The 126,786-nt window shown below is 30.6% G+C and overlaps 1 protein-coding gene across 8 annotated transcripts; it reads left to right on the forward strand.

The window, feature by feature from the left end:
• The first annotated feature begins 52,342 nt into the window (after positions 1–52,342).
• Positions 52,343–109,467, forward strand: LOC142324052 (BRCA1-associated protein). 8 transcript variants are annotated; one of them, XM_075364654.1, is made up of 5 exons: positions 59,345–59,478; positions 62,384–62,466; positions 72,399–72,480; positions 84,485–84,672; positions 107,711–109,467. In XM_075364654.1, exons 4-5 carry the CDS (start codon positions 84,668–84,670, stop codon positions 109,149–109,151), a joined length of 1,446 nt encoding a protein of 481 aa, XP_075220769.1. In that variant the 5' UTR covers positions 59,345–59,478; positions 62,384–62,466; positions 72,399–72,480; positions 84,485–84,667; the 3' UTR covers positions 109,152–109,467. The 8 variants fall into 8 exon arrangements, with proteins under 8 accessions (XP_075220770.1, XP_075220775.1, XP_075220769.1 ...); XM_075364655.1 differs by lacking the exons at positions 59,345–59,478; positions 72,399–72,480 and adding an exon at positions 52,343–52,433; XM_075364653.1 differs by lacking the exon at positions 72,399–72,480.
• The last annotated feature ends 17,319 nt before the right edge of the window (positions 109,468–126,786 follow it).

The raw sequence follows: 126,786 nt of genomic DNA on the forward strand, positions 1-126,786 counted from the left end.
TCTAATATTACACAAACTAGCAATGTGGGAAATTTTGTCTTGGCTGCCTTCACAAATAAATCATTATGCAATTTTACGGGTGGTAGTTGAAACTTCAACTGGTCTTCCAGAGTGTTGGAGATCAATCACACTTATTCTGCCTGAATTAAACTGTTCTACCTGTTGCGACATAGCTCCTGACAATTCACTCAGCTCCATACAATTCACACAGCTCTTGGTGGTTCACTCGGCTCCTTCTACAATATATAAGCCGGCTCCACACTAGAATCGGGCAGTCTCAGTACATCGCTTGAAGATTCACATTGTCTTGTTATAACTCATCATTCATTGATATATTTGTGAATTACATAAACAAAAAATATAATAAATAATTTCTATTCATAATTAATTTAAGGCTTTTTATTTAAATAATTAAACCAGCATATAATCAACTACATGAATAATTCAACCTAACTGAGATACTTCACAGAGGCAGCAGTTATTCAACACCACCCACTTATACATGTTATTACAGTTTAAAAACTTTTCAACATTCTTGAGTAAATTTCCGCTGGTTTCACACCTGATAGCAAAGATCTTATCACTGAATGTTACTCTTCCAGCATACACATTTCAAGGCAGCTGGCATTCTGAAATCAACAAAAGAGGTTATGTCTAGATTAATTATGATTAAATGTGTTTCCAAGTTTGCCAACTTAATCCTCAAAAATTCTCATTGTCATTGAATGAACCGTTTTTTCTCTGTCAGTTTGTCTCGTAAATTATTGAACTTCCCTCATACTAGCAAATGATTTGTCTCATGTCTGCCACTTTTTAATTTTGTATTATTGCAGGTGAATATTTCCTACCAACTCTTATAATTTTCATGCAAAACTGTCTTTTTAAATTTCAATTTAAGCTTATCTTTTTTTTTATTAAATGATAAAAAAAGTAATTATTATTATTATGAGCAAATCAAACAAAAATTCTTTACCACTTGATCCACTGTCATTTGAAATTATATATAGAATGATCCACTGTCATTTGAAATTATATATAGAAAACTATTGTTTTCTGAATCAGCTACATGTGATGTGAATTTGTGGTCCTTAAAAACTATAGTAAGTTTCCTTATTTGCCTCATCGTCCCACATTTGTTTTTCTTTTCTACAAACTTGTATAGTACTGAGTAATATAAAGTGAAGGTCATTTTCAAGATTTTCATTCTGCTAATGAAATCATTACCAAATCATTCTTACAGTACAAGGATTTTATGCGAATCAATTTTCTTTTCATTTTTTTATACCAATGAGTAAACCTTTTCTATGTGTAATTACCAATTGTATAATGGAATGGATTCTTAGCTTTAAGAGTTGAATAGTTGGTCTATAATTTGAATAAAATCTCTGTTCAGACATGAAAGCTTCTCCTAGCCGTTGTTTGTGATAGCTGGTTCACTAAGTGGATTACCACCCGAGAACTGAATTGGAATTATGATCCAACCAGCATTCAGTTGTTTGAGTGTCACAAAATGGCTCAAAAGCACCTAAATAGCCAGTGATAGATTCAGCGAAACATAAACCTGAAAGCACCACTTAACAGGCTTCAGCATGTTATATATTTTGGCAACTTTATCATCTTGATACCAACATTATGGTCATGTACACTTACATGTTCACTTGGTGTGTAATAGATTAAAGTTATGTAATGATGAATAAGGTTGACAGGATTTTTTTTTACTTTTTGTCTTAATTTGTGTTAGAAGATAGACATTAAAATTCCAGAATTTCTTTAAAAACTTGCTTTATGCAAAACTTCTTTGAAAAGGAGTTGAATTATCAGCCAGTCCTCAGTAAAATAATCTTGTTTTATAAAGTTCAGTCTATGTTGCTGTATTCATGATTATTCCAGTAAATGCCTTCGATTTTTATTATGTAATAGCATTCCACTTATTTCAAATAAACTTATTTTACAAAGTTGTTTAGTTGTAAACTATGTTCATATTATTAGCTTTTAAGGTAATCTCCTAATATTTTGCCTGTGAAAAAGTTAAAAAACTTTTATTGGTTATTCAATATTAGATTGTTATTCAATATTAGATTGTTATTCAATATTTTTCTGGTTATCAGCATATTTTAGTGATATCATCAGTGTTACAATCAATTACAACAGTTAGATTACAACTTTTAGCCTTACTTCCACGTGAACAAATATCAGAACTGTTACTTCAAAAATAAAATAATACAGATGAAATAATAAAAATAAAGCGAATAAAGTTTCTTTGATTTCATTTCAGAATACTGGTTTTTAAAATCATTTCTCACATAAAAATATGTAAAACAGGATTAATTAACTATACTTTGGCAATAGGTTGAAGCCAAAAATTAAGCTTTGTGTGTTTAGCCAGAGACCATGGACTTAATGAGGAAATGTGGTTTAGAAAATAAGGCAGTAGATTAGCTAGAATCTTTATTGTAATTTGCAATAGAGATAAGTTATACGCATAATATGAGTGGCAGGAGAGATCTAATATATTAGCAAAAAGTTACTTTGTCCTGTGAGCATCATTCAATAATCAAATCCCCAAATGTTAATACTTAATTTATTGCAAGATTTTTTAACTGTAAAAGATGTATGACAAATTAGATCAGAGAAGATTCTATTAAATACAGGAGTGACCTGGATTTATGCAGTAGGCCTTCGTGGACATTATATCTTACTTTTTGTAGAAATGCCCAGATAGAAATAAACAGACCTTGACTGCTTCCACAATTACAGAGGGCCACCACCTTACTGAGCTTCAATGAAATAGCAGCGATCATTCCTGACTACTAGAAAATGAAGTGGTTGGTGACTCAATTCCTATGGCACTCATTCGGGGAAGAAGAAATAAAGAGTAAGGAAAGAATTAAATCACGGAAGGACTGTCTCCTCTGATGGGTTACAACTAATATTAGCCTTAAATTAAAGTGAAGTGTTACTGTAATAAATGTGATTTTTAAATGTGGGTTTCAGTGATTTATTCTCAGATAGTTGTATATTTTTGGCTTTTTTCAATTTCATATTTTTACTTTATTAGACCAGTCATCAATTCTAATTGCCTAGTTTGTCTTCAGTAAAACTAAAACCTCTAACAGTAGTTATTAAATTCAAGTTTAAAAATGTGTGTATTTATTTTGTTTCTGTATATCTAAACTAGGGGTCTTATAATATTATAGGATAACTCTGAGCAGCTGGTGTATAATGATGTAAACCAGTCACCTGACTGAGCAGTTTGTATTATTCACAAAACAAGTTCAAAACAATTAATACAGTGCTTTGAAGAAGAATCCCTCATTAATGTCAATAATGCCATATGAACTTGTGAACCGTTAAAGCCGAGTTAGACATATTTTTCTTTACAGGTTTCAGCCTTTTAAAGTGACTGGTGTGGGTGCTCCATTTAGATCAAATGTAAAAAATAATGTAATAAGTTACAGCTTTCCATTTTATACTGATTATTATGTTTAATAGTGAATGTGTTTTATAAAATAAAATAATTAATAATCATTTGATTTTTCTTTCTTTTTTTTACATATGTAATACAGAAAATTGTTTTAAAACTTTTGTTTTTTGTACAAGGCTGCAAAATTATATCTCATTAATTATTTGATTTTATTGCAGTGTAATAAATCATTTAAATTTAGTTTTAAACTGAATAAGAATTCAGATCTTTTTAAATGATTGTTTTATAGAGAAGCTTCCTGATTTAAAAAAAATTATTGTTAATGATTATTTCATAAATTGGAGTTCATGACTTATGAACACGTCTTACCTTCATTTGTTCCAAAAATTAGTAACAAAATTGACATACTATATTTGCTAATATTGTAGTTTGCGGGTACGTTAATGTATAATGTTTAAAATTACTGTATTTTTATATTGTCATGGTTTGTAGTTTCAGATTTTGTAGACTGCTTTCCATTAACTGGTATTATGCTGTTCTCATATCAGATAATTTGAAAAATGGCTAATGCCTATTATCCTAGTAACATAGATGGAAGCTTTCTTCTGATGATCACTCAGAATTTTACACTAAAATGAAACATAACACCATCTCATTGAATCCTCACATTTAACAGCATTATCAGTTTGTGATTAATTTTTCCCTTGCAATTATCATTGCATGTAATTTTACACTAGACTCAATTTATAACAATTTTTCAACCCTGAGGGTAAAAGTTATTTGTGGTAAAAATAAGCATTTTTATGGCAGTTCACCTCTGTTTTATTACACTATTCTGTAATGTATTGTTTTTTAAATTAGCTTATTTGAGATAGATTAACTTTTTAATTTTTTTTTCTAATTCAATGAACCACAAAAGATTAGCAAAATAGTCAAATTAGCAAATTGCAATAGAGGAAACAATTGATTTAGGATCAGAAAAACTTTTTGTGGTATATAAGCTTAATTTATTCATTTTTATTAGTATATTGTCATTTTGAACTTCTTGTGCCATGTTTATTTTTCCCTAATTGCACAAGTTAGTATTTTTATTTTTTTTAAAAATAAAGGTGTTTATTTCTGTATTTGAATTATTAATTATTTATTATATTATGATCCCATTTCAAAATGAATTATTATTTTGCATTATATAAATAATATATATTTGCCAAATAAAATATATTTTTGATTTAAATTTTACTGTGATTTTTTTATTATATTTTCATTTTTTAAGGAATGTCTGTGATTTAGTTTTTATAAATTATTGATTTATTTGTGAATATATATAATAATTAACAGGACTTTTAATATGTCTTAATTATATAATAATAATGTAGTAAACAAATTCATTTTGTAATTATTTTTATAATTATTAGCAACTATATTTTTTATTTGTTGTCAATGATTGCTAATAAACCTAGATTCTTTGTTATGAACTCAGATGTACAAAGAGTTTTTCATTTTTCTTTATTTTGTTTTTTTTACGATTTAATTTTATTGTTTAATTATTTTGTTTTAAATCTGGTTGTTGCAATTATATTTTAATTTCTACAGCTCCTTACGTGTCTCCCAACCACCCTTTCATTTTTGTAATTAATAATGCATCTTGGCCTGGCAATTCAATATGTAAGAAACTTCAATGTAAAACTCTTGCTTCATAATGAAGCTGCGTTAATTATCTTGGGACATTACAGAATTTCATATGAATCAGTCAGTCAATTATAAAAAAAAACTTAAAGAATAATTAGTCTGTTCTAGCAATAATAAAACAAAATTTACTGTATATTACATGAAATCCTTAATAATGTTATCAGATGTAATTTGTTTCATAAGTTTGCAACTTATTGTTGAAAAAGTTAAATTTTTTGTAAATATATTTTTATTTTCTCTAAAAAATTATTACTCAATAGTAAAATATTTCCTTAAGCACATGTGTTAACTATATGATAAGTAGTGACAACTCAGTTGTGATTTTGTTTAATTAATTCTATAATTTTAGATTTTTTTTATTTTGAGGTTTTGTTTCAAGTATTGAAACAAATTAAATTTACAAAATGAATTTGTTCAAATAAAGTTATCTAGTATCAATTAAAACATTAGTGCTAGTAATTTCTTTCTGTTAGTAGAAATCAAGATTTCTAATTGTTAATTATAATTAGGTGGTTATGGAGTTGTGTGCATATGCATACACGTGTGAGTGTTTTGTGTGATAATTACTGGTTTTTATTGACCATACTGTTTTGATTATTTGGTACTGAGCTTGCGCTAATTACAGTTAATTATTATTATTATTAATTAATACCCGCCTTAAAAATCAGTGTATTATCAATTTTTATTATTGTTATCACTTATAATTAAAAATGTAATATTATAATTAACGAATTACATGTTGGTATTACATATGGCATTTTGTACTTATAAATATTAAGCATTTAAAATCAGTAACTGATATTAAATTATAGTAATTTTATATTTAATTACTTATATAATGTTTCAATCAAAGTTTGTGTATATTTGTAGGTTTTTAATTTGCATTTATATTTTTTATTTTATTTGTATGTTATTTTTTCATTAAAATGTTTTTAATTACTTATTCTGTTTTTTGTTTTTATTTATTTTGCAAGTGGATTGGCCTCCCACTATTCATTATGCTTGTTTTATTTCCAAAGTGATTATTATTGTATTGGTCAAGTTGATGTATTTAAACTGTTTAGTCTTGACTATTATGAATGAGAGTAATTGTTTATTAAGCCTGACAAAGATTTGTATTGATTATGTATTTGACTTTTTTTTATTCTAAAATCAAATTATATTTGACTTTGTTTTATCCTACAGTCAGATTAGACATTGAAATACCTTCCTTTGCTCCTTCTCCAAAAAACCTATGGCCGGCTTACTGCTTATGATTGGATCTTGAAAATGTTTCGCCATAGCTAACCGAGTGCTCAATTTTCTGCAAATTCAACTTGTCCACTTCGTTTTATTTTTCATCAGCACTGAATTATTTCATGCCCTTTTGGCCGACATGTACACTTTCATGCTTTTGAATTATAAGTATAAATATTCCCCAGATAACTAGTTTCTCAACATTTGTTTTAGCTATAGATTTTTTATTCTACCAAATTAGGTTTTATTTCAACAACAGGTCAAGGTTTCATGATCAATTTCAGGAGTTTGTCTTGTTGAAGACCATCAGATCGTGTAAAATCTGCAGCATCAAAATCGTTCTGCAGGAAATTGGCACAGTGTCTTCACAATTGAAGGTGACTTTACATTTGTCATTTAAAACTGTACTGTATATTTATGTTTCTCCTTGATGTTATGTTCTGCAAAAACATACTTTAGTAATGGTACAAAGTTTGATACTTAAAAATTCCTTTCCAAAATTCTCTTGACTGATATATATTTAAAAATATTTTGAATTCATATATTTTTGATTATTTTTCTGTTAGTAGTTTTTAATTATTTTTTAAAGATATTTTTCTGTGTCTCCTAGGACATGCATCTTTTTTAATAAGATATATATAACTGCAACCAATTATAAGTTATTGGTTGCACAAAAAATGCTAGACCTTTTTAATTGAACTGTATTCTCTTTTAATACAGTTTAAATGAGAAAACTAATCTTAAGAAAGTATGATTCTGTGATTATTAAGTTAAAGTTAAACTATTACCAGAAAATATATAAAAGCACTATAACTTTTATGAATAATAGAAAGTATAAAGAGAAATTACATACAGAACATAAGTTCAATTTTTACAGTTGTAAAAATATTTTGTTATAATTATAAGGTGATAATACTGATGCAACAGAGAACATGAAACTCATGACCGACTGATTTTGTAATTGTGTGCTACCATTATGCCAGTGTACATTATTAAATTTATCTCATTTTAAAAAGATGTTTATTGAAAAGTATGAAAGTTACTGCAACTTAAATGTAACATTAACTCCTTTGAATACAGTTGAAATATTTAATGCTTGTTATTTTCATGAACATATTATTTTATATTTTTAGAAATAAATTTTTCAGGTCACATTAAATGAAATAATGGGAAAACATTTTTTTAGAAACAATTCAATTTTTTTTTTTCATATTTCTAAAGCTTTAAAAAAGTTATTATAAAAATAATAATCTCAATGATGAAAATTTGTTGTATGTAGAAAAAACCCACTTCCTTAATATTTTATAAAGTGAAATTTTTTGTAGCTTACCATTCACAAGAAAATTGTAAAAAAATGTTAAGTTATGATTTTTCTTGAACTTATTCAAACTTATTTCTTACTACACCTTGAGTAGCAAGTTAGCTACTTTAGGAATAATACAACCTTTAATATCAGATTACTGACAGTTCTTTGTTCAGAAATTTGTCCTTCACTATTATTCCTAAAAGTAAAGTACAAGCCAATTTTTCTCTAGAGAAAATTTACACTTATAAATTACATGTTTATAATGTAGTTCGCATTACTAATAATATAGTTCGTATTACTAATACAGATAATGAATTATTATTAGCAAGCAATAGATAATATATTAATAAAAATATATGTAAATCACAATTAGAATAATGTAATTACATACAGAACACAATTTTAAAAACAGAAAACTTTAAATAAAACTAATAGCAGAAAATACACAAAAACAGTGCAAACTATTACAAATATTAGCAAATAATCTAGAAAGATTACATATAGAAAATAATTTAAATTTTTATAATTTCCATAATTATTATGTTATTATTTGAAGGTGATCACATTGTTACAGTATAAACAAAACTAAAAAATATTGCTTCCAACCTTTTTAAATAGTGTTCAATTATTCATTCCCTCTCCAGACTCAGCTCTTCTTTTAAAAACAATCATTGTGAAGATCATGAAGTTCATTACTTCAGCTAGGTTGTTCTGGTTATTGCACTCAAACATTTTATGAAATTATTTAATGTGTCAGCAGATGTTACAGTGTTAATTAATTTTCACGTTTTTTGCAACCAGGATTTAACACACTGAACAATAATGTTTTCACTGGTGTGATAGACTCATCTTTATTATCTTCAATCTTATTGATAAATTTATTTTATTTATGGATTGTTTCAAAGATTAATTTTGAGTGTTTAGAGCACTTGTTTATAGGCTCATCTATAATTTTGTCTAATAAAAAGGTCTTCTGTTCTAATATTCAGTCATAATTTTTACCAAAAATTTGAAGGTTTTACTCCTTTTCTTGCTCAGCAAATCTACATTTGCATCTGTATCTTTATGAGGAAAGTGTGCCAGACTTTTATTAAAGTGTATTTGTATTATTGTAGTGTATAAGTGAAAAATAATTTTCAGGCCAGTATACTGAAGAGTTTTTACGATTGTATTTTTTGATAGTTCATTTGTATAAAAAATGGTTGTTATTGTCTATATATATATAATCACTGAGCAATCGAACAGACTAATATATTTTAAAGAAGATCTTGACAGTTTTAAAGAATTTTTAGCTTCATACATATTGTGGGCTTATGAACAGTAATTGAAAATGATGATAATAACGAATGTTTTATTTGAAAGATCTCAGAACATAATTTGCCTCTAAGGGTATTGATCCTCTGCTAACGTTTTTATTACCTGTACTTTTCCAAATGAAAAATTGGAGTATTAATAAATTTATTATTTTTTTAACAGTTTAGTATCAAATTTTTATTGTCAATATCAGACAAACAAAAATCTCCAGGAAAATTTTCACCAAAGATATTTGCTTTCTTTGGTAAATTTGTGATCAGCAGTTCAAATATGAAAGTGTAAAAATTTTCTTCTAGGTCAATTTAAAGATACATTTACCATTAATTCTATTAAATATAAATAATTTACTTTTTTCGTAATAGTGTATAATGATATAAAACTCACTCATTATTAAACATGCAGCTATTTACAGCAGCATATTCTTAAAACTAACAAAATTTGTCAACAAGCTTTGTATCTAAGACAGCTCAATCATACCAAAAGTACAATTATACAAATTCAGTACTGACAATATTTAGTGTACACAAATAAATTTTCTTTGTATTTAGGAGTTTAACGGCTTAAGAACTGTCAAGGTTTTTTTACTGATTTTATTTGCTTGTAAGTATAAATTGACGATACAGTAAAATTTTGGTCATCGGGTGAGTGTTTACATTACATCCTGATTTCTTTAGATAGTAAATAATTTTTGTTATATGGTATTTAAGTACAGACATCCCTTTTTTTATACTGGTATTTTGATTGTCTGCTGTGACATTCTTTAGTAAATACAAATTACATGCCTTGAAATTGCACTCATAAGGTTGTTTAACTTAGGTGACCTACAGAAATAAGTTTATTAAATGTGGCTTCAGCTAAATGCAGTTTTTTGTTTACATTTTTCAATTTTGAGGATGTTATTTCCTGAGACGTTACAGGTGTTTTGGAATTATACTATTTATTGCCTTACCCAGGACCCTTTTTTTCTAATTTAAGAGGCCTTTTTTTATTTTTTAATTAGCTTTTTTTTATATCCAGTATATCAGTGAAGTAATTTACCTTAAAAACTCAATATGTGTATTTTTATCTATGACAATATAGCTATCTATTATATGTGAGTAGCAAATGAGATGATGACAAATGTAAGATATGACATGATGAGATGAAATAAGCTGGCTTCATGGCCAGTTGTGATAGTGATACGATTATCATTATTAAGGATTAAAAAACTTTATTTATTATTTATATTATGAAATATAATAAAAAATGATTGAAACATTATGTGTGTATAAATGTTAATAAAACTATTATATTAAAAAAAAAACAACAACAATAATAATAATAATAATGAAAAACAAAATGTTTTGTCCCTAAAATTATTTGTTAAAAATATTTTTTAAAATCTAATAAATAGATTAATTAAATGTACTTTTAAACAGCAACTTCTTTAAAAACTGTTTTTAAGTGAATTATATATATATATATATATATAAATTGATTAATAAAAAAAATAATGTTCATTTGTGAATGTCCTTAATAAGATATATATTGCAGTTCCTTTTTGCTCATATTAATGCTTCAAGCTGCAAGCCAGCCAAACCATGTACAGCTTGGTATCACATTATTATTATTATTATTATTATTATTATCATTATAGTAATAATAATAGAGATATAAAATTAAATATTATTTTATAACGATTAATTGGGATTTATTGTGATAATTATTAATTAATAAATATTATATTTATTATTACATTAATTTGTATGTCGTGTATAAATATATAAATAAATTGGTCATAATAGTGGTGTATGATTAAAACAATTGGTTGAGAAAAGACAGATATTTTGTATTAGCACTTTTAAGATATATAAAGCACTTTTATATATATATGAGTACATGTGTTTGTTGTTGTTCATTCATTTCTTTACTAGTTCCTTATGATTATTTCTTGTTAATCCTAATTTTTTGTGTAGCACATTTTACATTGTATCTATGTATAATTATATGTATAAAAGTTAGTAATTATATAGGCTTTAATTACATTATGTAACTTGTTAGTGTAATATCTTGTTAGTATTATCTTATTTATGTTAAATTATTATTTTTTAATCTTATGTACTGTGCTATTAAGGCTCTTTTTTAATAATAATTTTTATAAATAAAGTATGTAGCTATAATTCATAATTTTCATAATGAATAATTAATTTATTATTTTTTTGTTATGATTTACTAATAAGAAGCTGTCCTTAAAAGAAAGTCTCTCGATGTAAAAATCCAGACCTTTGGCAGGAATTGAATCTAAACCCTTAGTTTAACAGTTACAGATGATACTATATGAGCCATCAAGGCAATCAGATTATAAATTTTAATTATATTTTCATTTCCCCTACTGGATCTGGTCGATGAACTTTCTAAAAGGATATACCCAAATTTAAAAATGTTACGTTTAAATTATTTTTCACGACATAAGACTTGCATAAAACATTCAGATCACATATACCTTTAATTTTTTAAGAGATGTTTAGAGGTGTATTCCTCTAATCTAGATGCAGAATCTTAACAATTTTGTGATATTTTCTGCCACTTTTCACAAGACAATTGAGAATTTTTTTATGCTTTTAATTATTTAAGAATGATAATGTTAGAATTTTTCTGATATATTGCACTGTTTAAATATCCCCAATGGAGAGCAGATTGTGTTACAAGATCTAGAGATCATAGTGGTAAAATTTTTTTGAGATTGAACTTTGAAAAACATTTCTGGTAACAAGTGTATCATTAAATCCGATATTGTTATAGTTTCCTCTAACAGAACTATAAACTTTTGGTTTAAGTCACAATAAACTTTATGATCTATAGTTTTATCAAGAAATAAACTTTAAAAAAAAATAAATGATAATGATTAATTTTATAAAATATTATACTTTTGGTTTATATTGATTCATTAAAATCTGTTATAGAAACAGTGTATTTTCATTTATACAAAACACTGTGGTAAAACACATTGTTTATATGAAAATAATGAAAGTTTGTGAAAAGCATCATTACCCCATATCCAGCTACTTTTACCATTCACATTGTCACCCATTTATGTTAAACAAACCCTCATCTCTAAAGCAATACAATCTTTCACCTCAGTCACATCTTCATTAACAAAAGAGCAAAACCAATAATTTTATGGCTAAGGTGTTTTGTGGCCTGATTCTTTTAACACAACACTGTTCTGATGCATGCATTTTTATACTTTTGTAGTCGTAGAAGCAATAGTTACTGATACTCCATTCTATGAGGACAATCTTCTTAGAAAATGTTTATTTGTTTTAAACACGTTTCACATCTTCAATGACTTTTATGATTAACAGCAGAGGTTGTCATGGCCCTTTTGAATCTGTATACACCTGATCTTCATAAAATTTATATTTCTAACTTTATATTGTTAATGTAATGGAAATTGTAACTAAAAAAATTATGTTTTGCTTAGGTTAAGAAATTAAAAATAAAGAAAAATTGCTTTACGTATATGTAAATGTCATACTTTTACACAGGGTGCAAGTTTTGATTGATTTAATGAATTCAGTTTTCATAAAATAATTAATTAGATTGCAGTTTATTCATATCATTTAAGCATTTATTGAAGGCAAAACAAAGATTAAAAATTAAGCAGTTAAAAAAGAGCTTTTTAAATGAAAAATAAATCATAACAATTAACTTTATAAAATATTATATTTTTAGTAACAGATATAAATATATTAAAATATTATAGAAGCACTATTTATTTTTTTTATATAAATATATAACAGTTACAAAGATACACTTTTAATATTTGTAGATCACATATCTTAATTAAATACTAATAGTTTGATTATTATAAACTAATGGTTAGATTTTATTATTATTAATTATAAATGTGATGGTTTTTTCTTATTCATACATCATTACATTTTTTTAATAATTTTTAATATTTATATTTTTCTTCACATTTTCTTTATTATTAACAAAAAAAAAAAAAAAATTATAAAATTATTAATTTTCAAGAAAGCAGCTACTATTACAAATGGAATAAAATAAATAATTTATAACAAAAATTTTATATCGAGTGTGAATGTTATTGATTAATCATGTGATAAAATGCAAATATTTGCCTCTATGGTTTGATTACATCGAACATTATGAAATATAGATTTACAGTATTATACTACTAATTATAGATTAAATATGCAATTTTTTTGGTTTTTTATATTTATTGAAGAGCGATTAATGATGCTAAAAAACTTATTACTCTTTATAATCACAAAAATCTTTCTGAGCTTTTGTTATTGTAACAATTAAAATTTGATCATAAACATTGATGTCCTGTTAGTTAGTAAAATTTATATATTCGTATGTATATTAAAACGGATATTTTTCTTAAATAGAGATAAATAAGAAATATTCTCTGACTGACTAACAAGTGTTTAGTTGAGGAAATTATTGTAAATGAACTGATTTCTAGTGAGAGTACATTGTCATTCAAATGGTTATGGGAAATGTCTGTTAATCAGTATGAAAGCCTTATCATTAGATTAGATTTTATGTAGTAAAATATCATGCTTTAGCCAGTAGGTCATCTATCATTAATTTAACTTTTTGTGTAATCACAGAACCAATCCAAAGATTGCACTCTGTTTCTAAAAACAGAGTCTGCCATTTGCTTCTGGTTACGATGGAATCACGGTGGAGCTGCTTGTCCATTCTGTTGGAATTTGTGGTTGTTATTTGACTATAATTTTTAATATGATGCTCTTTGCGGTTATTTTCCTGTTTGTTGGAAAAAAAGTATTCTTAAATTATTGTTTAAAGGTGGTGATAAGTACGCCATTGTGAGCTTCTTCTTAGGCCTTTAACGCTCCTGCCAGTTATTGGAAAGGTTTTTGAGAAGGTTTTATATCTTTGTATTAGTGATAGGTTGACTTCTAGAAAGTTGTTAATGGATGATCAGTATGATTTTCACCCAGGCAGGACCACAAAAGATGCTATTCTTAAGTTATGAGCATTGTTTCTTCTAGCGAGTCTGAGTATGTCTTAGGTATCTTATTGGACATTTCAGGACCTTTTAATAATCTGTGTTAATTCTCTGCCCTGTTTCATCTGCAGAAGCATGATTGATTGTAAGCACAATGAGATGAATGTGTTATAAAGTTTTTCCAGCAATCGAGGCAGCATCTCAGAAGTAGGAAAAACACTAACTAAAGGTTGTCTGCAGGGTAGTGTTTAGGACCCCTGCTCTGGGTTGTTGAATTTTATTTTTTGATGTTGTTGAGGTTACCCAGTGGAAGCTGCATTATCACTTATGTGGATGATGGACTTTTGCTGGTTAAAGAAGATTCGAGTGATGAGATTGAATTCAGGGCTGCCCATGCTTGCAAGATACTTCAGTTGTGGAGTTTGCAACATAAGATGGTATTTAGCCCAGACAAAAACAATGATGATGTTGCTCAAGGGCAGACTAGCTGTTACACGACAACTTTGTGTTTAAATAGCAGGACATTGAATTAGGTATGCCTGCTGCAGAAGTATCTAGATGTTATCCTTGATGAGAATCTTTGATTCAAGGAGCACTTTCAATATGCTGCCAAAAAGCCATGTAATGCTTTCTTAGGTGTTTGGAGAGCAGTTCACTCCAATTGGGGGCTTAATTTCAGAACTGTGCATGTTCTGTACAAGGGTGTAGAATGTGTAAGCTATAATACCATATGCTGCACCTGTCTGGGCTGGAATGAGTTACAAATGTTATAGGAATATTTTGCTGAGAACCCAGCACTTCCTCTTGTTATCTGTGATTGGTGCCTATAGGACTGTATCTTGAGAATTGGTCCTTGTTATTTCTGGTATTAAGCCTATTGATATCCTTGCAACTGAGCGCCAGTTACTTTGTGATGTCAAGAAGGTAGGTCAACTTACTTCTGGGTACATAAAAGAAATAGAAATAGACACCAAAGTTTTCATTTATGACAGGTAAGGTGGACTGAATCGTTTGATGGTCGTTATACGCATGGTATTTTTCCTGATAAGAGAAGTATGCAGGATTTTAGGTGGATTTCTCCCAATCAGCATATTACACAGTTTCTTTGTGGACATGGGCTTTTCGAAATAGGTTCGCAGATTTGGTTTGATTAATTCAAGCTTGTGTTCGAAGTGTGGGCCATTGATGATGTGTGCCATGTCTTATATCTGCCCCAGATGTGAAACTGAGTGTAGCAAAGTAATTAGAGAGCTTGCGAGGATCAATTCTGGTTTTGATCTATAAGTTAATTAGAAACTGAAAGGGCATGGAACCACAGTTGTTGGCTTCCTGAGATTCTTAACCATGCAGAGGATGGCTGAGAAGGTCTGTTGCTGTTATTATGGATGTATAAATAAAATAGTAACCTGGGTGACTAGGGGCCTGCCTGGATACTACTTCGCCAAGGTAGGCATTTTGACATCAAGCCCCGGTTAGCTGAGATATTCACATTAGGATGATATGTATGTGTGGGGAACTCTGTGATGGAGCTGCGGTGGGGGGAGGTGGTAGGCATTAATCTCATTTCTGAAAGCAGACTAGAGTAGAAAGAGAGGTAGAGTATGTTTTCATTAGAGGCTTATTAGATTTATGAATCTGTTTCTTGATTTTTAAGTAAATAAGAGGACTTTGAGTAAATTGAATTGTAGGACAATATTGTCATTGTTGTGATCAACTTGTTTTGTTGGTGTGGGAAGGTAGTATTTTTGGTGTTCAATCAAGTTACTATCTGAGTGCATAATCTAATTGACATTAAATGTAGGAAGAGTTTTTATGTGAAACCTGTGTTAGAAGAAGGTGCGGGAATCATGCTTCCACGAATTGGTTAATTTGATAGTTGAGGGTTATTAGTTATGGTAGGTGGTCATGGTTGTAGGAAGCCATATGAAGACTATTATAATTTGTGTAAATACACTGATGGAAATGTCTGCTGACGCATTTGCATTGGTGGCATCCTGACAGAGACCAAACTGATGACTGTGATGTGTTATCAGTTTTAGAGAGTCTAAAATATGACCTTCGGTAAAGCCCTTAGGGCTAGGAATGGAGGGTGTGATGTTGCAACAGGGATTTTCACAAGGCAGGTGTCTTCCTTTAAGGGGTCAGGATGAAAGGCACAGAAGAGTGTTGCCACTCTACTGACACCCAGTTAGGAAGTAACTGATCTGCTGACTATTAGGTGTTGGCATAATGCCACAGAAGGAACCAGCTGATATAGATAGTTTCTCTGATCAGAGTTTACCTTCTTGTCCAGAGCCAAGCGTTAGCGTATATGTATCTTATACATATAAGATAGTTTCTCTGATCAATGTTACATCTGCGTAACATTGCAGTTCAGCATTTAATTTTCCATTTGGAGAGTTCTGGAGAAACTAGTTGTATCATTGCTTCAAAAATATGTCCCAGTCACATCAAAAAAACATAAAAATGGTTAGAAAAGATAGTTTTGATACAGTTTATTCTGGTTATGTAATCGAATTACTGCTTTATTTTCATTAAGTAAAGTTTAGCACCTGATTACATTTTGTTCAGACTGCAGAATTAAGTTGTTTACAAAACTGGATTTTAATACCCAAATTTTACATATTTTAGTTATTGTGAGTCAATAAACTGTTCAACTGAAGAGCTGGACAAGACCAATCTCAAAAAAATTAATTGAACTTGCAGCAATTAAGAGATAAAATATCAATAATAAATATGTAATATATATATATTAGGGATGCATTAAAAAAAAAAATTGTGTTTGTGTATGCATATATATATAAATATTATTTTACTGAAATTAATCTTTTTAAGATTCATATTATTCCTCTGTATTATATTTAAATTCTATTAAATAAACCACCTAGTATAGAATATAGAGGTAAGACATCTCATACCTTAATTTTTCATGAAAGTACTTTCATAGGATCCTGCATCCTCAGTCATGATTAAATAATTCCTTTATTGCATAATAAAAATATACTAAAATAATGAGAACTGCATTTTAATTTACACGACTGCTGCTATATGTTGAAATTTTTATAAGACCATCTCCCTCAAACATTGTCTGATGTTTATCAAATTGAAATTTGGTTTATATTTATATATCTAAAATTTGATAAAACATCAAAGAGTGTTTGAGAGAGGTGGTCTATAAAAACTACAACAGATAGCAGCACTCATATAAATTAATATGCAATTCTCATTATTTTAGTATTTTTTATTTTTAAATTTTTATTATGCTATAACAGAATTATTTCAATTATGACTGAGCATGCAGAATTCCGCAAAAGTACTTTGAAAAATTAAGGTAACATATGTCTTATCTCTATATTCTATACTAGGTGGTTTGTTTAATAGAATTTAAATATATGTATTATATATATAAATTTAAAATATCACTTGCTCCTTAATTTTTTTAAAATTCTACTACATTAGCACTTTCATGGTGTGCACCACATGATTTTAAAAGCTTATTAAAAAATTTAAAAAAGAAGGATGTTACTCCTTCTTAGGCAGATTGTTAAATTTGAAAGTTTGTTAAATTGATAAATCTAAAAGTTTTTAAACATTTAAAATTAAAATTTTCCATCCTTCTTTTTTAAATTTTTTTAAAAAGTTTTCAATACATCTGCTGAAGCAGTGCACACTATGTGGAAGTGATATTTCTATTTTATTTATTATTGATAATAATCATTAATACTGCTAGGATGCTAAAAACAGCTTGATTAATGTATACACACACACACACACACACACACAAGTAGCATTTTTAAGGAAGGTACATAATCTTTAAAAAAAATCCTTGCTAACACTTTCTTGTATTGTTTTCAAACCATCTACTCTCATTTTCAGACATCTCCAATGTGAGACATTTTTTAAGGTCCATAAAAGCTGCCATCACCTGGTGCAAGGTTGGAATTGTAAGAAGGATGATAAAATCATTTCCTAGTAAAATTGCTAATCAATTCTTAAACAATCACATTTGCTATGTTTGTTAATGCTATCAGTAGGAGTTTGTTGTAGCCGGTAAGTAGGTAGCAGTAATGTCAGCCTTGATGTTCTGTAACAATAAAGTTATTAGTTTCAGAGGTAATACACAGCTCACAGTTCATGTAAATGGACTATATGGCTGCTAGTTTGGTTTATATTCATTTGGTAGATAGACTATCATGGTTCCTCTTGTCAGAATGAGTTTGTTTTATCAGTGTGCTTTCCCTTTTTAAAATCAACACCTAGAATTACACCCTAATGTCAGTACCATTTAAAATATTCCTGTACAGCAACAAACCTGAAATATTGGATTTAAAAAAACAATCTATAGAAAGAATGGCTTTATTGTAGTTAATTGTACAGTAGTATATTTGTGCGTTTTCCATTCACCCCCTTGTTGGTGTCTATTCTTTGTGATTTTCAGTGTCTCTTGATTACAGAAAATATTCCCTTCTGAAGATGAAGTTTTCATAATTGCAGATATTCATACACATGTATCATATTCAATTTATGTATATCTATAAGTTTTTTACTACTTTAAAAAACAAAATTAATTTTCATTTAAAAAAATGAGTTAGACATCTCTTTTTATGATCAGAAATTTACAAAAAGATGGTGTCTATCAATGAATTTATAAATACACCTTTATTTAATTATCTGAAGTGTAAAATTACAATTTTTTGAAAAAATAAAAAACAAAAATTGATTAACAGGACATCATTCTTTTTTAAAAAAATGTGAACAATATTTATTATGTAATTTGTTGTACTTTGATGTTATTAGAAGAGTGTAGTATAGTGATACATTTGATATTATAATAGGCTGCTTCTTTAATAAAATGCTGCTGCTATTATTTTCAAAAATAATTTATTGTTAATATTAATATTGCAATCACTATATTCCATTTAACATTTTTCTTTAAATGTTCATTTGTAAGCATTTTTAAGTGATTCATGTATAAATGCTTATAAATAAAATTCATTACCTCATGAAGAAGTATGAATCTGATATGTCTGAATTATTATTTTTTAAACATATTTCAATTTTATTTTTAATAGATTAATTCTTTCAGTGTTAATTAGCAATAATGTAAGGTAAGGCTTACTATTTATGGAGTTCAGGGGCTCTATTTTACTAAATCATTATTTTTTTTATTATTATTTATACTCGTGAAAAAAAGTATTTTTATATTTAGTTTTCATACATTTATACAAAAGGGGTTTTTTTATGTACTTTTCCTCTTATTATTATTATTATTTTGAAATGTTAGTATAGATGGCATTAAGTAGAAGTTTTAAGTCTTTCATACCCGAAGTTCGTAAAATTAAAGCTGTGATTTCAATTTTTATATTCCTCAAGATTATAATGCTGATCCCACTATGTAGGATGGAAATCCCAAACATTTCCAGATATTTGAAATATTTATTAACTCTTTTGAATCTGAGTATTACTTTCCATGTCAGTCTTGAAAATTTTAGACAAATTTTACTACAATATTAATGAGATACAATTTTTTTTTTAAATTCTGTATAAATAAAGAAATTCAAACAAAAATTTAAGAATAAATCTTAATGTTGTTAACCTCAAACATTACTACAAGCAAATGAATTTATCTCACAATAGGAATATATTTATAAAGAAAAATTGAATATCTGAAAATGAATATATGTTATTCTTTAAATTTAAGAAAAGCTAAGAAAATTAAGAATCTTAAGACACTATGAATATAAATGATTAATTAAAAACAAGTTAATCTAGAAATGTTGAAACAGAATACATATCTGAAAGGTGTTTTATTAGGAGCATCAACTAGCATCGTATAAGATTACACCAATAGGCTCAGAAGTGTTATAATAATGAAAAATAAATATATCTCTTACTCCATTTTAGACATGGTTTTTTTATTGTCAATGACATTGTAAATGGTGCATTATAAAATTTAATATTATCTGTGCCAAACAAGGGAATTATTTTTTTTTTGAAAATTTATTTGAAAGAATATTTTGTATGGATAAAAATTAATGAAATATCTGATGTGCTATTTTTCCAAAGATTATTAATTTGTTTTATACTGAGCCACCTTAAAGGCAACATTGTTGAAGCTTCTCAGTGTTACTTTACAGATACTGAGAAGTTCATGGTCTTTCAAATGAGAGGCTGGTGATCAAATTTAGATAGTTTCTCTTTGTCCAGAATGTAATCTATAAATAAATTATTAATGTTTACTTGCTAAAAATTTTTTAGAAACTCTTACATAGCTGCTTGTCCCTATACCCACTTATTATAGAACTGAATAAAATACATTCATTAGATATTACAGTCTATCTAATGCAAATCAGTTTTTATCTTTGACTTACAATCATTAAGTTTATTTTACTTCACGGTAACCCTAAGAAAAATTTTTTTTAACTAAGACCAGTTTTTAGGATCAAGCTTCAAGGTTTTATCACCTTCTGCTACCCTGGAGTCGAAATTCTGGAATTTTACTATAATTAAATTTTATCCATTTTGAAAACTAAACTGAAGGTTATAAGATTTTGAAAGATAGTGTATAGTGGCCTTTTAACTGCTTCAGTGACATCTAAAATTTGTTTATTTTAACTAATTTTTTTAATTTTTACTATTGCAAAAGTACATATTTTTATGGGCATAAGTAGCTCAGAAAGTCCCATATATTTGAATTTAATCGCTCTAATTTTTGAAATGAAGGTCTAAAACAAGGTTTAATTAATACTGTCAGTAACAGTAAATATATTTTTGCTCAATTTATTAATGACTGAAATAATATTGATTTTTGCAAAATCATCGACTACAGAAAAATGTTCAACTCTTGCCAGTATATATTGTATTAAAAGGAATATGTAAATTCACAATATTATTATTGTGAATTATATTGTTTGCTTGAGTTTTAAGAATTGAAATTATTAAGAACATCATATTACCCAGTAATGAAGTTACATAATAAATTTGACTGTATTTATTTAATTTTTTCTTCTGTTTTCATATCAGTGGTAAGACAATAGTTATCAGACAATAGAAAATAGATTTTTAAACAATTTAAAATGTCTTCCATTTATTGCTGCAAAAAGTATTTTATAAACATTTTTTTAACGAACTCAGTCCAAATTTATAATAAATATATCTCAATCTCAAAGCTAAGGGTTAGGCAAAGTACTGCAAAACTTGATCAAGTGAAACCTGTTATTACTTGTATTGTTATAGTTATGGCAAAATTACTGATTAATACTATTAATGTTTATTTTTTTAAATGAGTTAATCATTTACATTTTTACTAGTTTTTGAGGTGAGTATGATTATGACTCAAGGGGAATTTTTAATTTATTTCAGTCATCAAGATAAATTTAATGTAGTAATGATAAATAAAAGTGTAAATATCTTGAATTATTTCTACCACAATTAAAAATATTGTCAAACTAAACTCATTTGTTTTTGTAATTCTATTGGTGTTTTTTTAATTGTAGAATCTACTTTAAATGATTCCCATTTAATGGTGTTTCACAAAACTAAGATATAAATTCATTTGTTGCGTTAGATTATCTATTTTATTCTTTCTTATGGCTGTAACAATAAAGAACACCTGCAGTACAAGAAGCACCTCCCAGGGTTTTTATCTCGGAGAGTAATAATATTCACTACACAGCCAATTACTGTGATGAACATCATGAAGATGTCACTTGTGAAATTAAATGTCAGATGCTTTCTGCGGCTTTTATATATTGACACATTAACAGTTTAATCAGCCTGGTGAATGAAACAATTTTAAAATAAAATACTTCTCTCTCAATCTACTTAGTAAGCCCAGCACAGACGGTTTGTTCTTTTTTGAGAATGCCTGTACCATTTTCTGGAAATGCTTTAGTCAGGTAGCAACTTAATCAGCACCTAAAATAGTAATATAGCTAGTGTAAAAAAAGTTTACACAAGGATTTTTTATATGAACTTGATCTATGCTGGTTATTTACAATTACAGTATGATGTTTACTGAAAATCTAAATATTCAGTTTATGTACATGTACACGCTACTGTTCAGCAATTCCCAATATGTTTAAACAGATTGGCTGTGGTATTGTTATTAATGCATGTAATTTTTGTGCGTTACAAGTCCCTGTTTAGTATTCACATTTCCACTGTTGGGTTTTAGGACATCTGTATTTTCTAAATTTTCATCTCTGTCAATCACTGATAGAACTGCGTTAATTAGCGATGTTATGTGCTATACCGATGTCTATCTTGTTTATGCTTTGATCAAACCAATCCTATATGTCTGGTATTGCACCTAAGTAACAGTAAATTATACCTTTTTTTACCTACTAAAAAAGGACCTGTACTAAAAAAGGGACCACACAGAAGTGAAATTGAGGGGAAAATAGGACACCTCACCGTAAATGCTTGTACAGGATATACATGACAAGTAGCAGCCAATATGTAACAGACTTTTAATTTTATATTAAACTCCTTCCTTTTTACATCCTGGAATTTTAATGGAATTTGATTTTCTCAGTTTTAATGTGTTAGTTTTACTCTCCTGGAGAATAACAGAATATTAAAATTTATTCATTTTTCAATCTGTAACATGTATTCTAAGCTTGATCTATCTATTCCTGAAATAAAATTAGAAGCTCAGAATAAAAATGAAAACCAAGAATGAGATTAATGAAAATAATAATTTCTAAACTTTATATAGTAGAATATTTATGAAGAGGTTCACTTTTTAATCTACATGCACAATATACATATTTCCTTCAAAATAAAAAAAAGTTACCGTTTCTTTTTCTTGAAAACTAAATTTTTAGATTTACTTATGCCTAAAGGATTTACATGAAATTTATTGATAAATTTTTATTTTATTATAGAAAAAATAAATTAATAAAATTTTAAAAAGTCAATAAATGTTAATTTTTAAACATAACTTCATCTCTGGGTAAAAAATATTAGTAGATTTTCATAGTTTTCTATTTACAAATAAAACGAAAACTGTTACTTGCAGTTCTATTATTTTCAAATGCAGTTTGTTAACACTACATAAACAATTACCTTTTAAAATCAATATTGTTAATGTTTAAAAAAATGTTTCATTGTAAATATAAAACTGCTGAAAATTTTAATGTAAATTTTTTTATTTTTCTTTTAAATCATCCTAATTTTTTTTTAATCTTTCTCACTTTTTTTAAGAACACTTGTTAAACTCAGATTATTACTATTATTTCTTTTTAATTTAATTAAACAAAATACTTTTGTTATAAAAATATATTATTCTGTTTTCTAAATCAATGCAAATTATTGATTAAACAAATTTGTATAATAAAACTTGTGGTTATGTAATAGCTTAAAAAAAAAAAATTATCATTCAGAAGAACAATCTGTGTTGATAACTAACAGGTATTCAATATTGTGGGTTAAAAAAGTGGCAAATATCTTAGTATATTTATGATGGTTCCTATTACAGAAGTTTTTGCCTGGAACTGTTAGGATCTAACAATAATAATAACAGAAGTTAAAATATAAGTAGTAAGACAAATGTAAATTAATTCAAAAAGTAAGATTTTATTTAAAATATCAATTTAGTCAGTATAACTGTTATAAATTATATTTTAATAGATAATCTCAAACACTGCAGTAGAAGGAATTTTTAATACTGATATAGCTGTGCTTCGCTGTAAGTGTACTTTTTTTTTTTAAATATGCTATGATAAAATAATATGGATCTCTTGTTTAACATTACAAAAGAAAGCAAGAAAAAATTTTAATAATGGTAAATTTAATGAACTGGGAGTTGAGAACAGATATCCAACTATAATTTTTTTTTTTTAATTCACCTTTATTATTATTGATCAAATTTCTTTCGTTCAAAATTTTTTTTAATAATTACTTTACTGATTTTATATGTTGAATTTTAATTTTCCTATCATTATTTTATCATCGCAGTTACATTTCAAAATTAGTAACTAAAAATTTTAAATTAGCACTACATTTTTTAAATCATAATATTGTAATTTTTTTCTAAAATCGATGCTTTTAGGAATCATATTCCTCTGCACTATGCAAATTAAATTATTCCGATCAAACAAAGTACAGAATTAATAAAATAGGATGACACCTACCTTATTCCATAATCCAAGCAAGAGCGCTTAAGCAAGTACCTTGCATCATCAGTTGCTCTATTTAATTTTTCAAATCAATAAAGTCAAAATTAAAATTTCGACTTTATATCAAAATTAAAATTGTTATTGATTTTAATTTTGACTTTTAATTTAATTTTATTAATGACTTCATATTTTATATATATGCAATTCTTAATTTTAATTTACAATATAAATTTTTTAATTTAAAAAAAATTTAGTTTTATATCCGTTTTGATTTAATTGAAAAAGATCTTTTAACAATTTTAAATCTCATGTATAGTACAGAGTTTTTAATTTTAACTTTACTGTGTAATTTACAACGAACGATTTGAAAAATTATATAGAGCAACTGATGATGCGGGGTACTCGCGAAAGCGCTCTTTTGGATTATGGAATAAGGTAGGTGTCATAAGATTTTATTTTATTAATTGATCAGACTATTATAATTGTAATTTATATATATTATTTCTATTTACAATTATTATTTTTTTTTATGATTAATTCACACGTAACTGAAATGTTATATTGTATGAAAAATGAGATGCCTTCCAGAATTCAAACCAGGAACCATCTTGATAAAAGGTTGAGTTACCACCACTCTTCCACGGAGGTCGGTAGAATTACTGTTTATTTCCTAAATATTATTTAATACATAAAAAGTAATTACTTTATTTCTTTAATAAAAATATTTAAAAAGAAAAGGTTGATTTCATTTTTACTTTTTGAAAAATGATTCAGTTGAACATTGTGATTAAGATTTCTTATTAGCCCACAATGCTAAATATCATCGCAAAATAATCTAACTGTATTTCCTCTTCGTTCTAAATCATGATAATTTATCTGAAGACAGTCAGCCACAGTCATTGTCCAAACATTCAAATCTTCCTTCAGTCCCAACACATTTAATTCTGTTTATTTGATGAACGTACAATATGTCATTTTCAGGAAAGTTTTTTTTCTATTTATTAATATCAACAGGCTCATGTGGTTCAGTAAACTCTTCATTTTCAACCCCAATTTATTCAGCATACTCAATATTTGATGTCATTTTACCTAAACTCTTTAAATCCAACTCCTTAATCGTTTCTTCTGTCTTAATTCATTTTATCAGGTTTACCTTCTGCTACTTTCGCTGACATCCATAGCTTTATTTTTTAAAAATATTTTCTGTTACTACATTCAAATATTTATTAGCGATCATCTTTATATTTATTTTCTTCTAAGAATGTCTGTTAATATATAATTAGCTAAGTAATACTGTCTACACTATACATAAGGAAATCTAGATGAGAGAGAAGACAAAAATTACAAATAATTTCCATCTGCCCCATTGATGACAACCATTTTGTATTTGAAAAGGAATTGAATGTATTATAGTAACACACTTGTGAGATCGCCTTAACAACTTGCAGCTTACATTTTTACATAACCATTCGGTGGTATAAATTCTGGACTCTGTTAGGTAACAGTCTAATCGATTCGCCATGAAACTTTCATGAATTTAAATGTGTTCAAAATAATTATGTTAATTATTATCTTTCATAGATGGGAAAAAACATTACTACTCTAAACTGTAACTGGTGCTCATAGTTAAACTATTTTCCACATAGTTACAAATGTGAACTTTGAACCTAACATAGTAATCCAATAGACTTCTTCAATACTGTACCCCAAGTCTTGAACGATAGCTCAACTAATTCTCAAATTATGTTTTATATTGTTGATGTATTCATTTATTAGCACTTCTCATTTATACGGCTGCAGATTTTTTTAAACTATTATTTCTTGTTACCAAGTACTATATTACATTTTTAATTCTCAAATTATGTTTTATATTGTTGATGTATTCATTTATTAGCACTTCTCATTTATACGGCTGCAGATTTTTTTAAACTATTATTTCTTGTTACCAAGTACTATATTACATTTTAGATGTAAAATGTAATCATATATTTTTGCAAAAGTCATAGTATTCATTACAAAATTTTGTAACTGAAACATTGTCTGAAAATTTCCTTTTAAGATAATACACTTTGAAGATTGATCTTGAACGTCAGCAGATATTATTTTATTCAAGTTACATTATATATATTTTTTCTGATGTCTGTTATTATTGTTAATTAATTGCAACAATGCTGTATTCTGAACAGTTTTACATTTTATATTAGATAATAAACTGTAAAAAGAAAAACATTGATAGATTTTACCATGTTAATCAAGTACAGACATCAATTTGTCTGTACTTTTACTATTAAATAAAAACTACATTGGATGAAACACCCAAACTGATATATACTTCACTTTGTGTTGGTGATTGTTCTTGTATCTCCCAACTTTTATTTTCTGTTTGCGATATTAAATTTGTTATGATCAAAAAGTGATGCTTCTGAGGACCTTGAATATGTGAGATTGGTTTTATTTATTGTAATGTTAGGAGAGCAAATAATTTTTACTCATTCTTTTTTTAAATTAAATGCCAATTACAATATAATAATTAATGTTATTTTTAATGGACTGCTATTTCATTTTTAGTTATACTTGAAGTTATTATTGATTCCTGAAACTGAAAATCTGTTTAAACCATTTTAAAATAACACGATAGGCTTTTAATAATAGGCTTTTGATAGGATTTTAATAAAGCCTTTAAAATTATTTAGCAGTAAAAGAAATAGAAAAGTTATTCTTTTTAAGTTTTAATTATGTAGCGTTATAAAAAAAGATGCTGAGCATACTTTTTTAACCCAAATAATGAATAGAATGTACTTCATGGGTGTTTATGAAATGCATAGTTATTAACATCTGTATGATGTATTATGTTATTGTTTTATTATTTAATTATATTTTCTGTTTGCAAATAAGTTATTTATAAAAATAATAATTGTTGATTACATTATATATTTTTTTATTCCCAAGCAGTGATGATTTTTTTAAGCAAATTTTCCAGTGCCTGTTTAAGTGTTCCACAAAGTCTGCTAGTATTTTTTTAGTAGCTAGGTGTAGTAGGAATGTTCATTCATAATGTAATACTTTTATAATATAAAACTTATGAAATTGGGAATAAAATGTTAAAAAATATATAAATAAATGAAAATAATAGATAAAGCACCACTGATATATTTTAATAATTAAATATCATGACATTATTAGAATAAAAAAAAATATATGTATTAAAAAACATAAAAGATTTTATGTTATCTTTGTGCTCATTATATTTTTGCCTATCATGTTTTTCTCTTTAAAAATTTGTCTCATAATGTGACATAAATTTTAAAAAAGATCCTTAAGGAAGATAGGTGAAAGCATAATAATTAAATAATGTATACTTTAATTTAAATTTTATTGCTTATTGATATTAAACATTAAGAAAAGTAATCAAAAATGAATCAGTTACAAAAAAGAAAAATATCTATTGACCTTGAAGTACAAGCGACTAATTAATGTGTACAATCCTAGATACTAGCCAGGAGAGATGTGCAACTCCTCATCTGAATCCAACAAATTATTAAGTACAAACACTCACATCAGTTCAAACTATTGTATCATGTTGATATTATATTCACATTTAATGTAAAACCCTAGTGCACTTATTTGTACCTATTGTAGAATTATGTTCACCATATGCATTCATGTATTTCATTTTTATTTTCATTAAAATCTGAATTAAAACTTGCTTTTCATAAAAACTGAAAAGTGATAATCATATCTCTTGTGAAAGAGATAAGAGTATTGTCTCACTGAAAAAAACAGTTTTATCAATTAGTGTAGTTCTTACACTAATTAACACTACAACACTGTAAATTATGATAAGGATATATAGTTAGGTTTCAATTTATTTGCTTTAAAAAAAATTTTGCTTGGTTTTAAATTTCAGTCAATTTCATTCTATATGGAAACCAGTTATCATGAAATAATTGTTATTACTTTATTACAGTGTTGAAAAAAATTGATTATGCAAAGTGTTATAATGTTCTCAGACCATACTTGAAGTGAATATAATTTACAGTGAAGCCATGCAGAATATTGATTGTCAATGCTTCTAAGCCAGCTTAGTTTGCCAGAGGCATCAGATTATGTACATGTATTCAATCAGTAAGTATGGTTTTATAAGTTAGTGTTACTTTCAGTATGTGATGACAGTTTGAAAGATTCCTGTCATAAAATTTTGCAGGAGTCTCCATTAAATTTATAACTGAGACTTTCAAAATCAAAGTTTTTAAAGAAAGCTTCTGTAAGATTTTTCTTTTGGTTGAACACACAGTTTTGGTGATATGCCCTTTTTTAAGGCCAGTATATTATCAGTTGAAGCTGATGATGGCTCAGGACAGCCAACTATTGGCAGAGCACCAGAAAAATGTGAACCTAATCTGGGAACTCATCTAATTAGACTGTCACTGATGAATCCATACATAAGTTGTGTGATATATCTTAAATCAGTTTGGAATTTACCAAAAAATCTTAACCGTAAATTTGACCAATCATTAAATTACCGCAAAGTTTTCCCTGTCAGCACTTCTTTGATCAAAAGTGATGTTTTGTTGTGTTCCATAAGCTTCAAAAGATGATAAAAAGGCTATCCAAATTTCACTTTAGGTGTGATCATTGGCAAATAACATTTGAGTTGTTTGGATAAAATCTGAAGATAAAGCAATAGTTGTCATAGGAAATAACCAACTGCCAAGACCAAATAAGGGACAGCAAGACTAAAGCATATGTCAGTTGTGTTTTTTTTTTTTTTTGAGATCAAGGACATCATTCACAAGTGGAGCGTCAAGAATTTATTCTTCCTGACGTTATAGTAAATTTGGACCGATACTGCAATGTTTTGAACTGCTTGAGAGATGTGTAACAAAGAACATATTAAAATAGTAATAAGGCCTGAACTGCAACATATGTGCGAGTCAATTAATGCCAGAATTCTATAATAGCAGTACTGCTTCCACACTGTTCAACAGTGCCCAGATATCCTAAGGGATTGTGGATAAGATGGATGCATACTGCCAAGAGGAAGTCTGGGATGAGTCTATTAGTGCTTTAATCATTTATATATTACATTTATTCCTCATTATTTAATTTTTTAAGTTGTTACTTCCTGAGGTTTTTCAGATGCACTACAACTATGTGTAAAGTCTTAGGGATGCAGCTTATCATCTTGCCTTTTTTTTTACTATATTGAATCATTACAAATTGTGGTTCATACGTTATAAAAATAAAAAGTTAAAAGTTCTTATAGTGATATTGATGAAGATACACATGATTGAATTCATAGCATGGCTGATACCTTCTTCCTGTTAAGGATTAGGTATTATTTACACTGTTGTTCAGAAGGTGTACTTGTAAATCAATTAATATATATGTATTTGCTTTTTTATGAAAAGTAGACTATTGATAATTTAAAAAAAATAAAATTAAATATTTTATAATGTTTGTTGAAATTGTTTTACTTTGTCTTTCATTATTTTCTGTTTCTGTAAAAAAATAAAGAATTGCATTTTATAAAATTTCTTATTAAGTATGCTGTACTACATGTTCTCTTTTTTTTAATATAAAAAAATGCAATAATATGTTTGGAGTTTGATGAGTACAAAGATAATAATAATTGCTTATTTATTGTAACTTATAATAAATTTATTATTAAATTAAAAAAAGTATTGCAGTTATTTTAAAGTGCATTTTTAAATATGGTGAACACATGTATAAGTAGATAAAAATTTTATACATTGCTGTATAATAAATAATATTAGAAGAAAAAATAAATTCTGTAATTGTTGTATCAATATTTAGATTAAATTATAAATTAATTAAATGTATTTGTAGTGGTTGCTTTTACATATAAAACAAATAAATATAAAAATTTAATGTAATAATCAAAGGCTGATCAGTATTGCTTTTATAGTATAATAGATTTAGATGTATTTTGTGTAAAATATATAATTATAAAGAGTGGAGTTTTTATTTATGTTAAGAAATAAAAAGCCTTGTTTTTCAAACATTGTATTCAACCATTTAAAGTAAAAGTTATCAAAACGTTATTCCAGTCTTTTAATGGTATTGTTATACAGCCAAGACACAAAAAAGGATTGTTTGCTGTTTGCAGAGTATTAGTATATATAAATGAATATTTATATATTAGTTTTTTACCCTCCAGTGCCAAAATGGCTTAACCATTTTCATAAAAATGTTGTGTAAAGATCTTTTAAAGTCTTTGAGCATTGTAGGTTAGGGTTGCTAATGCTGAGATGTTAACCTGTTTTACCAGTAAAGTGAAATTTATCTATCCATTGCTAATATCACAACAGAATAGTTGATTACTTGCCCAGTATTGGTTTATTTAATGTGATTATGTAATTGAGTAAAGTGGAATTTTCTTAAAATATGTTTTTTTTTGTTTTGCTTTTGTTAAATTTCATTACAAACATAGTATTTATTTATTTATTAATTTATATTACTTTATCAGAGGTTAGAAGTTTTATGAGGGAATGAATATAAAATATTTAAGTATGTGATATTAATATATATAGAACTAATTTTAACTTAAATCAAATGAATTTTAAATTTTATATACAATTTTTACTTTAAATAAATTTTTATTCTGATTAGTACATAATAATACATTATATAGATCATGTCAGGAATGGATTGATATGTTGCTCCATGGATAAAAATATTAGCCTCAGCATTGGTATGGATGGATCAAAGGAAACTACAGTAAAACTTTGATGAGAGCACCATTAAAAAAATAATTATGAAATAACATTAGATGGGATTCAGGTTCAAATTAATTATTTAGAATTAAAATCCATGAAATAATAATAAGGTAAAAATATATGAAGATGCTAAGTATTAATAATAACTAAAATAAATCTCAATTTAGGATTTAAAAAAAAATGTTATTTAAAAATTGCTCGGCAGAGTAACATTTTTTCTGTAAAAGAAAATCTTTAATTGTATTTTTTTTTAAATTGGTGGGAAGTTTTTTAGTAATTTATTAAAAAAGTGTAGTAGAAGTAAAATAAGTCCAATGTGTTGTCTAGGATATAAAAAAAAAAAAACATCTTTGTTGCCTGGTTTAGTAAGGATAGATATTGTTTGTTATTATTTAAAAATAAGTGACTTCTTTTGAGCAAAGATTGCACGTTAATAAATACAGATCCAAGAATAAGTTAATGTTTTTATTTTCTAAATATTGGGTAATATGCTTCATATATGGGTGCCAAACAATGATCTGACAGTCCTTTCGGTTAAACACTGATTTTTATATTTTGAAAACTTTTGCTTACTTTTTGAAGGAGCCCAAGATATTCAAACAGGAATGTATTTAAGCATAATAAATATTTAATAATGATGACAAGTTTAACCTTAAGTTTATTTAAGATGTCTCAAAACAAAACAGTATATCAAAATGTTTACAGTTAAATTTTAATAGCCATCATTAGAGATGTGAGCACTGCTGTTCTTTCGATTTGGTTTTAGCTGAAATTAAGTTTTTTCTTTTACCCCAAAAGATGCATACTTTGGATGTTGCTAAAATATCTCATTTGAAATTGTGTATTAATAATACCATTAAATCTGTTTTCTTACCAAATCCTAAATATGTGTTGTCACAACTGAAAAAGAAAAACAACCAAAAATAATTCACGTGGAACCATATTGAAGCAATAACATTCCTAGTATCACAGATGATGGTTGTAAATGTTGTTAAACATATTTTAATTAAAATTTCGATTAAGATTTGGTTCTGTTTGTCAATGAAAATGATTGCTTTGAATCATTTTTACTGGTAACTATAATGGATAGTAATAATATCTCCTCTGATATCATTAACCAATAAAAAAGACCAACAGCCCAGTAAAAACAGTGAAAATGTTATGTGTTTTGCTTAATTTATGTGACCTATGAGAACCAATTAATTTATTTAATGTGTCTTCAGTCATTGGGATCTTATACTTATCTCACATCCTTCAATTTTCAGGACTGTAGTCCTGGAAATATGCCGGAGCATTACAGAAACATCAGATTGTAAAGGATGGAATTTTCAATCTTACCCAGTACGCCATGTTATACTTTTGAAAGTCTTACTTATCGGTCACACTTCTGAAAAGTCTTAATGCATTGTTTAACTGTCATGTTTGTTTGATATGTCATTATTATAAAGATAGCAAAGTTCTTAAGACATTAATTTATAGGGTCATTACAAAAAAAAAAAAAATGTTAAGTAATATGTACTTAACCTGATCAAATGGAAACGTTATCCAGCATTATTTAACTCATGAAATTTCAAGTTGCTTTACCCTGAGGCAGCCAAGCAATTATTGAACAATCAGTTGTTAAGAGTGTGCAGTTTATAATGGTTCTCAAAACCAGAAGACTAAATAGACCAGAAAACTAGATAGTAATAAGTTTGATGTAACATATGGTAATTTAATAGTATGTTTATTGTTAAGTTTTGACCAAGTAAAACATAATTTTATGTTTTTTTAGTCTAGTTTGTTCAAATTTGCAGTAATATAACAGCTTGACTTTTTAATTTATTAATTTCTTTCCTGGCTATTATAGTATAAAAAAGAGAAAGTATTGCTGTTAATCAAAAATATATTTTGTATTTTACAATATTTGGGGCTTCTAATTTACAAAATTTAAAGATTTTTGTTACAGGATTCTGTACATACAGATCTGTTTTATATTATACCACATAAATGCTTTAAACTACATTCAAGACTTTTACAAAAATTACAGGAAATTGATTACAGGAAAATTCTGAAAAAAGTAGAGCGAGAAGAATTGAGAGATGTTGTGTCCTAAACGTTTGACTTGTGAAAATTTGTTTGTATGCATTTCTATTATTAAAAAATAATTCCATTGAAAAAAATATGAAAGAAAACATCATCACCGATAAGTATTGGAGTTTTATTATCAATTTTTCCAACTTTTTATTATTTCAAATTACTTATGCACATTATCTAGAAAGGGTTTCTATCTTTGTTAATCTTTTTAAATGAAACATCATGAGGTCGGAAATAGTTAATCGTATCTTCGAGGAAGATTTAAAGTTCAAAATGCACGTAATTTCCAGGAGAGTTCAGCAGCATAATGACATATGGAATAACGTAGTTGGTTGGGTATAATAATTATAAAATGAGGCTTTAGTTTTACATTTTAGAAGATTTAATTAATTAATTAGTTTTTATTTTTAAGTAGCATACTTAAATTATTAATAATAATAAAATTATTAATAATTAAATGGTTGATATTGAATATTTTAATTTAACAGTTTAGTACCAGCAATATAAACCTAATAATTTAAGAAAAACAAAAAATATTGTATTTATAATTATTATAGCAGGGTTTAATCGTTTTTACAGACAGGAAGTATGTAATGTAATTTATTATTTTCATTCAAGTATATTTGTTAATTAATTAATTTTTATTTGTAAATCTACTAAATAAGTCTTAACTACATGTCAGTTGTGTAATTAATAAAATATAATTGTATTATCTGTCTGTATCGATTAAACAGTTATATTATTATATATATAAAAAAAGTTGTTCTATGGTTGTGACACGATGCATTAATTTACACCAAGCTCTTATTTTTTAATATCAGTATTTTTGTGATAACGATGTATTAATTGTATTCGACACTAGTAGTTTAATATATAATAAAAAAAATATATATTAATTTTATTAATTATTTCTCATGCAAGAGAAAACATAATCTGTAAAATTAATTTATTATTAATTATGTATTTGTATCAGAAAATAAAAAAATAATTGAAAGAAAAAATAAATTAAAATTATTATGGTGTCTTATAAAATGGTTTATAAATTATTTTTGTATATTGTATTACGTAAAAAACTGAATTCAATCGCTGCTTACTTCAGTCAATTTGTATTCCTTGTGTTGTTTGTATCTGATATCTGACTGTTATTTTATCCCTCCAGGTCCCTGTTGTTTTGAACAGATCTTAATTTAATGTTAAAAAATAAATCATTGAACATAATTTATTAGCATTTTATGACAAATAAACAAATACTTTACTCTGATCTGTAAATAATAGTATACTACATAAATCATATCAGTAATGGATAAATATACTATCCTTCAGATAAAAAAGGAACTACCCTGCCATTTGTGTGGATGGAACAAGGAAAACTATGTTAAATCCTTGATCAGAGCAGCATCATGTAGTACACAATTAATAATAAATTTAAAAAAATATAAATGATTAAAATCTATTATTTATTTAAAATTTAAATACGTGAAATAATATTAACGTAAACCCATGAAAAGACTATGTATATAGAAAATAAATCACAATTCAGAAGACGTAAATGAAAATTGTTTGAGCACATATTTCTGGGTATGTTGAATGGGATGCAGAAAATTCAAGATTTTTTTTAAATTAGTATTATTTAAAAATTCATAGATTGAGTAATATTGTTTCCGTAGAGGAAAATCATTAATTTTTTTTTTTAAATCTCTGATTTAAATGTTCAATACTTTGTTAAATGTTCAGTATTTTATTAACAATTCTAATGAAATTATATATTTAATGACCTTTCTCATAAGCTGAAGTTTTGTGTTGAGTTTCATGAAAATATTGTCTTGATTCAGTAGAGGCTGATATTGTTCAAGTATAAGAAATGTTAAATTCAAGATACCTGAGATCTGTGGGATATCAAGAAAGAGAAAGATGCAGACAAATGGCGAGCATAGTTGTAGATGAGATAATGTATGTAGAGCAGAAAGATGGAGGATAATTTGTTGCAAACTATCCATCACATGTAATATGAAATTATAATTATCAGACTCTGTAAAGTTTTGTTTCGACTTCTTCATTAATTTATTTGATTATATTTTCTAGCATGTTTAATTGATGTGTTAAGGTAAACTTTACACCATTATGGAAAACTTAAAAACTACAAATCTTCCAAAAATACAGAATTAAATGTTTGTTTGCTGGTAATCCATTGTTCCATTTAGGAATTTAGTTATAAAATGTTTGCTTATCCACTTTTATCAGTGTTTAAGATTTATAACGAACAATTCAGGAGATTGCTTCCTGTTCTCATCAGGGATATAAGGAATCCCCTGATTCATCTTTGTACTATTCATCCCCTGTATCTGCTTGGTTGCTGTTATTGACTTTATATTTCATAGTTTATCTATATATAGTTATCAGAAGAAAGCAGTGGTGATTACTCTAGTTATATCAGTAACCTTTGTAATTTTCCATGCAAGTTTACAGAAATGATGATACTCCAAACACAAATTTTTTTACATCTATGCATTCATGTAAACTAACATATTTTTCAAACAATCTTAATTTTTTACATTGATATTATACCTCGGAACAATAGGTAGCAATATGTGTTTAGTAGCAGCTTTATATACCCACTAGTTGATATTTTATTTGATTCTCTATTAATAATGAATCTAGAATGACGATTCAATTTTTATGTTCTTGATGTTAGACGTACTCCAATATAAAAAATAAGTGTAACCCAAAGTATATGATACAAATGTATACTCTCTGCAGTGGATTATATTCAACACACAAGACTTTATTGTTATGATAAGCTAATTGATCCAAACTCAAATATTTGTTTACAGCACCATGTTCCAAATACATTAAATATTGATTTGTCTACATCTAGTTATAAAGATGATGAATTACTTTCTCACATTTTTATTTATATAGAGATACTCTATTCATAATCTACAGAAGATACAGAATGAACTGCTTATGCTACACAAGCCATTGCATGCATGTGTTGTTTATTTCATTCAATCACATACACATTTGCTAGCATCAATTTTGAGTAAAGTGCATTTCAAAATATTGTTTTCTAATTTAAAATCTAAATTAGTGTTCAGCGTTTCTTAACACTTTGAGTGCCACGTGAGTCCAACGTGGATTCACAGAGTTACAGATCTAATGGCCATGTGAGTCGAATGTGTCACCACATGTTAGGTTTAGTTATATGGCCATGTAACTCCGCTTTGGTTTCATAGTTCCTATTAAAACACATGGCAAGTGAAAGAGCATGGCCAGTATGTCATGAAACTGTTATTGGCCTGTTGATAGCGAATCCACACTGGTGTCGCATGACTTACTGTATGATAAATGTAATGAAATAATGCAGAATATCAGTATTACAATAGATGTTATTTTTATTGACAAAAACTATACAAAAGCAACTGCAGAAAATCTGATATAAAATCTGAAAATAAAATATAGATAATAAAATTTCAACTTGAAAATAAAAAAAATTAACTTTTCAGACAAAATATTTATGTACACCAAAAAAACAGTCCAAACAAAAGTGTTTTTCACACACCACACATTTATATTTGGTTTGAGTAGTTTTTCGCATGGCAATCTTCCTGCCTTCGGCCTTTGACTTTTTTTCATAACATTTATGAAATCGCCTTCTTCCTTGTCTGCCAACATTGACAAGGCGGTGAGGTTGGTCTGCTAGTGTCGGAGGAGGAGGAACAGCACTAACGTTGATTCCTGTCAGTTCTTCGACTAATTCTTTTTTGAATGCGATGATTTGCATGTTTCCATTTGTAAGCTGATTGTATACGTATAGCGCATTTACTACATTGGTTCCAAGAAGCAATTCTACAGCAAGTTTTCTGTACCACTTCACTCCACATCTCAGAGGTGAGCAATAACTCTTGATTTGGTTTTTTGTCAGAATCTGTTAAATCTCTCTATATACTGTAATTTTTTGAATTTTTTTTGACATAAGGGTAGCATAAGACTATGAAGGGAGGCAATCAGATACCAACATATTTTCGCGGAGCGCTAATCAACCGCAGATCATTGTGATGGGAAAAGGTTTTAACTGTTATTGGCTGCGTGAAGCCAATGCGTCACCACACAAAAAAACAATCACTAAAAACGTATTTTTTACTCAAATGAGTGACAGTTATTACTAATACATTTTTTTTTTGTGATACTGAATGAAATTATATGAGAAAAAAAATTGGCCATTAAAATCATTTTACTTCCTATATAGGTGGCACTCAAAGTGTTTTAATCATTATTTACAGAGATTGGTATACACAGGTAATTTTATTAAGCATGGCCCATTGTTATAAGTATATAATTATAGTTAATTTACAAAAGCCAATTGCTGGTAAGTAGTCTTTTGTATATTAACAAAATTATGTACACAGGTATTTAATGACAACATAAAAATTGATAAAATTTTGTTTTGTATAGGTACAACCTGACTGTACCACATAATGATAGCAGTCCATCCCTGAATTTGGTTTGAATTTATTTACATTAAATTAGGATTTCACACATTATTATTTTAAGGATGTGGTGGTGCAATGGATGCACACTTGTTTGGTTTAATGGGTTTTATAACATTTTTATTTATTACTAACTTAGTTTTATTTTATAATAATTACTAGTTCATAACCAGTTTTAAATTATTTATAAATTCTTTGTTTATGTGTTTGCATGCTTTATTAGTGCTTGTCATTTTTTACATTACAGAAAAAAACTTTTTTAATTAAATTAAATCTCTCATATTATGTGGATATACAGGTTTTAATTACATAAAACAGTCAATATTGTAAATTAAAAAAAAACAATATTTATGAGATGAGAAAACAAACAAAAAGTGTCACAACATAAGTACTTCTCATTATGAAAGATTAATTTGTTATCACCATATAAAAAATTATGTTTTACTGTGACTATATTTTATCAATTTTTGCAAAGATATATTCTTTTGTAAGATAAGATTTTACATGTCGATACGACAAAAAAATCATAGATATGTGGCAAAAACAAAGTTGTTTCTTAGTTGTTTTTAGAAATAATTTACTTAGGTGATAATTATTTTTATCAATTAAGGTATTCTTTGTTTAAAAAAAAAGTTTTTTAATTTGTAGTCCTTCAAAATATTTTTCTAATTACTATGCTTATCATTCCAGTTAAGCGTATTACATATTTTATATTATATATTTGGAATCGTGTATATAATATTTATATACACTAGTACACTGTTAAAATATACAATAAGTATTGAAAAGAAAGTTTTCTTGGCTAATTTTTATTTTATAATCCAGTAACTTCATGAAGTCAATGACTGTTGACTTTGATAAAATGATCTGCTCTAAAGGCAACTCTCCTCAGATGAGTCATGCAAGCACAAGATTTCTACTATCTATATAATTAGCTACAGTTTATTTATATAGTCACTTATTTTAGTTAGAATTAATTTATTTGAAAAAAAAATGGTAATGCTGACTAATTAGCTGCAGTAGAATATATAACAAAAAAAGATTGTATTATTTTTCAATCAAAAACATTATTTCTTTGACTTAAAAGTCACTAAACTTTAATAAACCTTAAAAAATACATATTTATATGAAAAATGATGACTTTATTACTACAATAATTTAAGTAGAGTTAATTTCAGATTGTGCAGACATGGAAAAGACTGAATCTAAAGTAGCAACTTTAACACACATGAGAGCAGGGCATTGTGGGATCAGTTTCTTCAAGTTTCAAGTATCTTGCACTTACAGTACACTTTGATGGAGATCCTCACCACTCGGGAGAATTTGTGTATAATATTTACAAGTAATAAATATATTTCACATGCTTGAGATTATTTTAAGGCAATAATCTACAGACTGCAATCCCATGTACAAGCGTTCAGACATTTAGAGTAGATTATCAAACAAATAGAAAATTAGAAGGCAATAGCATATTAGAATACTTGATGATTTTCCAGTAAACGTTTTTAAATTATATTAAAGCATTATATTAAAGCATATTAGAATTGGTATTTAAACATTAATTACCAATATGCTTTATTAAAACACATGTTGCAAAAACCTAAGTAGACAAGAAAACAAAATTAAATGGGTGATGTGCTTTAGTGAATTTTACATTTAGTGTTTTATAGTGTATTTTGTTAGTGAAATTATATACTGGGATATAAGAAAAGTCTGTTAAAATATAATAAAAGTAGATCCAGTAGTAGGTTGGTGAACTGATCAACAGACGTAAATTTGTAATGATAATGTTACCTGGTAAAGTAAATACAAAATATTATGATGCTCATAGGCTTATAAATGGTGTAGTGAATTTTATTTATTTTTTTAAAATATAAAGTGTGTTATGTCAACTCCACAGCTGGAAAGGTCTGTTGACCCCTCATATGTTTTTAGTTATTACTGTTCAGTTACGTAAAATTCTGTATTTCTGGATGCTTTCCCATAAAGTAACATAATATACTTAATAACAGCAAAAAAAAAAAAAATGCTAGCAAAATTGGCCTTCCAGCTGACATTTCTCTCAGCAATTTAAGATAATGCGGTGACAGGTTCAGTAACCCCTCATGATAGTTAACCTGTTAAAATGACATGGCCCATACACAACGATTTTGAAAGTTTAAAAAAATATTTTTATTAAATTAGATTTTAATAATAAAATTTTATAGAAAAATAAATTTTTGTGATACATATTTATTTAAATGATTGTGTAAAATTAAGTTCATTCAGTATACATTTTAATACAAATATTTTGGCTTGTTTGGTAAATCAAAATCAACTGAAACGCTATGTATCAATCCGAATTTATTTTTCAGCAATCATTTGTACATCACATTTTCTGGACCTCTGTTCCACAAATCCAAACGATTTTAGATTCTTTCTTAAGTCCCAAATGTCTTGGTTTGGACCCAGTCACTATAGAGTAATAGAAAAGGTCTGTTAATATATAGTAAAAAAACTACTGATCTTTAGTATCTCCACAGTATTCAATATAAATATGCTTCTAATCAGAAATTTCAATACACCATTAAACATAATTCCTGTTTTTTGAGCTTGTTAAAAGATAGTACTAACAAAGTTTTAGTAAAGTTAGTAGTACTAACATGAAGTTTTAGTAAACATAAATAACTCTGTGCAGAATTGAACTCAAGATTCATAAAACTGGATTTCACTGCTAGATATGTGTGAAATAATATAATTAATCTTCTTGCTCTTGTGTGCAGTATACAGATAGTTGAGAGCAGCTGTACGTACATGCCTAATATTTATTTGATTTTTCTTTCAAAAATTGATCCTTACGAAGTTCTAGAGCACAAAAGATATCCTGTAGACTTACCAACATACAATCAGGCAGCTGTCCAGTGAATGACAAAGAATATTATCCCAGTTTATAACAGCCCAGAGCTGGACAGGTAGAATAGCCAAGAGCTCGGCAGTTCAAACATTCAAGTGAATGACTAGGAATACTGTGCAGAGTACTGGCAACACAGGAAAGCATATAAGAGGCCGTACAACCCAGACCAGGATATTTGGGACAGCCAAGAGTATAGTAGGCTAAACACCCACCAGTGAATGGCCTAAAATTTATCCAGTGTTCAGCAAGCCATATACCTAAGAATACAATGGACAGTTCTACCCAGACAGCTGAGCACACAATGAGCCAATCAAACCAGTTAGCCAAGCATAGAGTAGACCATTCAACCAAATAAGCCCAATACACAGTGTGCCAATCTATCCAGACAGACAAACATGCAGTTGGTGGCCATTCAGCCGAGTTAGCATGTACAGGCAGTAATACGTTTTCCCCATATAGGCTATCAGCCAATAATTCAATGGGTCATATAAACAAAAGTACAGAAGGCCAAACAAGCTTGAGCACATCACTCACTACATACAGTCAAGCTTGCACTGGGACGTACAACCAAGACTCTTTCTGCCCTACTACCAGGCATACAACCCATTATAGAGTTCTTTCTTTTTTTTTTCCTGTTTAGCCTCCGGTAATTACCGTTCATATAATATTTCAAAGGAATGAGGATGATATGAATGAGTGTAAATGAAGTGTAGTCTTGTACAATCTCAGTTCGACCATTACTGTGATATGTGGTTAATTGAAACCCAACCACCAAAGAACACCGGTATCCACAATCTAGTACTCAAATCTGTAAAAATAACTGACATTACTAGGATTTGAACGCTGGAACTCTCGATCACTACTAGACCAACCCAGTGTGTTCATTATAGAGTTCTAGAAATTCATAACAGAACTCTAATGAATTGTTTTTTTAAAATAACCATTAATCCCCAAATTAATAAATACATATATATATATATATATATATACACGAGGTGCTACCCAAAAGTTCAGGGAATTTGAATTTCGCGCGCGAACTTTGCTGGTGTGACCTGCTGCCGCTAGATGTGGCCAACAGCTGTGACGGTGAGAGGCTGCATTGTTGACTTTCGTGTGGTTGTGTAACGTTGTGTTTTACTGCTTCGGCGAAGTTCTAAATGGCAGATTTTAAAGAGCAAAGAACCTGCATAAAATTTTGCTTCATACTTAAAAAAACTGGTGCAGAAACCCATCGCATACTTGTGGAAGCATTTGGTGACAATGCTATGAGTAAAAGTAAAACTTTTTTGAGGTACAACGATTAAAAGATGGACGAACGACTGTCGATGACGATGAGCATTCAGGAAGACCATCAACAAGCGCAACACCGGAAAACATCGCGAAAGTGCGAGAGGCTATTGTTGTAGATCGTAGACAAACAATCCGTGATGTTTGTACAATCGTACAAATGTCATATGGGTCCGTGCAACACATCTTGTCGGACAATTTGAACATGAGACGCATTGCTGCAAAATTCGTACCGAGACTGTTGAACAGCGACCAGAAATAAAATCGCGTAGCTGTCTGTAGTGAATTGAAAAATTCAACAAGAGATGACCCTAACTTCATTTCCAACATCATAACCGGTCATGAGACATGGGTATACGGGTATGACCCTGAAACTAAGCAGCAGTCGTCGCAGTGAAAGTCGCCAAGTTCACCGCCAAATAAGCACGCCAAGTTCGCAGCAACGTGAAGTAGATGATGACTGTTTTTTCGACATCAAAGGCATTATCCATAAGGAATTTGTTCCTCTAGGTCAAACTGTCAATGGGATGTTCTATTGTGAAGTTTTGAAGCGTTTACGTGAAAGCATAAGGCGCAAACGTTTTGATCTGTGGGGTAACAACAGCTGGGTTCTGCACCATGACAACGCGCCCGCGCCCATGTCGCTAGCCGTTCGGAATTTCTTTGCTTCCAAAAAGACGGTAGTGATTCTCCACCCACCCTATTCGCCTGACCTTGCCCTGCGCGACTTTTTTCTCTTTCCAAAAATAAAATTTCAATTGAAAGGCCATAGTTTTAACACAATTGAGGAGATTCAGGAAGAAACGCAGAACGTGCTTCGAACACTTACACCTGCAGACTTTCAGGGATGTATGGAATCATGCGAGAAATGCATCACTGTATCAATGCCCAAGGGGATTACTTTAAGGAGACAGTGGAGATTATAAGTTATGGTAAGCTATTTTATTTTTATGGTAAAATTCCCGAACTTTTGTGTAGCACCTCGTGTAAATATGTATATATATATATATATAGTACACTTATTTATGGAGGTAGCTTGTTTAATTGGTCTTATGGCCAATTAAATGAGGGAAAAATTTATCCATGTCATATTAGCCAATATCACAGTTAAAATATTAGTGAAAAATGTCTTGTACAGAATTTAAAAGTGCAATAAATTAGTTAACAGTTAAAGTTTTATTATTTTTACCTTATCTGTAAATATAATTATTCGATTACATAATTAAAAAAAAAGAAAAGTTGACATTCTCTATTTTTAAATATGAAAATACATTATACATAACAAAAACACATTTTTCACATGGCTTAAAACACATTTAATTGTATGGCTTGAAAAGGTAAATTGTTAATATCATAACCATAAGCTACTATGAAAATTGTTCTATGAAGCTGAAGAATCCTTACTTCTAACTAAATTTAATGATATTTTTACTTATTAATTGGATTTTCTTACTGATATTATTAGTGTACATTAATTATTGGTGTTCAATTAATGGCTTCAGAGCATTCAGCCAGAGATTGGTTAAGTTAAACTTTAATTATCTTTCAGTCTGCTGTGAAGTAGTTTAACCTCAAAATAAAAAAGTTAGAATTTCAGCATGCAGGCAATTTATTTACTTGCATGATGCAATATGAACGATATGGTTTGGCCATTAATATTGTATTTAACTATAAATCATTTTAAAAACATATTTAAAAATAAAAACCACTTTAAATATTATAATTTATTATTAAAAAGTAACAAATTAGAATTATTATACTTTTTACATCAGTGGCTCCAAATGTGTGTACTCTTTATCTTCCAATAAATTAACTTCAAACTCATCATCTACAGCCTTGTTTATCTCATTCTCCATGACCTCTGGCACAATTAATAATTGTTCATCTAACAATCTTTTGTAAACAAACAAGCAGTTGATATCGTGAAGTATTGCTGGCTTCACTTTGTTGCCGAAAGGTACAGATCTGCTCTGTTTCAGATCTGCTTCTACAGAAAGGTTCACCAAGAATTTTCACTGATTTTTCTGCTATTGTTTTTGTGATGGTTTTTATTTTATTTTTTTTGAAATGGGAAGCACCTGGAAACAATTGATTTCAAAAGAATATCAGCATATTTCTTCTAGTCTCTCATGTCAATATTTTTCAAATGCTGAAGTGTAACAAAATCCTTGAATACTGTAAAATGTGTTTCAGGATTTTCTATTTTGCTTTTCTTCCAGATTGCCAGTTCCAAACGACCAAAAACTTGGTCAGAGTGAATACAGGAATGTTCCCTATCATGACTAGAAATGTTATAATGATATTTTCATGTTTGGTGGTATAGAAGATAAAAGCCATTTGGACAAAATAACCAACATACTTTTATTTTTTGTGTTGCCACAACCATCAGTGTAGAGGGCTACTTTTGTTTTTTTCTTGAGACCCAAGTTATTTAATCTATCACTGATAACAGATGCTATTTGATTCAAGCCTTTACAATATTCATTCTTAGTCCAAAAATAAAAGAAGCTGGTTTCTTTATTTTACCATGGTCCATTTGAACCCTTACAATCCATGACGTTGTATAACTACATCATGTAGCGAGATACTTGATCAGCTACCTTAGGCAGCATTAAATTATTTTCGTAGTCAAAACTCATAACCACTTCTTTTTTGTCTACTTGCTTTAGCATATTTGAAAATCCTCAGCTCCATATTTGAGTACAGTTAACTTAAGTTTTAAATCAGTTTTCCTCTTCACTTTTAACTAGTTTTAGCTTTTCTTCAAGATAATGCAAGATTAATGCATAACAAACTTGTATTTACCACAGGACTGCCAAAACCAATATTAAAAGAGGAAAAAATACATTTCAAAAATTCTCTTAATTTGTTTTCGTTGATTCTTCATGCTCACTAAGATATATTTTTCATATACTGAAGATTCAGGTCACTGCTTAAATACTGCCATTTGACATTCTTACTTCTACAATAATAACTTTTAAGTGAAGAAAACATGTTTATAAATGCTACTATAACCTTTTTCTTTTGCTTCTGGAATAGAATTGTTCTCTCTTCTTCTCGTTTTGGTAGGAGAATAAGCATCATGATAAAACTTTTAGCAAATTAATTTCAGTCTATCCTCTGATTTTTTAAGAAAACTAACAAATTTTGTATGACAAACTAACATTTACTTACATTTGTCTGGAAATCTCATCTTGTTTTAATTAGAAAATAGGTTGTGCTTACTTCTCTTTTGGTTATGCGATCATACCTAGATTTGATAACACATGTGATATGATCATTGATGTACTACTAGGAAATGAACTCTTTAAAAGAATGCACATCTATGTCGAGTCTTTAACAAGACTGAGTGAGATGAAGGAACTGAAATTAAAAATGCAGCCTACTTGATAGATTAGAAGTTGAGTTCAACTCGCAAACGTAACATAATACAAAACATGAAATAAAAATAAAACTAAATAAACAAAACACTACAAAAACATCATACCTTATAACACAAGAACAACAAAACCAAAAGACAGGGAAGACCAGGCGAAACCCTAAATTCCCTTGGCAGTCCATTCTCTTGCCAGGTAACCAATCCACCAGACCAAATCGCTGGAGTCTGTCTCTGAAGGCACCATGACCAGAAAGAAATTGCGTCACATACTTGTTAGGCTGAACTCAAGGGGCACCTTGAAAACCAACAATGTCTGGGAAGAGATCATACATATAACATCCACCCCATCTGGCTCATGAGCCCATAGGCTCGTCCCATCTGCCTACCATAAAGTATTGCCATGCCGTTTTATCTTGTGAATTTTTTGTGAAGTCAATTCACCTGACCTCTTAGCAACATAACTCTGCTGCTTTTCTGAGGCAATTAAATCTATCGGTCTCACGCCTGCAATCACCAAGATTGCCTCCTATGAATAGTATGGTAATCTCCTGTTACCATTAATAATGTAAGGCGTTGAGCTCTTAATAATATATCCCAATAGCTTTTAAATATTAGCATATTCGCCCACACTGGTACCGCATATAACATAATTTCCTCGCACATGCCCTTATACAGAATACTCATAAAATCCTGTGGCCTGAAAATTTAAGACCTCAATCAGGATTGACTGCTGGTCGAACCACTGGACAGACTGTAATATTATTTTAAATGATTTGAAAATTAACAGAACTATATTTGCACATTATTTTTAAATATTTGGAAAGAATAATTTTATTGGCCATAATTTGATTTAATCATATAAATTTATAAAATGTAATGATATATTTTAATGATACATATATTATAAATTATCGTAAATCTCAATCATAGATCCTAATATATAATTAATTGTAACTTTATTTATTTCTGTTTTGTAATTTTATAATCATTCCCTTACAACAGTCTTTAAATAAAACTGCAGTTTGGCTGTAGGTACTGTCCAATCAGATACTGATATTTCAAGGGTATTATTGTTACAATCCGGGAATTATTAAAGATGTTACATTATTTCTAGACACATTTGTTTTGGCTTTGCAAGTAAACATATTAATATTCTATTAACACGTTTTTAATGTGTTCTATTTATATATCTTTTTATTGTTAAAAAACATAATTTTATTCTGTTTTTGAAAAAAAAGTAGCATCATTTTATTATTCTTTTCTTATTAATTAACCATTATTTTAAAAAATAAAACAATATGTTATTTATTCAGAATAATTAAAAAAATCATATCTTAAACAATTGCTGTTGGTTGTGAATGTACATAACTTAAAATATATTCAATAATGCATCAGTAAAGGTAAAAAAAAAAACAAAAAAAACACTGGTGCATCCAACCACTGACATCAGTATATCTATAAATGATACCAGCTATTGGTATCATTATTACTTGCACTGCAGTATTTCTTCTGTCTTCATTAACTAGTTGTATACTGTCAGTTTTGTCTGTTGGAAATATGAATGTGTTATTGCTCAGCGCTCTGTTGTTAACTCTTAGTTTTGCTGATGGTACGCATGACGATAATCATCTATTTCGCATAAGTTGTAAGTAGGCTGTTGATAAATTATGTTCATTATTATGCATTTAATTTATGCACAAATATTTTTTTTCTTATTACATTATTTTTTTATTTGAATGCTACGTGTTTTGTCTAAAAGTGTCGTGTTATATCTTTGTCAGTAAGTTTGAAGCTTAACCTTTCATTCATATAAGAATAAGAAAATAAATGATAACCTTATTTTACTCTCCGATTACTTCTCAGTCAATGTAATTTCAATTCATCATTTAAATTTTCTTTAAAGTTGAACAGAACAAAAGAAGAAGAACACCTGTTTTGGAATTTAGTTTTTAATTTAATTCCGTGATATACCTGTTACAAATAAACAAAAAATCTAAATTAAAATATATCGTATATCTGAAAAGGAACTGCGTGGTTTTAAATTAAATTCACTTTATTACGTTTATAATTACAAATGTATGTGTTTTATTACATGAAAGTACAAAGTTACCTTTTTTTACCTCTTAATGTAACTCAATATGAACGCTATTTACAGCCTTGCAGACGACAACCCCATAATCCATTTCATACATTCTGGCGAGCACATATGCAGGAATCACTTATACGGCTGCTGTTTTTCTTTGGCTCAAATGACCGGATTTTTTCTTGGTATAAGATGTATTGTATGTTGTCCCCTCCAAAAAAAAACCTTCTGCGTAATGTGGAAGGGCCATCCTGTTGGAAAATGATGCTCTTTCCGTACTTTAAATCTGCGGAAAAACAAAGATTTCGTCTATTTCCGAGTAGAACATGCCATAATAGTATCATAGTGGAAAAATAATTCCCCAAAATCTCGATTATGCATGATACCACACAAGACATTCACTTTCGGATAGTTGCGCACGAATTAACCGATTCGTATGGATTTCTGAGACTTTATTCGACAATTTTGGTGATTCACGACAATATGAACATGAAAATTTGCTTCATCAAAAAATAAAATACCCTGGAGGTAGTTTTCATAAACAAAAAAATGAAGTATAACAGGCTGTTACAAACTGAAGTCCTTGTGGCTTATCGTTAGATTTATTTCCATGGAATAGCTACAGTTTATAAGTACGAATCTCAATTGCCTGTGAACAGCATTATGAGCAGGTGCTTTTCGAGATGGTAGTTGACGATTAACGCTAGAATTGCACATTTTGGACTTCGTTGGAAAGAGTCAAATTCTTTTTTCAATTCAGATCAGTTAAAAAGTCGAAAATTCAAATGGTGTTAAACAGTTCAAAATATTAAACAGAGTATTGGTATGGTCTCTGTTTACAGTTTTAGAGCTCCATATGCAGAAACTTCTATACTAAAATATTGACAATACAGGCTAATGCGTCAAAATAGTATTGTAAAATTATTTTTTTACTTTCTTCTTTCCCAATATTATGACAATCCATAGAAATATGGTTTCTTAGAATCTTTAGAAAAAGACACATTAATGTCAGTTTTTCTAAAGAAAACCGATTTTTTTTTTAATCAAACTTCGGTATACAAGATTATACCCCATTAAACTACCTTTTTATTAGCAAACGTAAAACGGTGGGATTTTGATATCAAGGAAACACGATTACATATTAATATCGAATTTGTTGTTTTGCGTTTATACTCAAGATGAGGAGTTTAAATCCATTTTTGAAGCTATATTTATACAGGCGACATGCGAAAAAACAGCAAGCAGAAGCACTTATTTTCAAGTAAAAATTAAAAAAAAAAACGAATTAAATAAGGTTGCAGAAGTTATTAACTGAATCAGCCGTGCAACAAAATTACTTTCCCAATAATAACAAACCTGATGTAAAAACTAAATAGCTATTAATTATCATTTTGACAATTACTTTTAATAAAATTATGGTTATCAATATTGCAAATACATTTTCTCGAAATCAATATCTTACGGACGTGTTAATAAAATAAATTTTCTTATGCTCGTTCGCGCATAAAATTTGAAAAGTACATTCGATCGTGTAAAATGGATTAGAAAATCTAAAACCTGATGTCTTAAAACCTGAAAATTTCAACAACGGTTTCCTGTAAAAATGGTTAACTTTTTGGCCATTAATCTTTAAGTAACAGCATTATCTTAGCTTCGGTCAGATCGATTCCGTATAAGATCCCATAGCATGACAAACATGTCATCCTCGCATCATAGAGCGGTCAGTTAGAGCAGCCATTTCTCAGCGTAAAGTAAAAAAAGAATGTGAAAGAACTATACGTTAATTCACTTTTGTATCGTCTTTGTCGAAATAAAAATTAACTATTGTATAATCCTTAAAAATCATTCTTACGCGAAAGCTGGTGTTATCCACTTATTTACGTAAACAAACTGTTTTATAAACGCGAACATTGTGTAGTCGCACTTGAGGTGTTGTACATAGGCAGCAAAGTTCTTAATGAAAATTTATGATTCGTTCAACATAATTTTAAAAGATTTTTAGATAAGTTTCCAATTACAACTATAATTAGGTACTTATGTTCAATTTTTTAAATCATACGTTCATAAAAAAAAGAAATAGAAAATACTCCTACTTCAAGAAATCTAAGAATGTAATTTGTATTATTTTTTCAATACATTCGGATAAAATCTTTTGTAATTTGACTAAAATCTGTGGGAGTATTTGAAGGTTTTTAAGTAAGACTACATTCCTTTTATTAACGAAAACGATGAACTTTTTGAGAGGCAAATTTGGACGCAAAGCAAATTTATCCTTGCATGTTTGTTAAGAAATGAATTTTACCAGCTTTAATCGGCAGTAGTATATGTAGGGCCGGGTATAAATAAATTCGTAAGAATAAAGAAGTCATAAAACGATGTATTCTACAAAAAATGGAATATCAAAAACAGCAGTAATTATTTTTTAACAATACATTTGCCGCTGTGTTTGAAAAACGGATGCGATATCAGAAAAGCAGATATTGAATTTTTTTATTTTTAATACCATCTAAAAGTAAAATATTCTCCATTCGAAGATTTTTGCAAAATGCCAAGGATGGTCTCTTTGAAATTAACATCTACTACTGATAGTACTTTGTGCTTGTGACTATATGACTAATAATTCTCTGACAATGTAACAGTAGTAGGAGATTTATGATTTCCTAGAAGGTTTCACACAATACTTTTAAATGATTTCTACGCTGACTTTTTGACTTGGCTTAATACAGTACCGATTACCCCTTGTCCAGTCTGTCAGATGTTTCAAACAGGTCGAACAGCAAAAGTGAGGGATCCAATTTTATTTTGATCTGACTTAACAGCAAAATATAGTTCATAATATTTTTTAAGTAGTGTATTCAAACTTTTTCAGTGTTCTTTAAATGACTAACCCCTACGCACAGAAGTTATACAATCATTTACACACTTCCTTGGCCAATATTTAAACAATACTGGTGTGTAATTGTATGACTGTATGACTCAGAAAACTGTTCTGTACTGACATGTCAGATTTAACTGTAAATGAATCATTTTACATGTAAAATCTTTATAATGTTGTATTTGTACTCTTCCCTCTCTTAAAAATCATTTAAAATATTCTTTTATGTACCTAAGTTATCTTTAAAAATACTGTAAAATTCTGCAAAAGCAATACTTCAAAAATGTTAATCATAAAAACTGAGGGTGATGGAAAAATATTGATTGCATTTTTGAATTTAGCACAAAGCATTACTTCAAAAACACAATAAAATTTTCATGTCCCAGAACCTTTGTTTATTAGCGTAATTCACTTGCAAATATTAAAACATAATTTTATCATTCTCATAATGCATTTAAGTGACTTGTAATACAAGCTTGAATTTCAGCTTGCTAATGGACTTATGTTTTTCAAATTCCTAAAACATGCAAAAACATGTTCTAAAATTATCATAATTTTATTAAAAATGACTGATTTAGTGATAAAATAAATTTTTGCTTGTAACTGATGATAGTAGAAAACTCAATACATGCTTTCTTCTCATGACTAATGTGTGGCTGGGCTTTTGATAACATACTAAGTGTAAGTAAAGATTAAATGCAGTAACTTTCAGAATTCATTATAAAGTCTGTGAATTATGAAGCTCATAGTACTAGCAAAACTGCAAGAAAAAACTTTAGCGAAATTCTGTATAAAAGTTTACTTAAGGGTTATAGCACTGAATATTCTCTGGATGCACAATGGCTTGAATCTAAAGGAACACAAAAAATTAGTAAAACTAAAACTTCTTTGTCTGTAAAACCCAAAATCTGAATTCAGAAGTCACATAATAGACCTTGAGATTAGCTTATCTTACAAAATTCAATGGTCATTCTCAAGACTATTGATCAGAACCATAGGGTAATAATTATGATTAACTGAATGATTCCCAAAGTTGTATTCCATAACCTCCTGTAGTCTTAGTAAGCATTAGTTCACCAGCATTTTATGCTGTAATAATAAATGAGATCAGTTGTTCATTCATCAGTTTTCCTTCGTTTCAGTACTGCCTGATTTTTTACCATTGACTTTAATTTTCTTCTTTTTACAGTCTTGAGATGTTTCCAAAGTAACAAGTGTAATGGAATAAAGAATTCAAGATCCTGTTTTGTAAATAGTAAATATTCAATTGAGATCATAAAAGTATATTTAATATACAATAATAGTTACACTTTATCAATCACCTGTGCCCCAACCACTGAAATATAGAAATACTGGAATGGCACTGCCTATGTCCAACGTGAGTGGAAAATGAACATGAGACAGATAGATTTAGAGGTATAGTTTTCATTGTCGCACAGTGCAGCGCATGCGCATTGTACCTAACGTACCGTCCCTTCAGATAGTGATTCCATAAAACTTAATTGTAGTTAATATTAAGTGATAAAATCTCATAATTCTATTTAATTAATAGAAAAATTTCAATGCTTATGAATATTAAATAAATGTTGAGTTAATCATTGTATCATATAAATGTTTTTATAAAAACTTTCTACAATAACTTGAATTATGAAAGATAACTTGTGATTTATGATGACAAAGATCGTCACAAACTTTTTGAACGGACTGTAGACAAAGAGAGCTATACCTCTAAATCAGCTATCTTTGTTGGCATGGATTTCTAACGCTAGTGCCCATTCCAGTATTTTTATATTTCAGTGGCCCCAACTTGCAGGTTTACCTAAGATACTCAACAAGCATGTCCATTTTGTGTTAAATAATATCCAGAATATAAAGGAAGAAATAACATTTAAAAAAGTAAATATAACACCAAAATGTCATTAAGAAATTATATAAAAAATTAAAAAATACATAACACATATAAACTTAATTTTTAGATGTAATATGAAAAGCATATTATATTCTCATTACACCAAATAATAAATAAATACTAACAAATAAATAATTCACTAAATTAATAATCATGAAGATTTTAAATAGTCTGGTTATAGATTTTATGAATTATCTTCTTTTGTAAGGCCTTCAGAATCAGAGCCCTAAAAATAGGCACCTTTTCAAAACCCTAAGAAAACATACTGAATAATGTTTCTGAAAAAAAAAACAGACAATTAAGATTTATGAAACACGCTAAATTTTTATGCATAATTTATAAAAAATCAGATATCCATTTGTCAGATATTTTATTCTTAAATATAACACAATCTGACAGTAGTTGTAGATTTTACTGTTTCTAAATCAGTGTTTGAGCACTTGATGATTTTATTATTGTGTTTAGTGTTATTTTATTATAATATTATTGATATTTTGTTGTATTTTTAGAAGGTATTGGTCTAACAAGTGATGAAAAAAGTATATTTTAAATTACCATAATGAAATCCGTACTAAAATTGCTCTTGGAGAAGTTGAAGGTCAACCACCAGGAAAAAATATGAGAAGAATGGTAAGCAGTTGCTAGCTATTTGTTGATGTTATTAAATAGCTAACATCTCATAAATTCATCAGTTCCTCTAAACATAGGAATACACACGTGATATTCTTACGTATTATCTATTGTACACACCTTCATCAGCCAACAATTAAACTGAAAGAATTATTTTATGTGATAAAATATGTCATAAATGAATGGTTTTCAATCCATACTCATAAATCACATGCTACATGAAATTAAGAACAAAATAAAAGAACATCTACTGACAGAAAATATATAATGCTTGTGTATGCAAACACATTTTCTGTCAATAATTTTGTGTTACCTTGTTTATATAAATAATGTAATACAAAATTGTCAAGACAGAAAGTAGCTGCATCATTGTAAGGACTCAGAAAATAAAATAGATACAACAAACAAAGAAAACAGACACTGATAAATACAGCAACATAGGTGTATGCAAATTAAGCTGCCTTTATTGCACTATGTAGCTTTGTAGACAGAGAGGAATGCACTCACAACAAACACTCACATGAGGAGGGACCCTTACAGGCACTATACAAACCAGTCCAAACACTTTCTTATTATATTTAATTTGTTTTATTACTTGTATTTATCACTACATTGTGGCAGTAATATAACTATTCAAACATCTGGAAAAGGGTTGCTTAACTTTTCCAGCTATACCTTTGACAAATTTTTATTTCAAATATCCTGTATGGTTTTTAAATGTTATTTACTTAATTATGAATTATTTAGATTACAATTGTAAAAAAATGAAAATGTTCAATAAAAGGTTAAGAGTCCAATTTGTCCCTTTTGATCAAAGGACTTTTTTAATAATCAGAATTATGTAGCATTCAAAGTATAATTGAGAAAAAATAAAAAAAATTAGTAAAAAATGTTGGGTCTAATTGATCTCCTTGACCAAATTTTTTTTGTCATCAAAGTTACAATGTATTTAGAGTATAAGTACTTAAACAAAAAGGTTCCATTTGAATCCTTGCTGTCGCTATCACATATGGAATCCATAACTTGAAAATGAATAAAGCATGAGAAATTACAAAAAAAAAATTACTCCATATTTTGGGTCCTATGGAACCTCTTTTTCAGAAAAGTTTCCATTTTGTCTACTAGATACTAGATACGGTCGGATTTTCAACCCTGAAAATTAAAGTTTAAAAAGTTATTTTAAGTACAGGTCTCATTTATCCTCCTTTTTGGGGGGCTTTTGTTTATTTGTTACAAGTTTATTTGTTAGTCCTGATTTTTTGCTAATTTTAAAACTTTTTTACAAAGAGGCTTATCAAAATTAATGTGATTTTTATATAAATTTTTAATATATAATTTTAATTAAAAATTTTATATAAAAATAAAAAAAAAAGTTAGATAGGAGGAGAATGAAGGAGAAACTGCGATTTTTCCTAAGGATATTTTTGTTTTAGTTTTAAAGTAGATTCCAAAAAAGTATAGGCAGCCCACAATTTTAGACACTCTGTATATATATATATATATAAAATATGTTAATATGTATACATAATCTTCCAAAAATTTCTATAACTTTTTTTATATTTTTTGGACTAAGGGAATCTTAAAATGTTCACATTTGCACACACACTGATCCAAAAAATTTTTGCCAATTGCTGTATTTTCTTGTTATAATCGTTTTTGTTATATAGCAACAGCCGAAAAAGTAAAACTAAAAGAATCTAATTTTAATTTTTATTTACAATATTACCTTTAAATATTTCATTTTATTTGATAAAATAAGCAAGTCTATTGTAGCAATAACATTAATAGATACTGCCTTTTTGATGTCAGGAGACAATGCTCCATTATGCATATGATGTAACAGCTGCTTGACTGTGTGCCACATCCTTGTGGATTGCATATGTTACACGGCCTTGCATCATAAATTTAAATTGCCCAGAAACATTTGACGAATCCTGGGGAATGATAAGGAAATTTTAGATCAGGTGTTATTATTTCTCTGACAGTTCAGTGTATTACGTAGAATTTAATATTGTTTTTGCCATGTTTTTATTTTTTGTAATTATTTGGTTTTTTTTTGTTATTTATTTAATATTGCTGTTATCTGAGACGTAACCCTTTACACTCCTCTTGGAGTTTATTAAATTTTGTTTGTGTATTTAAATTTTATGTTTTTTGTTTTTATCTTTAAGTTTCTTTAAAATGAAATTTTCTTATTATTATTTGTTTTTTGTTTTTTTTAAGGTTTTTAGGGCATTGACCACTTTGGTCATTAGCCCCTTTCCACTTCGAAAAAGATAAAAAATTTCTTTTCCTCTCCTATAAACAAACACTAGCAACTTAGTCAGGGACTAGTCTTGTCAAAAAGATCATTTAAAAACAGAGTTGTCAAAGGTTATTTAAACTCCGAAAGCACAACATAACAGCTATGTAAAGGCCTTGTTATTTTAAAAACTTTCTAACCATTTCCTATGAAATTTGGTCAAAACTATCAAAAAACACTTCACAGTGATAAAGTTTAAAGAATACATTGAAAAAAAAAATACTCCACTGTGATTGATAAGCATAATGAAAAAACTTTTAAACACAAACTGTCAAGGGTGTAAAAGTCCTCGCCACTTAACATTGCAGATTACTTATAATGAAAGGTGTTTAAAAAAACATCAAAAACACATGTTAAAACTATCATGTTATTCAGAATTAAAATCACAACCTTTATTAAAATAAATTCTTCATAGAAGATAAAATTAATCTCTTCTTTAATTCTATCACCTTAGTTTTCCTTTAGGCTATCATTTTTGTTTCTTTTTTCCATCTTCCTAAAGACCTCAATGTTGAATTCCAAGGTATCTGAGGCCTCGGAGATGGAGTCTTCAGATCCTCTGCCGCAAGTCGTTAAGGATCTCTTGCTGCCGGGATTAGATGACACCAGCTCCACTGGTGTGGTTAGAAGTACATCACAGTCAAGACTGGGTGCACTCACCGCTAGAACATTTGGGGCGGTGATAGTTCTTACCCTCGTAGCTAAAGGACTCCATGCTTTTGGAGTCTCCATTGTTGGTTGTTTAAAATACTCCGTTTCCAGTATCATCACTTCTGGTTCTGCACATCCCTCAGCAGGGATTTTTTCTACCTGCAATTTTACTTTAGATATAGTTGGCCCAGTCTTTCTCTCAGTTATTGATTTTTTTTGGCTTAACTTGTGTACTAATTGTAGTTATAGCTATAGTTAAACTTTGTCTGCATGGAGTTCTTTTCTAAGGAAACTTCTGCTTTCTTCTGCATCAGCTTTGGAATATTTCCTCTTGATAGCCATCTCTTCATTTTTTGATTGATGATTTGTTTGACCATATTTGCAAGGACTGGTGCTATTTCCGATATTATCCCCTTTGAAGCTACAGCAACCTTCACATATGACGCAACCCTTGGCATTCTGCTGATTACTATCCTCCTAGCTTCCAAGTAGTTAACCTTTTGTGTCATCTTGACTTCCTGTTTAGCTACTGCTTCCTTGTAAGTAGGACAACTTTGGGATCTTGTCCATGACAATTGACACATACAGGTGGTCCCTGCATGGGTCATTGAGATGCAGTGGCTCATCACAGATCCAGATTTGTTTCTTGATACTTGCCTTTGTATTTCCAAATCATTGACATCCAAAGCATCGCAGTGGAGTCGATATAAAGGACCTACATGAAATCCTGTCTTAATTTTCTCCAGGCACTACAATTTATCGAAGATCAGGACATGCAAGGCAGTGGGAACAACTTCCCCATTTCATTGTGTATTCAATCGTCGACATGCAACAACTCCTTGAACATGTAACTCTTCAATGATTTCTTCTTTGGTGCAGTTCAATAAATCTCTACATACAACAACACCCTTTGAGGTATTTAATGTACCATGCGGGGTGACCTCAATGTCTAGTACTCTAATGTTCTTAGCTTTCAGTAACCGTGATGATAATACGTCGTTCACAGTTTCTACAAATAATCCAACTGCACTCTTCTTAACATCTTTTACCAGACCTCTGGCGGCTTCCATGATGCCTTGAGTTAACACGAAAGAGCTAATATTCGTAAAATCACTGTCCTTTTCTTGGTAACAAGATATTTCGGAATCGGTTCACTACTCTTCGGTCGAAACTTCATTCGATCCATCTTTTCCAGAACAATAAAATTCTTCTTTGTTGCTAAACTCGACTCTTCCTCCTCTTCGTCAGTGAAGACAGAGTCTCTCCAGGATGAGGATTTTTACGTGGATCCACTGCCATGGAAGTTGTAGAAGTTGATGCATCCATAATCCTATGTTTTGCTAGTCAGTGTGTAGCAAGTTGAGAGACAGTTGGGCGTGCCCCAGAGCATAGATCCTACCTGGATTCCCCCAGTCAGCCACCAGGTATCACTTCTCGGTTTCGCTGCTTACAGTGAAACCAAGAAGCACAACCGCAACTATTTCGCACAGCTTGGGACCTTTTTTTTCTGTTTAGCCTCCAGAACCATCGTAAGGTATTACTTCAGAGGATGAATGAAGATGATATGTATGAATGTAAATGAATTGTAGTCTTGTACAATCTCAGTCGACCATTCCTAAGTGAGTGGTTAATTAAAACCCAACCACCAAAGACACCGGTATTCACGATCTATAATTCAAATCCATATAAAAAGTAACTGCCTTTACTGGGATTTGAACTTAGAACTCTCGACTTTGAAATCAACTGATTTGCGATGACGGACGAGTTTACCACTAGACCAACACGGTAGGTTGGACAGCTTGGGACCGCCAATCTCGTACTCCACAGAGAGCTCCTGAGCAAGAGATTTCCCCGTTGGCTGACAGAAGTGAAGGTACCAAAGTACCATGTCGTTGCCCGCCCAGGATGTGTGCATAGATGTTTGCATGGACGTGGAGTTGAGTTTGTCTGCAGCATTATTATTATAATTCCGACTGTGATTTTAGTTGTAAAGTTATCTGAGTTATTAGTTATAAATTTTACTTTTTTTAAAAATATTTTTGTTTTAATTTAATTTTAATTTTTTTTTTTTAGTTATAATATATTATAAGATGATATTTCAATTGTAAGTTTTTGTTTTGTTGATTTATTTTTTGTTTTTAGTGCAGTTTTAATTATTTGTTTGTTTTTTTTTATATTTTTATTCCTTTTTAAGTTTTTATTAGAGAGCATTAAAAGATTTAAATGGCAGAAAGGCTCCTGGAATAGACGGAATACCTGTAGAATTACTGCGCAGTGCAGGGGAGGAGGCGATTGATAGATTGTACAAACTGGTGTGTAATATTTATGAAAAAGGGGAATTTCCGTCAGACTTCAAAAAAAGTGTTATAGTAATGATACCAAAGAAATCAGGGGCAGATAAATGTGAAGAATACAGAACAATTAGTTTAACTAGTCATGCATCAAAAATCTTAACTAGAATTCTATACAGAAGAATTGAGAGGAGAGTGGAGGAAGTGTTAGGAGAAGACCAATTTGGTTTCAGGAAAAGTATAGGGACAAGGGAAGCAATTTTAGGCCTCAGATTAATAGTAGAAGGAAGATTAAAGAAAAACAAACCAACATACTTGGCGTTTATAGACCTAGAAAAGGCATTCGATAACGTATACTGGAATAAAATGTTCAGCATTTTAAAAAAATTAGGGTTCAAATACAGAGATAGAAGAACAATTGCTAACATGTACAGGAACCAAACAGCAACAGTAGCAATTGAAGAACATAAGAAAGAAGCCATAATAAGAAAGGGAGTCCGACAAGGATGTTCTCTATCTCCGTTACTTTTTAATCTTTACATGGAACTAGCAGTTAATGATGTTAAAGAACAATTTAGATTCGGAGTAACAGTACAAGGTGAAAAGATAAAGATGCTACGATTTGCTGATGATATAGTAATTCTAGCCGAGAATAAAAAGGATTTAGAAGAAACAATGAACGGCATAGATGAAGTCCTACGCAAGAACTATCGCATGAAAATAAACAAGAACAAAACAAAAGTAATGAAATGTAGTAGAAATAACAAAGATGGACCACTGAATGTGAAAATAGGAGGAGAAAAGATTATGGAGGTAGAAGAATTTTGTTATTTGGGAAGTAGAATTACTAAAGATGGACGAAGCAGGAGCGATATAAAATGCCGAATAGCACAAGCTAAACGAGCCTTCAGTAAGAAATATAAGTTGTTTACATCAAAAATTAATTTAAATGTCAGGAAAAGATTTTTGAAAGTGTATGTTTGGAGTGTCGCTTTATATGGAAGTGAAACTTGGACAATCGGAGTATCTGAGAAGAAAAGGTTAGAAGCTTTTGAAATGTGGTGCTATAGGAGAATGTTAAAAATCAGATGGGTGGATAAAGTGACAAATGAGGAGGTATTCCGGCAAATAGATGAAGAAAGAAGCATTTGGAAAAATATAGTTAAAAGAAGAGACAGACTTATAGGCCACATACTAAGGCATCCTGGAATAGTCGCTTTAATTTTGGAAGGACAGGTAGAAGGGAAAAATTGTGTAGGCAGGCCACGTTTGGAATATGTAAAACAAATTGTTAGGGATGTAGGATGTAGAGGGTATACTGAAATGAAACGACTAGCACTAGATAGGGAATCTTGGAGAGCTGCATCAAACCAGTCAAATGACTGAAGACAAAAAAAAAAAAAAAAAAGTTTTTGTTCTGAATAATTTGATTTGAGAAGCATTACTATATTACAGATTGTTTTTTAATAAGGCATTTTTTGTTACTAATTGTTGTTATTAGTTATTAAACCATTTCTACATATTAATAATAAGTACAATGAACATTCATATTATCTAATAATTATTCCCGTCGTTAAAAAAAAGCCTCTGTCAGTTCTTTTGTAACCCGCGCTTCCGTAACGGTCGTGTAAGTTCGCTAAGAATCGGACTGAAGGCATAGTTTAATTTCTGTCTTTAGATCACTCAATGGCTAATTTAATTTTTATCACTTATTGAATTTTAACCTGGAAAAGTGATTGTTTTACTTGAATGTGATTATTGTTTGCAGTTTTCTTTTCTATGATCTCTTTTTTTAACATTGGTATGTAGAAATTTTAAGTAATATATTCCTTCTTTTTTTGTTTAGTATTACTGCGTAACTAATGTTTCCAGATTGTGATAATATTAAACAGTTATGTTTATATTGATTATTTGAATTCGTATAATTAATTTGCCAAGTTTTTTTTAAACTCTTTATCTTTATAAAATGTTAAATTTTGGGAAGATAACTGAATTGTTTTTGATAGATTGTTAACGCGAATAAGGCTAGACGTTGACCTAGGTAATGTATACAACTCGTAGAACAAAAGGCTTTGCCATTGAATCTTTACTTCTTTTTAGTGTAGTCTTATTATTTATTCTCAATGATTTGATTACGTGTACGTATCATCAGTCGATTCCTCTTTTCTTATTGTTCATTCACAATAGTTATTCTTTAAATTCAAAAGGAAAGTTGTTAGCAAAAAAGAAATTTTGAAGTGTTTATTTTCTTGTTAATTTTAAATAAGTTTTTTAGTTCTGCACCCTGTGTTAAGACTTACCCACTCATAAGTTTTTATTCTGAAATAATTTGATTTTAGAAGCATTACTATATTACAGGATGTTTTTTAATAAGGCATTTTTTGTTACTAATTGTTGTAAATATGTAAAATTACTACCCAAAATTTATGATCATACCCTGTTCTCTTATGTTACACTTTCTAGACTAATGAACTGCATCTATTGATAAATTAATGTTGCATGATTTTCCATAGCCCAGTTAAGCACATGCATGTGTAATTTTTGTTTCGGCTAGTTTAAAGAAATCAATATTGTTTCATTACTGGGATAAAAGAAGAGCCATATTAAAATCCATTTCAATGAAACAGTTTTAATTGCATATACTGTTGTTTGTAGTTAGGCCTATTGATTTTAATAAACAAAACCAATTAGTAAATTTCACATGTGGCTTGCGTGCTGATTTGGAAAAAAATTGTTGATATGTTTAGGTCTATTGTGAAAAATTATAATTCCAATTTGCATTTCATATTCACATAAGTTTGGAAGGGAAATGTAGTTCTAATGATCTTTTAACTGACTATATGTTAATTAACAGCTGTTTTCAACAGTTAGAATGTTTTTTGCTGTGCTACAACTACTATGAATTACAAGTACTGGAAATCAGTTACTAATTAGGTAGGAATTTACTATAGTTTATAAGTTATCAAAGTTTTCATTAAGAATTAAATAATTTTAGAAACCTCACAATTATTCCATTTTTAGTTGTTCTTTTTCCGGGCATAACCATGTTTGTAAGCTACTGAGGCTAATTTGGAAATTGTCCTAAATATAGCCCTTAGCATGATTTCAGAAGAAAATATTGTGAGATTTATTAGATTGGGTAACTGAGCAATTATGTGATCACCTTCAATTTTGTTCAAACTTTGATATACCATAGTAGTTCTGCTTAGGATCAGGAAAACACAAGATCTACATGTCTGAAAGCAGGTTTGGACAGTGGGTGACACATACAAGATTAAAGTTCACACCATATTATCAGTACTCTAGTCGGTTAGCTATCAATTTTGTGAGTTATTGAGTTCTGTTCACATGCTAATCCATTCTGTAGAGAGAGGTTAGGGATAAATTACCAAGGTATGGCAATATTAATATCATTTTGTATGGATTGGAAATATAGTCGCTGCAGAGAGAATACATAACATGTTTTGTGCCATTATTCTTGTCGACGAAGGAATTACCTTACAAAGAGCACCGTCAGTCATCTTCAACAGTTGACTCATGAGTCTTATGTGATAACCGTCAAGGTTAGTTCATGGTTTATTCTTCTCTCCGAAAAACTCTAACCTTAACTCTTAACTCTAATTGTAGCTCTTAACATATAATGGATCGCTAATTGACTAGATTACTGATAATATAGTGCTTACTTTGACCTTGCACGAGTTACCTGCTGTCCAAACTTGCTTTCCAACATTTAGCTCTTGTGTTTTCCTGATCAGTTAATTGCTTCAAATTACAGTATTTTGTTATTTTGATAATATTACCCTTGTAATTCTAACATCCCATTACTTTTTACATAGTTTAGCATCATCACGTAACATCTGTTTTACGGTGTTGAAGACAATAATTCAAATACAATTAATCGTTTGGACATATTTAATGCCTGCTTCATTGGTGTACTTTATTAATTTGGATTCATTCAGTGGTTCTGCTTAAAGATTTATCAGCTTGGGTTTGGACAAGCTATATTAGTTATATATTGTTATATTAATTATAGTATAATTAGATTTGTATTAAGGGGTGTGTAATTTTCAGTTAAAAATTTAATCATTTGTGTGATGAGCAAATGGTAAGTGCTTTAGTAATAATTCTGAAATTATTAAATTTACTTTTAAAATATTATAATGTTTTTCTTCTGTAAAACCTGTTGGAGCTAACTAATGGCACCATCTTCACTTGAGATTCTTTTGTCATCAGTGTTAATCTTAAAAAGGTTAGAAAATTTCTTTAAATTTATAATCAAGTAACATATTCATTCTATAATGTATAAGTTATTTATTTAATATGCTGTCAGATTTTGTGTGTGTATATTTTGAATTGCCCAAGTGTGTTTTGAATTTGATTTTTATATGCAAAATACACACATCCAGTCTGTCCGAAAAAGTATGTAATGCAATCTTTATAGTTCAACTTGTGTATTTTTGGGTTTTATGTGCATATTTTGTTAGAGTTCTGAATAATCTTTTGTAACAGAATAGATGTGTTAAAAAAGATTGCTATTTGTAATTCTACTGAAGAAGGTGCTGCTAATTGCTAATCAGTACTGAAATTTATTTTGAAAAAAAAATTTTCCACTGCTGTTCATTGAATCATATTGAGTAACGTAAACATGTGAATACTTTTTTTTTTAAAGCAATGTACTAAAGAGTTTTGATTTTGTTTATTTACAGATTTTTATTCTTTAAATGAATAATATTTATTGGAGACATATTTGGTAGCAACTCTAGGAAAAACAACAGAATTTTTATTCGAGGTATGTTGGTAATGAATAATCTCCTTTTGTAATGATTACATTTAGTTAAATTATATAAAAAGTATTTAATCATATTACTTTCATTACTGCTCTATTATTATTTATGAGAAAGCAAAATTAAATGAATTTTTAATTAAAGTGTACAATAAATTATAAATTAGTGTGTGTGTATGTGTGTTTTTTTTATTATTTTTGAATTTGTATTAATATTTATATTTAAAAATAAGTGAAACTTCACCTAAAGTTCTACTTACTGAACAGAAAGTTGCTTAATATGGTCACCATTTACTTTATTTAATACATGCATTTTCAACCACATTTTGGATATTTTGTGTCTGTTCTAAAATTGGTAGAAATGCAGTTTTAAATATTTCTTTTCGGTTCCAATATGGCAGGATTATTTAAATAAGAATTTTCTGTTTTATTTTTTCTCATTTTAAATCAAAATTTACATTTAAAAACTAATGTAAATAAAAATTAGGAGAATTTGCTTGTGCGGGTTGTTGCTCTGTGTTGTCATATCCAACAATTCCACATCGCTTTATTAATATTTTCAGTTCTATGATAATTTTTTGATAATGCTCATATTTTATTGTTTCCTAGAGAAATAATAGGATCGATTATTTTATGATTGACAATACATGGCAGGTAAGCTATCAAACTTTTTACCAAATGATTTTCTCAATGGATGGTGTACAAATCATGTGATTCTGACTGTAAATTTTTATACCAATTAGGAACTTGCTTTGTCAGAAGAAACTGATGTCTAAAAGACAAGCTTTTTTTTAATGAAATGCTTATGATCTTCTTGATGTGGTTCTTGTAACACATCAATTACACTAATCCAGTATAGATAACTTTCAGTCGGTTCTAACCAAGTAATTACATTAATTCTGTGGCCCAGAAAATTTTGGAAAAGGGTAAGGATTTCTTTAAAGAAGTAGGGTTGAGTAGGTCCCTGTCTTATACATTGTGGATCCGGTGTTCGGGTTTTAATTAACCACACATCTCAGGAATGGTTGACTTTTTTTTCAGACGAAGTGGAGAAAAATGTCAGACTTAAATAAACCAGCAAAGCACTGTGTCACTGCCGGGAAATGGTGGGCAAAACTGATGCAGATAATGTTTGACCCTGCTGGCCGGCATGTAAAGATTGAACCCACCAAAAATTCCCTAAATCCGTTTATCACATCCGGAAACCAGTTTCACCTAAGGGCATGTGCATACTCTTGAATGGGCCTCCTCTTCAGGTGTCTTCATGTTAGTCATGCTCCAGGAAATCTGGAGCAAAAGATTAGATTAGTAAGTTTACTAAACATAAAAGGGCACGGGTACTCATGGTGCCTCTCTTGACCCGCATGTGGGGTCTGGTGTCCCAGGAGCATCATTACCGCTGCCCACCTATGCTTGTGCAGACAGACGACAGTTCTACTGTCATGCTGACCTCATCCCCGGGTCCATTGGTCCCATGATGCCATTCTTCATTACCTGGGTCTTCACAAGTCTTTCCGAATTCTTCATGATAATCAGGATCTTCTATGGAAGTTTCAGCTTTCTGGCCTCCTCATCCTTATTCTTGATGACGTCAATAACATAAGCTAAGATCGTGTTATAATCTTGTTCTAAATATAGCATTTTACTAATGATATTAACACAAGCTGTCCAATCAAATGAGTAACTTTTCTGTTTCGGCTACCCACCTCGAGCACTCAAAACACAGCATGAGCTGGTGTATCTATGTTCTTGCAAGATACCCAGATGTTATCAGTTGCTCTATGTCTAAACTGAAGGAAGGTAGTCTTTAAATGGTCTGTGGCCAGTCAGGAATCTGACAAACCAAAAGTTTAGCTCCGCAAACCCCCTCCCATACAGTGGTTGATGATCCTGAATTAAGCTGAATGTCCAGCGACCAATATCATTACGCTCCCATCTCATTTGCCACTCGCTTAACATTTCTTGAGTAGCCTCACTCTTTTCCATACCACTGTAGATGAAAACACTCATTCTTGCCAACTGCTGTACTGGGGGTATCCACGCGATGACAGATCTAAAGCCACATATGACTTAAGGCTACTCTTCTTTGCAGACTTTCCATGAGCCTCAACTTTCATGCCACATCCTATATGCAGTGCCAAACTTGCACATCATACATTAAGACTGAACGATGTGTGCTTACAGCCTGCACTTTTGTCCTTGGTCCCCGTACGTTGGCCAGCAGTCTACTGAGGCTATTGATATTTTCTGCGTTGGTACGTGTCTCTCTGACATGAGTTATGAACGTACATCAAAGTAATGATTGACTTGAGACTACAAGACTGCATTTCATTTACATTCATACATATCATCCTTTTAATACCTTATGGTGGTTCCGGAGGCTAAGCAGAAAAAGAGAGAAAGATCGCCATCTTCAGGGTATGAGGAAGCCTGAAGTACTTCTATAGTGGGATTGATTATTTTTATCATTTTGTGGGCCAACTGTGGATGTCCCCTTTTCACAAAATTCACACTTTTCCCTTATTCATCTCTTTTTCTCCTATTTCATCTCTTTTTCTGCTATTCCTCCATTAATAATAAATTAGTAAATAGGTGAGGCTGAAACAATGTTATTACTTTTTAAATATCGGAGGAAAATAGCCTATTCTGTCTAGTAGATTACAAATTGACTTTTTTCATCATATAAAACATTTAAATATCCAGAAAAAATATGTTTTGCAACTTTTCCTGTTGCTAAGTATGTAATAAAATCTGGTGGGTTTGGCATGTTGTTACCTTCTGGGAAAATGCCAGAAAATATATTTTTTGAAGAATATATTCGGAATGCTTTTTTGTTCAGCTGGTAGTTATTTTTTGTTAACCAGTAGAAATTGTAACCTTACCTAAATTTCCTTTTTTCATTCTATTTTTATGATATACGTGGGATGCTGAAGCTATCATTTAATTTAGTGATTTTTATATTTTTTTTTTAGATAGTTTTTGTTTAGATTATTTTGGTGTTAACCCTTTATGGTCAGCTTGCTCATCCATCTTTTTGTGGTTTTGATTCATTTTTAGATTTAATACCTTGAATGATTCACCGCATCTTATTTTTGTATTCTCTTTAAATTACATTTTTGTTTAAAATCTAAATTGGCAAGTGTCTGTTATTAAATAGTTGATTTGTTACTTAGAATAGTGGGAACAATGTTTTGCCAGAGAATTCTGCCTCCTTAGACTTTATTTACTAGCTTGTAATGCTTTCAGAAAAATGTATCTATCACTTCTTCAGTATTCTTTCTCCCTTCCCATATATATATATATATATATATATATATATATATATTATCTTCTTTATTGTTAGATATCGAAATCTTATAAAGATTATTACTTAATGTCTAATCCTATATTTAATTTGTTTTTTATTGTGTTTTGTCAACTAAGTTTTTATACTTTACTTTTCTATTCAGTTGAATAAACTTGAAAATTTATTTTGAATTAATATATATTATATCAGTTTTTTGAATATTTGTTTTAAAACCTTTATTTACATGAAAATCTTGCAGTCCTAAGGAAAATTTCAAACGCTGACTGATTTTTAGATAGAAAGATTTTTTGTTTATTGTTCTTTTTTTGTTGATAAAGACAAAAAATAATAAATTCACTTATCTGTTTTAATTAGTTCTAATAAAAATCTCTTTATTGATCCAGATTTTAAGAAATCTAACAATTTTGGTGGTCATTCAAATTTTTGAGAATAACTGACTTAATACATGAAATCTTAAACTATGTAGGCTATATTATTTGGCCATGAAAATATCAGGAAATAATATAAACATAATAAATTATGTGACATTAGTCATTTTTTAAAAATATGTGTAAAGTTTTCTGTTAAAAAAATTATTTACTTGTTTTCAAATTGTGTTGAAATTATTTTTGAATATTTATAATTATATGGCATGTTCTTTAATGTAGTTACAGGTGGTTTAGCTTATATTAGAGATTAGGATGTTAGCATTGCTATTGGTAATTTCATTGAAGAATAAAATCCATAAATAACTTCAAAAAGATCTTTTGAAAGAACAATTTTTATATAATTTGAAAATTAATTGTTAATAACTTTAGACAACAGTTACCTTATTTCAAAACATAGGATGAAAATATTGACAGAATCAGTTTTACATCAGAGGACATGTATGAGTGAAGTATCAGAAATATTTGAATTGAAGTAGAGCAGCTCTTCATAGATAGACTGAATTCCTTACCTTAGTTCAGCAAAATATAGTTGTTCAGTCAAAGTTATGGTAATTGGTGCCAGAAGCAGAGGAATTCTAGAGTGCACCTTCCCACGCCATTGTGCTAAAAGAAAATTAAAACTTTTTACATAATCATAAAAAAATATTCTATTTATTGTGCTTATTTTAAGTTTATTTCCTAATTTTAATTCATCCTGATTGATCCATGGGGTCTGATAAAAAAGTTTTACCTTTTTATTTTCTTCATTTCAGTACTTGATTCAGTGTTGCATATATAGTGTGTACTCTGATATTTTCATGAAAGTTCTGATTTCATGTGAAAACAATAATTAAGAAAAGTTTTAACTTTTCTGACTTAAGATTTATGTCATAAATTTTTTCTTACAAATAGTAAGAACAAAGCGAGTTGAAATGGGGAATCCTGTTTTATTTGTAGCCTTATATATATATATTTACATTAAAGGTAAAATTCTTTTAAAGTCAACTTTAATTACTTCTGTCTATATTGTTTATTTTTTATTTTAATTACAGTTTTGATACTGTAGAAAGTGGAAGTAATAGAATTTATATTGATAATTTACTAAAAAATGTTGGCTTTCCTGGATACTTAAAAGTTAAAAAAATGATCATTGAAGTTCCACGTTGTCGATTTTATGGAGGACACTGTATTGTACTAATACGTGCAAGGGTGCATCTCTTAATGTTATAAGATTTTAGATGATTCTTGAGATCTTGAATAATTAAAAGTTCTCTTAAACTTATTAGCACCTATTAATGAAGATTTCCTTATATATAGGTCTATAATAATTTTTAACATTAGCAATTTAGACTTAAAACAAAAAAAAAAGGTATACATAATGACTAAATTTGGATTTAACTCTTTCCTGCTTATCATGGCCTTCGAGATGACTGTTTCATTCACCAAATCTTAAGGCCAGCTCTGTTGTTGAAAATGAAAAATTTAGTCTTTGGTAGCATAATGGTAGTTGAGTCAACAGAGACTCATAAAGGCCTTAACCCTGAAAAAATTCACTTCGGCAAATAAATTATTGGAATGGGTTCAGAAAAGATGTAGAATAAAAGTGTGCCCTAGTGGACATGAGTGAATAAATATTTAATTTGTTTATTAACAAAGTAAGGAAAAGTTTTTATTTTTTCACCATTAGTGGCTTTATTTTTAATCGCATGTAAAGTTAAAAAGCACCAATAGATAGCTGAGAATATTTTGCAAAAAAACCTGGATACTTTTTTGCAAGCAAAACTAAGGGTGCTAGCGAATTAAACAAAAAGCACCAAACTCGCACTATGATATAGAGGAGCTTGGCAACTGAGTACCTTCTTGTATACAGTATGAGTAAATGAAGAAATGAATAATTTATCTTAAATTTCTTAATTTTACTCGTAGAAAAAAGCTTTTTTATGAAAAATTGTCTTAGATTTCTAATGGTGGTATTTATCTTTTCATAAGACTAAAAATAAACAAAATATTGATGAAAAACTAGTTATAGGTACATAGGTAGCTGTAGCTAAAATTCACTAGTGCCCTTAGCTTTGGTTGTAGAAAAACGTATCTGGGAGGTTTTTTATGCAAAATTTGTTCAGCTGTCTATTGGTGTTTTTTACTTTTACATGCGATAAAAAGTAAAGCCTCTATTTGCAAAAAACTAAACATTTTTCCTTAATTTGTTAATTAAATTAATCAAATCACTTACATCCGCTAGGGCATACTTTTATTCTACATACTTTTTCGAACCCAGTCCAATAATTTATTTGCTATAGCCAATTTTTTTGAGGTTAAAATCTCTATTGGCAAGCTATGGAGCACATAGTTATAAATGGAATGTTGGCAAATAAGATCCAGGAACAAGAGTAACCTAGAGAGTGATTAAAAATTGATTAATTTTATAGACCATGTAGAGTCCAAAGAAGTATGGTGCATGAGAGATGGCAATAGACTGCCACTATGGATGTCATGTTTCTAAAGATAGAGCTACATGGACTTACACATATGGTAAAAAGACATGAAGAGAGTAGATTATCCTAGACTGTTTGTGTAACATTCTGGTTCCTGGAAAAGAAGTGGCCATCTTTGGAAACAAGGTTGCTGGGAATCTGGGAAGCTATAGCAATCTGAAATTTTGCAGAAGGTGACGAAGATGAGAGGGGTTGATAGGCTCTAGGTTGTGGGGCATGTATGTAGCAATGAGCGTTTGTACTCTTAGTAAACTAAGTAGTACAGATTTTCACATTACAGCCGATAATGATATACGCTTATTAAAGAAAAATTGAGAACATTTGTTATTGTTATTTTGTGGTGTAGCTTGCAATTATTTACAAATGAACATTTGTGTAATATTTTGAGAAGTTAAGGTTTGATATTGCATATAATATCTATTAAAAATTGTTCTTAAGGTTCTTAAAATTTGTTGAACACTGAAATAAGCTGCATACTCTTTTTATGAGCTTCTTTTTTATTGCAATAAACCCTTTCAAATTGTAGTGTCTTATTATTACTATTACAATTGTTATTAATTAGAGTACTCATTTTATATTTAATTTATTTCAACAAGCTTGTCGTTTCATTGGGCGCAATGACTGAAACTGTATTTAGAGTTCCAACTACATTTTTTGGAAAAAATGTTTTTTTAAAGCTAGTAAAAATTCTTAAAGCTTTTGTTTTCTGAACACCTTCCTCCGGAAGGGCTTGAGGCTCATCAGTTTACAGATCTTTTAGAATTTATTATTTTTTGAATTATATGTTTTATCAGGTGGTTCACTTTGATAAAATTGTGTTAGTAATTAATGTATTTAAAATGATAAATTTTTTTATGGAAACATTATTTTTGGTCTTTTGCACTGCTGATTTTTGAAATGCTTTATTTAATAAAAATGTTATATTTACAAATATATATATATTTGAAAAAAAAAATGTGACCCGGTTCTGTATTTCTTTGCTATTACGTTTTGTGTTTAGTAGAATTTAAGTATTTTTAATTATATTATTCAATCTAATAAAATTAGAATTAAAAAATAACTAATTACTTGTTTATAATATTTTAAGTTGAAATTAATGTACTGCAAATAGGCTTTTAATTATCAGTATTTATGTAAAATATGATGTCTGTCGAGGTATTTTTACATGACTGCCCATAAAGGAGTGTAATGTGTTTAGGGTGTATGTATGTATGTTCCACTGTAGCAGTTCATTGGCTGAACTGATTTAGATGTATGACCCTGTGTTAGAATACTTACATTACTGGGAGTGTCATAGTCTATATGAATATATATATGTGTTTATTTAAAAAATTTGAAAAAGATATTATTCTATATCCAAATATTATGTACAAAATTGTCAGCTGCTTGCTCTTTAATTAATTATCCTGTATGAAAGAGCAATATGTTTGTCGGCAAAATTTTTTTGACAGTCGTGTTTTTTTAATTATTAATATTTATCTCTTCTTATAAATAGAATTATAATAATATTAAGTTTGATTTTAGCTTGTATTTCTTCTTATAATTTGGTTTTCATAAAGTAATTGTTGTGTAAGTACAGTTGTCAGTAATTGAAAAGTATAAAGTACAGTAAAATGAGAAAGTAATTGTCAGTGACATTTTTTTTAATAGAAAGAATTTCATGAATCTAAATACCAGGTGTACAAAAAAAAGGGGGTTTTAATTTGATATAATATTTGTAGGATGAGGTGTGCAGTGTTGATTTTAGGCTGGAATCAAAGAGCAAAAATGTGATTTTTCCCTTTGGGTTTTATAAAGGATCTTGTATATGTGCTTCTGCTACATACTGATCTGATTTGATGTACAGGAATGAAGCAGTTGTCCCTTCAATTACTCCAGAAATGTCAATTAAAAGTATGGGGCTCAACTCTTTTTCAGTTGTATGTATGCCACATGATGAAAGCTGCTCACACTGAACATTTGTACGAAAAACTATAAGCATGCTCTTTCATTATATTTATAATTCATTACTGTAAATCAAAGTTAAGAGGTTTGAAACATCTTTAAAGTGAATTTTTTTTTATATACTCTGTATTATTGGAAACTGTTTTATTAAAACAGTATCTAATTTATGGTACTGGTACTGTAACAAAATTAGGAACTGAAGATTCACTTTTAGTTTTGCAAGCGGGCCTGTTGTTAAAGTCAATTCTAGATACTTGGTCCCCAGTTCATATGTAATTCACTTTGTATATAATTTTATTTTACCCGATTGTATTATGCTATTAGCTAAGTATGGATCTGTTGACTTCATGTGAGCAAATTACAGACTTATACTTTTAGAAAAAAAGTTGTAAAAAGCTTGAGAGATTGATTTATTGAACTCAGATATAATTAAGACAAAAGAATAAAAATTGTGTGAATGTTTCACTTGGCAAAAATTATTGTTAAGTTTAAACAATAATTTTTTTAAATATTTTTTTAAAATTCAATCACATATTATTATTATTATTATTATTATTATTATTATTAATTTCTTAACATATTCTAACAAAGTATTATCTTATTTTGTTTATCAATTTATTATTGTAATTTTAAAAAAAAATTAACATATTTATTATTTTAATGATAAAAGCAGGTTAGTTATCTTTAAAAAGTAAAAACAAAAAATTAAATCATTTACATTCTAGGATTCATTATAAGTTTATATGTGTGTGTGTTATGTATACATACATACGTGTGCGCATATACACATACATGCACAAAGCTGCAAAAACTTTAAATAGGGTACCTTTTAATTGTGTTATAAATATCCCATGCTGGCATGTTCAAATGCTTTGCTATTTTTCCACTGTGATGGCTAACGTCTTTTTTTTAAATGGAAATCCTCAAATTTATTAAGATATTTTTATTCTTGAACATTTTCCTGTAAATGCAACCATTCAGGAGTTGCACTTCATTTCCAGTTATGCCTATCCGCAGTATGTATACTATAAGTTGAACCTACATCCATTAAATTTTTTGTTTCAATATTGTGGTGTATTTTTGTAATATTTCATTATTTTCGTTAACTTTTAAACTGTACCCTTTTTTCATCATAACAGTTTTACAACACCTTAAATCAGCAACCAAATTCTGTACAAATCCCGTATTATTCTAGTAAATGTATGAGTATATGTTTACAGATATTTTAAGTTAAATAATACTGGTGTATTAATCTCTTGATTTAGAAGGCTGCTGTGTACTGACATGCCAATACCTATAATAAACAAAATCATCATACATATATAGCTATTGCCTTCATAATATTATGTTTGTACTTCACTCTTTGTTAGAAATCATTTAAACATTTTTTTAGATGTGCAAGTTACCCTTAAAAAATAAAAATACATAGAATTCCAGAAAATAAGTACTTCAAAAAAGTTATCACACAAAAACTGTGATGGAAAAACTCTGATTTGTATTTTTTAATTCAGCATCAGAATTAACATTAGGAACAAAAATAAAACTTTCACATGCTACATGCTAATAAGCGTGTTTATTAGTGTAATTACTCAAAAAAAAAACTTCATTAAACAAAAGTGTAATTAGCCCCTTATAGAACTATGTATTAATATACCTTATATGTATACCGGGTATGAGGTCTTACATGATTACTCTATGATATATATGTATACATGATTACTCTTCAGGTTATCATATTTTAGTATTACATTTTTTTTAAATTAAAGAATTTACAAAAATTTACAGACATCAACAGTGTTGTTATTAGCCTTCCAATCTGAAGAATCATCTTGACCAAGAAGATATTTGTATAATGAATTTGGTTTAGGTAATGTAAAAATAAAAATAATTACCTGTTTATGTATAATATTATCATATAAAAAGGAGTGTCAGAGATTAATAAAACTGAAAAAACAAAAATTTAATAGTGTGTGTAGTAAATTTAATACTACAGGAATTTTCTTCAGATTTTAGTTTAAACATAAAGAAAAACACAAATCTCTTCTAACAAGTGAAAATCACTACTTGTAATAAATCCTGTTCCTGTTGTATAAATTAGAAATAAAATTATTTTATTAAATCTATTGAGGGAGGCAACATTTTCTTTTCATAAAAATTAAAATTATTAATCTTTAATTTAAAAAAAAAGATTTTATCTTTACAATATAATTTTTTTTAAAATTGAGAAATTAAAGACTTAAAAAATATCAGTTTCAGAAACAGCAATATAATTTGAAATGTTGCTGAAATTTACTAAAGTAAAACTGAAATATGAGAATTGAAAGTGATACAAGTGTCAAATATTTTGCTTTTTTTTTTTCAATAGCAGGGCATTTTACTGATTCTTTGTTTTGTTTTAGCTGACATTGAAAAAGGAGGAGGTTCTCAATTTCATCTATATGTAGTTTTTTTATGTTAGTATGCTCAAGTTCTATTCTTTAACCTGTGTACTCATTTCACCGATACATTTATTTTGATATTTTGTAGAGGAAGTCTTTTTGGTTTTGTTTTTGTGTGTGTGTGTTTTTTTTTTTAATTTGAAGACTTTAAATTAAACATTTCTATGAAAAGTTTTGTTTGATCTACAATGATTGTTTAAAGTGGTGTTGTTATTTATTTGTTATCAACATTGTTTAGTATTAAATATTTTGAAATATGATGGTAGGCAGATGATTGGTAGGTGTGGAATATGTAGTTACAATATGAGCTTATGTTGTTTTTCTATATTTCCTTTTTTTTAATATTCTTATTAAGACACTGGTTTCTTGCTATTGGAGTATTTATGCAACTTTTCTCTTTTAAAAATGGGTGACATATGTTTTAGTAAAAGCGAAGTACAAATTAATTTTTTTTAAAATATGTTTTAAAATTTTGATTTTCTTCTCTTTTTTTAATTAGTACCAATTTAATGGTCAGTAAGTTGTTAATTATTTTGGTGTTAGTTTAGGCACATTCATCAAAATGTCAACATTAAAAAAAATATAGAGAAAGTATTATTTTTAATTTGTTAGTTTGCTTTTTTTACTCAGCTTTATTTTTTTTACAATTTTATTATTTGATTTGACATTGAAAATTTGAATAGTTTTATTATGTATTATGTTTTTCTACCTGTTTGTTTTTCATACTCATTTTTCAAACTAAAAAACACCCTTTTCATTGCAATAAAGTGTGTCATTCGTTTATTGAGAAGAAAACTCGTAATTTTAATTTTTTCTGTATATCTTTGTATATGATTTTGTATTTAATATAGTTTTAGTTTTCAATATTATTATTGTAGGTTACTTTTTGTCTCATCTTTTACTGTTGGAAAGAAAAAACGGCAATAGTTATTGTACAAATATTAATTTACAATTTAATTCCACTGTCTTTTTATTTAAAAAATGTAAACTTTTTAGTAATTAAGTTTACAGTTGTGAGTATCCCATCTCATATATCAATTTAAATTTATTCTGAAGTAATATCTGGCACTCTTTTTATTTTAACATATTTATTTACCAGTTTTACAAATACATACACATAAGTAATATAATACAAATAGATAATATGCATCTGCAATCTAGAATTGAGTGAGAAGGTACCAAATACACCTATATTTAGTGGTTTGTTAAATTTAATTAAATAAAAATAAATATATATTTTATTTTGATCTGACAGCCCATTTTTGTATCTTAAAAATTCATTTTAGTTTTTTGGGGGAGCTTCAAGAGATGACATTATGTTTTAGATAGTAATGTATGTAATTTTAGACAGTTATGATAATTATTTAATAATGATATCAAGCCTAGAGTTTTATTAAGGCATTTCAGAGCAAAACGGTACGATTTGATTTTGTTTTAAACAGATTCAATTTTAATCATTTTGATGGAGCATATCATCTAATAAAACACTGTGAAATTTTACTTTATGGGCAACAAAAATAGCATCATTGTCATTAATGGGAATTCTAACCGCATGATACCTGAGAAGCAGATTGGATAAATTTTATCCATATTTAAAGTTGTTATATTCCATCTGGTGAATAATTTTTTGAGCTGCTATCGTGGAATTTTCGATTCCTTTTAAATAATTATTTTCAAATAATAACTATGTATATTTTTTTTTTTGTCTTCACTCATTTGACTGGTTTGATGCAGCTCTCCAAGATTCCCTATCTAGTGCTAGTCGTTTCATTTCAGTATACCCTCTACATCCTACATCCCTAACAATTTGTTTTACATATTCCAAACGTGGCCTGCCTACACAATTTTTCCCTTCTACCTGTCCTTCCAAAATTAAAGCGACTATTCCAGGATGCCTTAGTATGTGGCCTATAAGTCTGTCTCTTCTTTTAACTATATTTTTCCAAATGCTTCTTTCTTCATCTATTTGCCGCAATACCTCCTCATTTGTCACTTTATCCACCCATCTGATTTTTAACATTCTCCTATAGCACCACATTTCAAAAGCTTCTAACCTTTTCTTCTCAGATACTCCGATTGTCCAAGTTTCACTTCCATATAAAGCGACACTCCAAACATACACTTTCAAAAATCTTTTCCTGACATTTAAATTAATTTTTGATGTAAACAACTTATATTTCTTACTGAAGGCTCGTTTAGCTTGTGCTATTCGGCATTTTATATCGCTCCTGCTTCGTCCATCTTTAGTAATTCTACTTCCCAAATAACAAAATTCTTCTACCTCCATAATCTTTTCTCCTCCTATTTTCACATTCAGTGGTCCATCTTTGTTATTTCTACTACATTTCATTACTTTTGTTTTGTTCTTGTTTATTTTCATGCGATAGTTTTTGCGTAGGACTTCATCTATGCCGTTCATTGTTTCTTCTAAATCCTTTTTATTCTCGGCTAGAATTACTATATCATCAGCAAATCGTAGCATCTTTATCTTTTCACCTTGTACTGTTACTCCGAATCTAAATTGTTCTTTAACATCATTAACTGCTAGTTCCATGTAAAGATTAAAAAGTAACGGAGATAGAGAACATCCTTGTCGGACTCCCTTTCTTATTATGGCTTCTTTCTTATGTTCTTCAATTGCTACTGTTGCTGTTTGGTTCCTGTACATGTTAGCAATTGTTCTTCTATCTCTGTATTTGAACCCTAATTTTTTTAAAATGCTGAACATTTTATTCCAGTATACGTTATCGAATGCCTTTTCTAGGTCTATAAACGCCAAGTATGTTGGTTTGTTTTTCTTTAATCTTCCTTCTACTATTAATCTGAGGCCTAAAATTGCTTCCCTTGTCCCTATACTTTTCCTGAAACCAAATTGGTCTTCTCCTAACACTTCCTCCACTCTCCTCTCAATTCTTCTGTATAGAATTCTAGTTAAGATTTTTGATGCATGACTAGTTAAACTAATTGTTCTGTATTCTTCACATTTATCTGCCCCTGATTTCTTTGGTATCATTACTATAACACTTTTTTTGAAGTCTGACGGAAATTCCCCTTTTTCATAAATATTACACACCAGTTTGTATAATCTATCAATCGCCTCCTCCCCTGCACTGCGCAGTAATTCTACAGGTATTCCGTCTATTCCAGGAGCCTTTCTGCCATTTAAATCTTTTAATGCTCTCTTAAATTCAGATCTCAGTATTGTTTCTCCCATTTCATCCTCCTCAACTTCCTCTTCTTCCTCTATAAAACCATTTTCTAATTCATTTCCTCCGTATAACTCTTCAATATATTCCACCCATCTATCGACTTTACCTTTCGTATTATATATAGGTGTACCATCTTTGTTTAACACATTATTAGATTTTAATTTATGTACCCCAAAATTTTCCTTAACTTTCCTGTATGCTCCGTCTATTTTACCAATGTTCATTTCTCTTTCCACTTCTGAACACTTTTCTTTAATCCACTCTTCTTTCGCCAGTTTGCACTTCCTGTTTATAGCATTTCTTAATTGCCGATAGTTCCTTTTACTTTCTTCATCACTAGCATTCTTATATTTTCTACGTTCATCCATCAGCTGCAATATATCGTCTGAAACCCAAGGTTTTCTACCAGTTCTCTTTATTCCGCCTAAGTTCGCTTCTGCTGATTTAAGAATTTCCTTTTTAACATTCTCCCATTCTTCTTCTACATTTTCTATCTTATCTTTTTTACTCAGACCTCTAGCGATGTCCTCCTCAAAAATCTTCTTTACCTCCTCTTCCTCAAGCTTCTCTAAATTCCACCGATTTATATATATATATATATATATAAATATATAGTTGTCTTCTATAACGAGGGTTATTTTGAGACTGGTTATTAATAAACTGTAAGATAGAATCCCTTAGGCGCTCTGCATTGTACATCTTGAAGTGAGGACCTAAATTTTGATAATATAAATTTAAGATTGCATACATATAAATATACGTTATAAAAAGTTTTCAAATACATTTATGCTCATAATTTTTAAGTATAAGGTAGCTATAACAAAAAAGTAATTTAGTTTTTTCAAGTATTTTTTTTGCTTCTGTGTACTAATTACTAATGTTATGGTAACTGATTTCTATGTTTTAATCTCTTTATAGCAAATCAACAAATAATATATTACATGTTGTTTGTTCAGTTTCCTCTTCCTCCAGCGTATTTTCTGTGCAAAGTGTAACCATGTCGTCGGCAAAAAACTGAATATTTTTAATAAACTAAATTTTTTTCAATCTAAATACTGAAGAAAATCGGTCCAATTAATCTACCCTGTGGAATTTCATGCCAGTTGATTTTTATATTATTCAACACTGTGTTGAATAATATAGTGTAGTGTTTGAAAATACCATGCCTGACCGGGATTTGAACCTAGGACCTCCAGATGAAAGGCTGAGACGCTACCACTCACACCACAGAGGTTGGCTTGTTATAGTATTTGCACTTAACTCTGCTACTTTACCAACAGCATCTCATGTTGGGTACAATCAAAAAAATATTTAAAGTCTTGGAAAATTGCTACTGTAGATATTACTTAATATAGATTGTAATGAATGAATTTTATAATAAAAATATAATCGCGTTGTATTTTTGGAAATCCAGTGACATATGCTTTTGTAATTGACTCAGAAAGGTTGGTTCATGGTTAGATAATTTAATGTTAGTCACTGTATATGAATGCTGAGAAAAAAAATTGATTATGTAACATAAACCCACTGTATATTAATAATTTAAGCGTGAATTATAAAATTAGATAAGCTGTAAGGTAAGAGCTGTTACTATATTTAAAATTATGAACCTTGTGATCAAGCATTTAAAGTGAATAGAACTAAATTACTGAAATAAAATTTCATAAATGGTTTACCTGAAATACAGAAATTAAAAAAGAAAAATAATGAATACTTTATTTTGTTGCTCGTGTTAATTGGTAAAAATTAAAATAAAAGAAGATTTCGGATTCAAATAAATTGTTATAATTTTAACATAAATTCATATTACATTTAAAGACAATGTTTATTATTTGAAAAATTTAAAACGTCTCATCTTTTTAAAAAACCAGTAATTTTCTTCTGTTTGTGCTGCTTTTACATAGCTGGTATAATGCTGTATTTTCAATTTAAAGATGTGTACTAGAGTGGACGTATGATTTTGTTCAACATATACCGAAAATAAATTTTTGGAGTGCAATTTTCTACCGTCTTAAGACATATTTCCTTCACGGTCATCATTGGTTTCATTCTAACCTTGATTGTCTTCTGTAATTGTCTTATCATCAAGACAATTTTGTCATGCAGCTGTTTTTTAAACATTTTCATCTTCATTTAACTTCTCGTTAGTTAAATGATTTACAGATTTAGTTCTCTTCATCGGTAAGGTAGGGCAGAATATAATCTGTCACAACTGACCAAATTTTCACTTTTTTTTTGCAGTGCAGCATTAGAAATTGCATTCGATGCATCTGTTATGTTGTATGTAACATTATTGTTAATTTTCATCAAAAGTTGTAATCAAAATTGAGGTCGATAATATTTTTTCGAGGTCGAGTTAATTTTGTCGTGTTTGAAGAGATGGATGGGTGTGATCCAGTGTTAGCGATGTTGTCTAACAGAAAAAAAATACCTTTTCAGTACGATTTTATGATTGAAAAATTATTTCACTTGAGGAAAAACTTTTGTTATCGAACAAGTCTTGAAATAAAAAGGAGTTTATCAGATAATTTTGAGCGCAACAGCTTACTGACAGATGATAAATATGTTTTTTTAAAACTTAAGCTTTTCAGATTTTTCTATCATAAAAGTTTAATGCGATTCAAAAGCGCAGAGTGATTGTTACTCTCTGATCGCTTTAAACGTGTGTTGGTCAAGTGTGAGTCCCTTAGTTCTGATTTTTGAGTTAGTCTGTCATAAAGAATTCTTTAATTGATTTCTGATCCATCTATATTGTAATTCTGATTGGCCTCTATGTTTTCATCATTTCTTATTTTTACTAATGGTTAAAAAAATTACTACTGACTGACAGATCATATAACTTATCAGTGTAGATAGATCAAAGATGTACACCTTGTTGGTTTTCTGTTTTGTTAACTGCCCATCTATTCTTCCAATCATTTATTGTAATTTTTGGTTTCCAAAAATTGAATGCTGTTTTGTAAACCGACTTCTTTTTTTTACATTTTTAATTTAAATATTCCTTTACTTTTCCTCATGAAACAACAGCTGGATTTCTTTTTGTGCTGATTTACAACTTGCTGTTAACCCGACTGTGATTCAGCTCTTGGAATTGCCAATTTCTCACCCATCGTATCTGAAACAGTGCTATTAATGGAATCCTAAATATTAAAGTACACTATTAACATAGGCGCTTGTATTCTGTACATGTGGTCTAATTGAATTCTATATACTTGTATAATTATAATTGTACATGCAATAGAAAAAAACAAAGTTCTACTGTTTATCAGTAAATCTTTAGATGCACAAATTTGTCAGTTGAAGTTGTTTTAATGGTGGTAAATGTGTGAATTACAATAAAATGAGTTCTTTTTAAATTCAGTTATAATTTACAGTGTGGGAAAGTAATTTTTTATAATTGATGAAATTTTTATTAATTAGTTTTTGTAGTGTTACATTCAATTTAATATTTTTCTCTACTAATTTATTTCATAAGCTTTATGTTCCCATTCATTATCATTTTTCTTCCCTTTTATTTATTTCTTTTTATGGCTATCGGATTAAAACTTTCTTCTGTATATATGATAAGGTCCTTATGATAAGTATCCTTCCTCTTAATAGCTTATCAATCCCAATCCGTATATCTTTCTTTAAATAACTTTTTAAGCTCCTGAATCTTGTGGATGGTAATTTAAAACCTGATTATTTTAGATTTTAATTAAAACTAATCTTTTCTTTATTATAAATAATAAATTGATGAAAATATAATTCTTTTCAGTAATGAAACTTTGGTTTCCATCATAGTTTGCTTTCAGTGCAATTTATTCACCTTCTCCCACCGGTTTTTATTTTTTATGAAAAAATAGATGAGAATCCTTACTCTTCTCTTTCTTGATGTCATTTTTTTTAAGTTATACATTCTTCGTAAAAACAATTTGTGTTAACTGTTTTGTCTGGTGTCTGTTTTTAATTGATTCAATCGTGCAGTTTTTTTGAATTTAATGACGTGCAATAATAAAGCTTTATTTACTGTTTCATTATCCTAATAATTATCCCATAATTAGCTGTTTATGCTCTAAATTTATGAATTTTTGGTTGCTGACCTTAGCAGTATTTTATTAAAACATGTTAATTGCAACTAATTACGTGAAATGTGTTAAATTGAAAACTATAACTTTTCTTGATAATTTTGTAAAAAATTCCTGCAGAGGCTTAAAATAAGTGTGAAGAAGTGTTATTTATTGTAACGATTAGTGATAAAAATTTCATCTAAAGTTTTTGAAATTAGCATGATAAAACAAAATCTATATTAAATAGAAAATTAATATTATGAAAAGTGCTTACATCTGCCATTCTTTGTATAAGTTTTAGTGCTCTAAGATTTAATTTTGTAAGAATGTTTTGTATTTTGTTTTTTATACAATTTCTGGATATCGGTCAGTTCCGTCCATCTGAAAAAAAGCCCGTTCAATTGCTTCCCTTATTCAATTTTACTCGGTCAACTCTGTCCCTCGTAGGAAATTTTACCAAAAACTATTCCGAAAAATTGATCATAATAATAAGCATAGGTACTGTCGCGTGTTTGCGGCTCTATCAGGATATTGAGAGATGGACGATTGAAAATTTTTATATAATTACAATTTGCTATTTCAAGAACATAAATAAAAAAGACAAACCAATAATAAAACAATAAAAGTAGTATAGCAATCACAATCACAATAATAATCAGAATAATAGTAATAATAATAATAATAATAATAATAATAATAATAATAATAATAATAATAATAATAGTAACAGACAATAAAATTAAAAAATCTCACAGTAATGTTTAGAATAATGGCTTACAGTAAACAATAATAATATTAAATGTCAATAACAAACAAACAATCATAAATGTCAGTAATAATAATAAACTGAGATTACGTACAAAACAGAATTTAAAGTAATCGTCAGGATTTATTCACAGGTAGATAAATAATGAAAACCAGAATTCAGTGTCTTAACACTTTTAATCATCAGTCTTGTATTAACAATAGTTCAATAGATAAGATAAGTATAAAGTTCTTTGACAGCAAATAGCTTTGCTGTTCACAAATGAAACTACCTTAACAGTTGATGAACGAAATTTAGTAAGTTATCTCTTTCACTTGCAGCCTTACCGAACCATTTATTGTTTTCTTGTACTGTAGTTACTCGTGGCGTCACCTTAGTTGCATCGAACTTGCTCTCGAAATTTGCTCCTTCACTACCTCTTCGCAGAACTCATATCGCAGATTTACATCGCAGTCTCTCCACGAGGAACTTATTTTTAAGTGGTCTTCCCCTGAGTATTTATACTGCTATCTATCTTCTTTACCTGACGGACCAGACCCCAGTTGAGCGTGAGAATGATTGACGGCGTCGTTTCCTAACCTTTGGTTTCGGGTAACTTCTCACGGAACGAACATCTGTTTAGTGTTGCAGCGAGCATATTACAAAAGATGATTGTTAAACGGACGTTACCTTTACTAACAGGGTTTCTTTAGCCCCTTTCTGGATTCCTCCCATTATTATACTTTCTACTACTTTCTTCTTAATTGGTAGGAATCCGTTACTCAGGTCCGTTATACCGGTCTTGTCACATTACTAATGTATCTTCCTCTAATCACTTGTAGTTTTAATATCCGATTGAAAAGCAAAAACTTATTTCACAGTTATTAGTGATAATCGCTGTAGTTATCCGTTGAAAGGAACACAGTATTTTTTGTTTAGTCAATTAAAATGGTTTTGTCAATTTTTTGAGCAACTTTTATTTATTTTTTATTCTATTGTTTTTTTTTTTATTTATTTTTTTTCTGCTGTTTGTCTCGCTACTTATAATTTTTCAATCTTCTATGTTACTTTATTTTATTGGTAAACACTTAATGCAGACGGCCTCTATATACTGTATTCGAGAACAGGTTTTTTTTTTGGTGAATTTTTTCATTTGTTCCCGAAGATATATTTTCTTCTCTTCTATCCGTTTATATTTTCTTGCAGTTCTTTACTCTTCTTTAATTCGGTGTATATATTGGCCTGGAATTTTTCAAAAAAAAAAAATGTAGAAGTGCGCATTTAATTGAGCGTGAAGCGATTCGCAGTTGTTCGTACGATTCATTGAAATGCTGAAATCCGCCCTTATTTTTGGAGGAAACGTAGCATCAGGAGAAATGTAATCGTCGAATTCGTATATGTGAATATTTTGACATATTCTTTTTCTTTTGGTTGTAATGCCATTAGGCCGTCTGTGAAACAGTCGTCTTTGTCGTCGGGACTTAGGAAGGGTAAACGAAAAAATATTTTCAAAAAACGGCTGGTTTCCGTGTTTGATATATATTCAGAAGACAACCCTAGAGTTTGAATTTTTCCTTCGGTTTTGACCTAGATGAAAACGACAGTCTTCATTGAAGGTTCAATGAAGGATCTTCATTGAACCCCCTTGTACAACAACAACTTTTGCAGCCCCTTGTACTACATATTCAAGTCTACAAACATTTCCTGAGGATTAAGGGACAAATTATGCGATTCGCACTTGGCGATAGTCGACATGAAGATTTCTGTGTAATTGAGAGTTCTTGTTCGGTAATAGAAAAAAAATTAGTGGCACATACATACCTTTTACCTATCCATGTATTGTGAAAATCTGTTTGAAATATTTTGGGCAATTTTGTACCATCAGCATAGAGTTTTGGCGTTTCACTCGGAATTTTTAAATCTGTCATCCCCGAGAAACAAGCAAGTCCTTTTTCTCGGTCGTTCATCATGAAGAACGCTTTCGTAGTATCGGTGACGATTTCCATTTCTTGTAGAGCGCAATGATTTGCACAACACTTTCTGGAAGAGTTGGATGAATCGATTTTCCGTACCGCTTAATTGACTCTACGTCTCCTTTATTTTTCGACCCTCTTTGTAAGAGTTTAGACGGCCTACATGAAATATCTTCAGCTGCTTTTTTTCACAGAATTTTCTACTTTTTGTCTGCTAATTATATTTTCTTTCAAACGTGCACGGGTGTGTTCTTTAAAACTTTCTCTAATTTTATTTTCCAAATCGGTTTTTAAGTAAAACTAACAAGTTTTTGTGGAGCATGCCTGTCGCTGAATTCCATCCATTAGATGTTTGTGGAATCTGGTATTTGTAACCACGAACTACGAAGATCGATTTACCCATCTTACTTTCATAACTTCCACGATCGATGCGCACACAGCAAACACAATTTGACAACTCTTACTAACGACAACTAAATGAGGAATAAATCCCGAAAAGGTATAAATACAACAGTAAGCAGGTGTTGAACCGATCTTATTGTTAGCAATAACGGGGACGCAATGACCGGTTTGAAAAATGGAGTCGGGTAGCGGCGGAACGCGATTGATCGAGCCCGTATTTTCAGATCCTATGTACAGGTAGAATGTTTACCTCTATAGGAAGTATTAAGTCGTATTTAAAATAAATAAATATTGATATATATAGTACGTGTAAAGTTGTGTACATATTCCCTTTATTTTTATTAACCGATCGTTATCTAACGTCTATTTTACGCTTCCATTCTTCCAGAAAATCAGCATTTTAAATTTTGTTATACAATTTTCACCTTAATTAGAAAAAAAGGTCGTTTTAAAATCGGATTATGGATATAATAAAGGTAATCTGGTAAAGGCCAGTGTTCGTCTGAGCCGTATAATATGTGCGTCACAGAAAACCTATGACGTCATAAGCGATGACGCTCCACCCGTTGCTTAGCGACCGTCGTAAGCTGTACCGACCCTCTCGGCCCGCATTTCTGTCATCTCCCTCAACGGTCTATAACTTTACCCCTTTCCTTTCCCTCGTGTTCCCGGTTTTGCCTAGTTTAATGCTTACCGTTCTCCGATGTGAAACCGAATAAAGATTATTTATTTATTGTTCTTATCGCTATTTGTAGTTCGAAACCGATAAATTTATTATTAATTATTTATCGGAGGTCGTTTTCATTTTTGAAACGATCGTTTTAAAAATCGATGTGACAGCCGATCGGGCTACAAGTGGTTTCTCATCGAAGATTGTCGTTTCCAGACGCGTTGAAGTGTATTAGAATTTTAATTTCTTTCCGAATTTCGTTTAGGATGATTTTATGTATACGTTTCATGGCGTATAAGGATGTCGATAACAGTTCTTTAAAATAAATCTTTATCTCAATGTTTTAGATTATCGATACAGAATAATTTTTACTTTGCGTTTTCAGACAGGAACGACTTCCGAAGAAACGGGAATACGGCGAACCGAAGGCTTAATTATTCAAAGTTCTCTAAAATTTGGTCTTATGTTGATTTTTTTTAAGATAAAAGCGAGTATGACCATATGTCGTCGTATTACGTCATAATTAGAAGGATAAACGGTTATTAGACTGCATACCTGAATGGAATAAATGAGGTATGTTTAATACTTATTTACCGTTTTGTTATCAGTTTCTGATACGGTTAAAGCTTTAGGCCCGGTGTTGACGTCATCGTCGACAGTCTTCGTCGAAAGAATAAATCTCTTTTATGGATTTTAATCATTTTGTCGAGAAAGATAGACAATCCTATCGGATTTCTATTATTTTCTGACCGTTCTTTTTCAGTTTCCTGTTCGCAACCGTAAGACTTTATGGGAGTCGCTCGTTTTATTTAATATCTGAATTCTATAAAAGCGAGTGCGGATTTGGAAGTAAAACAGGCCAGAGAACTTCATCAGAAATACGAAAAGAACTGGACTTTCTTTATTTCAGTATACGAGTAGCAGAGAAGTTTAATTATTTTTTTCCAGTAATTTAAACAACAACAATATCGATCCGTTTCAAACAAAACCTTAAACGGTTTTGTTTGAAGAATCGGTATTTTTATTTTCCGTTGACAATCAGAAAAGCTGTAACTTGTATTTTAAAAGAAGTCGTAGCTGCTATTATTATTCTTTAAAACTTAATTAATAAAACTTTCAGCGTCGAAGTTTTTCCCGGTTGTGGTAAAACTTCCGTCTTTATTCATCCCCCTCTTTAAGAAAAGTTCGGCTTTTTGACAAAATGATAGACCGATTTCGTTATCTTTATTTTCTAAAGTCCATATTTATATCGTTTGAGAAATTATAAAAAATAGGCTTAACTTTTCTTGAAAATATTAACAAACAAAGGGAAGGATTTTCTACTAACGACCGTATCTTAGTTTTTGAAAAATATTTCAAATCGCATAGTTAATAAAAGATTCTATTTTCAATTGTCTGCTACCTCGATAAAACATTTGATTTAGTTCCACATTTTTTAAGATGAAAAACCTGTAGTTATGGTAGTGGTATCAGAAGAGCTGCTTAGTATCGGTTTTAAGTCGTACCTTATCGTCAGTAAACGGGTAGTGGAAATCTCATCTTTTGATGAGATTATTCTTTATTACAAAAGAATAAATAAAAAATATAATAAATATTACAAAGAATAAATAAATTTATTTAAGAATATTTATTTTTTATTGCATTTAATTGATGCGGAGTTTATTTCTTAAAATTGTTACTAGCTAATTTGAGAAAGTTTAATTTTTTAACATCAGGTTGTAACGGTCACCGCCCCGAGCTTACTATAATTCAAAATCATTGAGGCGTTCTTTTCGTATAGACTTCCCTTGAGAAACATTCTAAGAATTTGCGATCGCTTTGCTACAATCGTAATTTAAAATTATCGATCGGACGATTTTTTGAGTCCGACCGATGCCAAAATTCCTGAAGCTTACGGTACATATTTTTACCTAAATCAGGATTACACTTTTAACAGATACGGTATGTAAACCAGTAAAGGAATGAAAAATGTTTTTTTTTTTTATCTCGTTAGGGATGAATGTGGATCCCCCGTTAGTGTATTAGCTTGTCGTTTAGGGAATTTCTACCTGATTATTAAAGGTTCCAACTCTTGATTTAGGTCGGCTGTTTATGAATAGATTTGTAAAGAAAAGCGTATTAGTATGAATAACAAATTTAATGTACCTATAATGTAAAACAATTCAATAATTCGGAGAGTATCGTAAATCGCATGCTCAATCTTTTGTTACAGACAAAATCCAGTTTTGGATCCATTTTGTTTTTTATATTATTGAATTTTTACTTATATTTCACGAATAATTTAATGTGCTTTTGTAATATTTTTTTTGTTGGACGACCAAAAAAGTTATTCGTCGGTGGTAAATTATTATCGTCACTCTTTCTGTTTCTGACAAATCGTTTATACTTTTGTCTGCGTTTTATTTATTTATGTTTTGTTTGTTTAGCAGATCTTAATTTTAGTACGTTTTTGCTATTGTAGTAGAAAAAATAAAATTGTTTTTTAAATAGAAAACAATTTTTCTAGCAAACAGTTTTATGTATATATTTATAGAGTATTATTGCAGTAATAAAGTACTAAACTTTGTGTAGGAAGTACTATCATATCGTTGTAAAATGAAGTAATAAGATTCTAGCCGATCAGCGATGAACTGAAATTCTTGTATAAAAATTTGTTGTGATTTACGTACCTAGGGGTCTTAATAAAATCATTTAAATTGACAAAAACTAAAATAAAATGAATAATCTTTCTAGAAATTGTATTTTTTTATTTGCAATTGTGAATTTTTTTTGTTTACTCTGAGGATTAATTTTGGAGTAAAGATTTAATTTAAAAAAAAAAAAATTATAGCCGCTTATTTCTACTAAAATGTTGTTGCTGTATGTTAGCAAAAGGTTCCAGGGGGAAAAAATTAAAACGACTAATGTAGGAAAACGTAGTTGTAGAATTTTGACGGAGAACTCCTTTCCGGATTATACAAGAAAACTGTTATTTGGTACAGTATTATCGATCGATTCGTGTAGTTATTGTATACGGTACGACACTCCGTAAGTCTTTTCTTGAATACTCTTGCGATTAGAGAAGCGGTACGGAGTTCCTTTAAACCCCGATGTAGACACCTTTTGCGACTCGGAGCGCATCTAAGCGTTGTATAACCTTTGTCTTTGTTTAGACTAACGTCTTCAAAGACGTCACTCCAATAGCGAAGTAATCGGGGCTGTTTAGTATCTATTTCTGCTGACTGGAGATGCGTAGATCGTATCGTCGAGAAGACTCCGGCAAAAGAAATTACGTTAGTGTTGTTGAGCGAGTTCGGCGTTCCTGATATCGGACCGTCAAGTCTGTTCCGATATGGAGGAAATGTCGCCGTACAGTAAGCTCCGATATCTAATCCTTACGGGTTGTTAACTCATCCTTTTAAAAATTCATTTCCACCCGTTATAATTATGGCTACAGTACATTTAGATACGCAGCGCTTGTTATAACAATCGGCAGAAAAATAGATGTTATATACAATTTTTTGGCGTTTTTCACATCTGACTGTTGTCTGTACCCGATCTGAAGTTTTTTTGTTATAGAATAGTAGTAGTTATATTGTAATCTGAGAAATGTTTATGAAATTATATACGTTTTACCATTAATTAATTATAAACTCTTAAAATGTAATGATCGTTTAAAAGTATTAACGATTGTGGTATCAGATTTACAGCATTTTATGTTTTATTAAATACTAGAAAAAATCCTTGGTTGTAAATCGCTCTATCTTTTTACGTGACGAGAGGCATGATACGTAAAACAAATATAGGTAAATTTAATAAAGACTTATCGTGTATCTCTTATTAATTAAAAACAATTAATTAATATAGTTAATTATAATTACTTTCATCTCATTAAACATCCCAAAATTAAAAATGTTAATAATTTTTCTTTTAACATCATTTTGTTGGAATTAGTGAACAAAGTACGGCTGAAAGCGTTCAGGATACAAATATCTATGCGACGTCTAAATATCTGTGTATTGTCATGCTATTTTGAACCACTTTCATTTTTTTTTTTTTTATGTTGGCCTGCGGGAAATATACATAGTAATGCTGTTTTCCATACCGTCAGGATGTGACATGTTGACTATTCTTTGCCTTAGATTGTTCATTCTGTAGTATATTTACATGTTTGCTCGCGTAAACAAACAAAGTAGGCCAAAACGTTGACGTACTCTGTGCAAACCCGGTCGAGTTCAGCTTTTCATTGTATACATTTAGTTACAGGAGATAGTTTGTTTATTTCTTTATTTACATACAAAATAATTTTTTTTTACTCGATGAGATATACTTTGCGGGATTAAGAAAAAATGAAAATAAATAAATAAAAGCTTTCAATATGTTATTTTGCGATTAATTGTTTTGTGTGTGCGCGCGTTTATGATTATATTTTATTCATTTTTTTCCCTTTTCATACAAAACTGTAGCAGTAAAATCTAACCGTTTCCTTGCGTAATTAAGAACAGCCGAACCGATTTTAATGAAACGTACAAGAACGTATAAAACTCCGATTGAGATTACATTTGAAACCAAAAATTAAAGTTTATAGATTTAAAAAATATTTATCGGAAACGTAAAAAAAAAAAACAGGAGTTATGTTCCCTTTCTACACAGGTCATTGTGCGAACGATTCTCCCTAAGGAATCATTTTAGCAAAAAAAACTCAAAGGATGAAAGAAGGAACGATTAAAAAAATACTGCTTACGATTTTCTTTTATTTGAAAGTACGACCGGAAATATGATTTCTGGTAATCCATTAAGAACACACAACCGGATTTGTAGAGTGATTTGGTCATTTCGTATGTATAATACTACATTATTATCCGGCTGTTACAATAACAGTTTAATTCGTAAGCCGGATATCTTCAAACACATGAATAATTACTATTATTAAATATTGTATAAAATGAAGTCAAGATATACTAATTTTTTCCCTTTTTTTGTCTCAAAACCCGTGTACTGCATGACGGCTGATACACCGAGTTGAGATGATTTCGAAGTTGTGTTAGATGAGCTTGAAGTGGACACAAAAACAGTGTTTACGCGAATGCACATAAAAACATTTTAAAACATTTGCACGGTCTTAAATCCAATAGTTGAAGCGGTCACCTCATCATCACAATCCGCCGTGGTGGACAGTTTTCCACCAGCATCCGTCGTGGTGGAAAGTTTTTATCTAGGTATTTGTCGTGGTAATGAAGCGGACGATCCGTTTTGTCGGTCGGTGAACTTGTCCTTGCCATCATTAAAAGATGGTGTGTTGGTTTTCATCTTATTCTAGCGGTCTTATCTTTGTTGACAGTGGACTACCAAGAAAGATGGCCACGATGTGCGAGCACATCGTGACCGTAGTCTCGCACAAGTTCAGTATATGTGTTGGAAATTTTGGTCTCGCCATATTCTGACATCGTGGTGATTAATCCTTCCGCAGGTGCTAAAATTCGATCTTCATCGATAATAATGAGCGATTCTACGAAACCGTTAATCTGTAACCTCTCCGGCGTTTCATTGCCGTAATGTAAAAGCACTTCATCATCGATAGAACTTCGAATGGGTGCCTACATCGGGCGAAGTCCGTCGGGTTTAACGTTTTGACTTTAACAAAAATTTGCCGATCTGACGAGTTTTAAATTTCACCATGCCGAGTCGTAAGCCAGCACGAGTAGTGGATTCACGGGGGCAATCGTGTAGGCTTATTTCTTCTTATCCAGTGTCCGAGTTTCTTTACTCGGCCCGGACGTTTGGGCCGAGAAGCTGAACACTTGAGGGGCCTTCAACCCGAATTTCTCATCGCATCCGATACCGTTGTATGTAGACGGATATGACCGTTCCCCTTAAAATCGTCGCTGCACCGCCACAACGGACGTGGTTTTCGCGTATTCAAATACGAAGAATACCTTCTCGCGTCGACTTAGCACCGTGTATTACATTCAGTAGAATTCGAGGCGATTACGTGAATGCGACTTTCTTAACAGTAATTTGAAGAGTTTACCGTAATTTTAATGTAATAAAATAGAATAATTATTTCATAAATGACAACTACTTTAGATCTTTAACGTTGTTGTACTCTGTAGTAACGAAGAAACTTATTGCTATCGGTCAAAAAAGAAAGTTGGCCTCGTCTACGTGTTTGTATTTTTTGACTTTTAAGATATTCTGTGTTGAAAAATATTACTAGATAAAAAATTCAGTACGTGCAAAACGTACAGTTTATACGAACGGTTGAGTTTTTTTTTTATATCTGATAAGAACTATATCTCAGTGAAGTTTAAATTTTCTGAAAATTTTACTGGTTCGGTTTTTTTAAACTTATCAGCCCATATCGTTGGAATAATTAACTGAAAAAATAAAAGAGCACCTCGTATTTCAAAAATAAAAAGTGACTGGACCGCTCAACGGAATTTGACTTAATAAAGCTCGGTAGGAACAATGCTGATAAAGCAACAATTTTGTCTCTACTATTTTGTACATTTCATTAGGATTTTTTTAACGATCAAGGAATTCATTTTTTATAACAGTTTGAAGTAGGTCCATTAAAATTTTGGTCTGTGAGATATAAGAAATGTTAATTTTCGGTTCGGTTCAGAATCATACTCGTATTTATATTTTCTGTCTGTTTTAAATTTTGTTGAATTTATTAAACTAGTGTATTATTTCGATCGGATTTTTAAAAATTTACATATTAGAAAATTGTCGCATAATTTAATTTTTTTATTGCTAATTAAAACGATTGCTTTTCGCATTTCTAAAAAAAAAATTTTTACAATTAATTTTCCAGTTTTATAACAATTTTTCGGAAGCTACTGAAGATTCAGTTCTGGATCTATTTTTATTTTGTTTTCAAATATATTAAACCACCGATTTAATCCCATAATTTGTGTTCCTAGAGTTTCTGTACCATTGTTTTACCTTTTAAACTTATTTTGTGAAATCATTTGGAAGCAAAGCGTCATTTAAACGAACTGTTTGCCTTGAATGTCTTCCAGGAATGCGTTCCTGAACATCGATAAAACTTCGTGATTCATTTTCTCTCTCTCTCTCTTTCTATATATATATATATATATATATATATATATATATATATATATATATATATTGTCTTGCAATAGACATAGTATAACTGCAAAATGGCAACTTTTCAAGAGAGCAATTTAAAGAAAAACATTCTTTTCACGTTGTAACCTGATGTAATGAAGTTTTTGTCTAAGATACTTGAAAATATGGACATTAATGTAATATGTTTTAAAAATCAAATTCCCTTTTTTTCTTCCTGATATTTTAAAGCACATACGACAGCAGTATGCCTCAAAAAAGGAAAATAATCTTAAGTCGCTTACGACTGTAAATTTTTTAGATTTAATTTGTTTTATCCCACAGAATAATTGTTATTGTAAATAAAAGTGTAAAATAAAATAAGAAAAGACATTAGTAAAAAAGAAAATTTAATTTTTAAAACCGATTAGTTATATAGGCACAAAAACAAAAAACTCACTGTAGAACTTATCATAAAGTTTAGTAAGATTTAAATTCCATTGACAGTCATTGAAATTCACCAACTTTTGCTGATGGCACAAGTTTTTATAGAAATTCACGTTTTCTTTTCCCCTAATGATAGGTGTCGCACCAGTACAGAGTCCCATCAAGTCATCACATTTTTCTTGTAAAGTCGACTTGGCTTCACACTGGGGGCGATATCAGACCTTGGAACGGTCAGACTTCTGTATTCGCTGCCTAAATGGCTCGATTTAAAAACGATTCTGTTAGGTTCTTGTTTTGAAAAAACCATGTATTCTACCACGGTAGGCCGGCTGAGCTTCTCACCTTCGTCATCGTGCCGCACGGAAAGGATTTTAAGTTTTCTGACATGCCCCGTAAAATCGAAGAAATCTGTGTTTTCCACGCTTTGGACAGCGTATGTTATTTTCTACATGCGAGGCGAATAATTGATTTGGATGGAACGAATACGGTACCTGCAGCACTCAAGGCTGAACGAATAGCACTACGTGCCGAGTCTTCCTCGTTCTTTCCACAGTACGGTTCGAAGAATTTTAAAGTTATTAAGTTATATTTTTAGAAGTGCTTACAGCACGAAGCAACATTGTGGCAACGACCTATTTCTTGTTCTGACCACAGCAACCGTCAAAGAACAAAAATACTTCCTTTACAATATTCCTACAATCAAGATCACAAAGGAACTTGTAAAGAAGGTATGCGGCAATCTCTGAAAATCCTCTTCGGTCTAAGTGCTCGTCCCACACAAAACAAGCACAATCTTTTGTCTCCCGATGACGTAAACCGAAAGCTTGTAATTAGTAAACCTTCTGCGATAGAAAGGTGACTCTGCGGCTGTAGGTAGAAACATAACTTGTAAATCGAAAGCGGCGCATAAGCAAGTTTCATCCACCAGATTTTCTTTAATATAGTTTGTAATCTCTCTTACTGCCAGTTTTTTAGTAGTGCGGCTTTGATATCGATTTTCAAGCTGTTAGTTTGTTTCCATTCATCGCCACTTCTCTACAGTTTACAAAGTATTCACTGGTCCTTCTTAGGATAATGGAATGCTAAGTTCATTTTCTCATTAAAATTATTACTGTACCGGTAGTGATTCCTATTGACTTATATTTGCTGTTGAATACATCCACTTTTTTCTACATACTTGGGTCAGGATGCAAGTATTCTTTTGAAGTCGATGAGTGGCAATAATGCGACTCGATGCGTGGAAATCTATTGATATGCGCCTTTATTGCTTCACGGATAAACAGTTTTATTTGTCATTACATTAACGTATTCTTCACGTTTTATTTCCCCGCTCTTTTGCTGTTTTCATTTTATCGACTCCTTTGTTACGTTTCTCTAGTGCAATACTCTCATCGGCACCCTCCTGTCTGTTTCTGTCAACTTCAAACGATTCAGGTAGCATTCCGATCGAATTATTGATCGATTTAGGTGATTTTTTTCTTAACGTTTTATTGGGTTAGCAATTTCTGTACAACTCTTTCAATTTGGTGCTTATCAGCGCAGATACTTTATAAAGGTGGTCGTAACAAAGATAACTGTAACATAGCGGCCGAGCAGATTAAACCTCTTTCTTGCAAACACTTTTTTTTGCAGCTATTAAGTTAGTAGTCTTAGGACTGTTAGCGTTATTGTTAGGCCTACATGAAGTTTTTCAGTGTCGTTTGGTATCTGTAGTTGTAATGCGCGGTCTTCGATATGTTTTTTAATCGCTGTAACTTCTTCTGGAGTAGATTTAAAAAATAATAATTTACGGCCATCTTCCCAAGAAATTTTAGTCGCGTGATCTTTGCACAGAACACAGCTGCAGATATCACGATGGGAGTAAACATCTTTGTTGCAACACTCGATATCACAAGATGGAAAATAGTCCGGATCTAAGTCACGATCTTCATTGTCGCTCACAACATTCAAATCCAAATTAAAATTGTCTAATTGGTCTAAGTCAAGATCGCTAATTTTAGTCCTTATATTATATTTTTGTAATCAAATTAGCCGAGGACACATCATCTTCACTGTCTGTGTTAGAACTCATCACGCGTGAGAGTTAATTACTTTGGCTAATTGTCTACCTATAACCACTAACTTATATCTTTTCACAAAGTCCAGCGGTAATTAAAAATGTTCTATTTAAAACAAAACACTGATAAAACACAATTTTAAAACGTAAACTGTCATAATAGTATTGCTGCGAGCATGACAACAATTAGGTTACATTTGTTTACTTTCTATTCCGCATCTGGCGCCCAACATCTTTTCCATACGGCACCTGTTGTATCGCCAACCTATGCAAAAAAATAATAAAAAGTACATCGCTCGTTATAATAAGCGTAAAAAATTGTACAAATGATCGGGTGACTTGCAATTTAATGAGCTTTTAAACAAGACTTAAAAGTTCTGTATTATTGTGCACGATGAATAAAAATGTTGTGCATGATCAAATACGTCACAATGCCTCTTGCGCTGTAAAAGAATTAACTTAAAATATTAAGAGACATAGTGGCGTAAATAAAGATACGTCAGTAAGTTTCTTGTAACATTATGGAAAATGTTACTTACGATGGACCTCAGATATGTAGTATCTAAAAACTGAAGAGATGCTATGTTTCTCGTGAAAGCTGTTCAAGATGAACGGACAGACTGTCTTGATTCAAATACGCGTTACATTAAAAAAGGATGATTTTACACTATTTTTATTTTTAATAATATTTTATTTGCAACTGCAAACAGTTGCTTAAGTGAATTTCTCAGAAACAATTCAGTTACGTTAATGCGAAATGTTATTAGGTTAAACAGTAAACCTGTCAGGCGATGTTTTCTTAAAAGTTAATATTCTGCGTTGTACAAAGCCAGAATAAAAAAAACCGATATTTTTTATAGTAAAAAAAAAACACACAATTACATCGAGCAAACCCGGATGGTGTTGGGGAATACGTGTTTGGGAATGAAGATATTTGAAAAAGAGTTTGAGAACTGAATAAACGAGTTTATTGTTCTACGACAGAAAAATTTGAAAGAACGAATTATTCTCTTTCGTTCCTCTTGTACTAACGCGAGCGAAAATTAAATTTTTTTGTCGCAAAACAATACATCCGACAGCGTTGTGAAACCTTGCTGTCGTATACAAAATCAAAAAAGGGTTTTTTAGCGAAGAAATGTTCGTTTACAGAACAACGGCTTGTTCAGAATTTTACGTCCCCGTAAAATTTTAGTTAGATTTATAAACCGATAAATGCTGGGATCTGGTAGTTGTAATATTTAACAAATTCGGGAAAAACTTTGCTTGGAATAATTATATTTTGATTCTATTAATTTTTGTGATTACGATTACCGGACCAAATATAATCGGTTTCAAAAGCGGTTATTTTTATTAAATTTAATATTGTTGGGTAGTCTGTATGTATAAATTCGTTTCGAATATCATTGCACGATAGTCGATCGTTTATTTGAATATAAGTATGTGTAATCAAATGGAATCGAAAAGCTTTGTATTTACTGATTGCGTCATAGATGTGACGTAATCGGGTCTCAACGATGACGTTCTGTTATCCGATCGATAAGTTCCCTCTCTTTCCACCGTTTCATCCTTACCCCACCATCGTTGACAGCTCTGCCTGTTTTCCGTCTCCTCTCCTTGTTGTTACACTCTCTCACTCGCTTTTTCTCTGTACCTCTTTCTTTATCATCTACTTTCTTTTACGATTCCTTCATCCTTCATTTATTTACCCTTGTATCTGCGAGCATCTCGTCTTTTTTTCGTGGATGCAGTAACCACAATATGCGTTGATCTTTTATTCGTACGCGTATTATTTTGTTTTTCCCGGAAGGTAGTATACCGGTCGTAATGAAATTTTATCGTTTGTTAATTATCACATTTATTAAAAAAACATCGTTTAGTTTTATGTTATGGATTTAATGTCGTTTCTTTTTTTTTAAACGTTGATCTAGCCCCACAGAAATTTTTAAAAAATTGGTTTTAAATGTAAGAATATTTAGTCGGAACTTACCCGACTGCCGGATTTTAAACTTTTATTAACAGACTTATTAGTTCTTGTCGAACATCAAGATTTTGTTTTTCACACGTATCGACCGTTATAAGCCGTTCGTTATATTTATATTATTTAGAGTAAGATTAACTCTGAACGGTGGAGGCCACACTGGTGGTCGGTATACATCATCGCTTGTATGCCGCTGGTGACACATAAGTTCTGGCGAATAGGAGTCTAGCAACGCCGTATCGTCGCCGCTTCCGTCCTTTAGCGTCGGATTAAATCCTGCGTACTATTTATAGATGTGTACCGATTCCTGTTTTTGGGCTCTTAATTTAAATGTCCGGTTCAAATTTTTTACTTCTATTTAAAGTAACCGTTCGACTATTTATAACGGTAGAATATATGACGATCGGCCTAAAACTGTCTGTAGTTGTGAAAAACAAAATGTTGATGATCGACAAGACTTAATAAGTCTTGTTAATAAAAATTTTAAATCCGGTAGTTCTTACGTTTAAAATTGATTTTTAAGAATTTCTGTGCCGATAAATTCATATTTAAAACAAAAAGAAACGACGGTAAATCCACAACTTATTACTAAACGATGTTTTGTTTTAATAAATGCGATATAATTAACACATCATTATGATAATATAGCCGTTAGTATTCATCGTCTTATAATCTGTAGCTATATTATAGAATTTCTTTTTTTAGCGGTTATTAAACATATGCACATTCTCTGTTCCAAAAATTAGCATCCAAATACTCTTCGCCGTGGTAGGGTGCAATAATTTCTCTATATATTTTAGCTGTTGGAATCGGAGGTTAAAGTGTAAACGTTACTCGTCCGTCGTTTTGTCTCCGGTTGTTGTCAATGTAGTTCTCGTTTATCGAATAATTACCGATCGACTCGTTTACGGCCGGGTTCGAGTCCTTTAGAAATTAGATCGTCGAAATTAAATCCTTCGACGAGCTATAAACGAACCGAACGGTCTTTCAAAACAGCAGTCCGGATCCGGTGAGAAAGTATTCTCTTAAGAACGCTTAAATTCATAGCATCGGTATTCGAGCTGCCAATCCTGTGCCCTGTTCGGATTATACTTTAAAGGTCTCGAGCAAATTTTTGTATATTATGCAAAATTTATAGTTCCTTTAGGTTTTTGATCGTATCCGTTAACTTTTATCGGTTCGATTAAGTTAATGTATTTCATTTCGAATACGATGAGAGAAAACAAAAATTCCGTTATGTGTACGTCGATTACCCGAACATAATCGCTTGCAAGTAACCGACAACAGGCGTAAGCCCACCCTGAAAATCGCATAACAGTTCTTAATATAAAGAGCATCCTGAGCCGGTTTCACTTAGAAAAGCGATGAATCGAATGATTTCCTTTAGCTTTTTCGTCGGCCCGAGATTATGTCGTCGATCGTCATATAATCGGCACCGAAATTCAAATAACTGTCGTCCCTACGAGCGGTTCCTCCGTTCTATCGGCCATGGTAACCGACTGTGTAATGAGCATCTTTTTTCGGAGAAAGCGATTCTGTTCGATTCGACATGTATCGTTGAAGGTTTACATATGTCAAGGCCGTAAAAAATGCTGGGCTGTAGATACTGTCAAGGAATATAACAATGCACCCTTTTTCGTCGTGAAATGAATTATTATATAGTTTATCTTACTTAATGAGGGAGAAGATCCTGTCAATAAGAAGTGAATTGGAATTAGTACTCGACAACAGTTTATTAGAGAAAAATTTAAACCGAGTTTCGAGTCGACGGTTGAAAATGATGAAAAATCAGGAGTAAAGTGTTTTTACGTTTTTTTTTAATTCGGTTTTATTGGATCTCTTAACTAAACTTACATTAAGATTTACTACCTTTGAGATACAACATTGCTTGTATCATTCCTTATCTGATTTTTTAAAAATATTAATACAAGCGTTCTTAATAAATTTAAATTTTCACGATTTTAGGCAGAAAAATTCTTGAGATATAAAAAAATTCTAGATGCTGACATATACGTGCACAGCTCTAAATATTGTGAACTTGTAATCCGTATTTTTTTTTTACTTGTTCGTTCTCAAATGTTGATAACGGCAAAAACTAGGTGGGTCATCGTTATCGATACTTTTGCGTCATTTATATACCGGTAACGGTTAGAAAAATAAAATTACAAGATGAAGAATTTGAAAGGTTTTAATAATCCTTTATAATAAAATCTATTTCGTCTTTGGTTTGTAAAAAAAAAAGTAATTTATTACTGGATTACAGAGAGTATAGATTCTATTTTTTTCCTACTGGTAACAGAAAATTAAAAGTATAACGATCGTCATATTAAGCTTTTTATGAAGGACAAAATTAAGGTTTTCATTAATTCAGTCGTTTGTTCATAACTTAATTTTTATTCGGGTGTGTTTATGCGGTTATCGGATAGACAGTAAGTCGTTTTGAACCTCAGAATACGTAATATACTCCTGATCGATGATCGATAAATCGAACGATTATGGTAATTTGAGAGCAAAAACATTGTAGATGTAGATAATGTTGATATCGAACGGGGATACCGGTGAGAAGAACGATTATGGTGATACGGGAAATGGAAATTAGACCGTGTTCGATATATTCTTGAATCTACTTATCGGTCCCGGCTCGGCCCCTCTTCTGGACGCTGACAGGCTTCATTAAATTGTTCATTTCCGTTCGTAATTTCTCCACCTTCTCTTTATTTAGTTTTCGTTCGTATTATTTCGTTTTTGAACGCCTATTTTTGTATGTCGTGTTGTCTCTTTCTTGTTCTCGTTTGCTCCTTCCATATTTATCTAGTCTTTTTATCTTTTTTTACGGACATTTATTTTTTTATAATCGCATCGTTCATTGTTAATCTTGGGTTTGTGGCGTTGCTCTCCATTGATTGTTTCTAACAGTTATTTTTTTAAGATAAATTATATTTTCTTTATCGAATCGGTTTTACGATAATGTACTATAAGCGTTGTTGTCGTTTTTACATTTTATATTCTTATTTATAAATCTGTGAACATATAAATAGGGTCTAGAGTGTTATTGCATCCTTACGGTTCCGGTAACGGCAGGAAGATCTCTGAGAGTGGTAGCATTTTGGAAATCGAACGGTGTGAAAAGGATAAAATTTCAACATCTGACGCCACGGTTTAATAAACCGGTCCACCGGTTCGTGTAGTTCACCGAGTTTAACGATGCATGCCGTGTACGATTATTGCCGTGTATTATTACTTACCATGTATTATTGCCGCATTATTACCGTGTATTATTGCCGTATACGATTCTACCGGAAATGACTTAACGACTTAAAAATCTAACGCTCAAAATTTTTCTGTCAAAAAACTTACCTTTTTTCTACCAAAAGTGTTCGTATATATTTCAACGACTAAAAAACGTGTGCAATTTTTTATGCGTTTCAAAACTTGAATCAAATGACCGATTTTGATGATTTTTATTGTTTTTTATAAGTGTTTTAAGGTAATTTAGGCGGATTATTTTACTTAAGATGATTTTAAGGTGTTTTTCTTCTTTTTTTTTAAAATCTGTTTGTCGTCTAATTACTTAGTATCAAGCTGTTAAAGTTTATCGATGTTTAACTTTATATTGTTCAAAGTAATGCTATTAGCGTTATTACAAAAAATTACTCTGAAAAATCGAGGTAAAAAAATTCAAGATTGGCTTACACTCGGTGGTAGTTACTCAAAATTGTTTCTTTATATTTATTTTCTTATTTTTATCAAGACAATTTCCGCGATTTTTTTCTCGCAGACTTCTTTTTTCATAAAATTAATAAAATAAGCATTTTCTTTTTTTCCTGCACATATGTTAAGTAAATCTAAATACTCACTAAAAAGTAATAAATTGTATTTCAATTTTACCTCTAAAATATGCTCAGAGAAGGGTTAGTAGATGTCGGTTTGTTTTTGTTTTAATTTGTCTTCAACTTACAAGCTTGTTGAAATTTAAAGAATTTAATAGTATAACTTTTTTTTTACTTGTGCATTTTTTGAAATCTTTCTTTTTCAATGTTTACTTTATAATGATATTGATAATGTATCGCTTCTAAAGTGATATATTCTTTTGTTTACTCATAATATTCTTATGTAGGTATAATATATATATTTTTTCCCCGCTAAAAAAATTGGCTTTCATTCAAGCAAGTTTTAGAACGCGATGTAGTTGTTAAAAGGATAACATAGTAAATTCATGCAGATGCAGCCAAGAAAAATCGGTATTATTACTTTTTTTAATGCCTTCTGTTTTCTAATATTTGTATTATTAATTTTTTGTTTTGGTAGTTAATTTAAAGTATCGACCGACGGTAGGTGTAGCGGTCGGTACGCCAGGTTCTCGTCGGATTTCGATTTCAGGTGAGATTCGACAGCGTTTTTTATCGCTCAGCTTATAATAAAACTAAACGATAATGTAATTTTGTATTCTTCTTTTCGCGATAGCTAAAAAGTAATATACGAATAAATATGAAGGAAAGGATCGTTTTTAGGATGTCGCATTTCAGTTAAGACGATAGGTCGACAAAAAAGATCCGTGTACGGGAAAAGTATAGGTGTATTTACGAATTTTGGCAGCACAAATTCCGATTCGCGTAAATTTATTGATATTTGTAGGTTACAATATTCGATGTTTATATGTACAGTATTGTTTTCACTTATCGGCGCGATTTTACCGTTCGTTTTATAATAATTGTGTTTACTTAAATTATTTTCTTTATTATAGCGACTTATAATTTACTGAATATTTTTATATTTATATTTAAACGTTTAATTACTAGAATCGTTCAATAATAACACCGATAAACATAATTTTTGTTTCCTAACATGCTATACATGATTTTAATCTGTTTTTTGATGCTGAAAACGAATATAACTCAGAATCTATCGCCCACCGTTTTTGAAACATTTTTAAATTTTAATTAAAGGATTTTTTCATTTTCAACGTGTAGTTAGCATTTTAAGCTCCTATATTGTATATTGTTAGCTCATTTTTTATTGTTTAATTTTGTTAACATAATTGTAAGCTATAAATAAACAATACTAGACAAAGAATTAAATCATATCGGTCACATATTATGACATCATATCTAATACTGAAGAGTGAGCCTTCATGGACAAGATTAATCATGTCTGTGCAGGTCAAAACATGTTGCTGAAAACACAGCTGTGTTGTTTGTATTATGCACTGGATTTAGGATTGAATTAATTTTGTTCAGCCATATTGCTGTCTTAAGTTTGTTAACAGTACAGTGTCATGCCTCGAAATTGTGTAAGTGATGTGGATGCCTTTTGTTATGTATGTGGTGGATTTACCACAAAAACAAATAGAAAAAACCTTACACCTTCGATTAAAAAAGCATATATCATTTGTACTTTCAGTATAAAATTGGTGGTCAGGATAAGACGTGGGCTGCTCATGTGGTGTGTACTGATTGTTCTGTATATTTAAGAGGATGGCTGAAAGGTACGCGGAAGGCTTTGCCATTTGGTGTACCTGTGGAATGGCGTGAACCAAAGGATCATGTGACCGATAGTTACTTTTGTTTATCAAGTGTGTCTGGAATTTCTAAAAAATCTAAACGTACTGTAAAACATCCTTCATTGCAATCTGCAATCAGGCCTGTACCACACATTGAAATTATTCCAGTTCCTGAGTCACCTGTGAATGTATGTTTCGAAAGCAGCTATGAAGAACCAGGCAGTACTCAAGAAGACAACAATGATTTTGGTTTTAAATTTCTTCGGATAAGCCACAAATTATATCACAAGGTGAATTAAATGACTTAGGGATTTAAATTTATCAAAAAATGAAGTTGAACTATCAGGATCAAGACGGCAAGGTTGGAATTTACTTTAAAAAAATACAAAAATTTCGGGCTTTCGAAGCAGACAAAAAGAACTTTCTCAGTACTTTATTGATGAAAATAATTTGATGTATTGTACAAATATTGATAACCGTATGTTGCACTTAAGAAAAGTTCATAAACTTGAGGATGGCGCCTTTTCATAGATTCGTCCAAGTATAGTTTAAACGTGGTTCTACTACACAACGGTAATAAATATCCTTCGATATCAGTCGCTTATGGCATTTGAGAGAGACAGACGATGTGATGAAAGACGTTCTTGAAAAAATAAATTATAAAAAACATAGCTCGAACATATGTGGTGATTTGAAAGTTATAGCTATTTTGTTAGGCATACAGTTAGGCTATACTAAGTTCATGTGTTTTCTTTGCGAATGGGACAGTCGAGCAAGGGATAAACGTTATGTTACCAAAGAGTGGAAGAAACTTAACTCCAAATGGGAAAATTTATGAGCCCTTAGTTCAACCCAAAAAAATATTTTTACTTCCTATCCATATGAAGCTGGGACTAATGAAAACTTTTGTAAAAGCATTGAAGAAGGATAATCCCAATTTTTGTATATCAGGCAGAAATTTCTGAATGTATTTGAAGTAAAAATTAAAGAAGGAATATTTGTCGGTCCTCAAAAAAGAGAGTTGGTCAAAGATGATGTATTTAACTCGATGTTAAATAATGTAGAAACTGCAGCTTTATTTAAAGACGCTTGCATAAATTTTCTCGGCAAACAAAAATCCGACAATTTCCACGATATTGTTAATGAACTTCTTATTTCATACAGAGCTATGAGATGTAATATGTCTTTGAAAATTCATTTTCTCCGCTCACACCTGGTTTTTTTCCCGGATAACCTCGGAGACGTAAGTGGTGAACTTTTTCACCAAGACATTTCAGTGGTGGAAAGCCGCTATAAAGGGAAATAGAATACTAACATGCTAGCCGATTACTGTTGGACATTAATTCGGGATTTGCCTGGGGTTATTTTTAAAAGAAAAGCATCAGCGAAATCATTTTAACGGAGGTCTGGCCATGCAAAATTATAAGTTTTATAGATTTTAATTATATTTTCCCTTAATATTTTTTTGAAGCGTAATTTATTGAAAATTAAGGGCGATAGAAAAATTGTATTTACACATCTATAATGTACGCAAAAAAGCAGTTCAAGAAACGGTATGCACTTAGAGAAACATTAAAATCTTTTTTTTGTCTATCAGTGTGATTAGAGACAAATGACCGTAGAAAAAATTATTGTTTATTCAAAGATAATGAAACACTTTATTTTTTAATATAATCCCCGACTACAATTAGGCACGCGTCCCTTCTTTTTGTGAGTATTTTTATTGCGATGTAACGGATTATTCACCTCGGTGGTTGTAACCGTTCTTGTGGTCACTCTTGACTTGCGTATCGTTGCCGATTTCGATGCTTAATAAAAACTTTTTGACAGGGCAAAAAAAAATTTGATTAAGCAAGATATGTTCCCTTTTATTTATACGTTCAGTACTAGCTGTTGATTGTACATTGTCATTTTAAATAAACGCAAGAAAACGAGCGTTTTAGTTCCAAAACACCGTTAGTATTACTTTATCGGCTGACGAATAGAGTAGAATTTTTTTTCTGGGCAGGTCGAATAGAGGATGTTTTCATTCCGTACTCTGACTTTTAGATTCCGGCTCAGATTGACGGAACAGAGTTTCACCACAACGTATTATGCGATTTAAAATCATTAGGTTCCGCTAAAACCGTTGTGTAAATTCCGCTTAAATGCGAATTCGGGTGTCTGTGATTACGGGTAGACCGTCTCGGAACCCACCTGGTACACGTTTAGCGGTAATTCAAGTTATTAAAGGACGGTTCCGATATTCTTATTACAGATTTTAGTAATTTCCTAAGTTTTTAAAAATAGATTATTAAAGCGATTTTCTTAACGCGTCAGTCGAAACTTTAGGTGAAAATCAGTGATGTTTGCCTTCTGCTCGATGTTCGACGCACTTATAAAAATCGTCACGGTTAATAGACTTTTTACCATGCCGTTTTAACATTATCACATATTGTCATATATTTTGGCCGGTTTTACATCTCACAAAATAAAAATAAAATAAATTTCTTATTGTACCGCGCTGTTCTTCAACGGTACGGAGTCGGAATTTTGAAATAAACAAGGGGTTATAATAATGAAAGTTATTTTCGAACAGCTGATATTTTCTGTCAGGGAGTCCGACTTTAAGGTCAGACGAATAGTTTTTCCGCTGTTGCAGTTTGTTTTTTATTATTGAACGACCCGCATTCACGATTATCTGTGTAATGTATATATATGTAGAACGATCTAAAATGAAAATTCTAAGGCATTAATTACCAATTCTGAACCTGAAAGAAAAGAATGCCGTTACTTTAGGATCGTTAGCGCTAGTCGCATCGACTTGTTTTGTTAACAAGTACTTGCGGAGTTATTTAGATCTGCTGTATTCCATTTTATGTGATGTATTCTAGAAACATGAAAGAAATGTGTAAATTATTTGAAGGGATTATTCGGTTGTACTTCAAAAAAAAAAAAAGACAAATAATTATTTTTATTTCGATTTCCAATTAGGTCTTAAGATATTACTCAAGATCCACAAAGTCTTCCGTAGCCTTATACTTTTTTTTACTGTATAAAGCAATATAATAATTTTTGTTTTAGTTTTGATCTTTTTAAACGTATTTAAGGAAAAAGGTTTTTCGTTTTAATTCTTAAGTAGAAATGATTTAGTAATTTATTATTTCTCGATTTGTTTGACCGCCGTGTTTTCTATATTAAGATCATTTATAAACAGTAAATATATTACGATAAAGTATAATTATTAACAGGAATATTTTCCTAATTAACCTAATTTTTTTGTTGAAAGAAAAACAAAATCATATCTTGTGCACTTCTGTACATTAATCGTATGAAATACGAAGTACGCCATTATTAAAAAATAAACCTCGTTACTATTTAGCAGCTAAGAAAGGTGTCGCTAATTTTCTTCAGGAAACCTCTCGGTGATTTTATAGTTCTGTATCTTCTGTAAAATATTCTGAAAACTCATTTAGTATTAACAATTTCATCGTCCTAGTTTAGCACAATATCGGTTGAGTTTTTGTAGCGTTCTGAAATTTCTTTTCTTATGCGGTCTTCACATTTGCCCCTGAAATGTTACTGCTGTAACGTAAGTTCAAAATATATATTTTGAATAATCAAGCGATCCATAAAAAAAAACTGTTATAATCTATTTATCATTCGATTGCTTTTTCACGTAGGATTTCAGTTTGCGAATTTTTGAATGTTCAACAAGTTTTCATTTTTGCTAGGCTGACATTCGTTGATGATAATCCATTATTACGTGATGGATCGAACGGGATCAAAAGTAATTCGAAGGAATAATCTGAATAACCTACTTACTGGAAACGGTGTATTATAAAATAATTGTATGTTACGAATAATTTGTATTTTAGCATATTTGAGATTTTACGCATGCGATGATGTAACAAAGTGAATTAATTCATTTCGAAATCGCTGTCCGTGTAATTAATTGGCCTTCACTTTTTTAACCGATTATAACGATGTTATATTTTTAAAATACCTTAAAAATACCGTAAGTATGAATTTACGTAAAACTTTTTAAATACTATTTGCAAATTTTAAGCTACAACGCGATCGTAAGTTAGACATATACAGTACTCGGTTGATATAGATTTAATTGTTTAAAATAAAACTATAACAATTTTGTTTCGATGTATTAAATCGTTTACGAGCCGTACTTCCGGTAAACATTTAATAGCCGTGAAGTCCTCGGGTAAAGTTTACAATCGGTGTCATAAGTAAGTTAACATCCGCATCCGGGCCGCTTCCGTTTGACCGATGCTTTTTCTTCTTCCTTGCGCTTGGCGTGCTTGCGGCTTGAAATTTCATTCTTGTGTTTTGAAGAACCGGCAATAATTATTTTCATCTTTCGTAAAAATTTCAGCTCCTTCATTATTTTGTCTAAACCTGCAATTTAGATCGTCTACGTGCACTAAAGAGCCACCGTGTATTTTGTGAAGCATTTCCGATCGTTTCGATGAATCTACGAACCGATCTTTCTTTATTGTTTATTCGTAAAAAGATAGATTATAACGGATCGCATTTTTTTTACGGGGATATATTTATGCTCAAATGGTTTTGAAACTTATTTTAAGACCTTGCAAACAGAAATTACATCTGTAATGTTGATAGGCGTAAAAAATTCTATGATCCTTTTCTTTTGCAATTATCTACTCAGTCGTTCAGGTCGTTGATTTTCTCATCTTAATTTACGTTAAAGTTTTTAGTATATTTCGATCAGTCGGTGGCAAACGAATTGTATATGTGAAAAGTAAAGCGAAACTTAGGCGTAAAGTAATTTTAGACTTTTAATCGCTCCGTACGGCGAATAATAATATTTACAGTAAACCCACCGTAAGGCAGAACGACTAACTTGTAGTGATTAAAAAAAACCTTTACACTACGATTTTTTGTCGGCATAGTTTCATAAATACAATATAAATATAAAAAATAACAGTAATATAGCGCTGTGTTTTGTAAACTACATCGCATTTTTTATCGGTAGTTAAACAAACTGATAATAATTCGTTAGTCTGGCGTTTGTAAAATTAATAAATTTTTAAGCGTATCTTATTTGTAGTTACAAAAACAACGTATTGAAAGTCGTTAAGTCGATGCAGAAATCCAGATGAACAGAGAATCCGGATAAATGTATATTGTTTTAGTACCAGAAAAAACGTGTAAACGAATAACGTTTGCTCATAATCGTTTCCATGTTTTATGTTGAGAGAATTTTCTTGTTAACTTTTTTCGTGTTAAACCCCGTCGGTATGCTATTTAACGTGCACGTATCCCTACCTTAAATAAAAAAATATATATCATAAACGTTATTATGATTGTGCGAAATTTTGTTTTAAGTACAATCCCTACTTAAACTATAAATAGATTTTTCTTATTTTTATATCCGTGTTATATTTTAAGTGACATCGATGACTAATAATCGATCTAGAATTATCACCGATCACAGACATTGTTGATTATTAATTTTCGTTACCGTTACTCTTAAATTCTTCATATTCATTCACACGTTTTTTTATTTGTTGTAACGTATAGAAAATCACTCGGATTTAAAACGGTCATCATTGACTGTAGTAAGTAAAGCACTACTAAAGATTTTTTTTTTTTGTTAACTAAAGTATCGGCTGAAATTAGGATACTAACACAAAATAGCCGAATAAAAACCGTGCACCTGCTAAATGTACGTTGTATTTATTCATATCAATATCTTTACAAACTTAATATAATCACGTTGTGAAAATGTATACAGAGATTTTTATGAAATAAATTGAAGTAAAATGAAGAATACGGTTCAGTATAATTGGAAATCTAATTAATAGATATAACTATTTCGTAATAGTCACATCTGATGTTTGTTTGGTCAGAATCTATTTATGATTTCAATTCATTAATTTACTAACCTTATGCTGTTCGTTTTTCTTGCAATAATTATAACTATTAATTAAAAATAAAAATTACCTAAATGATTGAAAAATTATTTTTTATAATAGAATGTAAATCAGGTCTATTACTCATCTCACTCGCCCTCGTTTTATTTAAGTATTAGATTATTATTTATTTATTTGAATCGGTAGGAAGTTATCGATTTAAAGGTCGGTTTGAATTGTGAAGTTACAGCGACCGATTACGACAAGATATGATAGGACGGAAATCTTTGTTAGATGCTCTGAGATGTCTGTCAGATAAACAGACAGAAATTATTTTTTTCCTATATTAGTTTTTTGTATTTGCGATATATATATATATATATATATATATATATGTGTGTGTATATCAACCTACCGGATCGATTATAAAACTATTCTGAACAATTGAAACGTCCAATTCATATCAATTAATAAATTTTACCGTTCGGCCGTCATCGTGTTTAGTAATGCGAACTTGTCGTACTTCGATTTGAATTGTGAGGAAGATTTATTCTTTCGACTTATAATCAGAAATATTCATCGATTTGGAAATAAATATATTTGTATTTATATAGTTTTATGTGTAATATATGTTGTATTATATATATATATTTATGTATATAAATAATTTTTTGTTGTAAAATATTGAAACATAATGTGGTGGCACGCAGGACGAAGAGGAAAAGGTGTCGAAGAAGACGAACGAGAAGAAAAATGGCCGGAAGAAGAGAGAGATCCGTGTCGAAAACGAAAGACGACTGCGAGGAGAATACTATACACTTCGTATCCGGTAATCCGTTCGTCGAGGTAACAAAAGGCGTTCTGCATTTGTATAAAGAAGAAGATCACGAAGGGGGAAATTTCGCTCAACCGACCAGAACGAGCAATACTATATGCATGCTGGCCGTACCGGCTTCGATGAGTTGTCACGATCTGATGACATTTATGGCCGCTTTTCACGATGAAATCAGACACGTCAGAATAATTCGTGACGGATCGCCGAATCAGTATATGTCGTTAGTTACATTCCGTTCCGAAGAGGCGGCTAAAGTATTTTACAGTGCGTTTCAAGGCGCGCCGTTTAATTCGTTAGAACCGGATCAACGTTGTCATCTCGTTTTCGTTTCGAGAGTGGAAACTGTGGGGGAAGAGCCGCGTATGGTGCCTCCTCCGGCGCATAACGAATTACCTACCTGTCCGGTGTGTTTGGAACGCATGGATGAAAGTTTAGATGTAATTCTGGCCATCTTATGTAATCACGCGTTTCACGGCGGTTGTTTGGCCAAATGGGAAGACGCCAGCTGCCCCGTGTGCCGTTACGTTCAAACGCCGGAGGCCGTCGCCGATAATCGTTGTATGGAATGTCATGCCGTTGAATCGTTATGGATATGTTTATTATGCGGACACGTAGGTTGTGGCCGTTACGTCGGCGGACACGCTTATCAACATTATTTGGAATCGCAGCATTGTTATTGTATGGAATTGGGTAACAATCGCGTGTGGGATTACGTAGGCGATAATTTTGTACATCGTCTTTTACAAAATAAAGGGGACGGTAAACTGGTCGAAGGTCCCGCTCCTGCCGGTAAAGACGATGAAAAATTAGATTCCATGCAAATGGAATTTACCTATTTGTTATCTTGTCAATTAGAAGCGCAAAGGAAAAATTACGAAGACAAACTTAACAGGTTAGAAAAGCAGTCGGTTATGGAACTGAACGAATTGAAACAAAAAACATCTTGTATCGTCGAAGAGAATGTAAATTTAAAAACGACCGTCGCAAAGTTAAATAAAGAAAAACAAACGGCAGATAAACGCGTTCAGCAACAAAATAGTAAAATAAATCAATTACAGGTCGAGTTGAATGAAGAAAGAGAAATAAATAGAGCTTTACAACAAAATCAACTCGTTTTTCAAGAGAAATTGAAAGCGCAAGAAGCCGAATTACAAGATTTACGTGAACAGCTTAGAGATTTAATGTTTACATTAGAAGCCGGAAGACAGATTGCTGCTTCTGAAGACAGAGATGACATCGCGGGTGGCCGTATCGTTGTCGGTGAACAGCCTCAACAGACCGGTAAAGGACGTCACAGGCGAAATCGTCATAAATAAATATTAAGAAAAATATTTATATCTCCATTCATTGTATAACCGCTTTTTATAATAATGTTACTATATTAGAATCTTTATTATCTGTATTATAACACAGTTATATGAACTATTGTGATATCTAAAAGTGCTCGTACATCGGTGAAAATCTTATTTTATATTCATATGGCCTATTATTAAATGGAAAAAGATAAATGTACTGCGATGAATTTTTTTATAAGATCTTGTTCCTTTAATTTAGGACATGAATTTTGGTTGTGTTCTTAGTATTAAAATATGTAGTAAGCTTATATATAAATAATGTACTTAATTGTCTTAATATTTTGTATTTTATTTATTGTTTATCCTTTTTCCTATACAGAGTTGTATATTATGTTATTAATACTTAAAATATGTTTACATAAAACAAATTTTTACCTATCAGAAAAAAAGAGAAAAAGAAGCTTTCATTCGTCTTATGTTGAAAACCACTGGCCTGATCTTAATGAAATTAAGAAAAATATCTGAACTGTGGTTAAGGGACCTGCATCAATAGATGTTAATCTGAATTAGATAATTTGTTGCAAGGTGCATAATCTTCAATACTATTGCAAAATAACTTCTAAATTGGCTGTGAAAAAGTAAAGAAAAAAATGTTATTGCATATTCAGAATGGTTTGTAAAGCTGACAGTATTAAATATAAAATAAAAATTCACGAAAAGAAATTTAATGAAGTCTATTGACATAATTTAAAATTAAAATAATTTTGAAACAGAATAAAACTATTACGCTTTAAAAAAGTAACCAATTTCCACTTAAGTGCATTGTTTTTTTAGTGTAAAATTGTTCATGACACGGATTCAAATTGAATTTGATGCCTTTTCACTTCTTTCCTGATTTTTCTTAATTCCTCAGTCGATTGAATTTTTTTAAATTTTAAATCGCCCTATTAAGAAATCAACGCTGAAAGATCTGGTGATCCCGAAGGCCATTACTAGTGGTCTAAATGTAAAATCATTCAGCGACTAAATATTTCACACAAAACATGCGCAATGTTATTTGTACAGGATTGCTCCAACTTGTTGAAACTATATGTTTCTTGAATTCAGTTGTTGAAATCGTGTTATCAAAAATATCAATATTTTTGTATCGAACAGTATTGTGAATTTATAGTTCCAGATAATGCTTGCTTCATTTTCAGTAAAATATGGTACTATTATTATTCATGAGAAGATACGACGAACATCGGATGGTAACTTTTGTGCTATACCATGATTTTTCATGCAACAAATTGGGTGTACTACTGATCAGTATCTAAGCAATCTTTACGAGTCTCCAATAAATCTCTGCACTAAGTGATTGTAATATCTTTGACATATTCGGTTAGCTGATTGCACCATTTGAAGCTTACAGGGATGAAAATTTAGGCTTTAAAGATTTTCGCAAGATTAGTCATGATCCTTAGCTGAATTATGTGGATTCTGTTGAATAAAACCTCTCGCACGAGCAGTCATTTTGTGGTGTTTTATTGTTTTCACGGTCCCATATCCTTTAATATCGCATAATGATTCTCCTACATTGTTTTACCCGATTTTGAGGCAGAACAGTATAGTAACCGGCTTTACTATAAGCGGCACAAATTGCTTATCGCGCATACCTACTACTGGTGGGTTTTTATTATAGTTAACTTTGAACACAAATTGATTTACTGGAATAATTTCCTTTCTGTACAGAATTCAGTTCGGCAAGACACACAGTGGTAAATCAGAAGAGTCTTTTGCTGCAGTTATTTTTTGAGGATATCCGACTTGACACTTCAACTTTCCAAAGTCCGATTTATACCTATCTACAGTAAATACTTCTGTACAAACTTTTTCACCGCATTCAAGACACCTATATCAAAATACCAGATTTTGCAATTTTTTTTTTTTGAAAAATTGCCTCCAGGATATTAACCTTGCCTATGAGTTCATCGGTTTCAAAGGGCTGAGCAGTCAGGCTAACAATTTTGAAGAGGTGGGCACAAAAGCTGAGCTCCATGAGCAATGCGTTGTCTTCCAAAGGAACAATTCCCTTTATGACTGTTCAACATAATTTCTTTTAGATTTGACAGTTAATCGTTTCATGCACCTCGCATTCGGTGGGTGTGACGATGACATATTCTGTTTTTCATTGACTACTTTATTACTTCTGAACAGAATGAATGGTGGATGGATATGTAACGAGATTGTATTTACCGAAGGCATCATTTTACATTTTCTCTATTGCTATGCAAATCCGTTTATTTTCAACAGTCGGTCAGACGTCAGTTTTCAAACAGCCCTTGTCTGTTAGTAAAAGTGAAACACCTTTTTGGACTTAAATTTCTTTACAATTTATTATCTTAATTCCACACATCTATCTGTTGTGGAGATAGTATATATAAACAGCCGATTGTTTGACAGTTTTTCGTAAATGAGCTAACATCTTATTTGTAGTAGCATTTGTTAATCGATAATTTAATTTAAAAGTATAATTGTTGAGAGGATAAATTAAAATTCATAGTCTACTCTAAAAGCCATGTATAGTCTGAACAAATTGAAATTTGTTGCTAAAGATTAAACATTTCGTCGATCTCAAAGTTTAAAATAACGGTTGGTATTTTGTTTAATCATTGAAATGATAGAAATCCTTTTGAGTTAACAAAAAAATTGTGAATTTTCAGACACATTTGTTTTTATATATGCATTTTTTTCTGTTTACCGATTCGTAGGATGTTCCGGAATTTATTACATGTCTGAAGCACCTTTTTGAATTTAGAATCCATACACAATTGTGTGCCTTGTTCGTGAAGCGGTTGTACTGATAGATTGTTATATCCTTCTGTATGGCCAGTCCGCTTTAACAGCCAGCAAGAGAAGTCGCTGGGCCCGCAGCAAAATGTCCGCGCAATACCTAAAAGCCATGCGGTGAGCACAGACAGGCGCAGCATACAGAATAATAGCGTCGCTGACACCTTTGTAAAGGATACGCATTGTACTGTAATTCAACCCCCAATCGGGATGAATGACTACGGATTCCATAAAAAGCATCAGCGGCCTTTTTTTCTACATATTGTAGATGTTTCTTGAACCGAAAATTCTCATTAAGGATAACACCCAGGTATTTTTGAGTCGTAACGTACCGAATGGGGAGACCAGCAATTCGTCGGGAAGCAGCCAATCGGCCCTTAAGCAACATCATTGTGGTTTTCTCTGGGCTGAAAATCATCTTATATTGGAGACTCCACAGTCGGAGTGTCTCACAAGCATGAGCGGCTTGGAACTCTACCTTTTTTCTTTTCTTTTTCTTTCTTTCGGTTTCCGGAGGCTAAACGGTTTAGCCTCCGGTAAATACCGTTTAGATAATTCTTCAGAGGATGATATATATGAGTGTAAATGAAGTGTAATCTTGTACATTCTCAGTTCGACCATTCTTGAGATGTGTGGTTAATTGAAACCCAACCACCAAAGAACACCGGTATCCACGATCTAGTATTCAAATCCGTGTAAAAATAACTGGCTTTACTAGGACTTGAACGCTGTAACTCTCGACTTCCAAATCAGCTGATTTGGGAAGACGCATTAACCACTAGACCAACCCGGTGGGTTTCGGAATTCTACCTGTATGACCAGAACGATACGTCTTGTTAATTAGAACTTGAAAGCCGAAAGATTACTACAAGGGAGTGTTGAAGAGCCAATAATTACATTTTCCGGTTTGGCCTTGAGTTTTCAACTTTTACATAAAACCGGACTTCGTAACCCGTGTTACATCTAAAACACAATTTCTGTTCAACTTACATATTATTTTGAAGTTTATTGTTAATTGATTTCTGTTATTTATTTTTATATAATACTAATCGAAATAAAAATTTGCTGAAATAAGATCTATATTTTATTTAGTTAAAATAAGCATACCGCGATTGATAATATGATTTAAATTGGTAGATTATGTTGTGCAGTAGCAGTACTACTAATGAGATGTGTTCAGTGTAAAGTATCAGATTTTGCAGAGGCACATTGTAGATGTTCAAATAAAAGATTAAGATTTTTATAAAAACATGCTAATTAGGTTCTACCAGGCCGATTTTATGATCTTTGTGTTGTTCAAAATCTTTTCTTGAATATATTTTTCAGAAATTAAGTATTGTTTTTCTCAGAAAACTACCAAAAATACTTCCTAATTCCTTAATCGTTAAAGGAATTGAATCTGGATTTTTATTACGGATTCCCGTAACATTGATATATTGTGTCAAATATAAAATCCATAAATCGAACTCTGTTTTAAAATATTGGATTTATATATTTCTTTAAATTCGTTTTGCAAACTTTATTAAAGAGCACGTTTAATCGGTAGTGGCCAATGCGCTTTACTCTTCGTGCTGTCGTAAATTGTATATTCACTCCCTAGATACTTCAATCCCAATTCCATCTGAGGTTCATGTTCCAACCAAATCGTGCTAGCTTAAAAATCAAGTTGTACTGTCATTTATTCAATAACTTATTATATAAAAATTTTCTTTTCTTTATAAAAATATAGCATAAAGGAATCAGTTTTTTCTTAACCGTATTACTTGCGAAACATGATAAACAATTCTTTTCAGAACTACACTAAAAATACCTTAATCTTAATTTTTTTTGCCAAGGCTTCTTTTTACTTACGCTTACCTTTTACTTACCCTTTTCTTTTAACCTTTAATCGCAATTTGGCAACGGATAAATATGTTGTATTGTTATCTTTTGATTACATAAAAGTCTACATGTTCAAATTTTCGGTGGGCCAGAGGAAGGAAATTTACTTCCAGATTCAGACAAAATATTAAAAAAAACATTGTAAACTATGTTAAAAAATCTTTCAATTTATGCAACTGGTTTGTAAACAGTTATATAAATTACACGTGTTAAAAAAATAAAAACCAAAAAAATATTTTAAAACTTATAACAAAAAGTAAGACCCAAAACCAAAAAATTGAAAGTATAAATAAAAAAAAGTAGAAACATTCAAAAGGGGGTTCATGTCTCCAGCCGTAGGAGAATTATCGTCCTCCAAATGCTTCTGCATTGTCCATTTTAATGAAAAACAAAACAAACACCGACCGGTTTCCAGAGCCCGTTGTATATTTCAGCGGCAGGCTTTATTATGATTAGAAAAACCGAATATTGCAGTGGTCAGTCGGATCGTTTTCAGAAGCATTTGTTTTACGGATATCCTGAATCTAATTTAAATGATGTTTATCACAAAATGACTGGTTATATTGTATGAAATTAAAACACATCCTGTCAACTATTTTTCATGATTTTATTCATGCATACAACCACGCTTTTTCAAAACATAAATATGGACAATTCCATCTTCAACTCTAAGCAAAAAATGAAATCAAAACGCATTCTGTCAAGCTTAAACTTTCATATCTTAACGAAAGAAATGTGATGAACAAAATGTATCACAACCTATTTTTAAATAGTATTCTTAATTATGTTTAGTATCTCACTGAATTCATCCTGCAGAATTCGTTGTAGGATAAAAACAATATGTCTCTTATTAATATGTCTCTCTTATGCTGAGAGTGTTTTAATGAATTACTAATTTTCACTTAAGCTTGACAGAATGTATTTTAATTTAATTTTTTGCATAGAGTTGAAGATGGACTTATCTATAAAGTTCCATGTAGATAAAGTTATACTTGCTCCTAAATAATCGATTTTGTAAAAAAAAAAGGAATGATCACTTAATTTGAGAATAAATTCGAAGACAAATTTCTGTTTTGCAAAAGCGTGATTATATGCATGAAGAGTGTTCAATATAAATATTAAAAAATCATGAAAAATACTTGACAGGATGTGTTTATATGACTATAAAATTGTTGAGGCTCATAAATCTCCAAACTACTACATCAGTTTCATTAAAATTTAGATATGCATGTTAAAGCTTATTGAAAATTGGTTGAGTCGTTCTTGACCGATCAAGATCAGCTGAACTCGGTCGTACCACTTCTGAAGTCTGAATATTTTTAGTGTAATTATTGTAGGACTTTGATGCGCTCCAATAAAAAAAAAAATAATACTAATTAAAAAACTGTTTGCGCAAAAAATTAAATTTTTATTCAGGATTCTTAAACACAATTCATGTATTCAAAATCACTCTTATCTATTTAATAAAATGAATTTAAAGGTACGGAAGGTGTCGAAAAACCCAATTTTAAAGATTATAGAGATAGAATCGCCGCCTCTCTGTCAAGTTGTTATACTTGACAGAGGGGACGCTAGCAAGGCCCTTGATAATAATGGGTGTTTCAAAAAGGACGCAACCCGTTTGTTTGACGATGTGAATTTATTACAGAAATATTAATGTTAATAGAATACTTATACAACAATATTCAAATTGCCGTTGATAACTTTGCAATAGATGATTTCCTGTGATCCCGATGAAGTTCGTACACGTTTCATAACATTCGTAGCTACTTTTCTTGCTTGTAGCTTTTTTTTTTGCTCATAATATTTGAAATCTCACTTTCAATGTTAGCCTTCAATTCGTGAAGTGTATGAGCATTGTTTTTAAAAAACTACATTTTTTAATACCTCCGAAGGAAAAAGTCTACCGGTGATGATCTGGGGATCTTGGAGGCTACAACCGTTTTGATATCAAAAGATGGCCAAAAAGTTCCCGTAACATATCCTGCGTTTCGTTAGCAGTGTGACATGTTGCGTTATCCTCTTGGAACCAACATTCTCGTTCCTGTAAATCTATGACAATAGACTTCGATTAAGTTGCGATAAACCACACCATCTACAGCTTGTCAAAAGATAAAGGCCCTATTACACGACGCCGGGAAATCGCACACTAATTTACGATCGCACACCAATTTTACGTGCGTGTTATGGTCGTTTATGAAACGCACGAGGATGTTCAGCGCTCCATATTTGGCTGTTAATGTAGCTACCCAAGTGAAACCGTGCCTCTTCGCTGAAATAAACGCGATCCAAAATTTCAATACCGTTGTCATCAACAAGAGAACGAAAACGACGACAGTACTGTAAACGTTTTCCGTTCTCTACTTCTTTCAGTTCTTGAACGACACCGATGCGATTGTTATTTCTTGGTAGCCCTGAAAGCTGTAGGTAGTGAAAGCTCAAACTGTGGAGATAACTTTCTGAACGATTTTCTGGATTAGCGAGTAAAACCTTTTTTCACATCCTCCAGAACTTCTACTATTAACAGTGATGTCGACCTGTGCTTTTCCGATCATGTACACTCCAAGTCTCACAATATTTATTAATCAAACGCGATATTGTCGACTTATTAGGAACTGAAGAATTGGGAAATTTTATCCGAAACTCGTCTTTGACTCCTTCATAAGATTTATACGCGCAATAAGTCTCAATAATAAACACACGTTCGTCCTTGGAAAATAACATAGTTAACGAAATAGAGACGAATTTATACTGGTATACCACTAGTGCATAAGAAGGACATTTCAACTCAACTGTTAAAAACTGCAACCTTGAGTACAGTGTTGCCAACCGACTTGTAGGGAGAAATAAAATTTACCTATGCGTGACTTCTACCTTCTTAATCTTGGGTTACGTCATTTTTTAAACACTCGTTACTTTGAATGTATCCAAACAAAGTTTAATTATCTGCAGTAAATTATTGTTAACAATACAATAATTTTATTAAAACTTCAGTTGTTGCACTAAAGCGTAACAATAATTACATTTACACTACACACACAAAATCAACTGATAACATCAGAGAAAGTGACCATCATTAGAGTAGGAGTTCATTTTGCTTCTACTACTATTTTTATGATGTAGTCAAATTATGAACTGTCATTAAGACTGTTATCTTCTTTCGCACTTTATCAAAGTTCTCAGGTCAGCTGGAAAATTGTAGCTTTACATTTTTATTCTTTCCTTAAATACGTTCTCTTCTGTTCACCCCTTTTTACATCTTCTGATCTGTTGCTTCTGTCTTTCAAATGCAACCACAATTTTCAAAGTCTACCCTCGGTCTCTTTCTTGTAATCTCATTTCAATATTTTTCTTGGTATTCTTTGTTTCATCAAACTATTCATGTATCCAAATCGTGCTTACCGAAATCTGCCGCCGGATCGTGCTCTTAAGCTCCTTAGTTCATGCTATTCCTAAATTTTTTGTTTACCGTTAATTTCTATAATCCTAATTCTATTTTCTTTGTTAGCCACTTCGCACGTTTTATAATTTCATTATCTTATCGTGGAAGCTGCTTATATTCTATTCCGTAAATTAAAATTATTAATCGATATTAATTTTCTTTTTACCATTTAATGATAGGTTAAGATGAAAAATTGATGTCTCCCTTTTTAAGAATAAGTAAAATTTTAATTTGTATCGTTGCAGTGAATTGACAAGAATAATAGTGTAATATTGCACGGGTAATAGTTTAGAATTTTTTTTAACGTTGTACCACTTTGTGTCAAGTTGATTTTACTCTGCTTCAGACAAGCTAGACACATACTATGACATTTTATTAATTAAGCCCTAACAGTTAATCGTAAGCATTAAAATTCATTAAAAAAAATTTTCATTTAACTCACGTTTTAAGCAGGGATGAATCGTATACTAATTCTTAGTTGTTAAAATATTTTTTAATATTGAAGTTATTAATTTTATTTTATGTTTATAAATTGATTGAACTGTTTATTTTCTGAATTGAATATTTCAGTATTTTAGTTACGTTCTACCTATTCAGTATGCTACAGTAGATAGTTGAAGAGTGTAATGTATAATAAATTAATCAATCTCTTTAGTTCAAAAGAAATTCATTTCATTAAACATTAATACATTACTGAAATGTTGACTGCTTGTAATAACATTGAAAGTGATGGACGATAGTCTTCACTACTTCTTGCGGCTGACAAGTTACGTGTGATACCTATTGAATTTTTCTACTGCTGATGCGTTGAAAGTTTAATGAAAAGTTTATCGTTACACAGAATGTGTATCGGAGTGAAAATCTCCTGGAATTTACTGTAGTCAGTAAAACGTAGCTGATTTTAAAAATAAATACACACGATTAACTTAACAGCTTTTTTTTTTTTGAAACATGAAATGTGGGTAAATAATATTAACCTATTACATTTTTACGATTCAAAGATTTGTTGCTTTTGAACGTTTTTGTAGTTTTTTAATTACAGACATTTATATTTGAACATAGAGATGTTTAATCTGATTATAAGAAATAAGTGATTTGATTTTATTTGACTTTTCAGTTTAAAATCTGTATTAATTTTAATGAAAATTATGTCGTATCGGACATCTTTTTCTATAGTTTTAGTGGCTCTGTTTTAGGAGTTTTTTTTCTTTTTTTTTTGTAATTTAAACCTGTTTGGAATTTATTAATAATAAGGTAATTAAATATCGGGAAAATATATGCTCAATTGTATGAGACCACCATATACGGTGACATCAGAAAATATGCTGTTTTTTTGTAGAAAATGTACGTAAAATTATACTGAATATTAACACAATTATTTTAACTACGGGAATGTAAATGAAATGTCAGTAGTTTAACACGATGCAACTTCAGAATATATAGCGGTTGCTTATATTAGTGGTCATCGACTTGCTAGGAGTCTGAACAATATAAACCGCGAAAAAAAAAAACACAATTCGTCCTATGATAAACAGAACTGAAATAAGTTCATTATGTTAAGTGTAATTTTCATTGAATGTTTCTATATGAAACCGCACCTGGAGATAATGTAATGGTGATTTAAACGGTTTCGTAAAATGTAACCGAACTGAGTTTTTAGGGATAACGCAAAACATCTAATGATTTTGCCGATCATATTAAATTATTTTGTTTTAAGTCCAAAGAAATAGAAAGTTATTAAAAGAGAAAAAGGGACCGATATTATTTTCATACAGGATAGTACACAGACAAATTTTTGAATGCCTGGTTTTCCAATCAGGTGGATCGGTAGAAGTTTGGAATCTTGTGAAAGGTTCGACTTTATTTAAATCCTTTTTTTGCGTTAATACTAAGAATATTGTCTCCAGCTGAAACGTGAATGATTTGGTAGACGTATGGGAAAAAATTAGTACTGCCATTACGTCAGTTATGTTAGTCATGGTTGGACGAGACCGGGGATTAGTTATTGCCTTGATATCTTAAGAACGGCTAATAAAGCCTATCAAGGCTTATTAACGTATGTAAAAAAACTTTTTAATCTTTTTAAAGAGAGAAACTTGTGGCAAAATGTTGTTACAGGAACTGTTTGTCGGGTTCATTATTAATACATCCAGGTTTAATTTGATTTGAAAATTGGATGTCATGTAACAAGTAGAAACATAATTAAATGATTTACGTGAAACTAAAATCAAATTGAGAATGATATCAAAGTTGTCAAATGATCGATGTTAAAAAAACCACTCATAAATGGGTGGTTATTTTATTTTGAATCCTTATTCAAGAGTAAAAATTGTTCAACCTTATAGCTCTTCAATCAACCCGTGTTCAATTTTCATTGATGTAAGAAAAATTATGACGGTGGGCATAGTGGTGCCGGTCACATCACTCCTTTGTGTAATGTTATTCTTTCGTGAAATAGAGTGATTAGCTCCTACTGCTCATCCCTATAATTTTCCTTTTTGTTTTTATTATCTGCATTTTAGAAGCGCTAGCACCTAAAGGACTTCAGCGGACGGTCTGAAAGGGAATTACGTCGGAAGCACAGGTTTTAAAAGCCTAGTCTCCCGCGGTCGGACCCAGTAATGGGTTTGAGAACGCTGGTACAAACGGATATGGAACGCTAATCACAAATCCGTCCATAAATATAACAAAACTTGTTATAGTAACTCTGTAACAGAGTTATTACTATAGCTCTGTTGTTACAGAGCTATAGTAACAACAGTTTTCAAGCAAACTGTTGTTTGCTTGAAGAATGGTTGTAAATTTAAAAAGTGTAGTTTTATGTCATTAACTTGTCAGTGAAACACCTCAAATACTCCAGTCAAGTGGCCATGATCTGCGACAGAGTGGAAACAACAATCCGTGCCTTGCGAGGTCTCTTTGCGGGACAAGGAATTCCACGTGCGTCGAAAAGGCGACTTATCACTCGGTGATAACGTCGTCTCTGTTGTACGCCGCCCCGGTATGGGCCGATGCGGTTAATGTCAAGCGCAACAGAGGCAAATTAACTAGCACTCATAGGAAGTCGCTACTGGACGTAGTTTCGGGGTACCGAACTTTATCGTATGATGCACTGTGCGTGCTTTTTCGGTGCCCCCGATTGAATTGCAGATCAAAGGGCGAAAACTGAGGGCGTCCGGTGTAGCCAAAGATGAAGCCAGTTCTATAATACGGGAACAATGGAAGATGGCATGGGGGGGGGGGGTTCAGCAGTGACCGCATGGACCAGAAGAATTATCCCGGACCAGGATGCTTGGCTAGATCGCTCTCATGGCGAATTAGATTATCACCCAACGCAACTCATGTCGGGACACGGTGCGTTTGAACAATACCTGCATAGGTTTGGCAGGAGAGAGTCACCCATCTGCTGTTATTGCGATGTGGTTGACGATGCCGAACACACTATTTTCGTGTGCAGGCGATGGGAGGAACATCGTATAAATGCAGGACTGATACGTATCCCGACTGTAGCAACTCTCGGAATAGCTCTTGGGTATGTCCGGGAACTGGCATAATTTTGCAATATTTGCAAGAGCAGTCCTCAGAATAAAAGAAGAGGATGCAAGACGACTGGGGTACTGAAGGTTTTAGTTTATAACCGGGCAGGGCGGACAGCCACGTTCCTGAGGGCTCACATGCCCTGGTGTGTGGGTTCCCGTGATGGAGCGGGGACTCCTGGGGTCCGTTAGGTGTGGATTAATGGAAAGACCGAGATCCGGCCGGCGATGTGGGTTCCCGGATACGCTAACGCGGCTTCGGCTCCTGCGCCGTCGGTTTGAGGCTGGCAAAAGGAAAGACCGAGACCCGGTCTCCGGCGGGGAGGAGCTTGGAACGGCATAGCCGGGCCTGGTTTCTTCCGTCGGAGATTAGAGGCAGGCAATTAAAAGATCCGGAACCGAGGGAGCTGACCTGCTGTGCCGGGTTGATAATCGGTGAATGGGGAGGCCGTCTTAGAGTCGCAAGGACACGTCCCAGAGCCGAGTATACTTAATTGGATGTCTGGCTCGGGGATGTGGGGAAAAAGTAAACTTGTCAGTCAAAATAATAATAACTCTTTCTTTCATACTTTATCTATTCATATAGTTTTCGATATCTTCCTGTAACGCCGCATTTAAAAGATCTATGTTATTTTTATTTTTGCTTTTCCCGTTTTCTCCGTTTTATTATCTTAATGCTCTATACTCTGCACAATATTGTTAAGAATCTTTTTCAATCATAATTGATCGTAGCGTTCTTTTCGGTATGAAAATGGTCATCGCTCGGGCCATCTGCTTTTGTCCTCTATGTCACCCGTCGGTCGTAATTTTTTTTACATTAATAAAAAATTCTCGCGCTTCTGGTCTCGTATGTTCCTGTAGATTGTCTTACTATGTAATTTCTCACTATTTTTCTTTTTATCTCGTACTTCATTACCTTTGTATCAATCCTATTTTTAAATCGAATTTCTCTCCTGGTAATGTTGTTTCAATGCTTCTTCTAATTTATTTGCGGTTTATGTCAAAAAAAAAAATTCGTCAACAAATCTCAACATTTTTATATTTTTCTTCGAGTAGTTACCCCTCTCCTTTCAAATCTGTTCAATTCCCTGTATTGTTTCTTCTATATAGAGACTGAAAAGCAATGCGTAAGGGTGCACACATCCTTATATTATTCCTGAACCAGAATAATGTGAAAAAGGATATCGGAAGACTTGCTGAAGATTTTATGAGAATTAAATTATGATTATTAATACCTTATTCAGTGTCCCACGAAGTAAGGGAGAGACTTTCACGAAATGTTATATTGGTGGAAATAATGAAAAAAGTTCATATAAACATAGGTCTGGAAACGCTTCCTTTTCGAGTTACAGCTAGCGAAATATTTCGCCTGGATTTCAGCTCTTGTAATAAAAAAAAGACCGATTGTAATTTTTGGGACTTAAATCAAGGAGTAAATTTGGTGGTTTCTTATTCAATTTCAGCTGGGAAATAGGATAAACAGGTCTCAGAACTGCAACTCCAGTAGATTTTAAGATATCCGACGTAAAACACAAAATTCGGTGTCGAAAACAAATGTTTTTAGGTTTATATTACAATAGCTTTGTTAAATTACTAATAAATGCGAAAGATTTGGTAACAAAACTTGCTGAAAATTTATTTTTGAGAAACTAATTTAAATAAAGCTAATAAAAAGTAATAACTTTTAAAAATCGGTTTTTTATTGAAACAAATCAGACGAAAAATAGACAGAAAATCGTATTATTCTTTCTGTGCCTAATAAACATTCCTTTTAAAAACAAAAACGCTAATTTCTGAAAATAATTTTAAAAGAAATACAAAATCTACAGTATAAAATATTATTTTAGCTGTGAGTATTCAATAATTTACACAGGTAAAACGAAACAATTTCGGAATAAAATAAAGCAAAAGGTATGTTATTTGAGAAATATTTAAAAAAATAATTGTATTATATTAATTAGCAATAATAACAGCTGGTCAACAATAAAAATTGTGTACTTCGTTTGAATATGTTGTCATAAATTATCATGCAGAACGAAAGTGTAGAGTTATTATATTGTAGTGTAAAATGAGTTTCAATTTTCTATCGAGGAATATGCCGATGTAATTGTTATTAATGGATTTTGTAGTAGAAATTCTGAAGCTGCTCGAAATGAATATCTGGATAAATCTCCTGGAAGGCGGATTCCAAATACGAAAACCTTTTCTTTGGTGTATCAGCATTTACGAACGAAAGGGTCATTTCCAAACCGGTTCGTTTTCTTTTGAACGCCAAGTAAATCATCGTGTTAATGTGGTAAACATCGTGTGATTCAGCACGTTCAACATAGCCCAGGAACTAATACAAGGCGAATTTAATGTCTCGCTGGTTTATCAATAAACAAAGTAAAGTGTGGCGCATCCTACAGAAAGAAAATCTGTATCCTTTCTGCCGGCAGAAGGTTCAAACTTTGCGGCCAACAGATTACCTCCAGCGGTTAAACTTTTGCCATCGGCTTTTTGACAACGCTTATAAGGTAAATTCAATTTTATTTACTGATGAAGCCACTTTTTCGAAAGACGGAGTCTTCAATTCTAAAAATTATACGTTTATGGAGCGAAGACGATCCACATGGTACTGTGGAAACTAGTTTCCAACATAGATTTCACATTAATGTTTGGTGTGACATTATTTTGACAAAAGTCTGGAACCGTTTGTTTTCAATGAAAATTTTACGTGAGGTGCAAACTTTCATTTCTTGAAAAATAATTTGCCGGCTCTTTTGGAGGATGTACCTTTAAAAACTAGATTGCAAATTATTTTCAGCCTGGTGACGCAACGCCACATTTTCTTTAGTAGATAGAAATCACTTGAATGTTAATTTCTTAAAGCGATTGTTCACCACGATCATCTGAACTTAACGCCACTAGATTACTTCATTTGGGGCCAAATGAAAACGATAGTATACCGACAAAAAGTTAATACTAAAGAAGAGTTACTCGTTAAACTACGAAATGCTATTGAATTCATACGAAACGATCTTGAGATGATACGGAAAGCCACCGAATATTTTACGTCGGGCAGAGTGCGGTTTACATTGTGCCGGAGGGAATTTCGAACAGTTACAGTAACAAGTTTGTTATTTCTGTTACCATTTATTATTTCATGTATTTTATTTTTTTTGCTATATAAAAAATAATATTTATTAGGTAAACAATAATACGATTTTCTGCCTATTTTTCGTCTGTAACCGAATTTTAAAGTTTTTATTTACTTTATATCGGCTCTATTTACATTAATTTTCTCAGAATTAAATTCTCTATAAGTTTTGTTATTAAATCCTCCGCATTCATTAGTCACTTAACAAAACTTTTTATTAGAAGAGCTGAAATTCGGGCGAGATTTTACGCTAGCCGTAAATCGAAAACATTACTTTTCCAGATCTATGTTTTTATGAACGTTTTCGTTATTTTCACCAGTAGAACATGTCCTGAAAGTTTCTCAGTTTCTTCGTGGGTCATCCTTTACGCCATGACCTTTTACACCTCACTGATGCGACGTATGCTTTCAGTAGCAGCCGTGGCAACATTTAACGGGACGGATCGGCTTTGTGCCGATTATCATACCCGTCTCTACTTCGTTCTGCTATACTACTCCGCCGAGGTTATAAATGTTGCCGAGTTCGCTTTCTCTCTCCTTAGTTTCTTCTTTAATTTTGTAATTTTCTTTTGCGCATATACACAGACGGTATCAATATCATAATCGTATTCTATTACGATTGCATCTTATAAATAAGTTATTTTTTATAGTTGTATCGATTGTAAGTAAGTATTACTGTGCGATTTGCGTTCCGATTCTGGTTTTCTAGTTCCGCGTGCAATTTCTGCAAATATAGAAGAATAATATCGTAATACGAACCGTGTAAATAGGCGGCTGAATTTAAATGATTACTTCGCATAAAAAAATCTTTAAAGTTTTAACTACGCTGTTAAAATTTTCAACATCTTTATTAAATGTTATATATCGTGTGTATAACCTTCTTCATTTAATTCTATCGCTCGGATTTTTGATGTTATAAACCCCTGTACAAAATATTAACATTTTTTTACAAATTTTTTCTGTATATCCACACCCCGCCCGGATGTTTGTGTCTGTGATATATAATTTGGCTTTATATGGGAGGGGCTATTTAACGAAAAGTTATGAAATTTGTAGATTTTGTATTACGACGAATGCTTTCTCTTTAGTTAAAAAAACCTCTCATCAAGGGTAGTTTTATATCTAGAGCGGGGTTGGATTTCATGTTAAGATATTATACTGCAGTGGGTTTTTTAGCTTATGAGATTATAATACATCAGAAATCGTACCGGTTACAATAAAAAAAAAAATACATTTAACCGTTCTAAAGATTTTTCGTACTAGCTAAAGTGACGCGAAGCGGTTTCTTATCATATTTTTTCACCGAGGCGATTATCCTTCGCATGTAAACACATGATACTGATCGAAAAGCGGTCCTACAAGCAGCACCTTTTACGTAATTCATTTTAGGTAGTGGAATAAAATAGTGTAACTAACAGTGAATATCAATGCTCTTAGGAAAAGCGGTTCATGTACTCCGGATGCTTTACACGCGTTGTAACCGTAAGAAACTCCGGTAAAAATAGTGTAAAGCGGTAAATTAATATGCCCCGTTTTATTTTGGGCGATACATTATTTATCTCTTCTCGGCTGGGGGATGTCGATCTTAATATCAGCGGTGATTCTAATTTTACGCTTACCGACCGATCTAAATCATCCAGTTTAAAAAGTAACAGTAATGTACATTAAATTTGAATATGTATATATGTTTTAACTATTTTTCCTATTTTACCCGGCGAGTGGAAATTCCATTTTCCAGTTTGTAATTATATTTTAATAAAATTATCTCACGAACACGCAGTTGTTTAGTTTTGTAAATTTAAGTATTTTTGGCTATTAATTATTTATAATATACAAAAATTATTGTTTCACTGCTTAACTCGGGCGTGTTTCATGTTAATATAATTACATCGCGTGACTTTTCTTCACCGACTTATTACATTATAGAGGTTTGCTTTTGCACGCTTATTAGTAATTTTTTCCATCATAATGTTGCATTAGTACGACATATTTACTTTTCGGTTAGGGAGCTGTATTTAACCGTCAATAATGTTTATTTATTTCTTTATATCTTGTTTAAACTAGTACTACTATTCATTATATTCACAGACATTGGATGCAGCTCACTGAAATTATTTCGTTTGAGCTTTGTTTGTGCGAATCATGTAAAGGAGTAGTTGTAACGCATAACCTGTTTCCCAGTATTCTTGTATTAATTTTAAAAGAATTAAGATCTATCATTTTTTTTTTTTTTTTACTTTTCGTTTAACTTGATAATAGGTATCTAATTTTGAGCATTATAATACGTAATATAGTAGTAGTAGTAGGTATCTAATTTTGACGTAATATAGTAGTAGTAGTATTTTAATGCTTGAAATAATTTCTTATTTTTTCACCGGTACCTATTACTTTAGTTCTTTGTCTCTTTTTTTTTTGTCTTCAGTCATTTGACTGGTTTGATGCAGCTCTCCAAGATTCCCTATCTAGTGCTACTCGTTTCATTTCAGTATACCCCCTACATCCTACATCCCTAACAATTTGTTTTACATATTCCAAACGTGGCCTGCCTACACAATTTTTCCCTTCTACTTGTCCTTCCAATATTAAAGCTACTATTCCAGGATGCCTTAGTATGTGGCCTATAAGTCTGTCTCTTCTTTTAACTATATTTTTCCAAATGCTTCTTTCTTCATCTATTTGCCGCAATACTTCTTCATTTGTCACTTTATCCACCCATCTGATTTTTAACATTCCCCTATAGTACCGCATTTCAAAAGCTTCTAATCTTTTCTTCTCAGATACTCCGATCGTCCAAGTTTCACTTCCTTATAAAGCGACACTCCAAACATA

The sequence above is a fragment of the Lycorma delicatula genome, chromosome 4 (genome assembly GCF_047948215.1).
Source record: "Lycorma delicatula isolate Av1 chromosome 4, ASM4794821v1, whole genome shotgun sequence".
NCBI classification, from domain to species: domain Eukaryota; kingdom Metazoa; phylum Arthropoda; class Insecta; order Hemiptera; family Fulgoridae; genus Lycorma; species Lycorma delicatula.